This window comes from Leuresthes tenuis, unplaced genomic scaffold (assembly GCF_036924035.1).
Source record: "Leuresthes tenuis unplaced genomic scaffold, fLeuTen1.0.hap1 SCAF_9, whole genome shotgun sequence".
Classification (NCBI taxonomy): domain Eukaryota; kingdom Metazoa; phylum Chordata; class Actinopteri; order Atheriniformes; family Atherinopsidae; genus Leuresthes; species Leuresthes tenuis.
Window position 1 is genome coordinate 19,740,027 of NW_027325363.1, and position 144,179 is coordinate 19,884,205.

The 144,179-nt window shown below is 38.0% G+C and overlaps 1 protein-coding gene across 1 annotated transcript; it reads left to right on the forward strand.

The window, feature by feature from the left end:
• Positions 1-10,134: 10,134 nt before the first annotated feature.
• Positions 10,135-75,634, forward strand: si (sucrase-isomaltase). The gene is made up of 47 exons (XM_072391757.1): positions 10,135-10,258; positions 11,861-11,946; positions 12,182-12,302; positions 13,906-14,015; positions 14,254-14,405; positions 17,279-17,450; positions 17,736-17,835; positions 18,301-18,413; positions 18,533-18,658; positions 21,264-21,395; positions 21,939-22,058; positions 25,159-25,272; positions 25,814-25,898; positions 26,500-26,617; positions 29,895-30,066; positions 31,295-31,411; positions 33,621-33,775; positions 35,945-36,029; positions 40,887-40,943; positions 44,496-44,620; positions 44,781-44,869; positions 45,025-45,074; positions 45,594-45,785; positions 47,705-47,854; positions 47,944-48,150; positions 48,331-48,485; positions 49,258-49,426; positions 51,294-51,390; positions 51,836-51,948; positions 52,203-52,328; positions 54,435-54,563; positions 55,041-55,157; positions 55,263-55,325; positions 55,476-55,592; positions 55,709-55,799; positions 55,919-56,057; positions 56,805-56,938; positions 57,068-57,102; positions 57,662-57,778; positions 65,256-65,404; positions 65,946-66,030; positions 66,168-66,224; positions 67,408-67,532; positions 68,436-68,524; positions 69,826-69,875; positions 72,411-72,581; positions 75,491-75,634. Exons 1-47 carry the CDS (start codon positions 10,135-10,137, stop codon positions 75,566-75,568), a joined length of 5,478 nt encoding a protein of 1,825 aa, XP_072247858.1. The 3' UTR covers positions 75,569-75,634.
• The last annotated feature ends 68,545 nt before the right edge of the window (positions 75,635-144,179 follow it).

A 144,179-nucleotide genomic window follows, 5' to 3' on the forward strand; every position in this document is an offset into this window, starting at 1 on the left:
GTGTTTCTAATCTTGTCCAAAGCATTTCACCAATATTGTTTTTTTACTGGCTTTTGAGACTAATAGTAGTTTAGAGATGCTGCTGCTATCTGAGTGCTGTCAAAACAACATACTGCTACAAGTCACAGTCCATATGAAAACTTTTTGTTTAATATCTGAACTGTTCACAACTACATCACTCTCATTGCTTGCTTTGTACTGAATTACAAAACACCAAACAGCAACTATTAACATGCACAGAAAATTCTGCAAGAACATCCAATTAAAATGGATGAATAAGAGAGTGCACAGGGGAGTAGGAAAAATTAATAGATTGAAATAAATTGAAACTATTAGTTTTGGGAACGGAAATTACAATTTGGAGTGGACCTTCTTATAAAACCCGCCAAAACGGATTAACAATGAGTGGAAGAAATTAATTAAGTGAATTTGTGGACAGTTAATTACATGTTTGTGCTAAAAAGTAACAACAAAGAAGATGGAGTTTTTAATTCGAGCATGATGATAATTTTTTCACGAGACGTGGATAAGTTTGTTTGGAAAAATGCATCGGTGAAAACCTTGAAAAAATACGGAAAAATTAAAACTGGGATGGGACTTATGGCAGGGGTGAAGAAAGAAAGAGCCTATGTTTTACAGCACTACTCTGAGAAACTACATAGTAAACCTAACATGATACATAATTAATAAAACTGGTGTATAATCTACAAAATTATATCTTACATATAATCAGGTAATAATCACTTTATATTAACTTCAATTAGACTTCATATTAGCCTCATTATAGTGATCTATTGTGTGAAATGTCCACATAGATACATATACAGCCACATGTTTAGAGATATGCTCACAAACTGAACCACATGAGCAAGAACATATCATTTATATAAACTTGGTGGGTTGGCAGCTTTCAATGTTGAGTGCCTACTTTTGAAGTGACTGGATCGATACAGCGGAGTGAATTGCCAATTTTAGTTTGCTCTATTGAAATTGGCCGGTGCTACATTGTAGAGGGAGAGTATCTGAAATTGGCAGTGGCAGAGTGGAATTGGATTTGTACAGAGAGAGAGAGATTGAAGAGTGAGCAGGATGACCACAGAAGAACTTCAACGCCTACGTCTCTACTCACAAAAACACAACTCTTTAAGGTGTTTTTATTTTACTGTTGCACATATTGTTTTCTATCCAAATTACACATATGCTGATGCAAGCCCTTGTACCCTGGCCTGACTGTCTCACTTTAATGAGCACACACAAACGCTCAGATCTCATCTTATCTTCTTTGATTGTTCAGTTCATGGCAATCAAGCTCTCTGTTGGAAGGGAAGATTACTGTCTGTGGATTGTGAATAGTTCATTCAGTTGATTCAGTTGCTCATTCATTATAGGGTAACGCAGACTGAAGCCTCCACCAGTCTCTACACAGATTATTAACACTTTGTTGGACCTAGATAAGGTTAAAATGTGTAATATTCAATTTAAATTCAATTCAGTTCATGTATATAGTGCCAAATCACAACATAATTCAATCAAATTCAATTAATTAAATTCAAAATGAGTCTACTTCATACATACAGAACCAATTTAAAATCAATTTCCTAGCTAAGGAAACCAACAGATAGCACCGAAACTTCTCTTCGGTCCAATCTCCTGTCCTGAGCATGCATGAGGTGACTGTGGAGAGAAACGACTCCCTTTTAACAGGAATAAACCTCTGGCAGAACCAGACTTAGGAAAGGGCGGCCATCCGCTTCGACCAGCTGGGGTTTGAGAGGACAGAAAAAAAAGGACAACAAACACCATAACACCATCCATAGGATACCTGTTGAGAAAGAGAAACACAAGTTGATGACAACAATAATGCCAAATGCACATAATGTCATATGAGGAAATAAAAGGGGGAAAAAAGAGAGCAAAGTGAGGAAAGGTGTGACATAGAAGGCCTCCCAACAGTCTAGGCCCATAGTAGCTTAACTATGGGATATTTCACAGTCACCTGAGCCATCCCTAACTATAAGCTTTATCAAAAGTTTTAATCCTAATTTTAAAGTTAGAGAGGGTGTCTGCTTCCCGGACATATACTGGCAGCTGGTTCCACAGGAGCCTGATAATTGAAAGCTCTGCCTTCCATTCTACTTTTAGAAACTCTGGGAACCACAAGTAAACATGCAGTTTGAGAAGTGCTCTGTTGGTAAAATATCTAACAATGAGATCTTTAGAATATGATAGAGTTTGGTCATTCAGAGCTGAATTTAACAAGGGAACCAACGATGATAAGCTAAAACTGGATAAATATGATTTCTCTTGTTGGGCAAGGCAAGGCAATTTTATTTGTATAGCGCATTTCATACACAAGTGCAACTCAATGTGCTTTACATAGCAGGAAAATAAATAACAGAATAAAAGGATGAAAAGATAGAAAGTTAAAAATGTGCAAAGACATGTAAAATAAAGCAAGACAATAAAACCTTCTGTAACAGCCGGAACCAGAAGTAGTGTAAGATAGAATTAATAAAATGCTTTGGTAAGAAAAAAAGGATAAAACTAGTAAAAAGGAGAATAGACACTCAAGAGTATCTGTAACTCTAACCATTGGCACCCATCATCACATTTCAAAGGCATGACAAAACAAGAAAGTTTTGAGCCTTGATTTAAAAGTAGCAACATTTGGGGCACATCTAAATGTTTCAGGGAGTTTGTTCCAGAAATAAGCAGCACAATGTCTGAATGATGCTTTACCATTTTTTGTTTTTGGATTATAAACCGTTAGCAGTCCCTTTCCATATGACCTAAGGGTTCTTGATGGTTAATAGGGAATAAGAAGATTTATCAGGTATTTTGGGCCCAAACCATTTAGGGATTTGTAGACCAGCAAATTAATTTTAAATTTAATTCACTCACACAGAGGGTGCAGCTGCATTTTGAACAATTTTGCAATTTTTGGATAGTTTTCTTTGGATGGATGGATAAAGCCCATTGCAGTAGTCTAGTCTACTCGAGATAAAAGCATGGACAAGTTTTTCCAGGTCTGGTTTAGATAGAAGGCCTCTAATCCTTGCTATATTTTTTAGGTGGTAAAATGCCGACTTGGTGAGTGAATTAATCTGGTTTTCAAAGTGTAAGTCAGCATCTAATATAACACCCAAGTTTCTGGCATGGCTTGTAGTCTGTGGTGATGTTTTCAGAAAAACACTGACCTCAATTCTCTCATTTTTGTTAGGATCAAAAACAATAACTTCTGTTTTGTTCTTGTTTAGCTGCAGGAAATTATGGGACATCCAGTCATTTATCAGTGAGATACAATGATAAAGGGAATCAATCAGGCTGTAGTCATCAGGAGAGAGGGCAATGTAAATTTGAGTATCATCTGCATAGGTATGGTAGTTGATATTGTTGTCTCGCAAAAGTTTTCCTAAGGGAAGCATGTAAAGGTTAAATAAGAGAGGACCAATGACGGAAGCTTGAGGAACTCCACATCTCATGTCAACCTTCTGGGTGACAAAGTTGCTAATGGAAACAAAATAGTCTCTGTCTTGTAGGTGTGATCTAAACCAGCAAAGGACTGTATCAGACTTTTTAATAGTATAGAATGGTTGATGGTATCAAATGCAGCACTTTGATCCAGTAAAACCAAAACTGAGATATCACCAGTGTCAGAGTTTAGGCGAATGGCACCTTAATCAGCACCATCTCAGTACTGTGGTTTGGGCGAAATCCAGATTGAAAGATATCAAACAGATCATTACTATTCAGGAAGCTACAAAGTTGCTGATAGACAACCTTCTCAATGACCTTACGTATAAATGGTAGGTTTGATATTGGTCTGTAATTATTTAGTACAGACGGGTCTAAAGTGCTCTTTTTTAGTAGGGATTCAACAACAGCAGTTTTTAGGCCCTGTGGGAAAATACCAAATGAGATTGAGCAGCTGACAATCTGTAGCAAGTATTTAGACGGATGATAAAAGCGCTGTTTTAGAAACTTTGTAGGCAAAGGATCTAAACAGCAGGTGGATATGTTTAATTGTGAGATAATCTTTTTAAGGGTAACTAGGTCAATGGTCTTAAATTCAGACATTTTTACTGTGGTAACTTCAGTGGGATAGGAAGGTAATATGTTTTGTGCTGGCTGATTTATAGAACTTCTGATAGTTTCGAATTTGTCTCTGAAAAACTCAGCAAACTCATTGCATTTACTGGCCGATAAATGTTATGGGGGAGTTGACACTGGAAGACAAATCATCCTATCTACAACTGTAAATAAAAGACGGGCATTGTTAGAAATATTTTTTATCATATCAGAGAAGTAAGATTGTCTTGCGTTTTTTTTAATACTAGGTTGTAAATGCGCAAGGATTCTTTATAGATGTCATGGTGGATGTGGAGGCCTGATTTTTGCCATTTGCGTTCTGCTTTCATACTTTCACTTTTTGGGCTCTTACAGGAGCTGCATTTCTCCATGGCTCTGCCGGCTTGGGGGACATCAGCTTTTCCTTGACTGGAGCAATTTTATTGATGATATCCATGATGTTTGAGTTAAAGTAATTTAAAAGTTGGTCCACACAGGTTGACATAGAGGGAGGGCTCAGCGAGATAGCCTTAATAAACATTTCAGTAGCGCATATTGACACTTTGTGTCAATATGTAAACTATATATGTATACATATGTACTCAGCACATACTGAGATAGCCCAAAAGTTTCCAGTACAACAGTGAGTTATTTTGCATATTAGTCCAGTGTGTTATCAATGTGGACATTAAAGTCCAGTGATAACTAAACAGTCATATTCAGTCGAAGTGAGAGACAGTAGATCAGTGAAGTCATCTATGAAACTGCTGCAGTATTTTGGTGGCCTGTAAATTGTTATAAATAAAATTTGTTGATAATGCTTTAAGAGGAATGAAAGGTATTCAAAGGAGGCAAACCCTCCAAAGTTAGTTCTGATCAGAACTCTGGCTGCAGCATTTTGGATCCACTGGAGGCTTTTCAGGGAATTTGTGGGACAGCCCAATGATAAAGAATTACATTAGTCCAATCTTGAAGTAACAAATGCATGGAGCAGTTTTTCTGCACCACTCTGAGACAGGATGTTCCTAAATTTGGTTATATTGTTAAGGTGAAAGGCAGTCATTGAAACCTATTCTATATGTAAGTCAAAGGATATATTCTGGTCAAAACTAACTCCAATGTTCCTCACTGTAGGACTAAAAGCCAAGGAAATGCCATCAAGAGTAACTCTTTAGCTATATAGCTATATAGTTATATAGCACTCGGTACAAAGGCAACAACTTCAGCTTTGTCTGAATTTAGAGACAGAAAGTTATTTCTTTATGTGTTTAAGACATGCTGGTAGTTTAACTAACCTATTGGTTTCAACTGGTTTAATAGACAAGTACAGCTGAGTATTATCAGCAGGGCAATAGAAATTTATGTCATGTTGACTAATAAGATTACCAAATGAAAGCATATATAGAGTCAAAAGATTTGGGCCAAACACAGAACCCTGTGGAACTCCATAACTTACTCTGGTGCGCGAGGAATATTCTTCGTTTACATGAACAAACTGGACCATATGAGATAAATATGACTTAAACCAACCTAATGCAGTTTATTTAATCCCAATAATAAGTTTCTGTAATAGAATTCTGTGATCAATTGTATCAAATGCAACACTGAGGTCCAACAGGACAAGCACAGACACAAGTCTGCTATCAAAGACTAAGTGGAGATCATTGGTAACTTTCATCAGTGCTGTTTCTGTGCTATGGCACACTCTGAATCCTGACTGAAACTCTTCAAACAGATTATTTCTGTGTAAATGATCATGAAGTTGAGCTGCAACAATTTTTTCAAGAACTTCGTAAAATATAAGTGTGGATCATTTGCCATAAGATATATTTTACCAAGCACTTGACTAGTTTGGCTTTTACAACATGAAATCTAAATAAAATTGATACAATTTGAGTTCTCATTCCACTAAACATTTTTTTTTATTCTTTGTAGTAGGAGTGAGACATCAGGAGTAAATTAGATTCTTGATCTCAGTTATAGCCGTATGCTAATTTGTTGCTAGAATTTTTGAAGTTTCTGTTCCTATTTTATGACAAAGGTGGCTTTTTGACCTTTGTCTTGTGTGTAACTATGAATCTTATCTATATGATGCCTTCCAGCTCCATTCACTTGTTTAGCCCTCTCATTGGTTTGTTGCACTCTTCCTCTCATCTGCTCATCCTGTTATCTTCATATCTCTCCAGCCCTGCTTATAAAAAAGTTGTTATCATTACCAAAGTCTAATAAAACTGATCACATTTTTGTTATGATGACAAAGCAAGAACACAAGAACATGTTATTTATTGCTCCATTATATACATGTTCAGACAAACAGACATTTGAACAAGAAAACTACTCAATATAAATAATTCTGAGCTATATTATTAAGCAATATCAAAATTTTCAAAAGAGCTTGCAGTAATTTTATTTCTCTTTTCATTTGTCTGTTGCCATGTGAACCTGACAGTTTGTCAATCGATCTTGCATAGCAATATTCATCTGCATTGACATGGCTTAGAAATACTTGTTTTCATAAATGGTGTGTCGTTACAAATATTTCAGAGCCAGTGAGCCTGACAAGCTGCATAAAAATCCCTCCTGTTAACTAATCCAAGCTATTGTAGATCAAATGGCCCGACTCTGCCTCAACAACAGAAGACAACTTCATCTCTAACTCATATAGCCTCACCTGCAACTCATTAGCTTAGAAAAGATTTCTAAAATCTGCAACACGACCGAGCTTCAACTTGGTGTCAACATTACCAGCCTGCTTTTGTTGTATTATCATATTATGATCACTAATGGAATATTTATTTTGAATTCCCTTAACATGTGGCTAAGGAAGATTTACACTCATAATAAGTATTCAGCATCAAAGACCGGTCAGATCAAGTGAGACTCTATACACACACTGTAAGTTTCAGTTTGAGAAGGGGAAAAGTCAAACTGTTCACCTCATTGCAGAAACCTACCTGCTTTCTTTATTTTGTTCAACGATCAATGATCAACGCAGAGCAAGTTTTGCCCTCGTCACTGATGCATAGCATCTGTTCAGTTGTGCCAAGGCAGCACTTCAATCTAAAAAAAAAAAAAAAAAAAAAAAACAGTTTAAACATTGCTCAAAAGATACAGTTCTAACAGTACTTTGGTAATTATTGCTCCTCCATGATGCTTATTCACTTGAGGATATTCTGAAACATTTTGAGAGGTACATCTATTTGCTTTCTGCATGCCAAAATTGTCAATGAGTATGTGACCTCAGAGCAACTGCATTTGTCATGTCAAAATTGGAATCTGTGAAAGTAATGTTAGTATCGTACAAAGAATGCAACTTAGGACGAATATGATCAGTTTCCTACTCTAAAGAATCAATTTTAATTTCCAACTCTAGCCAAGTTATGTTATTGGCTAAACCAACAGAAAAGTGATAACATTTTGTCAAACCATTATCCAATGTAACCAAGGTAACCAGCAAAATGACATGGTTTTTTGTAAAGAGTTTTCATAACATGAACCTAACTCAGACGTGAAAGAAACAGTTTCCATATGTTGGTAAACCATACATATTGGACATGTAAATGATTGAAAACGCCTTACAACCTTTTGTTAACATCTTATCTTTTCTTGTGTCCTAGTTTCAGTGAGTTTCACAGTTAAGCTAAATAAAGAGTGTCTTATCTTTGTAACACACTGTTTTCACTGACAGACTTATACAAGCTATACAATTTTGGAGGAAGTATTTTACATAAATAAATAAAAAATGTGATCCAAATGTGTAAAATAAAGAAAAATAGACATGGAAAACCATGGCTTTGCTTCTTCCAGTTCAACATTAGACTTTCTTTTACTCAACTGATTAAGGGCTTCTGTCTCTGTGTTGAACTAGTGGCCCTTTCATGGTCTAACTAGCCCCTTGCTGGATGTCAGCTCACAAATGTCTTCTGACCTTTTATGAGGCTAAGCAGGTATGGTCAAGTAATGAATGGAAAGCATTTCTAACCATTTCCTCTGGAACAAGGTTACCCAGATAAGTTGCAAAATGATGATGGGAAAGGGTAATTAGCAATTCCATTAAATCACTAAGTTGCATTTGCCAAGGAAAGCCTTTTTAAATAATTTTGCTTCTCTCCTACTGTTCACTTAAGCTGTCAATTGATACAGGTGAATTTATGAAAACCATCATTTTGACTTTTGTAAGTGTGTGTGATGTTACATTTGACCCTGTCTGGAAAGCTAAGCTAGCAGTTTCTTGCTTTGTCAACATATTTGCTAAACAAAAGGGAGTTAATACCTTCAAACAGTGCAAGAAAGCAAATAAATAGATCTTTCAGAAAGCCACAATATCCCTTCGACAGTATAGTTTGTATTCTTTGCGTCCTAAAAGACAATCTGCCTATGACAAAACACTTAAAATAGACATGCCCACCTACTTACAGCTGTCACATTACTGTGTATATACTGTTCTGACTGTGGTTTTATTATACTGTTTAATAAAAACATTTAAAAACAGAGAGAAACTTCTAGTCCTGTGGAGAGCGTTTGTCCAAGAGTGTTCATTACCAAGAGGTAGTGCTGTGGTCACAGTGGGTTAAAGATTACCCACGGAGAAACACAGCTCACATAAAACAACCAAACGACACAGTCATCATGAGGGAAATTATAGGCTAATCATACCTCCGTGTCAATGTACACATGCACACACACTTAATCATACACGCTCATACAAGCATATAACAAGCTGATATAGGATTTTAGGCTGCAGTTGTTTCCTTACCCTGCAGATGGCTATCTGACTTTCTGTGGCTTTGGGGTCATGTTGAGGTTACCAAACACACACCCACACATGCGGTACGTAGTAAATGAGTCGCGATACTCTCTGACCACATAACCTCCTATGCTTTATAAGGCGCTATCTCACTTGTACCAAGAATCATTTTGTCACCATAAAGAAAGCCAAGGTAAGACTGCAGCTGCAAGCTGTCGAGCTGTTAATACAAATAATCTTCATCTTATACTACAATTGCTATATTTTACAGGAAGCAAACATTCGCTACAGTGTGACTTGCAGCACTTGTTGGTGATGCAGCTATTTACATCATGATGTATAATTGAGTAAATACTGCATTGAATAAAAGGTTATTGTTATAGATAGAAATTTCATAATTAATTATGTTATCTTAAATAACACAGTTGTATCCACATGATTGCGGGCAAATAAGTCAATGATAGAGGTGATTGTGTGGAAGTATTTGCTCTTAGGGAACCTCTTTTTTTTGTTGTTGTTCAAGGTACACACTTTATGTCAGTTCCTCTTAACTTTTTAGAATACATCTCCAAGTAACCTTGAATATCAAGTATTCACTCCATTCACTCAGACCACCAACAGCAGAGCAAAGTTTGTTGTTGAGTGTGTAAGTGTTTGTATCAGAATGTGTCTGAGTTGGGAGAAGTAAAGCGATATGCTGTGTGGGAGCTATTTTTAGGCTCGCAGTGAAAACTAAAGGAAGAGTAGTGAGCCTGCATGGGTTTGAACTGTAATGTTGCTTGTGTGTCTGTTTCTGTGTGTTATAGCGCATGTTGGCAGGCGCTTTCCAGTGTTTCTCCATAATGCACAATTGATTACAAACATAGAGGCACGCACATGCTTGGCTCTCTGTTGCTCTCTATGCCCTCGCCTGCTCTTCACAGCACATTAAACAAGATGGCTTTAAGGCTCACAAACATCCAAACAGACACCCACACACACATATAGGAATTCACCTTGTTTTTTGCCTGCAAGAGCACACTGAGTGAGGCTTAATTGTTTGAGTGATATGATGGGTGTCTCTGCAAAGACCAGACTTTAAAATTTTCCTCTCTATTCTTTTGATTTTGAAGCTTGTACTTATATAAGTGTTAGTCAGATATATGTTTTCAATTCCATTTGACACGTGTGTGTATGTTAGCCTTGCCAATAACTCTCATTAAACAAGGAAGCTGCTAGACCTTAGAGACCTTGCCTTTAGTAAACTCAATGCCATCAATGAATGTTGATAATGTTGGAATTACCATTGATGCATATATGTGTCTGTTTTTGGATGTTAGATGGGGAAAAGACAGTTCTCCAGTTTGGAGCTGATCCTCCTAGTTCTGTTTTTATTGATGACTGCGACGGCCCTCACCATGGTAATTCTGTTTGTCACGGGAGAACCTGGTATCCTCAAAGATGGTAGGTGAAAAATCACACTAACACATAAGTAAATATGTAAACGTAAAACAATGCAAAGGCACAAAAAAAGGGTAATTAATTAATGAAAGTCTAGCTTTACTCTCAGACTAAAACACAAAAAAAATTATCAATACATCAGCACCATATTGTCAGCATCTGCATACTGTCGCTTCACTTTATCTTATTTTCACTGTAGGCAGTGTAATGATATTTAGTCCAACAAGTACCCATAACAAGATATAATCTGGAACATGTCTGCTGTCATTTTCTTTTAGAACAAAACAGACAATGCCTTGCAAAACTGTTCAACACCTGCCATAATTTTCCTGTATTTTTTGCATCATATGTCAGTGAAATGCATACATAATACAGAGGTATAGGAGGTAGCAGAAACACCAAATTATGATCTGGTGTGTCCAGTTAACTTCAGACATCATATAATTTGTTAAATTAGGTCCACCTGCAATCTAAGTGTCAAATGAGCTCAGTAAGCACAACTGCTCTCAAAGGCTCCAGAATCCGCAACAAAATCAAGCCAAAGCAAAACAGTGCTTGAAGAACAAACCAAAAAAAGATCACATTTGAAATTAACTAGGCATGTGAAAGAAGACACTTCATTGAGACTTAAATTGAAGTGAAAACTGGGAAAACTGGAAGCTGAATTACCATGACGGAAAATGCCATAAGTAGCACAAGATCAGCCATCTCATCTCCTTAAGAAAGGCATGTAGCATGGAAGTAGCAGCATAATGCTGTCTGGGTGTCAGTCATTGTAAGGGCAAATATTCATGGTGCTTCATACAGGCAAATCGTTGTGGTCGTCCATAGAACTTAGACTGGGATGGAGGTCCATAATTCAAAATGACAACAACCCCAAGAATACTACTAAAACACCAGTAGAGTGGTTTAAGAAATTTAAAGGCCTATGCAGCTTGAAGGAGCCAAAGCAGTATTGGTTTGAAGAATGGCAAAAATCCTGGTGTGTAGCTGTGCCAAACTTATTGATATACCATATGACTCTTGTTGCAGTAAATGCTGCCGAAAGGGTATCTACAAAAGCAATGGCTTTGGAGAGGGAAACAAATATGTACACTATACCATCACAATTCTATTACTTTTAGATAACAGAAAAAGAAAAATAACAAAGCAGGTGAATACTTTTGCACGGTACTGTAAAGGTACTTTATGACACCCCTTTTGGCAAGAGGAAAGTCACTGTCATTGCCTACAAAAACAAACAAATCACTGCCAAATCATAAACCTGTGTTATGACTGAAGACAGTATACGACTAGTGTTTTCTGCGGTTAAATAGCTTATGTTCTATTAAGTGACCTTGGGTATCATGGTCATATAACCACATGGTTATGTGGTGCCAGCAAGTGTTGTTTGGTAAAGTAAAAGTCAGTCATCTTCATTTTACCCGATCACCTGCCATGATTCTATGATCACTTTGTTCTTTATGGCTTGGTGCATGTGCACATGAACCTTAAACTACTGAACAGACAGCAAACTAGTTTATAATCAGAAAATTGTTGCATTTTCATTTTGAAATTTTGATTTAGACATTTTTTCTTCAAGCTAACCTCTCTTCTCTTTGACAGAAACTACTGACAGTTTTGTTCCTGAGTGCCCCAACATTCCTCTTGCTGAGAGAGTAGACTGTTTCCCAGATGCTGGAGCCTCAAAGGTACAGTCACTGTCACTTGCTTGAATGCAAAGTCATGTTTGTGTTAAAGCTCCATAACGGATGCTTCTTCCGGTACTGCTTCTGGAAAAGAATGATTTATGATTATGTTGCTTGTGGTTACAGTAATTATAATGATTATTAGAACGATGGTGGTGGTAAAGATGGCATTATTTATCATAACAATAACGACAATATGAATAACAACATTGATGCTAACATCAACCTCTCTGAACAGTTGAAGTGTGAGCAGCGTGGTTGTTGCTGGAGCCCCCTGGATGAGAGAAATGTACCCTGGTGTTTCTTCCCAAACAACCACGGATACACAGTTGAATCAATGAAGGAACTGAACTCTTTTGGTAAATCCATATTTCTCCTTTTTTCCACCTTGTTTTTATGGTCATGTGTTCAGATAATGATGGAAATAGTTTGCTTTCAATTTAGCTTATCTTCTGACTTGAACCGCTCCGCATTCCATCAGTCTGTCTCATCTTTTTTCCTTTTGGTTTACTTTGCCTAAGGCTGGGTTTTCTGTGAAATAAGACATGGATGGCATATCAGACAACATGATTGACTTTGCAGCATGCAGGTTTTCCCATTTTCTGCTTGATCTTGCCACCTAATGTGAACTCAGTTACTGAGTAAAAGCAAGAAGAAATGTTGGAACTTTTTTTAAATATTAAGTCTGTAATACAACATTTTCTTGGATCGTTTACAATATGAAACAACATATATTGAAAAAGAAATGTTGAAAATACAACACTGTTCTTGTATCCAAAACAGGTAAAATGAAAAAAAAAATAATGGTTCTGTTCAGACTAAACGGAATGCTGTCAAAAACAATATGTTGTCTTAGCCACCTGAGAAGTGCAGAAGAACTGGAACAGATGTATGAATACAAAAAAGCCCTCCACATATAAGTTAAATATCTAACTTATATTTCTTTAAATTTCCATGCCTGTGTTCTGCAATTCTATGGCTAAGGGCTATGATGCAAAGTGCCTATATATATATATATATATATATATATATATATATATATATCTCAGAGGCAACAGTGAACTGAAGTTTATTGCATTCTTTGATCATACTGGTAAATGAATAACTTGGGACTTGAGTCTCATCTTAGGTCACCTGATGAATTTAATGAGAAGCTCAAGCTAAGGACAGTCGAATGTGATATATAACCAATCCAGTCCAACCGTACATAGAATAATAGAGAATAGAAGAGAAAAGTACTTTATTTATCAAATTCAAATTAGTCAAGTAAGTAAAAAATATATAAATATTTTCAGTGATTGTATATCACAACAAGAACAACAATAAATAAATAGGTAAGTAACAAATTTGAAACTTTTAAGTTTACTCTTGACCCCACGACCCTGCCGCTATCACAACTAATGCAAACGAAAGGACAAAATCAGGGGTACTGGTAACAAAGGCAGGAAACACAACTAAGTTAAGTTTCTTGGCAAGGGCTGGGAACATGTCAAAATCAGATCATCAGAGGTGATTAAAGGAAGCTGTAGAGGTCTCTTTGCTCGAAGTAAATATATTAATATATGAACAAAAAAAGGCTTATTAATTGCAATTATTATGCTTAGTCTAAATCAGTGATAAGATGAATTCTGGGATATTTCCCCATCATTGAAATATTAAAGAAAGAATAGTTTTTAGATAAATGTATACAAAATATGGCATGCATCTTTGTTGTTTTTATAAGCATAGTTGTTGGTAGAAATGATATGTACAAAGTTCATGACAAAGGCACATACAAGACAGTTCCAATCATTCACAACAGAATGATCAAACAGCACCAGTGCTATTCAGTAATAGTAATTCTTTGTTTACTTCTTTTATAGTTGAGTAGTTTTATAGTTGATTTATTTCTTTCAACTCAACATAGTCACTGTTCTGCATCATAATTTTTAACAATGTGCTTTCATGTATTTTACTTTGCAGAAATGACAGCTCATCTGAGAAGAATGGCCTCTCCTTCTTTATATGGTGGAGACATACAAGAGCTGTTGTTTCACGCAGAAATGCAGACGAACAATCGACTGCGATTTAAGGTGAACAATGACAGGCATCGGCTGTCTCTTTCTCTCCATCAAACACGATGCTTTCGTGCGCACAAATTCATGCATTGTAAATTTAGCTGAGCCAAATTCATTTAAAAGGCAGTATTTAATCTATAGATCTTTACAAAGAAAGGCTGTAAATGGAAAAAAAAGAGGACTATACACAAGGTGATCATGAGCGAAGAGGTGACAGACATACTGTCTGAATGGTTGTTTGCTTTTCCCTCAGATCACTGATGCCCACAAGCAGAGGTATGAGGTGCCTCATGAGCACATCCCTAAAGTCAGCAAAAACCCATCTAGCCCGATCAGCAACACACTGGTGATCACAGAGAAACCCTTTGGCCTCACTGTGCGCAGGAAGGAAAACAACAAAATCCTGTGAGTGTTTAGTATGTGTGTGCATTTGTGTTGATTGAAAACATGGCTGCTTTAAGATCTATAATGTCATCAACAGTAGAGACAATATGAAAGACAACTAAATATTCATTTTTCAGATAATGTTTCAAATAAGAGTGGGTGCATCCATACACTTTTATGCATGGTATATATGCCATAGCAGCACCCATGGAGAAGGATAGAGGCATTCCACTGATAAACCAGCGGACTGCTATGGGGAATATTATTTAAGATGGCACCACAGTCAATGTGCATAATAGACTGTACTGACTTGATTCTTAAAGCAAGTTAAGTGTATGACAAGCTGGTCCACATCACAGTGATGCACTCACTCTTAGAATAGTCTGCCCACACACAGTCCTATATAGCTCTAAACCATTATTATCATTAATGCTCCATTGATTAGGGCTTTTTTTGGACAAAAAATAACCATGTTGCTGCTGGAATAAACAGAAGCAAATAGCATGAGCATGACTCAAGGCAAATCATCATGTTCTGTTGCTGTGAATCACATCTGATTGCCATTTACTGTGCAACTTTTTCTTCCCAGGAGAAAATGTATGTTTAAGGTAGATGACTTGTGTGTTTTTCATTTTTCTTTCTCACTGGGAAGGTGAAAACCTAGATCTGACTTCTAAAAAATGTTGTTACTGATGTTCACTGTTAGTCAATAGTTGTTAATCCGTTACCCTTTAATGTCCGCAGTGAGACAAAAGCAGAGGAAAGATCTTTCTTTGCATTTATCAAATTTAGACATTAAAGGCTTAACGCAAATCTGCAGTTAAGTCCACAGGCCATGAATACCCCACCCTGTTTATGTGTTCAATGCACCCTCTGCTTTGCATTTAAGTATTGACATTGAGAGGGAGACAGCAATTAAGCCAATAAGGTTATTGCTGATTTATTTTGTATAAGAGTAATGGGTGACTGCCTGTCTATCTCACACGTGATAGGTACAGGAAAAATAATGTGCAGAGAGAGGCTGTCAAAAGCATTTACTCACTCTGTGCCCACAAGTATTACATACTTCAAAAATAGCTACACAACAGATGTTAGATAGTGGCTTTCCTAAACCCCTCCAAAGAGAATTAAGTTTCACATCTTGTCAGCATAACAATGAGGTGTTTTTTTTTTCTTTTATTTCTTTTTCTTAACTGAAATGCTACAATCAGTCATCTCTATGGCTGAGTATTCCCATATACCAACAACTCCAAAACAAATACAAAACATGGGGTTTATTGTCCCAAAAATTAGTAACACATATTATCGAGCATTAGAGCAGCGGAAATTCTATCTATCACAGTTTTGCTTCAAACACTGTATTAAGCCATAATCAAAGCACAATTCTGGTAGATCAGAGATCTTTGGCTGAATTCCTCCATTATTTCAACTGACTTTTGAATACAATACAATTGGGTTTACCTGCAGCACCAGCCTGCTGCACCGGGAGCCAGAAGACATTTTTCATTGGAAGCAGCTGGTTAATGTAGATGTGACAAATCACATCAATTAGGTCTTAATTAATGTTATCAACAGAATCTTTGTCTTTTCACGAACAGTTCCTCGTACCCCTTGTTGGGCTTTCAATGTTTTCTGGTCAAACATTCATGAAGAGCAGTCGTTTTCTCCTTTTCAGTGTAACCTAATTGAATTATTTCAGAGTTTTGTCTTTAATGGGCTTTAATGTCATTAATTTGGTGCAGAGCTGAATATTGCCACTATTCTAAAATAATTATTTTCCATTATGAAAAATGTTCCACTCAAAGCTTTTCACTCTCCACACTTACAGCCAAGAAATGTAGTTAAACATTAAACACCACATGACAACTTTTGATTTATCTTACCATAATACTGAGAAGCATTCATGACTCTCTCAACGACTCACATGGCCTTGAACCAGAGGCAGTGCTATTGTTGTTAAGAGTAGCTGGTGACAACCTCCAACTATTTCTTTTTTTTTACAACTGTCATAGTCCTTTGTTCATATCTCTGTTCTGTGGTGTATCCAAGTGAAGGGTTAGAATTAGGCTTTTCAACAAACTTCCTAAAACCATCAAACTAAATATACATAATCTCTTCATATTTCAAACTACAAATACTCTTTGGCAGCTATAATGAGTCTCCATATCAGTACTGTATTTACTGTGTAATGTTTTTACAACCGACTGATGACAGTGTTAATTACATGAGCTGCACGCTACAAGTGAAAAGTCCATGATACTGGGTGATGATAAGGATTGACTGTTTGCTCTTAACATCATTGAGAATCACCCCATGCAGTCCAGAATATTTTTTTCCAGGAATTGCACTAGTATAAAGTGTTAGTAATAGATACTGATTGTGCAAATGGAGTGATGTGATTCTGTTCTTTGACCTGTGTTGTTAAAGGATGAACGTTCTCCTCCCATTAAAAGCAACATGTTAATAGACATATCAGCTTATCATCATACTTGAACTTTTATTGTGTTGTATGATGAAATGTACTGCTTTATGATATTGTTATCATGATTATTCATCAGCAATTTGTTTTTACTCCACGTACAACTTTAACTTATAAGTTTCAACAGCTGTTTGCAGCTTCACTATTTCAACTGCCAGTGCATGTCTTGTTTTGAAGACAAGAGAAATGTTACCCAGAGGGCTTATTAGACCCTGATGGGATGGTCTGTCTTCTCCCAGGTTTTTCTATCTGTGATAACTCCTCCACACGTCCTTGTCTTGTTGCTGCTCTCTTCTCTCACTCCATCGAACTCTCAGTTTCTTTTACCTTTCTCTCCCTTTTCCCACATCCCAATGCACTCACTCACACCTGTTTGTTTTCTGCTTTTTTTTTTCTTCCTTCAAAACACATTCAGGTTTGACACTAGAATGGCTCCACTGGTGTTTGCAGACCAGTACATACAGCTGTCTGCTAAGCTCCCGTCCCATAATATCTATGGCCTGGGAGAGCATGTGCATACGAAATATCGCCACGACACAAACTGGAGAACATGGCCGATTTTCACAAGAGATGCTTTCCCTAATGGGGTAAGGAGGACACGCACACACACACACACACAAACTAATTGTATCATATACTCCAAATCAAGTCAGCTTGACAAGTCTGAGAAGTGTGTACATGAGCCTCAGTGGCATGTTTACTTGTGATCCCTACACGTCCGTATACTCCTTCTCTAAGATCTCAGAACTGAATGTTATATAAGCTGATTAGGCAGTGTAGTCAGTCCCTCAGTTTGGGTGAGTCTCTCACATCCCTCCTGCTACTAACACCTCTTCCCTAAATCCTTTCATTCCTCTCTGCCATCCCTACAGGGAACACATAACCTCTATGGACAACATCCCTTCTTCCTCTGTATGGAAGATGAGAGTGGAAAGTCATTTGGGGTCTTTCTCTTGAACAGCAACGCTATGGGTAAAGACGAACACTCACTCACACGCAATACACACAGTTCCAACCACACTTGGATACCTTCCTCTGAGATCTTTACGGTTACAAAAACCCACAACTTTTAAAGGAAAGAGTGAATTGAAAACATAATCTTTCTATACTGTTTTTGCTCAAACTTACAAAGACATGCTACATAATCATATAGGCATGAAAGGCACATGAAAATTAAGGTTGGCACATCTACTCGATGTAAACGAATTTAACAAACCCCTATGGATATTTTGTTGCCTCAATTAAAGAACTGGGCAGATAAATCAAAGAAAATATTGCATGGCCAAAGAAGATGGCAGAAAGAAATAGAAATGGTTATTGATGTGTCTCTCTCACTTATATCTGCTTTCTATAAAGGCTTTATTTTTTTTCTCCAATATTCTTAGGATTCAGTTACCATTTTCTCCATCTTTATTTTATTCTTGTATTTTTCTTCAGAGGTGACCCTGCAGCCTGCCCCAGCTGTGACCTACAGGACTATTGGAGGAATCCTTGACTTCTACATTGTCTTTGGAGACACACCAGAACAAGTGGTGCAAGAGTTTGTCGAGGTGATTTTATGAAACTAAAAGGAAACTTAAAGCAAGTTATCTGGCTTGCTCCATGTGAGTTATCCAAGTTACTTTGGCACAGAAACAGCATTAACATTATGCCCAATTATGCTGTCCAGCTCATTGGCAAGCCTGTCATTCCTCCCTACTGGTCGCTGGGTTTCCAGCTTTCTCGGTGGGACTACGGGAGCCTAAGTGAGATCAAGAAAACAGTGGAAAGGAACCGTGCCATCGGCCTCCCATATGTAAGTGTCTGCTTGCTTTTTTGAATGCTAATTTTTGTTTTAGGTTGGGTAAACCCATCGTATTTTACTATGTTTTTTTTCAGGTCTATATAAGACTGAAAGAAGCTTCTTTGATTTTGCTGTCATATTCTTATAAAAGACTATGTGGAAAAAATCTCACCAACAGAGCACATTATTTTGTTGCGTACGCTGGCACCCTGAATATCAACATATTTTTATGATGGAATTCATATGAGTTCTTGAGTTACTTTTTTTTCCTTTTACTTTAAGGTCCCAAATAAAAGTGAATAATAAACTCTCATCGGGATAAATAGCATGGTGCATGAAATCACGATCAAACAACCAATTTCTAGAAAGAGAAAAAAGATATGACTGTGTTTTGTTATTCTAATATTTTTTTCATTTGAAACTCAAAAAGTGAACACAACAAATATGACAAAAAGAAAAAAAAAAGAAAGGAAGAGTGAGGGGGCTTTAACACATTTTAAATGCCAGCTGTCTGAAGTAAGTTGATGACACTGCATGGCTACCCAACTGTGTAGCTTTTAGGGGGGGGTTAGTGAAGGCAATCATATGTCACTTTGTGGATTTCTTTTTGAATGTGAACTATTCATGCACCACTAGGTGATTCCAGAGGCAACCACTACTCTATCTGTAGAGATGTGGAATGGAGGTTGAAGAACGACTTTGACACACAGTCAGAGTGATAGGGATGGCCTTTAGCTTAGACGGGGTAATTCAGCTTTCTGTCAAATAATGAAGAGTCTGCTGGGCTGTATAGGTTCAGTCCCGGAACCACTATTTTTCAAGCACCACTGAATGTTGGGAACTTATCAAAGATCAATCGAGTAAGTTCCATTCATTATCTCATTCATCCCGATCTGAATGTTAAAACTACTCCAACACCTTGTCCCTGCTGAGACATTTGACAAATACTAGTTTTGGTTGACATTTTCTTGAAAATGAACCTCACTGCTTATCTTTGCTGGGGCTGTAAAGGTGAATGACAGTAAGAAGTCATGTACAGAGAACTAATGTAAGATTTTTCTGCTCCCCTAATCGAAAAAGTAAACTAAGCCTAATCTTCACATGTCCCTATAAACATTCAACTGTTTCACAACTCAGCACTGAATGCACCAATCAAGGTTGCAGACTGAACTTAGTCTTATCTAAAGATCAAATACAAATAAATTTCCAACCCATCTCAATATTTCACTCTGATAATCTGCAATCACTCTTTCATATCCAAAGACATTATGCTGCAGCTGCTTCTTGTCTTGTTGTACTCAGGGAGATGTTTGATAACCATTAGTTAGACCACAGAGGGCATTATCACATTCTCCCTAATATGTCTGGAGCTGATTACCATTAGAGGATAGATCTGGCAGAGCCTTCCAAACCATCTGCTCTGTTGATACAAAGTAGATTTTGGCAGGCATCAGAAAGACAGCGAGCAAGCATAAAGTCACACCCTGACAAATAAAAGAAGAAGAATCTGTTAACTTTCCCATTGTCCTTCCAAGATTTGGCAGCACATTTACAAAGGTTTTTTTGCGCTTCCACCAAACCCAGTAGTGTTTGATCTACATATATGTATGTATATATATATATATATATGGTAGGAGGAGGAATTTGAGACATGTTAAGATGCTCAATCTTTCAATCTTTAATGACTCTGCCTGAGTTATACACAAAAGTAGAAACATAATTGGATGCATTTAAAAGGTATTAAGATTGATTTTGAACTCAATGCACGACAAGATGCAAATGTAGATTTTAATTGATAGAATAGAATAGTTAGTCTGTTCTATCCAACTGCACCAGTTTGTCTAGGTGCCTCCCCCAGCAGACAACAGCATAGAACAGTGCACTCTCAATGACATTGTGATAAAACATGCGCAGCATATCACTGCAGACATTGAAGGACCTGAGCCATCTCGGGAAGAAGAGACAGCTCTGTCCCTTCCTGTACACCAAATCTATGTTGGCAGACCACTCCAGTTTATTGTCCAATACAACCCCCAGGTATTTGTAGGACTGCTCAGTCTCTATCTCCTCTTCCTCAATGCAGACTGATTGGTGTTTTAGCTCTCCTGAAATCCACCAGGATTTGGTCTTGGTGGTGTTCAGGAGAAGACAGTTATTTTTGGTCCAGTCAGTAAAGGCCTCCACAAGGTTCCTGTACTCCCCCTCCTGTCCACCACGCACACATGCCACAACAGCTGTATCATTAGAATACTTTTGTATGTGGCAGGACTCTGAGTTGTATCTAAGTCCGATGTGTAGATGGTGAAAAGAAAAGTAACTAAAACAGTACCCTGCGGAGCCCCTGCACTGCATTCCAACGTTGGTGGAAGCCATGTCAGCAGTTCAGCATTTCTAATTAAACTTTGAATATTTCATGACAGCTAATTTGTATAAGGAAAATGTGTTCATCCAATTTAGTTATTCATCCAATGAACATTCTGTCAAAGAAGACTTGGAATCTGACTTTTTCCTAGGAGAGTTTTTTAGATTCTTGGATTCTTTTTTTTCCCCGATGTTGTGAATAGCTGCTTTGATTGGCGCTGTTTATACAGAAAGCATCTTTCTTCTCCCCAAACAGGACATTCAGTACACTGACATTGACTACATGGAGGAGAAGAAAGATTTCACCTACGACAAAGTAAAGTTCCAGGAGCTGCCTCAGTTTCATGATTACCTCCATGAGAAGGGACAGAGATACATCCCCATCCTGGTAAGAAGTACTTCCTTCCTGAACATTAGATAATAACTAACAATGTTTACACCACCATGCAACTACAAATAAATGCTTTAGACAACTTGTCTTGAATTTAGCGTTTGAAAAAAAAAAAGAAAAAAAATTATTGCAGGCCTAACGTCAGGTTGATGTATATTAGCTATAATGATGCAAGACAAAAAATTTCAATTGCACAAGCTTGACAGCGTACATCAGTATAAAGCTGGTCAAATGATGGATTCCAACAATGACCTGCTTTCTCAGACTTAACATAAACTGCTCCCTGAAGAACAGCATAAAGTATTACTTTGAGGTTATTCTCAGAATACTGAATCACTTTAAGATAAACCTAAATCATGTGTTTTTCTTTTTCAAATCAGCTACACCATAAAACCAAGAGGGGTTTCTCTCTGAATCCTGATTATGGTGGCAGCAATGTTCTGTAGCTTGCAGTCAACGCAAAAAAGAAAAATGCTTCTTCTTCATTAATTATAGACTAAGGTCTTTTGTATTCTAATGAACTTCTCCCTGTGTCCTCAGGATCCTGCAATAGCCACCAGTAAGAGGCTGGGAAATGCTCCGTATGAGTCCTTCGACCAAGGGACTGCGAGGAACGCTTGGGTCACAGAAGCAGATGGGAAAACTCCTCTTTTAGGAGAGGTGAGTTGTGTTTGTTTGAACAAATGAAGGCTGTAAGTGAAGTTGAATTCACTTAAACTCTGTGTCGTCACGGCACAGGTCAAGCGGTGTCGTGGGTTGGTGGTCATGATGTCATATTAGTCCTGTTTGCTCTCAGGGAAAATTCAGAAGTAGACATGGAATACCTGTGTTGTTAGCAGAGGGAAAACAAATAAGAGTTTAAAAGAAATAAACGTCTTAAAGGGCAAAAAACATTTAATCAAGTCAAAATTCATCAATATATTTTTTCCTCGTTTAATCTTAATACTTTCAAACCTTTTAGTTTTATTCTATTTATTGTTACTTTTCAATTTTTAGTGCAATTAAAATTCCAATCTTATAAGATCCTGTATCTTTACAGTCTAAACCTTGATATTTTGCCTGTTGAGACTTCTATCTATCTTCTATCTCTTCTATCTGCGATAGATTTGCCGAATTACAACAAAAAAAGTCTACTCTGAGTTTCTTACAGATGTCGATTTTACCACAAAAACAAAAAAAACCCAATCATGACACATTACTGTAATATCATCAAATAAAAGTGAAATTTGTATAAAGTATAAAGCCTAAACAGATTATTTAGTTTTACACCAATATTCCACACATGCATACTAATAAACATTAAAGTCCCACTCCAGCAGTTATTAATCCCCTAAAACCTTATCAGTGCTCCTCAAAATTTTTCACTTTTAAGTTTTATCCACAAAAAAGTCTCTGATGTCATTAAAATAGCTTCAGTTGACCCTACACCTTAATTCTCATTCAGTGAGAGGGGATTTATGCTACTGTGGCTCTCCCGACATCTCTGGCTGTCATAAAATGAGAAGCTACCACAAACTACGAGTAGAAGTTGGCTGGTGTCTAGTGCAGGGTGCTAGCAGCTGCTTGCTGAGTCTGGGGAGCGATTATTAGGCCCTACTACCTCCCAGCTAATTGCTCCATCAGCTGTGGTAGCTTCTTCCGTCATTAGCCGTTCACAACACGTGCAAAGTCGCTGTGCAGCCCCAACCTGCAAGTAGTCAGTATTAGTTCTTTCACCACTCTATATGGAACACACAGGTTAACTAAACTCGCCTTTCTCAGACTGTAGGTGGTTTTATTTAACATTTGAATTTGTTAAACCTGATTTTCTATTTTTAGTGGTAAAAGGAACTTTAATATGGATGTTAAAATAAGACAAATCTAAATTCATGGAAGGTGCCTTTACATGTTTTGGTAAATGTTTGAATTTTTACATTTTGTAAAGATCACATAGTGGAACAACGAATCTGTTCATTTTCTGTGTATCCATGTGTATTCGTAATTGGTTCAGATTCTCCATCAAACCAGGTGAAACTCTCTAATGGAAGTTCAAGCCCCCAGAATGTTATTTTTGATCCTACTCCCCATTGAGCACAAGTTTAAAAAGCTTTTCCCCGCAGAGTGTCGAAGTAGGGGGTGAAAGTATGTTGCTCCTGTGCGTTTATAGTGTTGCCTTTGATTACGCACACGATTAGTCCCTCCACTTATCGCCTTTTCATGCTGTTTATGAAGTGGTCAAACATATGGATTGATTTTGCGTTTGTGTTTAATCTTAAAATGTTCTGAGTCCCTGCATGGCAGATTAGGTGGTATTTATTCTGCTTTTAGAAAAAGATAATTGCTTGCAAGGATAAGCATAAAAGCTTATGCTGGTGGCCCAAATGTTTCGTTGTGTAAGGAAAACAATGGAAAGACTTCACCTGTACATATGAAGATTTTTTTTCAGACCAATTGATGGGAGTAAACAAACCAGCAGGGAGAGAAAAGAGAGTCTATCTAAGTTTAAAGGTGAGGGTGACAGACTGAAACATGGACTGACAGACAAGCACAGAAAATAGATTAGAGGGGAATGCACAGGGAGACAGACTGGCTGTCTTACAGAGTATCTGACACAGACATACACATGAAGCCAGCCATAGTGAGATGCAGGAGACAAAAGACAGATAATCAGGCACAGAGAACAAAGGGACAGAGAAGATGGAAGGCAGGAAGACATTTTGGAGGAAGGATAAGCATAGGGATAGATAGAAATCGGCAGAAAAGAAGAAAGACAGATAGCTAGGCAGCACAAAGGAGGAAAGATCATAAAAACAGAAAAAGTCACATTAAAGTAAGCAGCTATGAATAGCAGAGGAAGTGTTTGCCCTGTTGTTAGAGTTAGAAATCTGAAGTTGATCAAATCTGGAGATGACACGAGAAAATGGAAGGAATGACACGAGAAAAGAAGATGGCTTCTGCAACAGTCTATCAATAAGCTCTGACCTTGAAATTCTGACCAACTGCCAAAAACCTCTGCCTATAAATCTGTGTGTATGCACGTGAGCGCACATAAGCATGATTCATGCCTTGCTACAAACCGGGTTGTAAAGTTATTGCCGGTGGAAATAAAGTTAAAATATGGCCAGGATGGTGAAACCTTGAGATTTAATATATCTGTGTTCTACAGAAGGGTTTCTGCAGAGACAAATGCACACACAGTTACAGAAAAACAGGAAATCTCTGCCGCTGTGTGGATTAATCATTTTTCTCAATACATGTCATTAAGGACAACTTCTAACACACAGTCACGTCTAGATATTTCTATTGCATTATCGATTTCTCCTCTTCTCTGTCCTCTTCCTCAACTCGTCTGTCTCTTTATCCCCTTTCTCCTTTGCCATCTCCCTCTCATCAATCCCACCCCTTACTTCATCTATTCTCTGCTCTCTTTTCTTCATCATTCTCACATCTCTAAGCTGTTTTTCAGACACCCCCACAGTTACAGTTTCTTTCGTTTTCTTTTCCCCCCATGGAGTTCACTCCTACACATTTCAGCTGATCATGCTTCGTCATTTTGCAGTTAGACATGTTGCTGATGATCTCAACATTTGAATAGGAGGATGAGAAGACTATGGCGTTTTACTACAAGAAATTTCTGCCAAAAACCTGAAGAAAACTTGAAATTCTTACTATTGGCAGGGAACCTCAAAAAGTGATGGCAAACTATGCTTTATGGAAGATGCTTGAAAAAGTCTTTGTGAGGCTTGTAAACAAACAGTATCTCACATTTTCTCCCTCACAGGTGTGGCCGGGAGAAACAGTATTTCCAGATTACACCAGCCAAAACTGCATCGACTGGTGGGCTGATGAGTATGAGCGATTCTACAGGGAGATCAAACATGATGCCCTCTGGATTGTGAGTCAGTTTCCAAAACATAAAGTGCACTCAGTAATTAGCTGTTCAATAGCTGGATATTCTGAACCTGGCATTATTCTGCAGCCAATTACACACAAACAAGGGCAGTGAGCTTAGATTTTTTGCAATTTTCAGTGGCAATTACTTCTCTGTGGGTTGAAGACTGAGGCCAATAAAGAGCACCAAGCAAAAGCTGACTCAAAAACAGACTGAAATTTGTATGGTTAATGACTTCTCAGCTAAAAGTCAGGCTTAGACTCATTCAGGCCGTTCAGTGCTACACACACAATGTCCAGCCTAAACCTCCTCATGAGGCATCTGCTTAGTTCAGGCCACTTAACTTATGACTGTCTTGAAAGAGAGAAAAAAAAACAAGTGCTGTTCCTACTCAGCATGTTATCACTTTTGTAAAGGGATACTGAATTCATTAACACTGATGTAAGAAGTTATAGATGGTTAAACTCAATAAAATGGTCAGACCGAGCTTGAAAATGTGTTTTATCAAATGTGTGTCCTCACACTAAAACATATGCACTTTCAGGACATGAATGAAGTGGCTAGTTTCGTAAAAGGATCAACAAAGGGCTGTGCTGATAACAACCTCAACTACCCCCCTTTCACTCCAAGTGAGACTCATTATTTTCTTTGCTCTGACCCATAATCATAACACATATATGGTGTTCTTATGCAATTTTGGTATTCATAACTTGTCTTGGGTTTTTGGGATGCAATAGATAAATAAAGCCTCTGCACTGTTAATTTGTATAAGCTTACAAAATGACAGTGGGTACATGGCGCTTTAATAGTATCCTAATGTGAAGAAACAGTGGATATCATTGGTGTGCACTGCAGCTTAAGCCCAAATGTTGTTAAATTAGCACTGCAGCTCATAAAGTAAGTCAAAATCAAAGGGAAGCTAATCAAAAGTATTGGCTCCCTAGTGATGAATTGTGAAAAGGACTCTTCTGCCATGTAATTTATTCCCACAGTGCACCAGACAGCATGACTATAACAGGAGAAGGCATGCTTGCTACCTTGATGATTCCTTTTTATTGCAATCCACGTTAGCCATTCCCTTGCTCTACTGCTCTTCCTTCTCACATTTCCTCTCTGTTCCCCTTTTCTGCTGCACTATTTATTGTCATTCTATATGTTCCTTTCCTCACTCTATATTTTGTATTGACCCCATACTTCTCCTTCATCTTTTTACTTCTTTTCCTCCCGCAGGGATCATTGATGAGGTGATGTACAGTAAGACACTGTGTATGGATGCCATGCAGGCCTGGGGGAGCCACTATGATGTCCACAGTCTATATGGCTACTCTATGGTGCTGGCTACTGAAGTGTGAGTGCGTTTGTAATCACTGACACGAGCAGTTTACTGTTTGACTGACTTGTGAAGTGGAAGCCAACTTTCTGCACCCCCCTCAGAGCACTGATGCAATGGTGAACTTAAAATGTACTGAAATGCTGTATGTGAAAACAGTGTAACATTCGCAAAATTCCAAATCAAGTATTGTAGAATTAGAGCTTATTAAACAGTGACCCCGAAACAAAATTATTGAGCTGGCACGCAAAAGCTCTGTCAGTTCATTGCAGTGCACTGGCTTATGCCCTGCTCTAAATCATAGGCTATAACTCTTGCAGACAATTGTAAGTTGGATCCCATGTGCAGAAGTATGCTTTAATGAGACCCAGCTCCCAGGGTGCTGTTGAATGAATTTCTGATCTGGGTCTGGCACTGAAACTGTTTAATGGCCCATTATGTTCACAAACCTACAATGGAGCATCACTTTGAGTACAGGGTATAATCACTGAGGCATGGAAACTTATATGGATCATGGATATCTGCCAAATGATGACACAAATGCAAGCTTGATGACAAATAATTGGCATTTTATACCTACAAATCTTCTAGGTTTATAGATAATTATGTATACATCATGCAGGATGTTGACAAAATAGTTTTTGTACAGTACATTAAGACTTATAAGATTTATATAGCGTTTTACACAAGCCTAAAGATGTACAGTATGATACAAGTATTGGAATATACACTACCTCACTAATATGTTTAACATTGGTGAAAAATTATCCCAAAACTAAACTCATGCTCTTTTCTACTCTTTAAGAAGAGATTCTGTTAAGGTTCTGTTGAGATGTAAAAACAATCTACCCTAAAGCAGTTTGTGTTAGTGCACACTCTAGTAAGTGCTTTAAAAGGACCATTTTCAAAATAACTTTATTAGAAAATACCCAATTCACATTCTGTATTAAGAAAATAGAGATACAATGATGTTATAGCTAACAAATTATCAAGTTTAGCCAAGCACTCTTAGCCAGAATTTGAACTGAATCATTCTGATATTTTGCTCAAGCTATGCTCGCTTGTACTGTACTTAGGCTGCAAGCTAGCTTAAAGAACACATTTGAGGTGAACAACCCAAGTAACTTAAAATATGGGATCATGTATTAAGAACTGGGCTTTTGAATACATCTGCACACAAAACACCACAATCATATTTAGGAAAGTAGCAGAGTGCATAAAATAGAGTTAAGTGTATGAAAAACAAATTACTCACGGATGACATAGCATAAGGGAGAGCAGCCAAGTTTGGACATGTTTACTAATCAGAATTCCTTATCCACACAGAAGCTTTTGATGCTGAACAGATGGAAAATGTAAACGCATGCACACATACATGACAGAGAATAGCCTTATGATATTGAACTTTAGAGGCAGGAAAACAAGAAAAAATGAGTATTTGGATAAATAATGGCTATCAGACAGAAATCAGTTTGTGGTTGACCTAGTTATGGACCCACCTTCCAAATCTCTCAAATCTCAGTTTGAATGATCATTCATGAGATGCACCACCTCCATATCCATGGGATACTATAGAAAGTCTAGGTCCAGATACCACACATACTATACTACACACTTCCAGAGACTCCCACAGATAATGCTTCAATCGGTCAAAGCTGTTTTTTGAAGGAATTCAACCAATCGTGGTTAACTCAGTGTAGTGGCTGCTTCTATGTCTTTCTTCTCTATCTATTAAACAGTACATGCTACATTTACTACAAGAGAGCATGAGTACCCCGAAGAGATACTGGTCAATACTCTTTGCCACAGCCCTGTATGTTCAAAAGAGTGTGTGGGAGTTCTTCAAATCTACAAAATGTACAAAAAAGTGCACACAATGAAAAAAATAATATTTAAGCTACATGTGGTCAGTCACACAAATGCAAATCTGGTTTCAACAAATGATTTTAACTGTACCAGAGGATTTGCTGACTCACTACTTCAGTATTGAAGCTTGTTCATCTTTCATCTGTCTCCTTTTTTTCACTCCCTTCCTCTTTTTCCTCCTTCCATCATCTAATTTACATGTATTATTGGCAGGAGACACATTTTTAAACATCAGCAGGGCACAGTACTGTCACGAAGATCAATGCTGCTGCAAATTCCCTCTAGCTAAAATATAATATAAAACACAGAAAGAAAAGTACAAGAAGTTTGACTCTGTCCTCATGAAAAAAATATTTTCTTTCCTTTATCTTTGAGCATGTGTATATGTGTGCTTCATATCTTTTTCTTCTTTGTGGTTTTTCTGTCCCTATGTCCTTATTGTGTTAATGACCTCCACTTCTCTATCTTAGCTATCATGGGATCAGTGTGCTGATGCTGTTTTTAAAAAGGGCCAACAGCGCTTGTATTTTCTTAGAAAACTGAATTATTTTAATGTTGATAACAAAATTCTGACCATGTTTTACAAGTCCTTTATTGATAGTATTCTATCCTACTGTATTGTATGATGGTATGGGCATTCCAAAATCACCCATAGGAACGAATTGGGGAAGATTGTTAAAACCTGTGGAAAAATCATTGGTAAGCAACAGGTAGACATGTACCAACTATATCTGACCAGATTACAACAGAAGGCAGGCAGGGTTTGCATGGACACAACCACTTTCAGTGGAATTCATGCCACTCCCTTCTGGTCGTAGATACAGATACCCTAACGTCAGGACCATCCGAGTAAAAAACACTTTCATTCCAATGGCAATAACCCAATTAAATAAAATGCGGGGGGAAGTACGACTAAAACAATATTAGTAGCACTGCATAGAAGTTTAATTAATTTATGACACATAGGCTTCTAGGGAAGTGCAATATAGTTCTTACTGTATTTGATTGCTGATGTGTGTATGTTACGTATTACATAAATAGTGCTGTTGATTTAGACAAATATTTGCAGCACTGTGCAGTAGTTCTTACCTATTTATGTTTTATAGGCCTTCTAGGGAAGTGCAATTTCCTTCTTACTGTACTTGACATACATGTTATTAGATAAATAGTGCTGTAGATTTATTTATGACATTAGGCTTGGTAGGGAAGGGCAATATGCTCTATTTTAGTGTACTATATTTAACTGATGTGTGTATGTTATGTGTATGTTTATGTGTTAGACATATAGTGCTGTAAATGTCTGGTTCAATGTCTGTTTATAGATTATATGTCAATGATTGTACTGTAAAACAAATTGCCTCTCGGGGACATTAAAGTTTTCTAATCTAAGTCTAAGTCTTCTCTTGGTTCTCTTCTTACTGCCTCACAGAGCCCTGCAGCGTGTGTTTGGGGGAAACCGTAGCATGATACTGACCCGCTCTTCCTTTCCTGGCGTGGGAAAATATGCAGGTCACTGGCTGGGGGACAATGCCGCCAACTGGAATGACATAAAATGGGCCATACCTGGCATGCTGGAGTTTGGACTTTTTGGAATTCCCTATGTGAGTACCAATCCTTCAGTTCATATTATACTTACAGTAATAATATCACAACAGAAAAATATATTCACATTGCCCTGAAAAGACTTTGTAGAACCATAGGGAACTATATTTTAAGGTTTTCGATTGCTGGTTTTTAATTTGGGCAAAATGTCGCAAAAATATTTTAACCAAAATCTGGGAGTGTTTGGAAAGTATGGAAAAAATTTGAAGCAAGACATAGCTTTCGATGCGTTTTTTTTTCTTTTAGCATGCGGTTCTGGCATTTAAATAGTTCTCTGTTGTCTTTTTAAAAAAAGGATTTAGTTGCTAATTGAAAACACTGCTCTATCGTGAGCTTTCAGACAAAGGGATTGGCAAGAGAAGTATGCCTGGGAAAATGTCCATTAAACTGTCTGGAAGTGCACCACGTCATAGGAACACCGTCACATTCAGAAACATACTAAATAAAATACACTGACAATGACTACCCAAGTGCATGTGTGCTTCTCCTATGCACTGTGCAAATAACAGTAAGAAAACAACAGGAAGTCAATTACACACACAAATCACACATACATTCCTCCAACTGTGCACATCAGGTGGCCTTACAGATGCCAACTACTCCTGGTAGGACTCCGTCAAGCAGATTTTAGGTTTCTTTGAACACACACACACACACACACACACACACACATGCTTAGACAAAGGAAGAAAGAAGGAGAAATGGGATTTAGATCGATTTTCTCCCACTGAGTATGGTGTAAAATGTGGCCAGTTGTACACAACAGAAAACAAGCAAGCAGTGTCTGTAGACTGGCCATTAACAGAAGTCTCTTTCTTAGACTCCATTGTATGATTAATGTGAATAAGGATTACTGCCCACAGCTACTGTCTGTCAGTTCATCTCGAGTGATTTTAACAAACGTCAAGAAAGACATTCAAAAGCCAAATATGTAACCATTTATCAAATCAGTGCCACTTTTCACTGTAGATTTGTTCACTTGACATTCAAGACTTTTTTATTTTCATTTTTCCCCAAAGGTGCTTGGATTGGTATTTATAACCTTGAGAAATATTGTTTTCAATATCTCCAATTGGAATCCACAGCTTGCTTTTCAATTTATTACTTTCAACTTGTCGAATTGCATTCAAACTTTATGCTTTAAATATAATAATATCAAAGAGATTGGTAGAAATATGCTGAAGCTTCTGGTAAAATGTCAACCTGTTGTTCCTTTATGTGTTTCAGATCGGAGCTGACATCTGTGGATTCTTTGATGACTCAAGTGAAGAGTTATGCCGTCGCTGGATGCAAGTGGGGGCTTTCTATCCCTTCAGCAGAAATCACAATGCTCAGGGCTACAGGGTACTGTAAAGGCATTTTATTTTTATTTTATTTTCACCTTCAGTTCTTGTGTTAGACTGTCAGTATAAGATTTATGTATCACACAGCCACTGTTTGGACTAAAGTGCTGCAGGGTATACCCCTCATTTCATCACACTGTGTGGGTGGCGTAAACTCCAGCTGGTTAAAAATATAAACTTCATTTTACCAAAGAAGTAGTCATCATACCAACGCTAGCACAATTGCTTTATGAAATGGGAGCAGTGGGACCTCTGATTTTGAGTTTAACACTATGAATGTGAGTTGTGTAAAATCATAGCTGCTGTGATGACTTGAGAGTCTAAAGCGGAGGCAAAATGTAGTGTAAGAACTCAAAGCCACAGTTTTTTCTTTATTATAGTGAAGTAAAATATAAAAGTAATGCTAAATTATATCGTATTAACATCATTTAATGTGCCACTTACATGACCAACATGTTTGTAAAAAGGAGTTTAGCTTAGATGCCCCCCACCACAGGCAACAGTTGGCTATGTCCATACCTTACACCTCCTCAACTGCAGCTGTAAGCCAGCTGGATATGTTGGCCACAATCGGGCTGTGTCTTAAGCATGAATCATGGGAGCTGGCTTACAAGCTGACAGCTATTTTTGTTTAAATGTAATTGTTGATTAATACAATACAAAATTAGGAGGATCTCGTCATCACATTACTTAACCTTAGGCAACCTTACACTGAATAAATACAGTGTTCTTTATAGTGTTCAGTCTACTATGACAAAAGACTGGGATTGTACCGTCAATTCTAAACGGGGAGTGCAGCCTGGTGGTTCTACACAGCACAGAGACAAGTGGAGCCCCATGTGTGTTTGGATAGGCTGTTTTTTCAACTTTTGACAGTTAACAAGACAAAATAAACAGTCTAGATCTTGTTTAGTCTTGCAGGGGTTTTGCATATATATACTCATTGTTGAGTTCATATTTCATCCTTAGCCTACAATATCCAACCAAGTTAGAAATAAAGGATCGTTCTCTGTTTTATGAGGATAATTCTTCATACAAGACTAAAATATAGAAAACAGTGCTGCTCTGTGCCTGTGGCTTTGTATTGCACAGCAGACCAAGCAGCCTCGCCCTGCCCAGTTACAGTTTCTATGTTTGCAGATTAGATAATGGGGTTACCGAACCACCCAACAGGTTGGCTGTTTTAAAACCTTGTCCAGGCCAAAGTAGATTGGATTCGCAATAATAACATTTCTAGTCAGTTTATATTGTAATAATATTGTTTATATTGAAGGCAGAATAACGCTCATGTTTATCATTAGCACGTTCACTTTAAATTTAACATGTCTGACATGTGGGTTTTGTGTCACTGAGAGACAGGAAAAGGCACCTGCTGAGCCTAAAACCTTGTTTATGTTGAGGCTGAGCTATTCTTGTAGATGACACTAATAGGTGAAGAAAAGTCAGTCTCGAGCACTGAGCAGCGTGAAAACGAAAGCTCTAAGTGCCATTTCCATGCTCATCACTGCTGCAAAAAATAGCAGTGTGGAGGTAGAGGGATGGGGAGGGAAAATGTGTGTCTGGGAGAGCAGAGAGTGTTAATACTTGCTGGACGATGGGGACAAGATGATGATGAATATGATGTACGATTTCCGCTTATTCAAGACAGCTAACGTGTGACCTTTGCCTTGCCCTAATCATGGTACTCATCAAATGCCCACGCGGCCCAGGCCAAACACACACTGACACACTCACACAAGTTCTCATCAGACTCTCAAAGGTGCCGAGGGCATAAATGATTAGCTAGACGAGAGAAGCAAGGCGCGTTAGCAGCTAATCACCCTCTCACTCACCACTATCGTGGAAATGAAATCACACTGCTGTTTCATTTCTTTTTGCTAAGTCTACTTTTAGATTAGCCTTATGTTCATTTAATTTATATCTCATTCACTATGAATGGACTTAACAACCACATTTTCATTGAAAATAAATTATCTTTGAAAAATAGTTCCTTGGTCGTGTTCCTCCCTTTTCGTAGCTTTCATGTCACTCAGTTTCACTCATTTTCCCATCAATTGTCTTCTGTAGTTCATCCAAACAAGTTGTTTCTCTTGTGCTTCATTTCTATTTCACATTTGTACCCAGTGGACAAAAGACAAATCTCTATTTTCTTGTTGCTATCTTCTCTCATTCATCAACCTCATCACTTTAATCTGTTTTTCTGTCTCCAGCCTCAGGATCCAGCTTGGTATGGTGCTGGCTCAACACTCGTGGAGAGCTCCAAACACTACCTGAATATACGCTACACCCTCCTGCCTTACCTCTACACACTCTTCTACAAAGCCCACACCACAGGGGACACTGTTGTACGTCCCGTCTTGCATGAGTAAGTCGTTCATCATATTTTGCTGAATCCGCACAGTAACAATCTACACACACGTGTGACATTTGCATCATTCTTTGTTCTATATAACAAGAAAATGTAAAGCAGGCTCGAAGAATTAATTATCTTACTTTTTCTTTCATTTTTCTTCAACATGTATATCTTATGCTAATGGAAACTGAAAACCAGATGATTTTAAGCACAAAAAAGAACTTTGTGCAGAAGCACATATACTTAAGTCACTGAATTTTTTTTCCCCACTTCCACTCACCAAGTCTCATTATCAAAGTCATTTTTGAGAAATTTCAAATGGAATCTCTGCCATGCAAAAACTCCCACAATATGAGCTTAATTATATTCTGCAGCAGTAGTATCTCACTCGTGGAATTACTTTTCTGTTCAATTGTGGCATTATTGCTCCAACCACCTATACAACAAACAAACAAAAAAAACTGTTTAGGGTTTCCTTTTAGTTGTCTGGACATTCATTTTGGGACATTGTTAGCATCTATGCCGAAAACCCCAGAAAAATCATGACATTTCCCCACGTAAGTGAAAGGAGAAAATGTTATGCTGGTGATCAAAAGAGAACATTTCCTTAAGGTTTGATTTACATCTCATTCACAGCATTTTGCCAAGACGTTGTTGTCAACGTCAACGTAAGAAGTGTCCAATGAGGGGGCATCCCTGGGGCTTCCCTGAGTAGGGCTTCAAGTAAATCTACTTTAGTATTCACCCTACTGGTATTCCTTACAGGCTGCCAAAACCATAAATCCTACAATATGAACTGTAAGTTTTGTTAAAACATGATGACGGGCTACATGACAAACTTTTAAGAAGCAATCTTCTCCAAGCCTTGATTATCTTAAAACTGATAGATACAATTTGTTGGTTAGAAGTTAGGATTGTTGAATAAAGCTTTTAGTCATTGATTATTTTTTTATTTTTTCAACTGTTTGATTCAGGTAGCCTTGGCTTTAAATATGTTCTTTACACATTAAAATATGCAGGGGAATGATTTGCCGTTAGCAACCAGATCCTGCTGATAGTGCTAACTGTTGATTAATAAGCAAGAGTTAGTCCTACTTGGGGTGGTGCAGAGAACTATGGCAGCTTGTGTCACTGGCCAGGGAGCAACACTGGTAACATTAAACCTGTACAAAGCCTTCACTGATCCCTGTACCTTTATGAATATGATTGAGTGTTATTGAATACACCCGTCTGAATGAGCTAATCGTTGTGAAGGATAAATGAACTTTTATTAAGCTTTTCTTGTCCAGCTGAACACTAAAAGCACTTCCACGTTCACTCACACAGTGCTTTCTTTCACGCATTAACAGATATTCTGACACAGACAAACACAATGATAGGCAATGTGGGACTCAAAGGACACTTTGACATGTGGCCCAGAGAAGAGCCAGGAGTTGAACCACTGACCTTCTGTTTGGGAGACAAATGCTTTTCCTCCCGAGTTACATCTACTAATGAGTACAACACCATCTCTCCGAGGATCTTAGGGAACATTCATAGAATCCAAGCAGCAATGAAGATTCTGCTGAGTTACTGAATCCCCCAAATCAAAATGATTTCTCTTTGCTAAGGAGGCATTACCAAGGAGTGTTTGGACCAGTAAAAGTCACTGTGTGCCACCATTCTCATTGTGTCCAACAAGCTTCTTGGAATCTCACCTGAATGCCACCAAATCTATGTCTGAATGGACTCAGACAATGAGGCTAGCAACAGATAAACATATTCCTGTCAGGAATGTAACTAAGCTTTGTAAAGAAATTGCTGTGAAACCTGCTGGAATGCTTGCAAAACCCACTTTTAAGAAATACACCTCGTGGACATTTTTTTGGGATACCAATAATATACTTTTTTACAAGGAAAACAGTCTAAAAGCTCAAATGTGCCCATGATGTTTAAAGCAGTGGATGTCATAAGCAAAGCAAATTATCAAGCGTTTTGCTCAGATTTCTATTGTACAAGGAGCATTTTTTAATGACTCCAAATAGAATATTCTTTTTATCTAAATGCCGTGCATATAGTATATACATAAACATATGCTTGAGGATTCTTGTTGAATGTTATACAATGACTGATATCAAAATTAAATGTTTTTTCTATGATGACAATGTAAATAATTTTTCACTGTGTTATGTTACTCTCAAGGTTCTATTCTGATTCTGCCACCTGGGACGTGGACCGCCAGTTCCTCTGGGGAAAACACCTGCTCATCACTCCTGTACTGGACCCGGTCAGTTAACACACAAGCCCATAAAATGATAATAGGAAGAATGATGAAAAAAAAAAAGAGAAATCTCAGAATACACACATGTGCGTTCACTCAGAGTATGCTTACACGCCTCGGATTGAATCTAGAAACAGAATTTATCCCACACAGCACATGTACAAATGTGGTTGTAGCACTGGAGAAAATGTGTCTTACAGATGAGATGATCAGCTACTTATACACAAACTCCCTGACCTCCACTGGGAAAACATGACATGAGATTTTTTTTTTGTTGCCCTCCCCTGCTCTCATCCCTCTTTCTTCTCTCTTTCAAATCCTCCCTCTTTTCTCTCAGCTCTAATGAGAGCACTGACCTCATTACTAGCAGATTAGAAGTGAAGATAGAAGTGTGAATGCCTATGTTTGTCCATGCTTATTTCAGTGTGCGCATGTGCTTGTACGTGCCGCATGCAACCATGTGTAAATGTGCGTACCTGCACACGTATGTAATGTATGTAAGTATGTGTGTTTTATATATACATGTATATATGCGTATGCAGTCATTGCGGTCATGTCTAAGTAGCTTGAATAATAAGCTATTTAGTATTGCCTCTTGTGAATTACAAAATAGTGAAAAGCAAATTATATTCATTGCAGGGCCATGGAAAAAATAACTTTAATCAGTGTGACTCTGGGGAAGGTTTTAGCACAAAAAAGGATAGTTTTAGCTTGCAGTTCTTTAGAATTTAAGCCACACTGACTATGAGGAAAAGGAAGAACCACAAGGTGACTGGGTAGGATGTTGTTTTTGTGAATGAAGACAAATGCACCTACTTGAGATCCTTTCACAGACAGAGACATAACTCAGCTGTGGTTATCTGGCTGGAAACAGGATTGGATAAAAAAGAAATCCGCCATCAGTGGCGTGTGTGGGTCTTGAATCTGTTATGACTAACTACTGATTTTCCTTCTCTTTGAAAGTAATCTGCTTGCCATCAATGTAGCCTTTTGGAAACAGAGAAACATAGTGTAGCAGTTCATCTCTAAGGAGAAAGCTTATGACCTTGTCTGTGATGGAGAGAACATGAGGTGAATGAATTTCTAGTAAATTACATAAAGTTGTACAGAAAATGGATTAAACGTTTGCTTACTAAGTTGCCCTTGTCTGAGGTGACACTGTCGTGGGGACAGTTTATATATAGTACATGCCTTGACCAATTGCTTCACGGCACATTGCGGAGCATGATGTGCCAAGTTACTGGCAATGTTTGCCAAGATATTTACACCACAATCACCTATTTATAACAATATCTACTTCAAGAATCTCAAATCAACTCAATCAACATATCACACAGAAAGATTGTGTTGGCTTAGATTATTTTTCTTTGACAAAATCCAAGCAAAATACTTGGCAGTTTTAAAACGTGCCCCATTTTTATTATGTTTTTGCACCATAAGATGTCTGGCTTTGACTGTAAAATCGTCATATTTGTTTACTGAAAAAAAGAAGATGCTTGCGCATTGCCAAAATTCAGAAGAACCTGTGGCAAGATAAAATGGCTATGCTACAAATTCGAAAGCCTAACCTCTTCCTAAGGTGCAAAGTGGACACATCAGAATCAATCAAGCAATGATGTGAAAGCAAACCACTTACGCTATGTGATCTACTTTCAGTTACAAGCTAGCGAGATCACAAATAAGATAAACAAAAGATGCTGTCTACCATGTTGATAATGGGTTCCCTCCTGTAACATTAAAGGACTTTGTCTGTATCTAAAATTCCATCAGCTGCTGTTGGAGGTTACAAATGTCAAATGAAAATCATTCCCAGGCACCAAAGGCATATGCTGTCCTGAGAATGAAAGAGGTGAAGGTTTCATAGTGTAAAAACTGGCATGGTTACCTACTAACAAAGGTAATGTTGTTTGAGCAATTGAAGTTATTTACATCTTCTAGTTTAGTTTTCCTAGTTTATTCAATTTAATTCATTGTTTAAGAATTCTCATGTATAGTAAAAGAGCTTTTACTTACTAAATGACAGCAAGTTGCTCAACAGTGACACTTGTATTCTTCTTTTAATTACCGTACCGGTCAAAAGTTTGGACACACCAATATAAGGAGGGTAACATATGAGCAGAGATAGAAAGTTGTTGTGCTGTGCCCATTTAAAAGCAGTTGAGATCAACTTGAAAATGATTGGGTGACTATTTCAGTGGTCTCAAAAAATAATGCCAGTTCAAAAGTATGTTAAACCTTAATTTACAGTGGCTAATTTTGTTGTTAAAAGATGAACGTCTGTTATTATGGAATTTTATGAGAAATTAATCCTACTTTTCATCTGATTTTCAATCCCAGTAAACATTTCCCTTATGGTTTTATAGTCTCCAATGCAGCAAGATGTTTATTTAGTAAATTATGGTTCCATTTAGAGTAATGAGGTGATAAACCCGGGTATGCTTATGGTAGGGCTACCTTGTGATTTACATGTTGCTACTGTTTAAGTGTGCCTATCTTCCACAGTTCTCAATGAGATTCACCACTCACTTGCAACATCTGATTTTAAATGGGCAACAAGGCAGAGTGCCCAGCTCAAAACTTCAAAATGGGAGTCCATAAAAATAGCGGTCGCAGTGGTTTTGTCAATATTGTATGCAGGAGAGCTACTGAACTGTGGTGTTGTGATTTAATTCAGGATGATAACCCTCTGTATGTAACAGATGTTTCAGGCTTTTTTGTTATTACCATCTCTGTCTGTCTCTATTTATCCATCTGTCTGACTGCTTCACCATTTCTCTAATGATGCTCTTTCTTTATCATTCAGATCGGTTGATGCTTTAACCTTGATCTTTGTGATAAACTAAGAGGATATCCTGCACTCCCTCTTTCTGCCATCCCCTCTGGCTCTCAAATTTACTTTCACTCTGTCCTCATGTTGATCACTCCCTTTTCTTTTTGGCTCATCCTTTCATCAAACGTTGGCTCCCATCTGAATTCTCTTAATCAGCTGCTCTCAACTCAAGCTTGTGATCGCATTCCATTCCATCAAATCACCCTTTAACTCTCCCTAACACTTTCTATCTGGGCCTTCCTGTGCCTCTGTCATCTACCCCAACTACCATCTGATCATTCTGCCAGATAGAATCTTTGCCCCACCTGATCAAATCTTACCTTTTGGCTAACGAAGCTTCAGAGCTCTAAATGAGGATACAGGGCTTATGCCTTGTCCCTCTCAATTACAGTTAGCAGCCATACTACATCCTGTAGTCCTTTTCCATTAGTCATTGGGGTGAATGATAGGTGTGGTTAGCAAATCAGACACCTGAAAACGAGGCATAGATGGAGCGTTCATTTCCCTGGGCTAACATCCCACGGGCTGTGCGGGGATGGTGACAGGTGAGCTGCATCAAACTGCTAATGTGGCCCCAAAGGGCTCCTCAGGCCATTTAATTTAGTTGGTAGGTCATTATGACAGTTTGTCTTCATCATATTTTAAACATCTAAGTTTTCAACACATCCTTCTTTAGGGGTACTTTTAACTTTGCACTTATGCTTTCTATGTTTGTTCGTGGCAATATACAGTAACCTCCTGGATATGGTCTTTGAAGGCAGCAAGTCTGTCACCGAAAACTAGACCGACTAAATGGAGTTAGATGAACTTTCTCCTGAACTTCACAAAAGGCCTCATTTGTAGTTTTTCTTCCCTTATCTGTCAATATCACCATATATAACATTTGGATATTGCTTGCCTAGGGGCAAGTTTAGCACCCTTTAAAGCAAGCAATTAGCAGCCATCTTTGCCTCTCTCAATTTTCTGAGATTTTTTGAGCCACTTAAAGAGACAGGAGCTAAAACAGAGTGCTTAAGACAATAGATGACAACAAATGCTACAACAGTGTAACATATGAGTAAAACAATTATTCATTTATATATTTATTTTTATATGAAAGCATGTGTGTATGTGCTAATATGCCCCCAAATGAAATAAATCTGTTCATGACCGTTAGACAGTTAGTATGGGCTCTTTGATGAGAAGCTCAATCCGTACGCTGTATTTCTTTATTTAGTGCACTTGTCCCCTTCAGAGGTCTAACAACATGCCTTGAAGGGCAACAAAGTAGGCCATGCAACTTGACAGTTTGAAAGACATAAGAACGATGCTAGTGCTCGTGCCTTTGATAGGCGGCCTTGGCCAACACAGTTGACATAGAATATTTCACAATTTGGTGTTTTTTTGAGAAGGAAATGTAGTTTGCTCTTTCTTTGCTGTGCCCTCTGTGTTTATATCTCCCCTCTCCCTCAGTTCTGCACTGTCAGGGAGCACAGGGAAGTGACAATGCTATCAAAGGCTTGGTGCACGTCTATTGATTGCCCCTGTCTGTTCACCACCTTAAGCCATCAAAGGCTGTCACCTATCAGTCGTCTCTTGGTGCTGTCTTTTCCATCATCCAGTGCATCATAGTACTGTAGATGAAATGTCACAAGGGCTTTGTAGAAAACTTTATATTAGATGATAGGCAGTTTTAAAATAGCTTTCCCGGATGGGAACATTTTATCTTCTTCTTTACCATGAGGTTGTACTGATTTATAGCAGCAGAAACTATCTACACTCCCTTTGTTGTGTACTATAGCATCTCTCCCCATGTTTAGCCTTGTAAGATTAAAGTGTCAGGATTGGTACAATGAGCCACAGCACGCATTGCCGACCACCAACACAAATCAAACGCAGGCGTACTCTGACGCTTTTTCATGTCTACCCTACAAGTCAGCGGTATATACTGTATTGTTAGATTTAATGGTAAACACAAATATATAGACATATATGTATATATATATATATGTGTGTGTATATATATATAAGTCTTTTGTCCTTGTTTTCTGCAGGGTGTGGACAGAGTGCGGGCCTATATACCAAATGCAGTGTGGTATGACTACGAAACGGTAAGAATATTCTTCACTGTGCTCTATTTTTTGTTTTGTTGTTGTATAGTTCACCAGGGAAGTTTTTTTCTGACATAACTTTTATAGCCACATGTTTTGGTTCCTTTAATATTCTCCTGGATTTATAAAGTGTGAGCCTCCGTTCAACCTTGACTGAACAAAACTGTTTTTTTTTTTTGTATTGACCTTCCTTGCTTTATATTGTAATACATGTTAGGAAAACCAGCAATAATGTTAAGTTCACCAAGCATTAGGATTTTTCTTTGACATATTTATTCAAACATGAATATGTGCAAGAAAAATAATATACTTCATTACATCAGATAACAAATTCACTCAAGTATCCAGTGATATGGATTTAATGTCAAACCAGAAAACAAGAATAAGATAAATTATACTTAGTTGTCTGCTCTGTGTCTTTTTTTAAACACAAAAGACAGAGCAGACAGCTACACACTATGGAGGTGAGAATGTGAAAGCAAAGAGAGTAGGTGCTTTCTCTCAACTTTATTTTTTTAGAGAATATCAGAAGGAAGTCCTGAAATATCTGTTGCTTCCTTAAGAAGAGGAAGAACGTGGATATCACTTTCTAACAGTGTTCTTGGCAGCAATCAGAAAGCCTTATTTATAGATATACAGGAGTGCACACAAAAGGCCTGTCGATAGCTCCATACTTAGGTTTTATCGTTTTATGATGAAATGTTCATGGAGATAAAGATATGTTATCATTCAAGTGCACTGGTGATAACCATTAACATTTCAGCACCAAAGGATCTGTGTGCTTAAATGTGACTGGGGAACCTGTGTTTTATATAGATTTTCTGGAAATTTTGGAAAACATTTGCCACTTCTGACTGAATGTATCTCCAAACATACATATTTAGTCCTGAATGATGACACTGTCTAACGCATTCTAACACATAGACCTGCTACACACTGAGCAACAACATCTTATCGTTGTAGTGAGAAATACCAAAGTATAACTAATTAAGAATGCTATAAAAAACTTTAAGAGAAAGTTTAAGGACATGTTTATGGAATATTATGCCATGGTATAACCTTGTATAAATGTTCTCTAAATGTTAGAGGTTAAGGTTCTTGTCCGTTTAACTTTAGGAGAACCACAGGGTCACGCTAGTTGAACACTATGCATGCTGTCTCAAAAAGTAAAATCTCTAAATAGTCTTGTAAATACTGCAGACAAGAACACAATGGATAACAAATAGACTAAACACAATTCATAGCAAATTGTTTTATTATAAGTCCTTAGATCATACAGGTGTATCTAATTGATTAAATGCTGACAATTGCAAAGGGGCCTAGTCCTGATACCACGTACTCTAAGAGCATGTTTCACATGAAAGTCTTTGCCTTAGGTTCTTTGTTTGAGGCTGAGAGACCAAAGTGATAAGACAGAGTGAGACTAAGGACAAAGACAAAGTGAGAGAAGAGACCAGGAAGAGAGGAGAGAGACTATCTCCCTGACAGAGAGATAAAAGAGGTGCTGAGCTCCATTGGGACCTTATTTGGGCGTTACACTGGCAATGTAAAGCGCCCACTGATCAGATGAACGATTAGATTGGCTGTCTTGCTGCCGGCCCCTTGTCCTGCTTGGTCCCCTGTGATTATCTGAGTAGGAGGATGGAAGGGTGGAGGAGTATTGATAGAAGTGAAAATGACCATGAAAAACAAGTTACAAAGAGAGAAAACACTCCAAAAACCAGGGAGAGGAAAACCATGGACAAAAGAGAAGATGAGAAAAAAGGGTGTAAAAATTGCAGTTTTTTGAGAGGTGGGACAATGACAGGATTGGACGGTGACACTAAGGAGAGGAAGAGAAGACAAGCCTAGAGAAGTCCTCCTTAAAACAGACAATGAGGGGAAGATAGGATCTGAAATTGCTTATAGACGCTCCACTAACTCCAGCCCACACACACGCCGAATTGCACAGCTTAAGATGATACACATACACACATACACCCACAGTGGGAATGGATGAAAATGGGATTTAAAAAAGAAAAAAAAAAAGAATTAGAGCGCGACAACAGAGAATAACAAGATGTGGAGAAGAAACTAGGTAAAAGGAAAATGAGAGGAGATGGGGAGAGGAGAGTTTTAAACGCTGTCAGACTGATCTGAGGATTCAGTCCTCAGGGGATCAGAAATTAACTGTGTGCTGTCGGGATTCTCTGAGAAATGGATGGTGGGGCACCAAGAAGGAGAGGGAAATATATGGAGGGATGTTTGTATTCTTCTTAATGAACACAGAATGGCACAGTCATCGCTCATATCTTTACAATGAAAAGATAACACATTAGATATTGTCTACAAGTGACTCTGTGTCTTCAGTTTGCTCTCTAAACAGTTTTTTTAATGCCTTTAGAAATTTCTCACTGTCTTATGGGAGATGTGAGGAATCCCGTTGACAAAAATGAGCCCACGTTTCAATGGACAGCTAGCATAGCAGGATATAAAGTAACAGTTTTATGGAGTGCAAACATCAGATCCCTCAAAAAAAAAAAAGCAAAAGCATAGTTTTATTGCATCACTTGCATATCATATATATTTCAAAGTTGGACAAGCTGAGCTCACAAACTAGTCTGACTCATGTTTGCACGGCTCTCAAACACGACTGATGCAAATACAGCTTTGGCTGCTGAGTAGCTTTGCTCTATTATCAGTTTGAGAGCGACAGCAGGTTTGAAGAGGGTGTTTAGTTTTAGTACAGGGCTGCCTTTTGTGCTCACATTTGGGTTGTGCCTTTATTTTTTCATAATATTAATTCTCTATAAAAACAAACTGGACTAAGTCTAATTAAAAAGTAATTGAACTTAATTCTGCAGATAAAATGCAGTTTAATTAAAGTCCTCTTTGTTTAATCCAGTTTCTCAGTGTGGGGGCAAAAGTAAGATTATTAATTGTTATTGCCGGTGAATAAAGCTTTACTTAGATTTGTACATGCAATGGATGCATCAAGAGACAGACTGATATTTAAAGAATAGGGATATGTTAATTAGAACAAAAAATTGAATTATACTCTTATACTATTAAAAACACACACGGAGCATATTTCAAAGGTTGTGGTTTCTGTTGAACGTCATCAAATATCTACAGTGAGGTCTGGAAAGAAAAGAAGAGAAAAAGGTGGGAAAATAACTCAAAGCTTGGTTACATAAAGGCACAGGCTTAAAGCCATCATTAATACCTGATGGTACAGAGCCTCGTGTTTACCGTATTGCATTGCAAAGCAGTTTGGGAAACACACCAGCAGCTTTGCAGAACCACACAGATCTAGATTTATTCATGCCAATGGCAAACACTGGTATACCCCGCGTTTTTGCGGGTGTTAAAGGCGCCTCGGGAGAAGTGAAACTATGATGAAGAGAGAGCAATTTCACACAAGCCTAAAGCCTGCATTTTCCAGCTCCATCTCGCACACAGTTATGACCACCCTTCTCGTCTTGAGGAGCACCACAGTGATTGTCTTTCCTATAGTAAAAGGCAGGGTTCTTTGGTGACTATATGTATGTTTTCTGTTGTCTAACCAATTAGATGCAACGGCTGGGAGATCGTGGAAAGCATGTTGATATGCATTTACCAGGTGACAAGCTTGGCTTACACATCAGAGGTGGTGCGGTCCTTCCCACACAGAGACCTAACGTCACCACCACATACAGGTACTAACATGGATGTTCATGAACAAGCATGCAACCATAAATGTACCACGCTTCATTTCTTGGCAGAGATGTGTTTGGTGGTCTTTTGATTCACTGAATTGTGCTTACATGTGCCTATGGATTTTGGACGATTTCTTTATGTTTATCTATACTTTTCTAGTCGGCTTAACCCCATGGGTTTAATTGTTGCACTTGATGACAACAACCAGGCAGCTGGAGAGCTCTTCTGGGATGATGGAGATTCCCGAGGTGATGCAGGATTTTGACCACAGAGAATTGAATGAGTCAATATAAAAGTTCAAACCCTGTCAGTCAGATGACACAGATCAACAAGCAAAGCTCAGTCACTCTGCGGCACATTGCACATGACAAATATTAATGTGTGACTCTCTTCCTTTTTACAGAGACGTTTGAGAATGGCAACTATGTCCACTACAAGTTCTCTGTTAACAATGTGAGTTTCCTTGACAGGTATCTACGCCATTGCTTCAGATCAAGCACACATATATTCCCTCTGATCTGAGCTCAAGTTCAAAGTTGAAAATCACTTGGGGCTTTTGACTTTCCCAGTCCAGATCCCCAAGCTTGATTGATCCATATTGTGCTGCTAAAGCTTGTCGGATCAAGTATTCTGTGCTCCCACTTCACATTGAAGTGAGGATTGCCTAGCATGTTTAATGTATGTGGGAGGTGTTCTCTGTGTAGTATTAGTCTGTTGCGGGGAGTTTACAGATAGGAAATCTATTCTAACAATTGTTTGATGGTTGAGTGTGTAGAATTTAGAAGCCGGCAGCTTAACCAGTAGACTAGATTTGTCTGTTGTTTTCTGGGATTGATTCAATGAATGTTATTGCTTCAAAATAGCAAATAAGAAAAAACAAGCAGAATTATATGCTGCTTAATATATATTTATTATCTTTAATCTTTAATGCCATTAAATTGGGACTGTGTTTTTGTGTCTGCTGTGTTGTAGGATGCACTGACAATGCAAGTGACCCATGCTGGCTACAAGGACCCAAACAATCTTAAATTTGAGAATATTATGATCCTTGGGGTGCCTAGTTCTCCGTTATCGGTCTCTGTGACTCATGTTGGCAATGGCGGTAATCCCAACTCAACCACTGCTTTGCCCAACATCAACATAAATCATGATACGGCCAAGCAGGTAAAAACACACACGTTCAAATGCAAAACAAAACAGCCATAATTGATTTCTTTCTATCCTATTTTCAACCATTTGCATTCTTCATTTCTGATACAAACGATCATAATGTGGATAAAGTTTTTGCTCGTCATGAAAACACACATTTATCTCTTGATTGTGCTGTTCCCATCTTGTGACGTTCAAGCTTTTTGTTTCTCTCATTTCTCCTGTAACTTTTTTTTTATTGTTATTGTTTTACATTTTACATGCAATTTTATGTTTCACCTGCTTAACAACTACAGGTGAAAACAGTCCAGTACCTAAATCTGGTACGGTGCGTCTCTTCTCTCATGCGATTAATCACCTTGTGCATGGTCCCTGACAAAAAAAAACAAACAAACAAAAAAAAAACCAGAGCATACGTGTCTTAGAGTAGCACTTTCAGCAAAAGGTCAGCTACTTTTATTCTTTGGAAAAGGTTCGACCAACATACCGCACACTCACCAGCACCACACAGCATACAAAGTTAACAACAATCTAGCAAACCTGACAAAACACAACACAACTTGCCAACACAATGTTATTATGGTATTACTACCATCCATCACATTTTAAAACATCCACTTGTTTAATCTAAAGTAACACATCAGAGATGGTGCAGTCCTCAAATAGCCCCCACCTCTGATATGTTACTTTTTTTTACTCAACCTATTATCTTCAAAAAATTGAAAAAAAAAAAAGAAAATGAGCACAGCATAGTCAAAGTACATATTTGCGAGAATTTTGCCATGAAAACCCTGCTGTACTCCTGCAGGTGAGATGCATGCCAAACAAGTTCTGCAGCAGCCACGCGTCTGCCATTTGTTTCAATAAGACTTGGAATTAAACCGTAGCTGTATATTTCAAGGTTAGCTTCAAAGTATAAGAAATGATAAGATTTGCATTAGGTGAGAATCATAAAAGTTTAGTATGAGTGCGTGTGTGTCTGTGGGAAGGCAAAAAAAGTGAAACCATATGAGTAAGAATGAGTAAGAGCAACTTTCATACAGTAAGCACTCATGGTTACATGAAAAAGCCAAGAGTCTGTAAAGTGTCAAGAGGCCCGGTGAAGTACTGCTCTAGAGATTTGCTTTGTGCGCTAGTGTATTCATGCGTGCACACACATGCTCGTGTGAATGTGGCTACAGATGCTTTTGTATGGATCCTCAAGGTCTCTCTGGTCACTCACACAAACACGCCTTTGTCAAATGACTCTCTGCAGTAATCATTTCCCGTGGGTGAAGGGTAAATGCGCTGTTAAATTTAAAGTCTGCTTTGTCGTGATCATCAGTCTTTGTATCGCCAGTCTGGGCCTTGAAAATAGCTCACAAATGGACACAAATAGAAGAGTACTTTACAGTACATGAGTCACATTTTCACATATTTAATTTTTTGCCCAGATTGCCTTCTAAGCGTTGCTTGCTGCCAGTCCTTTGCTCACAGTTTGTCCCCCTCTTACTTCGTTCCTTTCCTTGTCTATTTCTTTTGTTTACCCCTCTGCTCATGCTTGCCTCTGCTGGCTCTTTACCCCTCTTTCCAAATTTAACATCTGCGTTTATGTGTCCTGCATGATGCATTTAATACGACAGAATCAGTGAAGCATAACTTAAAAATGAAAGGATCCACTGAAAACTGACTGCAGATCTCAGAAGTCAACACACAAGGACAGGATGCATCAGATGGTGGTTATAGGGACTAGAGCGAAGGGTGCTCAGAATGGCTCAGGAAGACTTTGGAGTGTAAGAGCTGCCTCTTTATGACAGAACATGCAATATCAAGCCCAAATCCAGTCTTGAGCAAGCATGGCTGAGCTTCTTTTGGTGTGGAGATACTTCTTAGGAGAAAACTTTATACATTGGCTTCCTTGTAATTTCCTTTTTCACACTTCATCCTTTACAAAGGTGCTGTCCCTGCAAGGCCTCTCCTTGGACCTGGGGGAGACCTATGTGCTGCATTGGGAGGTAACGCCTGAAGAATACCAACGATTTGACTGCCATCCAGAAGAGAACGCAGATGAAGCCAAATGCAAGGCCAGGGGCTGCCTCTGGGAGGTGAGGAGTCATTCACTCTGATCATGTTTGCCAATGTAGACCCATTTCTTTTTTCTGAAAATGCTTCATCCCTTTCTTTTCCCATTCAGCCAAGTAACATTGAAGGCACTCCTTTCTGCTTCTATCCAAACGACTATGGATACACAGTTACAACAAGCAGTGAAACAGATGTAGGCATGACACTTGATATCACTCGAAACCGTAGATACAGGATCAGCGGTCGTCCACAGTCGAGGGACATTGACAACCTCCGTGTCGAAATTCGCTATCATACAAGTGACATGCTCCAATTCAAGGTGTGTGGTCATTTGTTATTTTGTGCATTCATTCATGTTCATCCTGCCTCACTGTTAGTCTTTATGAGTCTTCTCTGCTTTTCTTTGTTCCAAAGCAACTGACTGGCATGCCTGCCCTACATAAGATAGACCCAAACAAATACACACATGCCATTACACTAACAATCCCTTCGTGTCCAGATCTGGGACCCGACGACAGATCGCTATGAGGTACCAGTGCCACTGTCAGTTCCTGCCGTTCCAGATCCTGATGAGAACAAGAGGCTTTACAGGGTCTCTGTTAGTCAGAACCCATTCGGCATCCAGGTCTACAGAAAGAGCACCGGAACCAAGATGTGAGTATTTCTACAATACAAATGGTTCAAGAAGGCTGACGTTTGTGTTCTTTCCTCAAGATGCACGTTCATTAATTGCTTTTTGAGTGTAACGGTGTATGTGATAATTATACTATACTTTTTACTACACTCATTTTTATGAGTCTATTGGAATATCTGCCTGCCCTGAAAAAAAAAAGTTATTTTTTCATCTGCTTATGTGAAGCTTTAATCAATCAATAATACTATTTTACAGTCACTAAGATCAAAGTATTTATATTTTTGCTCACATTTTGTTTCCTCCATAAAATTGGACCCCTCTTGGTAATAACTCATTTGGCAATTCTGGGTAATAGTAATGCTACTATGAACAAGCCATAAGTAGAGCCATTCAGATATTTTAAAGCAGGAAACTCTTTACAATGCCGATTCAACCTCTATGGTGTTGTTACCCAATCTGATATGCTCAAGAGAGTTTGTGTATCCGTGCCTTTAGTAGTTTCCTCTTGTTCAGCAATCATAATGACGTCATATGAAGGTGCAGAGCACTGGAGTCTATTCAAGTAATATCTCAAAGTGAGGGTGTAATTATTTTGTATTTAGGCCTTTAATATATATAGTGTCAGCAGAAGTTTTACCAATTAAAATTTATGAAGTACGGTATAAGGATGCCTTCAGTTCCTGTGGGCCATAATGCTCATTTTGTATGAGGTGTACTTTGATTAAGCGTCTTTGACAATAATTCCCTCCACCAGCCTTCCTCACTGATTTAATCTCCTGTCACTTTTCTCAGCTGGGACTCCTCCGTGCCAGGCTTTACCTTCTCAGACATGTTCATCCAGGTGTCGACCCGACTGTCATCTCAGTTTGTCTACGGCTTTGGAGAAACGGAGCATCCCACCTATAAACATGATCTCAACTATCACACCTGGGGTATGTTTGCCAAGGACCAGCCTCCCGGAGTAAGTATCACACTGAACCTCAGCACTGCTGCTGCATGTGCATATGCAAAAAACAAATACAACGCACTGCACAAAAATAAGAATTTGGGCAGTGCGTTGTATAAAAATAAGAATAAGAGTTCGGTGCAAAGATTACAAGCATGATATCCATCTTAAGCAATGTTTGAAAGAACTATGAAACAAAACACTATCACCTAAACACTCCTTGTTATGGCATATGTACAAATACATCCTCTGCTGAATATCTTTAACATCACACCCTCTCGAAACTGCAACGGGGACTTGTTAACAACCTTCCTGCACAGAATGTGGACTTGTCTTTCTCTTACTTGTGTCACTTTGATGTGGTTCTGTTGATAGGAGCCACAGTTATAGAGCGTCATCATGTTTCCTCTAACAGTGTCAAGGCCAAACAGGATGAGCTTTCTATATGCATCAGCATTATCAAGCATAATTGCTGCGCTGTCAAGACAGCTCCACAGGGTTCATACAAATGTTGCAGGGTCCCTTGGAGAGCAACAGAATTAAAGTCATGGGCAAAAGGCAAAGAAGAAAGAGCAGATGAAATTCATTGAAAAAATAAAGAGGCATGAAGGCACAAGCCCAGTATTTACACAGTGTTTGACACATTATAACATGCTATATAATCTTAAACCATATGATGACTCTTGAAATGAGAGGAACAGTAATTAGTACCTAATGAGAAATCAGACTCTTCCATTTGGTGTGGAGAGTGCTACCTCAGTTAATACTATGTTAAGCAGAAAATTAAGGCGATAACACAGACACTTCCTGCCACCTGTTGTTAGTGGATAAGCTAACGACCTTTCTTCTTCATATGCCAAGGCAGAAACAAAACTGACATAAAGACAAAAGCACATCTCAAAGCCACTGAATTGCAGTTAAAAAGGTTTCACAGAAGTGCAAGTGGCTGATGGAGTGTGACATCCCAATAAGTTATTGTCTCAGGATGGTGGCATCAAACAATGGCAAATTTGTTCTCCCCTATTTCCTTTCTATCTGATTTCTTCCACCAACTGTTTGTACCATCTTCTACAAGACGAGCATATTATCAGTTTTTGCAGGATGATAAAAAACTCAACATCATTATTCATTCAAGTTAGAGCAACTTTTTTTTCTGTATGTATAATTACTGAAGTGTGCCTCTGCATGTGCACCAATATGAGATAATATGGCCGCCAGTCTGATATTGAGTAGGTCCTCCTCATGCTGCTAAAAGAGCTTTGACATGTCAGGGTGTGGACAAGGAACATCTGAGTTTGTCCTGAAGTGTCTGTTACCAAGATATTAGAAATAGGTCCATTAAACCCTGCTGGATGAGGGGTGAGGTCTGCTTTGCCTCCAACAGATGCCATCATATGATATCTGGGCAGTCAGATATCACTCTCTATGCAGCCCACTGCTGTCATAGAACATTGAATTGTAACCAGATGAGCAGTATTATTCACTGTGCTTCAGTTCAGTGCTTTTTTAATGCTGTGACTGACCAGTGCATTACAATCTCAGCACTAACCAGGAAGAAATTTGAAGCATAACTGAGTCAAAAAACACAGAGTGAATCTTTAAAACATTATTTTTCATATGAATTTACACTGAATACAGCTAAAGGACAATGTTCCTTATAATGGGGATCTGTGGCTGAGGGCAAACCCACTGTAACAGATTTGTTGTCATGCTCATAAATACAATGAAACATGCATTATCAGGTTCAACAAAGAGTGCTCATGGGGAAAGAAAGTTATGTAAACGTCAGCCTTAGTACAGATCATGTAGGCAATTGTTTTAACCAGTATTAAACAATTAAGCACACTTTTTGAGGCTCTCTTTCTTTTTCTTTTTGCTACAGTACAAGATGAATTGCTATGGTGTTCATCCTTTCTATATGGGCCTTGAGACCACCACTGATGCTCATGGAGTGCTGTTGCTGAACAGCAATGCCATGGGTGAGAGAAACACACACAAGTGCAAAGAAACACTGATTTTTATACATGCACACGTGCCCATGAATGCACTTACCCAGAATGTAAATGCAATGAACCTTCATCATATGTACATATAATCACACTCAATTGCTTATTCAGTTAGCATTTATGATTTAAGTGAAGTATCATCTGTGTTTTTATCAGGTTCTTTGATGCTTATATAACACTTTGCAATGAGTGTTCACCTCTTTTGTATGTGTGCAGAAGGAACAGTGATACTTGCTCCTGAACACATACAGCGAGCAGCTTCTAAACAAACAGACTCGAGTTACACATTATGGCCTGTGTCCATGTAACCAATTTCATAACCAGATTAATCAGGATTGTTGTCCTCACAAACAGAAGAAACAAGGACACTTCATATTCATTCTAAGGAGCACGGACGTCTTATTTGCTTTGTGTCTAGATGTGACTTTCCAGCCTACTCCAGCTTTAACCTACAGAACTCTTGGTGGCATCCTGGATTTCTACATCGTCATGGGGCCTACGCCTGAGATGGTTGTACAGGAGTACACTGCGGTAAGACTTCCAGGACTTCTGCTTTGTTTAGTTTGTGTGTGTGTGTTTTGTGCCTGGCCCTGGGCTGGTGTTGATGGACTGCAGCAGCTGGGAGTTCCTCGCTTCATTGCGCTCTCTCATTTAGCCAATCTAAACACACATGCACACACAAACAATCAAACAAACACTTTATGGACACTGTCCCATTTTCGCTTCAAAACAACTTTTTCCTCACTGAACTGTTTTGACTTCCTTGTTTGTTTTCTTCTTAACAGCTTATTGGACGACCTGTTCTACCTGCCTATTGGTCCCTTGGGTTCCAACTCTGTCGCTATGGTTACGCCAATGATTCAGAAATAGCAAACCTATACAAAGACATGAGGGCAGCTGGTATACCCTATGTAAGTTCGAAAGACGTTTTTTGAGACATTTGAATTCAACACTGGATGAATGATTACATTTCCAATTATGTGTAAAACTGTAATAAACCCAAGCATTAATAGCACTTACAAAATATTTTTAACGGCGTTAAGGTCATGTGACTGTAGAGGAATTTCTCTGACAGTCAGTACTCATTTGGTTTCTTTTGGTCTTCCAGTAGTTCTTTCAAACCTTTGAGGTGTATTTGGGCTCATGATCCTACAGTATAAATCTTTGTATATGATTATGCAAACCAGAGGGTTTTGCATGTTTTTCAGGACTGGAGTGCTACTTCCCCTTGTTAAGGGTGGAGCTGATTTCAGTGCCAGCTCCATATTAGGCAAAACACCCCACGGCCTGAATATCCTCACCAGTCTATTTCAGTCTGGGTCTGCAGAATCATTCATTCCCCGGTTAATGTCCCCTTGGTTAGATCCATCTGCACTTCTGTTCATATCTCAAGTGTGGATTTATCACTATTTAGACTTTTTCCTGTCAGCCACTGTGAAATGGTTGTATGTCTTAGCCCACCTCAAGAGTTTGGCCTTGTTTCCCCATTTAAGAAGTAGTTTACACATGCAGTGTGTCCTCTGAGACGGCATCTAGACAGCCCTCTTTTGACAGAACTTTTGCCAGTTGCACTCATGTGTTTTTTATTTAGCAAATGCTGCATCTGTCAAGAAGTTGCTGTTCTATCTTTTAGAGAACTAAGCTTGATGCATTGATCTTTGCGTTGAATAACAATCTTTAGACTTTTGACATTTTTACCTCTACAGTCATGGTTTCCACAATTAGAATGCAATTTAGAGACTTAATGTGGAATATTCCAATGGGAATGTTTGGCCATTTTTATTTTGAAAGACTTCCTCAGGTTTGTTAGAAAAACCCTATTTGAATGTTTAATTAATTGATGAATGAAATAGTCTTTTCCTAATTATTTCTAGATTTCTATAAAAATGTGAATGAATGTGACCTGAGACTTGTTATTTTGACAACCACACACACTATCGGCATAACAAAATTGTACAGGATACAACACCGATTGTTCCCACAAACAATTCCATCCTAGTATTTGACAAGACACAGATTTCATTCAGATAGTGCCCCTGTACAAGGAATAATTTCATTGCCCCTGTCTGAACAAATTCAATCTGAGTGCTTCTTCTTATCCATTGTAGGTTGTAATGTACAGACATGCACTCAGTGGAATAGACTGAGCTAAGTCCAACACCCTCTTTATTTGGATTTTACAATATAATCATTCAGTGTGCACTAAAAATAAACTAAATGTGATGATCCGACCCTGTCAATAGTCACTGGTATAAAGCAAAATTGACTTGGTGGATTACCTTGGGTACATCCAATTATCCTAATCGAGTGTGACCTATAATTCCTTTAGAAATCTGATCCACTGTAGGCTCTATATTCTCTGAAGATGGCCAGTTTGTACTAGGTACTTATCACTGTAAATAAATGAATTGTGGAAAGCACAAAAAAGCAAGTGTGAAACAAAAAAGTTAAATAATATTCACACGAGAGAACAGTCAAGTCATTCTATGGCATTAAATCAACTGAAAAACAAGCCAAAGTCATGTTGTCTTCATCATGCAGAGCAGAACACAAGAAACTCCTCTTATATTTAAGTGATACTCTTTCAAGCTTTCAACAAAAACCTAACCTACAAGTATTTATACCTTGTACCATCAACTAAAATCAAGGATAGGTAATTCCAGCTACTTAACATGGCTTCACACAACAGTTTGTAGACAAGCTGACCTTCAGCCTCCTCAAAAACAATCCAACTCTAACCCACAAAGCAGGTTAAGTCTTGCTCCTGCTCTAAAAAATAGTTTAACAAATTAAACTTTAACCTCTCCCTGTTTGTTTCATAAATACCATGTCGTATGTCATGCTAACGTATGAAATTTCAATACAAATTGCAGTTTCTGAGACTCGGTACATGAAACCACTTCATATACTGACCAACTGATATTTATTATTTAATTTCCACATGCATACAGTATGCAGCAACATGTTCAGTCAGGTTTTCGTCCATTAACTTGAGCTTTAACTGGCATTTGCTGCAGGATGTGCAGTATGCTGACATTGACTACATGGAACGTCAGCTGGACTTCGTCCTGAACCCTGAGTTTAAAAATCTGCCTGCCCTTGTTGACTCCATGAGAGGAGAAGGCATGAGGTTCATCTTCATTCTGGTAATATCTTTATATTGTAAACCAGTGATAGCAGTCACATTACTGTACTGCACACGTTTATGCATGTGCTACTGCTGTCTGGCTAAAACCTTGTATCTCCATATTTTGCCTTTTGCTTCATAATTATATGCTTCTGGACACCATTTACATGTGTTTGTGGAATTCCTTTAGATATCTTACCAATGAAAATGATTAAATAAGCTTACAATATGACATTAATCCATCCTATCTTCACATTTTATGAAATAACTTTCAGAGCTGAGCTTATAGAGCAACGATATTGTTTGACTCACAGTAATAAACTTTGACACTGCAGTGATCAATGACTGTAACAATGTAACATTGGCTCAAGAATAACAGTTTTTGACCTGCTAGGTTTGCATCTAACTATAATAATACATCTAGAGTGCAAATGTTAGATAATGAAAAAGTGTGAATACAGTATATTTATGTATGTGTCTGTGCATTTAATTCCAGGATCCTGCCATTTCAGGCAATGAGACAGACTATTATCCTGCTTTTGAGAGGGGAATAGCAGAAAATGTCTTCATCAAATGGCCTGAAAGTCTCAGTGATGGAATTGTCTGGGGAAAGGTAAGAAAACAATGGATGGTCAAACAAAGTCAAACAATACCAACCACAGATCTATAACACAACTTTTGCAGTGTGGCAATCTGATTTGTAACCTTTCTTATGTAGGTCTGGCCTGATTTCCCTAATGTCACAGTGGACGAATCTCTTGACTGGGAGACCCAAGTAGAGGTACTTTATTTTCCATGTTCACCTCATCACGACACTTGATAGCAAAACATTAGAAATGTTGCTTCATAGTTACAACTACCAGTAGTCATATATCAGTACATGAGATCTTTGACTTTTCACTTAATTTCCTGTTGATTGTTCCGTTTTCAGCTCTACAGGGCGTATGCTGCATTCCCAGACTTCTTCCGCACTCAAACAGCAGCGTGGTGGCGTAAAGAAATTGAGGATTTCTATGTGAATACAACAAAGTTTGATGGAATTTGGATTGTGAGTGTGCTGGAGGCGAACATTCTCATAACAGGACCATTTACAGTAATGTATTATCCACTTACTGCCCGAGTTTCCTTGTACTCTCATAACCCGCACTCTGTCTTCATCTGAAGGACATGAACGAACCTGCCAGTTTTGTCCACGGCACGGTTGGAGGGAATTGTCTTGGTGATCCCAATCTGGAGAACCCTCCATACATGCCACGTAGGAAGCTTACAAACTATTTGTTTTCCTTGTCCTCTTAAGTTTAAATCGCAAGACCAGTAGTATAACCTTAAATGATTCTATGTGCTTCTTTTGGTATGTGTGTGTTCACCCTGCAGCCCTTGAGTCCAAAGAGCGTGGCTTAAACCATAAGACTCTCTGCATGAACAGTGAGCAGATACTCAGCAGTGGAAAGAGAGTAAGGCACTATGATGTCCACAACCTCTATGGATGGTCCCACACCAAACCCACCTATGAGTGAGTAGATATGCCTTTAAAATATCTGTGTGACTTTTGTGAGGATATTTGCATTTGCAGTCGTATTTCATTGCATTAGTTGGATTTTTCTTTTTAGTTTTTCTTACCAAATAGTACTATGCTGTATTATACATAACTGTAACAGGGTACTGTAGATGTTGTGTTTTTAAGCATAAAATTGCACAAAATTGTAGAACAGATGCACAGAATACTTTTTTAAGACGAATTAAACAAAATAAACAGACTGTGTCATCTGAGGAATGTGACTCGCCTGAATGAAACAGACTGTTCGTGAAAGTATAGACAAAGTAGCATAATAATGTAAAGTCCACTAAATCTGAAAAGAGAAGAGGAAACTCTAATTACAGAAGAATTTAAAGGAAAAAATCCAGCCCCAGGAGATAGACAACTGGTATCCTTCTGCCAGAAATCTGGTCTCATCAAATCTTTATGATAATAATTGCCAATGTAAAAATGCATTGGTCCCTGTAGCAAAATCCTAAACTCACTAAAGTAAGGCCAAACTGCAGAGCTAGCAGCAGAAAATCCTGCTCAGGTCTTGAGCTCATTTAAAATAACTTAGCATTTGTTTACTTTTATCATTGTGGTTTTAAGTAATTCTCACTGGGATTGTAACAGTTCACTTAAATAAGAAATTTGTAGTTTAAGAGGAGGAAGATGCTATATTATTTACGAATATTTCAGCGAACAGTATGACCAGTTCCTGAGTCTCTTTTCTCTGTGCAGTGCCCTGCTGAGCGTAACAGGTAAAAGAGGCATAGTGGTGACCAGGTCCACTTACCCCTCCAGTGGAAAATGGGCCGGACATTGGCTGGGCGACAACGATGCCAAATGGGACCAGCTGTACAAATCCATTATAGGTATATGAAGATATATACTGTATCTGTTTTCCAGAAATGCTGATTACAGATCTGTAGACTGTATTCTGACAATATTTCAGTCTTGCAGATAAACAGAACCAAAACTTCTCCTTTCTCTTTATTCTTTAGGTATGATGGAGTTCAGCCTGTTTGGTATTCCTTACGTAAGTATGAACATCAGATCTCGGTTTTGATAAGAAATGATCTTATTGATCTGATCTTGTCCTCTCTAAATGAATTACAAAAGCTCAATGGTTATATTTTGTTTGCTTGACCAAGTGATCAAAGGAAATGTTGAAATACGACATGAAGTATGTCACTACAAGCCCCATTCCAAATGAGATGCCTCGAAATAATCTGTCATGACCCTTACAATTTTGTTATTATTTCAGTAGTCATAGATCAAAATTACTTTTTTAGATTCTTGTTGAGGCATTACCCTGTACTTGTTTGTCCTTTTGTCTTTGTATTTATTTCTATCTTCCCCTCCCTCATGTAATGTCCTTCTCATCTTCTCAATGTGTCCAGCAGTACTTATAATCTGACACTTTATTGATTCTTATATGGAGAATCATTTGCATGCCCCCATCTTAGCTGCGGGGTCAGATACAGAACATACAAGGACACTTGAAAAACTGAGCTTGCAGCAAAAGTGGCATGACCCCAGTCCCTTTGGCTGGAAGGGGCACACACTCATTCTCACTCTTTGTCAATCTCTTTCAGACTGGGGCAGACATTTGTGGGTTCTTTAACAAAGCTGACTATGAGATGTGTCTTCGCTGGATGCAGCTGGGTGCATTCTATCCATATTCACGCAACCACAATGGCAAGGGAAACCCGGTGAGTGACATTAGAAACACCCATTTACAGGAGTTTTGGGGAGATGCAGGTGGAGATTTGTTTCCTTAATGTACCTACTTTCAGTCTTTGAGACTGAGCCTTCCTTAAGCTTTTAACACATTCCGATGTGTATCTACATGTTATAATGTTTTGCTGCCACTTGGGGCATTCTCAGAAATATATGGGACAATCTGAGTTGTAGGTTGCTCTTGGTTGTGTTGGTGCTGTTGTTGGCTCCTTAGCTTTGCCTGCTGTGTAAAAAAACAGTCAAATTGGACCAAGATCTGCTTTGTGGTGGAGTCAAACTAAGTGTTTGAATGCTAAACATTGTCTGTTGCATATGCCACAGTGCATTTTACCTGTGGATTTTTTGGAGATGTGTCCTTTTGTTACAAAATTAATTGTTGATAATCCCTCCTAGCGTGAGACAGCTTTGAGCATTCAGCTTTTTGGACGACCGCACCTTTGTCCACCTGCATAGAAAAAAATACCTACCTGCTGAGATAAACAAAGACAGACACAGCAATGAAATTATAAATAGGCCTTTAGCTGTATTTTTTTTCCAATTTTTACACAAAAGGTTCAACCTACATTCCAGCTACGTTCAGCCATTCAGTAAATGCTCAACTTTTCAATAATTTTCAACCACAAGTACTCCAGATTTATTGCAACATAAAGAAAAAGCACATCAAATACTACATCCAATTACGTATGGTGGTAAAGATGTTCTCTTCTATAAATGACTTCAGAAATAGGTATTGGTTGCACTTTTAAGACAAAAAACATCCACATCCAGCATAAGGGGCTACAGAGACAAAACGGTTGTTATCAGTCTCAATGTGTCTGAAAATATTATGGCAAACTCAATGAAAATAGGAATACAATACAGTGTATTCCCAAGAAGTAGTCACTTTAGAATCCGGGTGCATCCTTTCACCCGAGCATACTGTTGACATGCTCTGTTTTTCATCTATAGCTCTTGAATGGAGCCTCGTGCTGTCAGACAGACTAAGAGCTGATTTTCCTGTCTTTAAGCAACACTAAGATCTGGTGCCCACAGTATGTCAAAACATATTTTAGCCCGTGGGGTCAAATTGTACAAACACGGCTCAATTACAACAACTGCCAAATACTCCCATTTACAAAAATGCAAACCCCTCTGCTGTCCATTTTCTTTACCATCTGTTCTTTAACTCATGTCGTAGGTACACACCAAAGCGAACACACAAAAAGATAGACCTGTTTGTTGGTGTGGTGTCGGTGGCATTCATTCTAGTGGTGACCTTTAAGAGCGTTGGAACACATCCGAGAAATCCAATAACGCCCGTCCGGAGATCGATCCCACAAGGCGAAATTTCTCTGCACCAGAGTCTGCAATACTAGACAGGGCACTGTTATGTGTCAGTGTGTGTGTGTGTGTGTGTGTGTGTGTGTGTGGGTGGGTGGTTAGGTGCCTGTGCCTGTGCTTTTTAACGACATGGCGTGGGGATCTAATTGAATTCTCAAGGTTATCCCAGCAGCACTATAGCATACCACCTAACCTCTGCTTCAAACACAGATACACACACGTGCATGCACACGTACACACACCCTTTGATTCTGAATATTTCATAATGACTTGCAAATAAGTCTGTAAAGATGGTTAAATATCGAATTAATCAGTGAAAAAAGAAAGAAAGAAAATGATATAGATACAGTAGGAAAGGCTAACACATAATGATAGTTTGCAAAGTTGATAAAAGTCAGGTAGACAAAAAGTAAACTGAGGAGAGAGAACTGATGTTAATGAAAGTGCAGAGTATATATTTATGCTAATAAAGTAGGAGTACAAAAGCACTGAGGAATATTGACAAGTGCATACTGCGAGTGTTAGAAAATGTAGATAAGTGGTTGTAGGCTATGAGCAAGTAAAACAGTTACAAAACAGTTAACCCCCTACAACCTTGCCTCTACAAAGTTGGACATCAAAGTTTTGGTTATCAGACCCATAAGTATCCCCATATGTATCTGTATCTGGTAATCATATTTGTTGGTTACTCCTAACCCCAAATATCAAGGCGAAATCTATAATACAAGTGAAACCAAAGCTCAGGTCTGGGCAAAATTCAAAAACCAAGATGGTGATGTGACCAGACTGATGTCTTCACAAGGTCAGCAGTTATGAAAAGAGAAGGAAAGATGAGAGTGCCTGCAGTCATTCACAGAGCTCCATCTTGCCTAGAGTCTTTTTGCCATCAGACAACCATCACTGTTGACCTCCAGGTGATTTCAGTGCACTAACAATATACTGCAGGATCCACCGTCATAACAGAGCAAAATGAATTAAACAATATGTGTTTTCAACCAAGCTTTGTTTCAGCAGCGCAGTCATATTAGAGACATGTGCATAGTTATTCATCCAAAGGGAGATATTATTGCTCATCTCAATATATTTTCCTTTGCTGATGTGTGCTCTGCAAAGCAAAAATAAATAAAATTTGAAAAAAAACAAACTGAAAGGTTTATTAGATGGGGTGAGGGAGTAGATTCCAGACAGACAGATTAAAAGAAAAAAAAAAAGAGAAAAAAATGAAGGTCTTCCATAACCTCATTTTACCTTGAAGCGTGTAAGTATGTGCGTACACAAATGTGTGTCTGTCTACAACCAGTGTGTCACAAGGCTCCTTCCTGCTATAAATGAGGCCATAAATTAGGTGAGCTCAAAAGATGGATTCTCTGTCTTGTTCTCATTCTTCGCGCATCTCTTCATCAGTCGCTCCTCCAGTTTTCTGCAGATGAAAAAAGTCTACCTTGAGGGTCTGACAGACAGTGGCATAACTGTCATGTCATGCAAGATTTGTTTGACCAAAAGTTTGAAAATAGAAACCAGTTTGTGGTGATTACCCATTAATGATCCCGCTCCTTACAGAACACCTAAATAATTTATGTTTTTATGCTTGAGCGGCATTAATACATATTCAGTCCAACCTGCAGGGAATAATGATGCCATTTTATGCTTCTGAAAATCACAATTTCGGAGCATACTTTGTCCTCACTCAAAGCCACAACACGTCTCTTTACTTACTTTGAAGGGACATTAAGATATTATATGTCAGAACACATTTTTTACCCATAACCCTTAACCAAGTATTTTATTTCCTAATCTTAAGAAGGTATTTGATTTTCTAAACCTAATCAGATGGTTTGGGTGCCAATATATACATATATATATGTAAAGAAATATTAGCACTCCACGACTTTGATGGCAGCAATACATCTCTAAAAAGTTTGGACCGGCCAATGTTTACCGTTTTGTAGTCTCTTGTCGTCTTTTAACAGCAGTCCATAAACATCCGTGAGCTGAAGAGACTGGCTGCTGGAGAATTTGGAGAAGAAGGTTATCCATTCTTGTCTGATCCAGGATTCTAGCTGTTCAACAGTCCTGGGCCTTCTTTGTCTTATTTTACATGTCATTATGAATTAGAGAAATACCTGCAGTGCAGTCCAGCATCCAGGCTCTTCTATTACAAAGCTATGCTTTTGTAATAGATACTGTAAGTAGTGTTGGCTTATGAATCATACAAAGATCCATCCATCCATCCATTTTCTATACCGACAGTCCGTTAATCGGGTAGCGGGTGGGCTGGAGCCTATCCCAGCAGTCATCGGGCGAAAGGCGGGGTACACCCTGGACAGGTCTCATACAAAGATCACCCTGAAAAAAAGACACGCTGCTCTGAAACCTGTATATACCTTCAAGTATTAACGGTGAGACCATAGGTCTCCCCATACCAACAGAGATACAGGCTTTTGAACTGCGTGCTGATAAGTTATAAGGGCACTATGATGAAAATATCAGTTTGCCCAAAGAGCAGTTTTCTAGTTTTGGCTTGGTTGATTTTATATCAATTTTGGTCCAGAGAAGATGGCAACATAACATTTATGGAGCATGTTCATGTGTAGCTTCTTTTTTGCATGATGGAACTTTAACCTGCATCTGTGGATGTCACGGTGGTGCTCTGTGTTCATAGACAATGATGCAGTAATTTCCATGACAGAACCATACCCGTCTTTAATGAAGTGCTGCCTGAAAGCCCAAAGATAACAGGCATCTAATATTGATTTGCGCAGAGATGTCTCCTGATTCTCTGAATCATTTGATGATATTTTGTACAGTAGATGATGGGATATCCAATGTCACTGTATCTGATGAATACTATTCTGAAACTGCTCCACAATTTGTAGAGATGCGTTGCTGCCATCACATTCAATTCAGCTAATATTTTTTTATCAAATAGAAACATGTCTCACTTTCAACATTTTATTGAATTGGGACTGAAAATAAAAGAGAACTAAAAGAGAAATACTTTCCTGCAGAACTCTGATCTAATAAGTGAAGATGCTTGTTTTAGAGCTAACTGCTAGTCCAGTTGCCCACCGAGAAAAAATGGTAAATTGTCAATGTAAGGCATGTGAAAAAAAAACAAAAAATGTCATGTAAAATTTTGAACTTTTATGTGATTTTGGTTTAAAAAAAATATAGACAATATTCATGGCATCTGTATTGTAGCATCAAAGTACATTGTTCAACAAGTCTGCAAATTATGACTAAAATATATTTTTATTCCAATGCAAGAATCTGTCACGAGTAATATTATTAATTTTCATCCATCCTCGAATTATTTTATGTTTCTTGAATTCATCACTCTGCTTGAAGAGCAGCAGAAAGTAGCTTTAGTAGCTATCTAAGATCTAAAGACAGTTTTCTGTAAATTACATAAGGAGGGGAAAAAAAGGCTTTCCAAATCATCTTGTTGAAGCTGAAACCAGAAATTGTTACCTTACTTTTGAAGAGAAAGCATACTAAAAGTGCACAAAATAAACACATTTGAGCTGAAAGCAGATATAACAAGAGACCTCTGAGCTGTGCGCCATGTCAGTGAACAAAAGAAAATCTATGAATCCATTACTTACTTTGTTGTCAGTTCTCAAACTGGTTATGTGAGCTGCAAACTAAAGCCCTTTATGCACTGGTCAGAAATCTGACAAACATCCGATAATATCTGTCCCTTAATCAGCATTCAGTCCCATGTCAAATACAACATCTACAGACCAATCAAAATCGATAAACTAACCTTAAACTTTCAGAAATTTTTTTTTTCCAAAAATTGTTGTTCAACAGAGCCTGTGCATTACGGTGTAATGACATCTTGCTGTTGCTAGTTGTAGTTCAGAATACACTGCCGGCTTTAGATATGTACCGAGGGTTAATATGCTATGACTGGAAATGGTAAAGAGACTTGGTCTGGTGGGTAAGCATGAATAATTTTTTCTTTTTTTTTTCGTTTTATAATTATTTTTGGACATAGGTTTTCTTGCTTGAACTCTGGATAAACATCTCACAGCTGAACTGAAAACAGGAAGACCTGTGGGTGGGGTTTGGTGGTGCAAAATCTGTCAAACCAGATAAGAAAAACTGACACATTTGTTTGATACTAAGATACCACTGTAGCCATTGACAAGTGGGATGTCATGATGCTTGATATGGGTTTTGTTTGGACACCAATAACCAGCAAAATACCGCAATTTTTGCATCTTTTGTCTCTGGGACACCTATTTATCAGATTTATTTACACCTCCTTTCTCCATCTCTTTCTAACACGCACTCAGAACTTTGTATGATAATTAGTTCCCAGTGATCCCATTTGATTATGCAGCATGAGGAGGGCGCAATAGAGTGTTACTGAAAATTGAGGCAGGTGGAACTCCTTGGTCTCAAGATAATTCCAAGCATGTAAATTTCCATTTGAAAAATTAAATGATAATCCAGTAAACTCCTTGGGTCATAAAATAATGGAATTTTTTAGTATTCTATCAGAATCTGAGAGGCTTGTACTCAGTAAGCCTGTGTGCTACAGTTAATAATCATGATCAAATATGATCCAGCTGAGCTGCAGCTGCCTGTCATGTTATTGCTCCCTTTGACAATTTCTCTGAATGCACCAAATGAGAGAAAAAGATAGGCACCATATAAATAATGTTTCCCACAGAACGCACAGGCATTTGCATATGCATTAGACACCATGTCATGAAAACATACACACGAAGAGGATCACATGCTGTTGAAACACTTCAGTTGAAAATCTTCATGATCCTGTGCATCTGTGTACTTGACCAGATTGATTATTGTCCTCCCTGCAGTCTCTGAAAATGAGCTAACGCTATTAGATTGGCCAATATCTGCAGAAATTGCAGTACACCTTGTCCTCCTTTTTTTGCCCTTGTCTCTTATAAAGATGTTAGGCTTGTTGCCAATTAAAATGAGGTAAATGTCATTAACAGCATGTGGCTGAATAGTTTGGGTATCATTTATCAGCATAAATCAGTGCAGACTGCATACGTCTGGTTACAGACTAGCTGTAGCTGCATTCTTTATTTGTGTCTGATGACATTTCTTATTATACTATTTGTGTTCTGCATGTTATAAAGTCCAGACATAGATGAGAATACAGCTGTAACTAAAAGCAGGATTATCAGGATTGCTGCATCACCCTGCCTGTTTTTGCATATCTGCTCCTGTAACTCAGGAAATAACCAGAGCTGTTGAAATGTCTATTGAAAGAGTGAATCTATAGCATTTTTCTCTAACTATACCTAAGCTGATATTGTTAGCATTTGTGGCACTTTTGCTTTAACTAACTAACTACATCAGTTTATGGGCTCACTGTTCATATTCAATTAATAAGAAATAAATAAATGCACTGTGTGAAAGCTGTCCCTGGAGAGTATGTAATGTATGATTTAGGATTTTGAGAAGCTTGCACACTTGCAACTCCAGCTTGTTATTGGGGATGTTTTTCTAGAACACATCAGCTGTCCCTTGAGGAGTCTTTTTCTTTTGTGACTTTGATGTAAAACATTGTGTTTAAAAATATCACCAAGAAAGCACCCAAAAAGGGTAATTAATTTGATCTTGCATTTTATATTATCACATCATAAGGAAAGTGCTTTTTCTTTTGTTCTGTGTTCTACATGCCATGGCAGATTAAAGTGTTGCATTTGCCATGACATGCAGCTTTATTTTCCAACTTTTAGCCTAACATAATGCACTTTATACAGTATAGTCCTCAGGTGCATGATAATCAGTGGAAGTGGCTGCTGATGACGATGATGGATGAAAATACTTAAATCAGACCATGAACCTGTAGAGAAAATTCATATAGTGTACTTTCAAAGATGTACCACTGTTGGCATATGTCCATTTTTCAGTCCCATGCATAGTTAGAACTTACGAGTTACCTGAGCTGTATATCAGTCAATTTATATTAAGAAATACTAATGAATTAATTAGAGTAAGGATAAAATGCTAAAGATGCTCTTTTAACATACATTTGAAATAACAAACAATTAGTTTTTACTTTCCATTCCTAATCATTTGCACGATTTTAACTGTACTTAACTGTAATTCCTGTTTTTTTAATATTTTCTTTCCTTACAGAGACAAGATCCTGTCGCTTGGGATGCTCACTTCGCCGCTGTGTCCCGGGATGTCCTAAACATCCGCTACACTCTCCTGCCCTACCTGTACACACTGATGTTTGAGGCACATACTAAAGGAGGCACAGTCGTCAGACCACTGTTGCACGAGTAAGCACAGGCGGTTCTTATCTTCTCTTCTGATTTCATTGCTTGCAGCTTTGGGTGCAATAACTTAATGAAATGGTTGTTTCTTATTACTGGCATGGATCTTCTATTCTGAACCTTGGCAAGATAGCCTGGTTTTATACTGCAGTGCTTCTTTTTAGTGTGCAGAATAACACAAGTGGTAGTTTTACAGAGAGAAGTTTTTTGTACCAATTAGTTTTAATGCCAGACTAGTTTTCAATCTGTTGAATTAGGTTCTCGTCAAAACATTCCCTATTACCTAAAGATGTTAAGCTAAAAATAATACACACCCTTGCAAGCTTACAAAAATACAAGCCTTTGAGCAAGTGAGTCTGAGCAGAGGCCTACTGCACAGAGGTCAGTGGCTGCACTGACTGCTTCTAGATGAGAATGTGAGAGTTTGTGTGGGAAAAAAGGTGTATTTTTAGATGGTATTTAAGGGGCTGCCAGGAGGAGTCTGGCAGGGTTATTTGGCTTGCTTCTTCAAGCCAGGCCTAATGAATCCTATGCTTGTGTGTCACAGGTTTGTGAATGACAGAACTACATGGGACATCCACAAACAGTTCCTCTGGGGACCCGCCCTACTAATCAGCCCTGCACTGGATGAGGTATGATGAAATATGGATACTTATTTTTTTTGTATATTTTTATTATTATTTAAACATTTGTCATTTTTCAGTTGTCTTACTCGTAGTTTTTGCCCAACTCTCTGTCTGTTCTTCTTTGTCTTTTGGGGAACTGACAGGGAGTCAGACAGGTGGCTGCCTATGTGCCTAATGCACGCTGGTATGACTACCACACGGTAAGTAACTGCTATAAATAACTTTAAAAACAAAAGTTTTGTCTTGTGTTTTTTTATTGTATTTTCAGTTAGCATGCTGCCTCACATTCTTCTCCGCTAAACTCAATTCAACTTTATTTTCATTCTTCCACATACAGAGGAACAAATGTCATGTTACAACACATGTGTTATGGGTAAAGGGAGTGACTAGTTATGTTGGGTAACACCAAGGCCATTAAGGCTCTGAAGGCTTGGGGAAAGAAGCTGTTGTTGAACCTTGCATTGTGGGTTCCGATGGTACTGAACCTCTTCGCTAATGGCAGATGTTCAAACATTCTACGCTAGAGTTAAAAAGTGTCCTTGAAAATGGAACAGGCTCTGTGTATGCAGCATTTCTCGAAGATTGGAATAGAGGGAAGAGATGATCCTCTGCTTGCTATCCTAACTATGCACTCAGAGACTTGTACAGGTCCTGTTAAGTTACGTCATGGTGTCAGTGCTACTGGATGGCAATTCTTCCGGGACCACAGCCTGGCTCAGGATTATGTTAAAGATGTCTGTAAGGATGCCCGTGAGCTGGTCGATAAAGTCCCTTAGTACTGTCCCTAGGATGTTGTCTGAGCAGGTAGCTTTCTGTGGGTTAACTCTAGATAGTGTTCCCTGCCCATGCATACGCATAATGTAACAATACTGCTGAAACCGAAGACATATGATTAGGGTTAGCCACATCTGAGTGGCTGATTATTTCATGTGTGTTGTAGATCTTTATCGCTTCACTGGTGAATGAATTATTGTGTTGAAGATGCAGAGCAATGCACCTAACAATGCTGACAAATTAGATTTTGCCAACATCATGCTGCTTAACAACGATGTAACTTAGTGTAAATAAAAGTGTAACTGTCTAGCTGGGGGATTTCACATGTGACAGACAGCATCATGAAATGAAAAGAAAACATAACAAAAAGAAATGGGAGCATAGCAGTGGTGTGCAATGTTCACCCCCTATTTAACTCATTCCAGCAGCATATTGTGGGGTTTAAGTTGTTTGAGCAAGTTGCCTCTTGTAACTTCGATCAAGGACAAAGTGGAAGTTTGCAGCATCATTATAATAAAATTAAAACTGAATTCATTAGAATAAGTCAAATGAATCACCTGTAGTGTTTCTAGTACTTGAGCAGTGGATAATTATTTCTGCTCTCATTAGGCCAAGGAAGTTGGAGTGCGTGGACAAATGGTTAACATGCCAACACCCCTGGAGCACATTAACCTTCATATCAGAGGGGGATACATCTTACCCTGGCAGAAACCAGAGAACAACACAGCTTACAGGTAAACACACACTGCTGACACATCCTGCACAGGAAACTATTGCAATTATATCAACTGCATTTATAAGATGAACAAATGGTATTTGAACTACAATATTGAGGTTTGTCATTTGGCTGTTGCCAATTTGCGTTTTTTTTTTATCACCAAGGAACCTATAAGGGATGCATTTTACAAGCCCAGGACACTTTGCATGTCCAATCGACAGTGGTTATTGCACTCACCCAAGGGTGGACACACTCTTAATTATGCAAAAGTTGAACCTCTTGAGCTGCAAGCTATTTTTTTTATATATATTATACTGTGTTGCAGACAACTGGTAGAGTCCTGATATACAGTAAGTCTCCATATCTTGTGTTTACCTATCTAGCAAGAGTGAGATCAAAAAATATATTTTTCACTTTTGCACTTCTTGCAAAAAAGATAGTAGATATTACAGCCTCACAAAAAAAATTCTCAAGTGCAACCCCATCCAAATGTGTTCTAACAGAGATTAAGCACAGCAAAGGCTGCATCTAATTTAATTGTAGTAAAATTACTAATATGACTAAAGAGCAACTTCTTCAGTTCAAACCTCCCATGACCAAAATTGTTCCCTGTTGAGGTTTTCTTATCATTGCTGTATTTGAATCTCTTAAAAAGTCTTTGTATTTGGCAGATGTAAAAAGGTATGACTGTTGTTATACATAGTATGTAGGTAGCTGTTTTTTGCCCTCATCAAAAAGAAGGTGGTGTGTGAAAAGTAGCAGTTAGAATGACAGGAGGAGACAGTGACTGCTCCAGCAGTGGTATGATCAGGTGTATCCTCCAAGCAGGAATGTTAATCTGTTTGTTTTCAGCAGCAGGTATAAATAGACATGGTACTTTAGCAGTCTGCTATAACCCTCTCTGTCCCTTCTGTTTCAGTCGAAAGAATCCTTTGGGACTGATCGTGGCCCTGAGTGATGACGGAACTGCTGAAGGATCATTCTTCTGGGACGATGGAGAAGGAATTGGTGAGTGAAAGCTTCCACTTTACCACTTGTATCCATTCCCCCGCCGAAAGAAGAGCATGTCACTTTATGTTTATGTCTGTATTTCTGGAGTGGTTAACATTATGAGATATTTTTCCATTGTTCATGGATCATTTGTAGCATTGGCATGAAAGAATGGTCTCATTGACATTTATTGATGAGTTGAAAATGAATCAAAATGAGTGAGTGATTTGTACGTGGTATTAGTGTGCAAAGGGAAACTATAAAAGCTGTTTGGGATTTACCTGGTGAAAATAACATGTTTGATGATAGAACTAGAAGGATGTTGAAAAGGAGGAAATAAGATCTCCGCCATCTCTTTAGACAGCGTAAAGAAGACAATGTATTTATTTTCAGAGAGCATGATTTTTCGTGTATTTCATCCGACAGACACTGTCATCTCCAACATAGTCTTCCTCTACTTAGTCACTCATTCTTAGACACAAAGACATGAGCACGCACACACACACGCATGCAAGTGTGGACACACACACTCACTCAGTCTCTGAAGAGCTCCCGTAAGAAGATGCACTCCTCTGTAAAAGACATGTTTCTGTTGGGACAAAGCACAGAGAGGGAGACTGAGAGCGAATGAGGAACGCAGAGAGGGGGGTGACAGAAACTATTACAGTAATTCCCTGTGTCGCTGCCTGGAGATATGCTCTCCATCACTCCTCTTTTATCTGGTCCCTCGTTATTCTCTCCTGTGTCTTCCTGTCTCTCTGCCAGGTAGCCTGCCCACATTTCTTTTGTTTGCTTTCCTCTCGGTTTAGCACCTGCTTACCTGTGTTATCTGCTTTTCTTGAATTCTCCATGTTTTAGTTTCAGTTCAGGGACTTAGCTGTTCACTCTGCTGTCCGTCAGGCTGTCTGATCAGACTGTTACTCAATCATCAGTTATTCTCTCCCTCATTCAGTCAGTTGTATGTTCAGTCATTCAGGCAGCCAGCAAAATATTTCATGCGGTTAGGCACCATCACCAGTTGTTTGCCATGTTTTATTGCTCTAATTCTGCCATTTGCTCACTTAAATAATCGACGAGTCAACTTACGGATGGGTCTATTACTGAGTCCATACCGTGTTACATTACTGATATACCTAATCAGGTTATCATTTATTTGTCCATTCAGTCAAATAAATACTGCATTAGCTCAGACCTTGTCTCTGAATCTGTGTCCTTGTGTCATTCAACAAAGAGGTCACACACCTATTTTCTCTCCCAGTATATCTCTTCTCTGTATGTAATTTATTTATTTTTTGTTTTTCTCCTTTTTTTCCCATCAGACACGGTGGACAGAAACCAATATCTCCTGACCAACTATTCTGCTGCAACGGTGAGTTTAGAGGCAACAACATACGATATCTTTCTTTTACTTATTATTATTTTTGTTATCAAAGCAGCAGAGACTGACAAAGCACCAGGTTTCTGTCAGTATATGTCAAATTATTGTTGCTGGAAAGACTAACTATTTCTGGGACAGTGATTTGAATTCAGCTTCTGTGGCATACTTAATGCTCTCTACTTGAGAAAAAATTAGATAAATTAATTTATTGAAGTAATATAACACACTTACAGAATTTTTCATTCAACTTTCACCACAGAATCAATCACATTTCATAGTAACCGTTTTGTTCTTCAGTGCAATGGTCAAAATGTAGCAGAGTATGCACACACATGCAGAAACTTCTTATGAATGTGCTGACACACTTTTGGTGGAGAGTTTAGCAGCCAAATAGCAAAGTTACAATCACACACAATTATTTTCAAGTTTTGGGAAGTGAAGACAACACAAAATTATGAAATGGTTTAGCAGAGTCACTTTGTATGTTTGAAATATGCTTCATATACAGTATCTTAGTTAAAAGACTTTTCTTTTACCAAGCCAGGAGCTCTGATAAAGCCAAAATGTAATGTGGCGTAAAGGCATGGAAGGCTTTTATTGGGCTCACAGCTGTTTAGTACTTATGTGGCACAAAACTAAATGTAGCAGTTACTGAAGTAGAGCAGCTGGGGTTGTGTTAATGTAGAGAACACTGTGTTTCCGCCAATTATTTTAGGCCAAAATTGCAATAACATTCTCGCCTGCTCAAACAATCTCTGTCACAAATGCATAGAACGCAGAATTTGAGCGTTGGCTGATAAAGCCATTAACACCAACTTTAAAATGAAAAAAGAATAGCAAAAAAACAAGAAATTAGCAGTACAATAAATGTAGACATTTTTTTAAGACATTTACAATTCCTACAAAGTTATAGTTCTAAAGTTCTTCCAAAATGATAATCAATTTGTGAATATCTACAACTCAATCACATTGACTCTGAGCATTCTTGAGTTGCTTAAATCTGAACCAGTTGGTGAAAAGTACCTATAATAATCTGATTATTAATTCCTCTACACACTGATACACATTACAAATTAGTTACTGTTCTATGTAGTCCCTCATTATTTTCTCATTATCTTACAGCTATTTACACTCTTTTTATTATTTCAAGTGGAAAATCATTCTTAGTACAAACATGAAAATTAACAAGACTTAGAAAAGTTAACGTGACTCAAAAGACAAAACTTAAGACATTCTGTTCTGAAATAATGAGGCATAATGAGCTGTAGTAAGAGACATGGGCAAATAAAAAAAAACACTTGTTTTTTATGTTTACAGGGTAGCTTATATCAGTTTATAACATAACATTGATGCCAAGTAGATTGTAACAATAGTATGTCTTTGTCACACTACAACAAGATATACCAATGACTACAAAGGTAGATTTAAGTTCAGGAAAATAATGAAATGCCACTTCTGCCACAGGGTTAATTCTTACCACAAAAGCTTAACGTTAAGCCACCATTATCAGATTTAAGTAGCCTTTTTCAGAAAGCTCATGTGTCAGCTACAGCCTGGACAGAGTCAAAACATTTAATCTGAAATGGATGTGATTTTTGTACTTGTAAAGAAGGTACACCAAAGTGATAAACCAGCAACAAACAAAACATTTCAAGCCACATACCCTATGTTCTTGCTCTGAGATTTTCTGGGCAGTAGAGATTATGGTGGCGGACTAAAACCAAAATGGGAACCAAACTGCACCATGCAAACAGATAAATACAGCATCAACTGTTCCCCCTCCAAACATGGATCCCCCTGCATTTTTATGCAGAGCCATGAAAACACCAAAAAAGATTTTAGAAAATAGATAGAGCAACCAAACTGAACCTGCGTTCAAGCCCAAGTTAAGTAAGAAGAAAGTGTAACCAGGCAACAGTTTGAATCAGACATGTAAGAAACTCCCTAATCAGTGGGACTAATAGGACTAACCTCGCTCCATTCCCTGGCTTAGCTAAACAAAGAACATCGCACACACAAACATTTAATCACTAACTTACATTTATGTCCATACACACATGCTCAGGTCTACAGTTTACACATAACAGTTCCTATGGCCAAACATCTGTGGCTGTCCTCTGCCTACCATCAGGCACAATCCAAAGCAATTTCACACAGTGATAAAGCAGATGCAGAATCTGACAGCCAAAGGAAGAGGGAGCGAGAGAAGAGGAGAGCTAGAGTGTGTCTGCATTTGTGTGCGTGCGTTGGTGGGTATATGTGTGAATGTGCATATGTGAGAAGATGAGGATAGGTTCGGCAATGAGGCCAGTGCTGCGTGGCGGATCAGCAGATTGTATGCACATTTTGGATGAGCTACATGAACATAGATGTGTGTGTGTGTGTGTTCCTATTATTCCACGGCAACATCTGAAGTGACTGCCAGTGGCTTCCATTTATTAGTTGATTGATTCATTCATTCATTCATCAATTGATCTGTTTCTGATAACCTTATAATTTATCTGTTTCCACCCATGCCTCTTCTAGAACACGTTATCCAGTCAGGTTGTCCACAACGGTTTGTCCCCTGCAGATCGGCTCATTCTGGGCGTGGTTAAGGTTTGGGGTGCAGGCACCACCAATATCACAGAGGCGACCATAACAATCTCAGATGGAACAACGCATCCGCTGACTCCACAGCACAACGTCGAGACACAGGTTAGAAGAGTTTTGGATGCTCATCATTTCATTTACCCTCAAAATGACGCACCTCAGCTTCAACTCTTGCTTTGGGGTAGACATCTGATCTTTGTCTTTTTATGTCTAGGGACAATAATTATATTTTGGTGTTGGCAAAGGGTGGACTCCTTGATGCCTCTCGAGCTTTGTAACAGTTTAATGAAAGAATGGTACAATGCAAGTCTTGAGCTTAAACCACAACTAATTTTTTTATATGTTGTTTCAAGGAGCCATACTCTTATTTAATCTTTTGAATTAGTCTTTGACAATAGTTTTCTAAACTTACTTAATCTGTATTCACTTTTTGTTTGGATATTTACTGCTTTTTCACGTATCAGTCTGCTTCAAATGTTTAGGCACTTTGTAACTAGCAGTCTATGGCAAATACACATAATATGTCATCTTTGTTTATTAGATATAAATCTCTTTGGTTATATCAAATAGATATCCAAAGATAGTACATTTTGACAGGCAATATATTGTATTTTTGCATTAACAAGGTGACTCCAAAATATCTTTTAGACAAAAATCTTACTTATCTTGGCATGGTGTGCTGTGGGTATGAGGAAATAGAAGAAATTGAGGACAAAAGAAGAGGTGTGTTGTCTAAAAGCCCATCCAGGTTAAATCTGAAATTGATATCCTTATGAAATAGGAAAGAAAAAAAAAACTTCAAAGACCTGACATAGGACCTGAGAGATGCAAGTATCTGCCAAATGCATAAACATCTACTGTTCGTTAAAGCCTCATCAGGGGGGTGGATTCCAAGAGGCCATCCTTAAGAAGGGGAATAGGGGTTCAAATCCTGAAGTATGCCAAATGACAAAAGATACAGTCATAGAACATAACAACAGGCAGCCAAAATCCATGGAAGAGCTTTGGAATGCCCCTCAAGAAGCCTGGAGAACCAGTTCTCAGGACTACTGAAAGAAATTACAAGAAAATTGGTTTAAGAGGATTTTATCATTTCAGTATTGGATTAATTTAACAAACTCATTGCACTTTTTTTTCAAGGCAATCTATAAAGAAATTAAGGGGGGAATGAATACTTTTGCCTTGTACTGTAGTTAGTCTAATAATTGTATGCGTCTGTATTGAATTACAGCTATAACAAATTTTAGTAAAATGTAATAATAGTGCAATCCTCATGCATTCTTTTTTTTTTCTTTTGCTGTTGTGAGCTCCATAACCACCATCTTTGTGCATAGACTTAATATAATAAGCACATCTTACAGTGCTACTGTAAACACATATTTAACTTTTTTTCTTTTTGTTTTTCTTTTGCAAAGTTGTATCCCCATTAATTTTGGGCCACTTGTAACCGACTGACTGTCTGCAGGAGAAAAATCTGAAACGTTGAGGGCTATAAGCACATATGTTTCTGTCCATCCTACATGTGAACTCAGCAAAATGTCTGCTCTGATACCCTCAGCATAAACTTAATAACCATCTGTCTAGCATGCAGTCTTTTTGTGCATCACTGTTGTAGCTCGGTGAGCTTCTTTGCCAGTACTCTCACAAATTTTATAAACACAATCCAGCCTTTGAGTTGACTGAGCCTTTTCCTGCCTGGTTAAAAATTGTCACTGAAACAAAATAGATAAATGAATAGATAGAATGATTAAAAAACATGTCAGGTTCACAGTTTACACTGTTGGGCTTCACTCTGTCATCTAATAGCTGTAATCAACTCTGTCTTCCCCATGACACTGTTGTTTCGTCGTCATCTTGTAATGAACTCAGAAAAGACGACTTGACTCATGATTTTAAATCCACTCGTGTAAAATTACTTTTCTTATTGCTCAGCGTGATGCGCTTTGATGGTCTGGCACAAAAAAAGGATAAAAAAAAAAGAGCAACATTGTCAGTTGTGAATGCAAAATCAAGTCCTATGCTTATGTCCAATGTGCCTTGCAGTAAGTTGCTTTGATTTTTAGAAGCCACTGAGAAACTTCAACACTGGCTAGCTCAATTCTTTACATCAAAGGAACAGTTTCCCCACAGTGTTTGTGTATGCACCTAGTTTATTGAGCAAAACACTGCTTTGGCTGAGGGACAGTCTCTTAGAGATTGAAGATACAGCAGTATTAAAATTACCAAAATGCAAATATACCATCAGCAGTGTGAAAGAGGAGATCAGGACATTCAAATTTGTGTAGATGTACTTTTCAATTAAAGCCAGTAAGATTTGACTTGGAAACATGTAAAGAAAAGGGAATGACAGTGGAGGATAGCCTGGGTTATTTTTCCTCATTTGGCACCTGATAAAATATTCATGTCAAGGTCTTGCACTATACTCAGTGTACTTGTCAGGAGCATCAAAATGATACCTGCAACAACTCCATAAATAGTAACAGGTGAAAAAGCCCAGAAGCTTTAGATTTACACTGACGTTTGAGAAGATGGGCAGAGAGAAGTAAGACGAGAGGACAAGAATTATGAATGTTTGTATGTGCATGTAGGGGGCACAAGGGGGAGTTGAGAATAACAAGAAGACAGAAAAATGTTCCATTTTCAGGGTTAGGAGGGATTGAGGCAGGGAGGATGCATCACTTACAGGAGATGTAGAGAGGAAAATATAGATGAAATAGGCAAACACGTGGAATGAAAAATGTTTTGATGGAAAAAGGGCAGAGAAGAACAAGAGAAGAGGAATGAAGCTGACACAGTTTGCATATGGTAACAAGTGGCTTTTCAGTGCGAGACAGTTCATTTTACTCTCTTAAGTATTGTCTGATAGGGTGACAAACTGGAAGAATCAGTTTGTAACTGCTGCTCTGTCATTTGAATACAGTGAGGTAGGCGAGTTATATCTGCCTGGTGAAGAACAACATATTTTATCCAGAAAACAACATCATCTCTTTTTTCCTCTTTCTTTCTTTCCATAGGAGCTGATTGTAGATGTCACATCCATGTCCGTCCATGTAGATGCTACTTTTTCCATCCAGTGGAGGACTGGCATCTAAATCCAGTGTTTTTGTGTTGCTGCTAAATAATTAATATGTTTTTACATACCGGTCTATTAAGCTGAATTATTATTTTTTTAAATGAAACTAAATGTAACATTACATGTCAAACTTTAATCTTTACCATCTTTAAAATCATACTCACTTTTTTTTGTCTCAGAGTGTGCTCAATACAGTGCCAATGATTAAAACGTGTGATACGGTACAAACAGTGACAGCTGCCTTAAATTATTACAAAAGATTAATCAAGGCATGGAAGGCATGGAAATTAAAAATGCTTTGAGGTGAATACAATGAAAATAGTAACAAAACGGGATGTAAGCTGTTCCTTGGACTATGCGCACATACTGAAGTAAGTAAAATGAATAAAAAATAAGAAGAAATTATTAAAAAAAGATGCAATTAATTTACTGTATTCTCCTCCAGCTATATGTTTATCCACATGTTGTTTCCAGCTTGAATTCTTGTCACATGAGTCATTTAATAGTGCAGGACAGAAATGGTAGCATAATTTGTGTCCTTAGGCAGAGTGAGTAATTTGATTATTTATTTATTCATTTATTTTCCCCAGGCCCCAATTTAAAAAAAAAATTATGTCCGAAGGAAACAAACAGATGTGCCAAAAAATGAACAGGTGTTTATAATGAAATAATCAACAATCAGATTTAATGACCATTGGAAGGAAAAGATTTTATTAAGTCCAATTTTATTAACTAAAAATGCTTTGAATTGTGACATATTTCTTTTTTGATCAACATGAGTGGAATATTCAATGTCTATATATCTATTCACTGTAAATAAAATAACAGTAATATAATGGTAACAGAGATATCAGCATTGTATTATTTTAGAATGAGGTCTTCAGGGGCCTCTTAACCACTTAATGTGGAATTATTCTTTTTATACATCAGTTGTAATTTTATCTTCCACACTCCTAATCCTGTCTGTGTTGCGGAAGAAATAAATGCTTTATATTTGTCCGTTCAGTTGGTTCTGAAATGTAAAGCTTTAGCTTAAATAACTTAGTTTATCATACTATCACCAATTTTACAACTTTGTATTACATTGAAGACAAATGTATGCTTTTAGCTCTGTGATGGGCGGTCCTATTGTAGAATTATAGAGGGCAGCACAGCACTAATTCAAGGAGGGATCTATATGATATGGCAATGAAACTGAGCAATCATATCTTTCCCTAAAAGTGTGGTTTACCAAATCCATGAAAGGTTCTGCCCGCTGTGCGACCACAAATCCCAAACCGGAATGCTTGTCATTATGAGTTTTAACTTAAGAATTACTCTGAAGACCTTAAAAGTCAAGCTAACTTGATGGTTGGTCATGAGGGCAGCCATCAGTAATACAGAGAAGGACACAATTGCCAAACTGTTTGCTATATAGAAATAATCACCAATTAAGATCCATATTGAAGCTGAATTTGGAGTCATAAATCAACATTTATGAGAGGCATTTCAGCTTAACTCATTACACACAGTACCCCCAGATGAAAGTGTGAAAGCTTTACAGCTTCATTGTTAGTGCTATTTGGCCAGGAGACATTGGGGGAAATAGATGACTTGAGTCAGCTCAACCAAAAACAATTACAGTAAATAAAAACTAGCTGTGGGTTCCTCTGGTTGCTGCAATTGCTGTCTTGTAGGTTATATCAAGTTTTATTTATGAAAATTCTCATTATACCTTATCAGCAGTTTTTAAATTTACCATAAATCTACATGCTGACCAGTTTTTCAAACAAAGCATTTGCCCCATTTCTTTGGTTATTTGGCTTAATTGTCCCAGTCTTGGTGCTGTGTTGGATGCACTGCTTTATTGCACTGCTAGACAATGCAGACGTTGTTTTGTACATTTTATTTTCTACACACACACACACACACACACACACACACACACACACACATACACATATATGAATATATATAGGCTTGCAGCTACCTTAGGATACACATTAGCAATATATAATATACATGAGACATAACTGAAGATCACCTCATCTAGATTACATTATATCAAATTATACAATATTAGTGTTTTTAATCATTGCAAAAATCTACTTTGAAATGTATATGGAATTCCTCATAAAATGCATATAAAGAATACCAAAACAAACAACAAATGCAGCAGCAAATCACATAATGTTTAGCAGCATAAAATAGTAATATCTGCTGTCATGTCACATCAGAGTTTAGTTCTTCTATTGCACATGGGTATGAGCTTTTTAAGAATTTGTTGTTAATGGACCTACAGCTTCCCCCTGTTGGAAGAAGTGGGGAACAGGTGTCAGGGTGAAAGGAGTCTTTGATTACTTATGTGGCTCTTTGGAGACTCTGTATATGTCTGTGAGAGAGGAAAGCAGAGTCCCGATGGTGTCCTCAGCTCTTAACAGAACATTTGTAAAAAGGCAGCAACAGTTTCTGAGAAAGGTTAACTCTCCTCAGTGGTCTTGAAATCTATAGCCACTGCTGCCCTTTATTTTGATTGTCCATATGAGGTTCTGAGAGATATGTGTCCCCAGAAATTAAAGTCTGGGACATTCTCCACCAAGTGTCTTTTTTATGTAAAGAGGAGAAGGTCCCTCCCTTTTCCTTCTAATGTCAGTAACCGGTTCTTTGGTTTTGGAGGGGTTTAGTACCAGGTTGTTTTTTAGACAATCAAATAATCAGTTTTTAGACTGATCATGTGAATATGGAAAATGAAAAGATGGGTTATCATTGTTCCGGATCAGGCCCACAATGCGTCATCCACAAAATAATGATTGTGTTTGTGTTTTGGATTGGTTTACTGTCATGGGTGTATGAAGTGTAAAGCACTTAGCATGTATACCTGTTGGGCTCTTGTGACGAGAGTCAGGACTGAAAAGTGATACCAGCCCTGCCTAATTTACTATGGATGATCTGTATAGAAAGTCCTTTATTCGTATGCATGTGAGCTGGTTGACAACTAGACAACTGTGTCTTTTGGACACCCTATGCTGGGGATGAAGGTATTAAAAACAGAACTAAAGTCCACAAACATCATCTCACTATGATCCAGGGTGCCCCAAGTGGGCCAGCATGGTATGGGTTAGGGCATAGCTCCATCAACAAATTGGTTTGGGTTTAGAGTTGAAGAGATATAAGATTTTATGTGCTTTAGAACTGGCCTCTTCAAGCACTTCATCGTGTCTACTTTTATTTGTGATCTCACTATTGTTTTATGTCTTTTGGAGGGACTAAATATAAGTGCAATCTGCAATTATCATGAAATGCACTATGGTATAATATACGTTTGTGACTTTTTTGCAATTCCCATTTACTAATGTGTTTCAGTACATAGGCATGCGTCTTTGGATAGTGCATTTTGTCATTCATTTACTTGCAGATGATGATGTGGTTATCTATTATGCCACCTTTAATAAATGTGACACAAATGTATTCATGGTCAATGCAAATCGATTTGTTGTTCAGAGTCAGATTTGTGGAGGTGCGTCTTTGGTTTTTCTTCTTTTTTTGTTTTTTTTTCTCATATCTCTTATCAGTTCAGTCCCTGTCTTTGGATTGTAAGGTATATGATTTTGAAGAGGAAAATTTAGGCTTTCATAACAAAGCCCAATCTAGGTTGTATCAGAGTGATCTGACAAAGCAATCTTCCTGGATTCATACTGATGTTACACTGCGTCCAGTGGGAGAAATTCATGAGAAGAGATGACTATGAAAAGAAATTATAATAACAATGTCCCGTGACTTTATCGTAATGAGAATCATAATGTGTTTAATATTTTTTATAGTATTCCAAATTATTACCATTAAAGGATTCATTTATTTGACATGAAATAAAAAAATAGAACAATTGAAGTTTGGATATGTATAATTGTTTGTTTATTTCATGACATTAGTGCATTATTTTAGCATTGTTATCTACCCCTTTATTAAAAATCAAAACAAGTGTTTTGTATTTGTAGTTTACAACAGTAAGACTTAAGCATCAAAATGAACTGCCGTAAAACTGAAAACATGTTTGTTCTCTCAGCTCAAAGGTTTGCAGTGCAGAACGGAAAGTATTGCCAAAGAAAATGCAATAACAATTTAGTTTTGCACGCATGATGGTCACTGGCAGCATTCTTCCATGCACAGTTCAATTGTCTTTGCACAGTGAAATGATGCAGTCCAGCTTTTTTCACAAAAAGTCTGACATATATCTTATCATTTGTATGTCAACGTCTTGTTTTCTGAATTTCTTAAAGAAACAATCTGAACAGACATTGTGCTGCTAAATGAGTTGTCGTAACTGTGTTTGTCAGAACTAGTTTAACATATGGTCACACTAGTTAGACATTTTGTCCAACTTGTTGAACAAAAGCTCATACTAGTGACTCATTTTCAGCAACTAGTGGCACATTTGTTGAATTAGTTCCAACACAAACCTTACTAGCAACACCAGGAGCTGCGCTAGTAGCCGCAAAATCCAAAATATTCAGCTTTTTGATAAACAAGTGGCACTTTGGATCAAACTAGTAACACTCAAACACTTTCTAGTTAACTGGAAGCTGCAAAATCTCTTAAATATTAATTAGTTTAGCATATTTTCACCTCACTAGTTTATCAGTGACATACATTTTTTTACACTAGTTAACCAGTGAGAGTCAAAATCCTCACTGGTGTGGCTAGTGTACCTTACCAGTTAACTAGTTAAAAGTACATTTTGACCTTACTAGCTGGCCTACTTGTTATACTAGTACGAGCCATTTTGACTTCACTAGTCAACTAGTGATGCCAAAAATGTTTACTGGTTGAACAAGTGAAAACGAAAATGCTCACTAGTCACACTAGTTGAAGTGTATTTTAACTTCACATCATCACAGGTGAACTAGTGAGGCAAAACATGCAACTAGTAAACTAGTGGTTGCTTACTGCAGCTTACTGCTAACTTGTCACAGCATAAATCTTTACTGAAAAGTTTACTTGACAGGGACTATTCAGACTCTACTAGTAAAATGGTCTGGCTTAGAATGCTGAGGGAAACTATTGCCTGATATCTGGGATACAGAATAAAATGCTCAAATGACTTTCCATAGAAGCATCTCAGAGATGATGAAGGAAACCCAAACATGAAACAACATGAAAGAGAGAGGAAGAACACTTTGACAACATCAAAGGTTGTAAGACATGACAGGTGTGTTCCCAAGCACATGTGTTGTTAATGTGTTGTTATGCTTTTGTACTACTGTGCATGCAAGTGTGAATACATTCTTTCATGTATTCATGTCTGTGCGTGTAATTAGAGGACCTTTGCAAAGCTAAAGTCATCTTCAAGTGGTTACAGACACAGAAAGATGATAAAAGTACAAATCTGCTATTGGCGCATAGGTCTATCAAACAGTGCTATGATAAACACATCTATGTGTGTACAATGCAACTTGTTGATAAAGATTTGATCATTTGTATGCTAATTATTCACTGACAAGTTGCATCTGCAAAATGACTGATTTGACAGAGAAAAATATTGAAATATGTATGGAAACATGTAAAATGTATCATTTAGGGACCAGCTTACCTGACCTGAGCTGGTCCTTACAGTCAGCTTCATTATTTTCCACACAGCTGCAGTCCAACCAACACATATACAATGATGCAAAATGGAAAAATCTCCCCAATTTGCCATTAGCCATTGTATATATTTGACACCGTGCTCCAGCTAAACAATTTGCTTTTTGCCTTCACTAATCTGACACCCAGTCCTACACACCAGCGAGTCCTGTCCCTAGTGCAACACACTCTCACACCAAACTGTGTAATTGCAGCCTTGATCCACAACACAAAGCATGCCCCTGAAATGTTCCACTCTTTGTTGTATAGCTTATACATTTTGTGCTGCAGACCACCGCAGCCATAATACAGTTGATGAAAGAGGAGTGGTATTTGCCGAGGCCTACTACTTTCAGGTTTGCACAGCATCAAAGGAACAGTAAAGGTGAACATAATATGCTTTTTAACTTTCCTGTTATAGATATTGACATATTGGAGTTTTATTTCATCTACTCTGGTTTCCTCCCACAGTCAAAGATCATACGTTTTATGTGAAATGGTAATTCGAAATCGACCATAGGGGTGAGCGTGCATGGTTGATTGTCTCTGTGTTGGCCCTGTGATGGACTGGCAACCTCTCCAAGCTGTATCCTGTCTCTCCCTCAATGGCAGCTGGGATAGGCTTACTCTCACAAAATCAAGCAACAGTTTTCTTGGTAACTCTCCATGGCTTGTGACTGAATGACTAAATCAACCATTGTGTCATACTACAAGCATGAAATCAGTGAAATGGAAGATGTGTTCCTGTAATAATGTAATTGTCTGCTAAAGTTCATTGTGTATACTCTGTGTCAGAATCAGACTCGGACTTCGAGATTGCATTCATACTCAACTATGAATGTGACTTGAAAATCTTGGAGCAACATTGGCTTATTTCAGACATTTGATAAACTCTGGGGTGGTATACAGGGCCAGTATAAGATTTGTGCGTATGAATAATGAAAATCATTAAAAGTGAAAGAATTCTGTTCCTCTGTTACCGAGAATAAAACATTTAATTTGTGCATTTCTTGGCTGATTCACATCAACCATTTTTTTGGGCATTACCATCCCATCAGTTTTTTTTGTATGATTATATATCAGTGTATCCTTTCCCCCGACATTTCCTCATGACAATACATTGCCTATAAGTCACTTTTCTGTTTGAGCACAACTGTCAACTCAGAATTCTGGCTCTTGTAAAGACAAGTTGATTGTAGGGGTCATCGCATTGGCATCGCTTATATTTCCACTTTGTCTCAATGACACCTGAGTGTCATTGAGACAAAATATATCTCACAGGGACAGTCAGCTTCTCTGTTTTGAAAATAATACATATAAATTTCCTTTTCATCAGCTCTCTAACGCAAGATCAAAACATAAACGTGTCCATGAAAAAATTTATTTCATTCACTTATTCTGATTGGTGTGTCTGTGTAAAATAAATCCTATCCTATGTTGTAAGGTGTTGTAAGAAAGGACAGACACCATAGAAATACGCCTCCTCTGTGAAAAAGATAAACACAAGTGACCCCATGGAGGGGGAAAATCTGATCATCCTAAGAAGACAAGGAGATAAAAACAGAGCAGTCTAGACAGCTTCTAATTATTTTAAAGAGATTATAATTAATAATTGCCATGAAAACACATCTGTCAATACTTGCTGTCGCTCTTCAGGTGTCATGGTAATCAAAATCATCATCTTCACACACACACACACACGCACATACACACACACACACACACACACACACACACACACACATAACATTACGGTTTGCTGCAAAATTTGACATTTTCATTCTGAAGCCATCTTAAAAGTGGAAGCACTTTGATAATTAAATTGTGCCTCTGAGCTTCTGAGGTTTTTCCATCAAATAGATTTGCTAACTGTCTCTATTTATTTTAAAATTAATCATTGTTATTATCTGACCCATAGTATGACCCATTCATTACAAAACCTACTCCTCTTTTTAAAGTAATCGTTATGCATCAGTGGTGATTCCAAAGCAAACAGAAACAGCTGGTCTCTTGTTCACCCACCAAACTGAACAGTATCAGTGTTAATGGGGAGTTAAAGTGGAGTGAAGCTGCAAGGTTACTTATGAGTCAGTGCAAATTGAGAAAGATTTATTTTCTGGATAGGGCACTGAGGGGCAAAATGCATTTCTTTTCGCAGATTGTGGATTAAGCACCAAAGGATGGCCGCACATGCATAAATTCACAAATCTCATCAAAAGGCAGTGCAGCACACACACACACTCACACACAAACATCCCTTGCACATTATATATAAAAAAATAATTAAAAAAGGCCATGCACAGAGCAAAGATTTGCCAATTGGCCAGAGCATTCATGCAGAAAAGGATTTAAATACCACTGAAAATGGGGCCACACTGATTGCATCACTTCCGGTTCAGCAGAGCTAGTCAAATGCCTCTGGTGGCTAAGTAATTCAATACTCTAGTATTCACAATGTCACAAATCACCCTGTATGCATTTATCATCGGCAAAGTTAAATCCAATTGACTATGTAGCGTTGTCAAGGATACATGTTGCTACACTGCATACATCTTGTCTTTGAGTGTTGGTTTTAAGAAAACATAAAACTCATCACAAATTATACATATATTAACTTGCTAACCATATTGACTTTAACTTCAGAAGAACAATTTTGTTTGGAAGCTGGCCTCATGTAAATATGAGTGACTGGATATGACAACTGCTCCCCGTTGCTATCAGCTGCTAAAACTGGGAGAAGTATAAAGATGATCAATACATTAATGAAGAATCTCTGCTCATGACATATACAGAGGGTGGTGAAATTTCTCTGTTTATTCTGTTCATGTTGGCTTTGCTGTGCCTCTTTTTCATCTTTAGTTGCAGCACCTCAACAGAAATAACAGAACTGAAGCATCCACCTCTTGCTTCACGGTAGATTACAATCAACCTTCTCCGACACACACACAAATGACACATACATGATTCATTGACACACTTCACACTCTTGCGTGGGCTCGGGCTAATGAATGTTTGTGGTAGAAACGTGTTACATTTTCAACTCAGTTAGAAAAATGAGCAAAAGCTGACAGTCATGATGCATGGTGGTAATTGCAAAGCTAAAATGGGAAGGTGCCTTATTTAGTTTGTGGGTAAATGTTGCCATGACAACACACATCATCTGACTGACATTTTTAAAGGACACATCACTCTCCTCATTTTTCAACCCACACTTATAGAGTAAATGCACACATACACAGGTAAGTGGTAATTACCATTCATATGTTTATAGTGAAATTATACTATAATGTTTCAACAACTTTAGCAACGCTGATATTTATGTTTTTATGCCTGTGTGTGTGTGTGTGTGTGTGTGTGTATCTGTGTGTGCATATGTTTTCATGTAAATGCCTGCGGAGAAAAAGAAAAGAAAACAAACAAAAAAAAATGCTTTTAAACAGTTTAAAGGTAATCAAGGACTTTTCTAAACCCGGGAGTTTCTCAGGACAGAATACTTAGAGTCATAACGGAAGGAAGATAGGGGATGAAGAGAAAGAAGAGTAGAACATGAAAGAGGAAAGATAAGAGATGGGGAGCACTGACATGGTGAAGGAGCGGGTCAGGGAGAATAAAGAATGGTGGATGAGAGTCAGACACTGTACTGAGTAGTGTGGATGGATAGAGGAACGAGGAGTGGAGGGGAATATCCTATTGCTGGAGTAGTTGCTCTGATTGAGGTCAGTTTTTCTACCAGATGAGACGCCACTTTAATCACCCTCTGCTAGTCTCATCACCATGGAGGGGCTGGCCTCATCAAGGAGGAAAGACACAGTGCTTGGAGACAGACATAGAAAGAGGGAAAAGGGAAAAATGTGACTCGAGAGACATAAAAATGTGAGCAGGCTATGCTGAATGAGAGAGTTGAGGAAGCAGAGCCCCTATGAGAGAAAAGAGATGGAAAAAAGCAGCAAAAAATACTGCATTACATTCAAAATTGGAAAATAAACAAAGTAATGAGCAAAATAAATTGGAGACAGTAAGTGAAAGTAAAAAATGCAACTGACTAACACATAATTATTAGGTATCATGAGAGATGCACAAGACTGATACAATCAACAATAGACAGGGCCATCACACACAATCATAACAAAACATAATTGTTTCTGCTCAGACTGTCGCCACCCTCAACCTGGTCCAGCTCCAAATGAGTAGCAGAAAATGGATGGAAGGAAGGGGAGAAAATCCAATAATTATCCTAGTTCAAAAAAATCTGACTTTTGAAATACACTTCTGCATGTGAATCTTATTGAAACTGTACTAAAAGGAATTGGACTAACACATCCAGATTTACATGGTCAGGAGCTGAATTTCTCTACTGCATGTAAACATTCAAATAGAATGTTTTGGGGGTTTTTGCTACTTGGTTTGTTTTTACACTTGTCCGGTGATGAAAAGCGTTAACAACAACATTCAAAATGTAGTCATACATCATCTTTGGTTTAACTAAGGTGTAATTAGTGTTTTAGTTTTAAGTAGTGGTGTGTTTTCTTAATCTAGATATCACCTTTTGTTCCTGCGCAGAGTCAAGTTGTAAGCTTCAGCAAGAAAATGAGAAGATCACAGTTCGGCAGAAAAAAAGGGTAGGCTTAGGGAAAGATTGCATGTGTTGTTTTTCTCAGGCATGATATGTGTAAGGGAAGGACATTGGCAGTAGAGAGTACATAAATCAAGATGTGAATTGGTCGCTAAAAGAAGATGATTCAATATGTATCTCGGTAAATGAGGTAAGATTTTTGTTTTTTTTTATAAAGTTTTTTCTGATTTGATTTGGTTCATTAGCGTAAATTTCAATTTCCCTTTGCAAATGAGAGTGTGTCTTTTTTATATACACAGGCAAATAAAATACCAAGAGATAATTTAGTTCAATTTGGATCGTTTTACTTTGTCATTCTTTTATTTGATATAAAAACCTGTCACACAGTTAATGAAACATTTTCTTTTCTTGTCACAAAAAACAGGCTCTCTCTATGACTAATTTAGTAAATCTTTAGTTACAGTCGCCTTTTAGCTCGCCGAATTGGGACTAAGATATGGTGGAAAAGGTCTTCAGTATCTAGCTTTCATCGTATGTTGTTACTGTTTTTGTTGTAAGATGTGTTGTGGTACTTCTGTACTTATTTAACGCTCAACGGACTTGTATGATGTTCCCTTTCCCCAATAAAATCAAATAATTTCCAGACAGTGGATTTCAAGCACTGGCCGTCAGACATGTTTAGCGTACCTGAGTTGCTTTCACAGCTAGATCTGAACGGGATAGTCGACGGGCAGGGCGGCTGACATACATGTTAACATAATATGCAAACAAGTTAAAGCAGCCGTTGTAATTCTGCACACCAACTCTTACATGTCACTTTGACATTGATTAAGGAGTCTTGCGTTAGCTTGCATTTCTGTTTAGTCAAACAATCCATGTAACAATGTAACTGCATATTTGATTTTAACCCACATTGTTGAGGCTTTATACCCTTGACATTTATGCATTTTTTAACAGTTTTTTTCATGTTTCACATTCTGTTTTATTTGACGATAAAATATGACATTTTCTTGGTTGATTCTTTGTTTTGATTTTTCCTCTAATTATTATAAAAGAGTAAATGTGTGGCCAGTCTAAACAGGCCATCAGACATTTAAGCTAATGCTGCTAATTTATCAGTGAATTTGCAACAATACTGGTATTGCAACCTGAAAGAGTCTCTTCTAGATAATATATAGTTTGCCTTGTGTTTTTCTATTTATTGCCTATTCACTATTTTAGTCCTGTCAACAGAGAAATGTGGCAAAAAAAAACTGGCTGTGTGACAAGTAAAAAAAATACATCAGTAAAATAATTAACATCTACATGTTGAAAGGTTCTGGGCAAGACACTGAACCATGTGTGGCCTCCAATGCATCAGCATGAGAATGTATGTGCTAGAGAAAAAGCACAGTGTAGCCTGTGACAACATATAGATTAGGAAGTGTTGTATGAGTGTGTGTGCTACTGGATGACTGGGTCCTGTAGTGTAAAAGCGCTAAGAGTGGTCAACTAGACGAGAAAAGTGCTTTTTATATACAGTCCATTTACTATTCACGCAGGTTCCATACAAAATGCTCTGTGTAAAAGCTCCCCTAGTGAAAAGCCAGCCTGTAGAGCAATCAGAAAAAAATAAATCTTTATATAGGGTGATGACAATTCATGTTCTCTATCTGCCTGCAGAGTATTACCTGCTTAGTTCTCATATAAAACTGCACACTGACCTTTGACAGATGGCACATATTGTGGCCTAAAGCAGCAGCAGTGTGCCAATGTATGCTAAATCTTACATACGGTGCCATAATCAAAGGTGGAACAGAAAAACAGGAGCACACCCTTGCACACACCATGATGGAAATGTGTCTATGCACAAATATAGACAAAAGAACCGAGCATTCAGCATTCATGATTTGTGGAGATACCGATTTCTGAGATCAAAGACGGTCAAAGAGGACGAGACGTTCTCGAAAGTTAAGGAACGTGTCCTCCTCCTTCAGGCTGCCAGAGCATTTCTATTCTCTTTTATTTGTTGCTCGATCCACATCCGAAACAATAACTGATATTGTATTAAAAGAACAAACGGTGATTTACATGTTATATTGAATTTGAAATATGTTTTGCCTTGAAAGCCTAAAATAATCTGACGAAGGCCAAATAAAGGCAATATTCAGTGTTCAAAAGCAGGGGACTGTCTACTGTGTGATCAGACTTAAAAGCAAAGGAACATTTTAAATATTTGTCCATATGGTCCAGAAAACATTTATCTACTAGAGTAGAGACTGGTATCAGAAGACATTATGAATCCTCATCAGTGCCACAATAAACATTTCCAGTCACCAATGCAGTGCATGCTAAAACACATGAAAAGAAACTGACCTGAATTTTCTATGCATCGTGCTCTTGTCGTGAAGCCCATCGCTGTCTGGATGCAGAGGTGTCTGTGTTAATCTTAACAGCAAAGTTTAAAGTGACTGGATGACTTATGCCACACTTGTCAGTACAGCTACCAAGCAGTTGCCCCTCTGTTTATTACCTGTGTGTGCACATGAAATAGGAAAGCATCACCTTTACTGCTGTTCCTGGAAGTGAACCCTGCAGGACCCATTGTCCTACTCCTTTCAAGACACAGTCAAGTAATGGCTCCATTACATAAACCACTGGTGAGTCTGATGTAAGTTACAGGCAGCTACACAATGACCAAATCCTCTAAAAGTGGACTGCAACATCACAGTACCATAAAGTGAAATGAGTTGTGGACTACATAGTCCACCAATAAATCCTATATATAGTTCTCCTATATAGCCTATATACAGTTAGAAGTTAATAATTTATTAATGAGCTAAAGCTTAGTTTACAATATGCTTTTACAGATTATGAGAAAGATATTTTTGTACATTAAGACTGTTATGTCTGCACATGCATGGTTTATCATGAAAGGGGCTTAATACCATGTTTCCTCTGTATACATGTGTTACATTTCTTATTGAGTAAACAGTTTAAAAAGCCAGAATCCAATAAACCAATCAGTTGTACAAGCTGAACAAACAGTGTTTGCTCTGTTTTATGTGAAACACAGATCTTTAACAGAGACTTGCCACTGGCAAATACAGTAACTGTGGAACAGTAACATTTGGAATTTTAGTTAGAGGGAGCACACTCTTTCACCCAGATGTACGTAGCTGTGTCTGCATCTGTGTATGACCCTGCTTTAACATTACAGGTTGCTATTATCCCATCACCACAGATATATATTGCTTTCGGAGGAATCTTACAAGCCAATGCATCAGGGAGGTGCAGCTTCACTGGAGGATTACTTAGCACAGCAGGAGCCTGCCTCCAAATGTGTTAGCATAATGCCAAAGACAGCTGGGGATAGAGAAATGAGCCAGAATAGGAAGACAAATAGAAAAAAGAGATGGTCTTTGTGAAAGGGAATTGGAAATTAGAAAGAAAGCGTGTTGATTATTATCAAAAATAAAGAATGTTAGATTGAAATAAAGCTCCTAATACTGTATGTATTGATCCTAATATTGTATGTGCATCATACAAAGCTAGAAAAACAAAGCTATGAAATAGAGCATGTCTTAGAGCTCATAGCTTAATATTACAAAAACAAAAACAGCTCTGGCACTTCTTTGGGGGGGTTCATTAAGTTGGAAAATATGCCATTCAGTGAGCTACTCAGATCTTAATTAAGACTCTCTTGTTCTTCCTTATACTAATTTTGCACTTATTAAGAACAGCTATTAACATTAGCTGATGAAACTTAAGCGAAACAGAAGAATAGAAACACAGTAAAGATTAGGGTTTATGGAGCAGATATGTGAGAGAGGAATAACTGTCCTGTTTCAACAACCTGGGTCTGTTCAAGACATGACTCACAACAACTAACCGAAGGAACAGTACCTTAACTAGTGTACTACTGTACAGTAACTGTCCATAGTTGAAATTCAGACAAGGGAAGTTTAAGTTATTGAGAATAAAACTGCAAGTCTAATATTTTTCTAGCATTTTGGTATGTTGAAGTATGCGCTCATCTTGGTATGTGACAATTTAAGAAAATAAATTCTGTCACAATAACTTCAGAATAAAATCACATGGAACATTTCACTTTTGCTCTTAAACATTAAACATTCACATAGTTTCTGTAGGCATCTGTCATAATGTGCCCGAGTCAAGAAATCTTAACAACTGAAGCATAAAACAGTCTTTTGAGTTATTGCTCCCTCAAATAGATGCATTCAGTCACCACTTTTAGCTCTAGCCTATGAGTGTGCATTAATTTTCTTGAACCTGAAAAACAAATTTGATTGGAAGAAATTGATTGGATGGGAGAAAACTATGTTAAACTAACATGTCAAGACAATGTGAATACCCCTCTCTATTTGTTCCTCACTGACTGCAGCTCTGCTAATAGTAGGCAGCTGCTAAGTGAACTCACAGCTAAAATGGCAAAAACGGAGTGAAAAAACATTGTATAGAAAATTGACTTTGGCTCCTTACATTCCTTTGACATTTTATGTAAATATGATGTGCATTTTGAGTCTCTGACTGTGTGGCTTACGTGTCTTACTCATCACATCAAAGCATATTTTCCTTGTTTCCATGCCTGATGTTAACACATTTCTCCATACCTTCACCATCTGCCAAACATTCTTGTTGTCTACCAATATAAAAGAAGCATGAAAATCCAATGAACACACATTTTCATACATTTCCGAGTGTGTTTGCTGTATTCAGCAATAATATGCAGTAAGAAAAATGGGGTTAATGGTTGTGCATAAACGTCGATGTGTCACAAATTGCGAGCATATGTTGTTGCACTGTGCTCTGAATGAAAGTGGCCTTTGGTTGAATCTGTATATTTGAAATGTACGTAACTAAATGGTGTATTGGTGTAAAGCATTATTCAGCAACATGGCGGTGAACTGCTCACACTGATTAAGCAAGAGGAATCACTTATTTCAAAGGTGTATGTGGAAATGGTGTTTCTTTATCACAGTCCAGGCTAACAAATCCCCATGGCGACTGAAGAATTCAGTCAAAGATCATCTGCAACCACCTGATTTCCCGCTATGCAAAGTGTAACAGTTACCACACAACAGCAGGGGAGACTAAATATGTTTTGGATGTGTTCAAGTCTTCTCTTGCTGCGTTTCAACAGCTTACTGTGAATCATACTGCTTCTTATTTGGTAACTACAAGGAAAACAAAAAACAAATAAATAAAAAGGGAAAATAAACCTTCTGACAAAAATACAGAAAATGGTCATTGTGGTCAGCTTTAACTGCTGTGACAAATGTTTTCCGAAGCTATTGACAGTAGTTTTTCTGCTTGAATCCTTTAAATACGAAACTGTGGAGGGTGTTTGAATTGAATTTGTGGTAACCTAATAAAGCTCTGCTGTGAATGCATATAGAAAATATTACGGTTGCAATTAGTGTGATTAAACTATGTTGGTGGGATATTTGAATGCATCATGAATGCAGTATATTAGTATAAAAGAAATTACAATGAAGTGTTGATGATTTTAACTTTAAACATGCTGAGGAAAGGCTTGGTTCTTTTACTTTTTACTTTTCTGATACACATGTTGTAGAACTATCGATTTAAACAGTAAGCTATTGTGTATTTGATCACATATTTACAGTCCTTTTTATTTTTTATTCTGCAGTTGCAGCAGCTTAGAAGAAAATGGTTTGGTCTTGCATAATTGTTCAGGCACGCCTACACACTTGCATTATAAGTGTTTGACTGTGCCCTGTCCAAGGTGCTGAGAGCTAAGCTCCCCTCTTGGTGTTGGCACTATTACTGAGGCTGTCACTGGCCATGGTGCTGAAGTGGCAATGTGTGCTTAAATGCTTGTGTGTGCAGAGTGTTTACATTGCAGCTTTAGTACCAGGTGCAACAGATGCCACTGAGGTGGTGATTTCACTTCTCAGCTGCTCCTAGATCCAACACTGGTAACTCCAAACAGTTTTTCCCTCAGAGAGGCTCCAACTTGAAAGAGAGTAATCTTGAACTTGAGTGTAAAGTTGAACTTTTGCAACCTTTTCACAAAAGTACAACGTGACAGTGATAGAATATACAGTTTGTGGCCATCCTAAAAGTCGTATTCCTTCGCTTTCTTGTGAATGCATGGCCACAAACACACACACACACTCGTTCAAGTGACCTGACTATTTTACCTGTTCAAAAACATGCAAGCCAAAGACAGGTATCTGGTGTAGAGCGATAAAGACCAGATGTTCTCTGACCTCATGACCCCACACATATCTTGCATTTCATGTGCCCTCTCCAATCCTGTCAACCACACTCCATCATCCTGCATATGCATCACTCGGATTCTTGACAGCAAACGGGGATAAATGGCAGACTTGGCCTGTCGACTCACTTTTCTATGGCATCCTATGGAAATTTCACGCAGGTGGAGGGAGGACAAGGCATAAAAAGATACACATCTGAATAATGCAACAGGCTAGTGGGAGTGGGCACAAACAGCATTGAGGAAAGTGATAGAGAAATACTGACAGAGAAGAAAGGTGAAAACTAAAAGTGGAGGTGCAGGCAGGCTAACTGAGTTTGAAAACAGGTTTAGAGAGTGGGAGATCAAATAAAAGAGAAACAAAAGAAAGATGGAAATAGACATAAGAGGGAATGTGAAAGAGGGTGGGTGAAACATGTAGGAGAGAAGAAAAGGTGGGAACACAAAGGTGAAAATGGCAAATAAAGTAATAGAAATGTAAAACTTAAAAGTAAGATGGAAAAAGACAGTGGTGAAGGGGTGTAAAGGGGAAACAGAAATAAGAGCAGGCAGGAAATCTGGAAAGTTTTAGTTTTAGCAACAAGAATGCAGAGAAGCGAAAGGATAGAGGACAACATTGCAATTCTCTTCTTCTGCTATGTTGTCTTCTTTCCTCATCATATCTTGTTGTCATTCTTGTTGTGTCTAGCTTTTTGTGTTCTTTCAACTGAGTGAGGCTTGTCATTTACGACTATTTAAATCCCCTGTTCTTCTCTATTTCTTATTTTGTGGGGTGTCTTTGGCCCTTGCTGACTCCATGTTTGTCCTCTGCATCAAAGTTCCTCTTCTCATCACACACAGCATTCTTGATCCTCACATCCACAGATTTCCTTGGCCACCACAGCGATGCCCGAAACAACAGATCCATTGATGATGTGTGTCTCCTGACCATTTAAGTACTGTTTTGATGAGCGCTGTGTCAAAAAGGGAAGGAAAATGAAACATGACTTTAAGTGACAATTTCTCCACATATCTGTGCATGTCTGTGTTTGTGATCCCACAACTTCATCATTTGTTTTGATAGATGTCATATTTCAAAAGCCAGTGCAATATAAGAAAGCAAACAGTGTCGGGCGGAGGGCATTTAGATGCACATGAAATAAAGAAAAAAAGGAAAATTCAAGTTAAACTGCAGATGCTTTGAAAATGCCATGGGTTGTTATCTTTAAATTTAATTCTGCTTGATGCCAAGTACATCAAACTAGATAACTAACTATGTAAAGTCAGGGCACCTGGCTGGAAAGTTGTTCTAATGATGCTGAAAAATTTTCTCATGTAGTATGTTGAATAATGCTCACCTCATGATTCTTACTTACTCCTGCTAGGTTTTGACGTTTCAGACCAGTCAGACATATTCCTAATTAAAAAAAGTTATTGCATATCAAAATGTCCCTATTTCTAGTGTGGGCATCATTTGGTTTTCTATCACTGTTTTTTTGCCAATAGAGCCCGGAGCTCTAAATTAATCATAAAAACTGGAGTATATAACTAGGCTATTCTACCCTTATGGCATTATAAGAAAATTCAGAGTATGGTGTGCATGTGATTGAATGCTAGATGATGGCCAGCAAGATTACTTGAAAGTTACAGAAATTTGTGTTATCTAAAAGGTGGCAATTAGCACTAGCATTTGCGTTGTGCGGGCAAATGGAACTGGGAGGATTTAACAATATTCATTAGAGGAAGCCACTGACAACAGAAGTTAACACTTGCGATCATCATTAAAGGCCATGGACTCAGTAAAGTCTGGTTACATTTTATTTAATGTAGAACTAAATGGTTCGTGTCTTTTTGTAGTTATTTACTCATAAGTTTTTCGTGCGTTTAAAGTGTGTAAAAGTCAAGAAAATTGCCAGAAAACTGCCAGCTGTTGTAGAATTATTCAAGTGGGCTCAGAAGTTTGTATAATGCATTATCCAGCCAGCGAAACTAAACAGGTACCAGCTGGCAGCTGGATTACGTGAATCGAGAAATCATTTATGAGGTTTGCAGTCTGTCAAAAAAAAAGTAAATGAGATGGAGAATTGTAAACATCCAGGTATGAACGCAAGTACAAACATAGGTTTTCATGCCGTTTGAAGAAAATGCACTTGATGTAAAGGTCATTATACATCTCTAGTCACAAAGTTGTGGACACTGAGTGAGTGTCAGATGGGGGGCATGGACAATGCTGTTGAATCCTGTGATAAATACATTTTCCACAGATGATCCCTATGATTAAATGTATTGCAAATGTCTGGAGGTTTTAACTCCACTGTCAGCCTTCTGTCCTGTGGATGATTTTATATTCACATCTGTTCTCTAGAGGAGCATTTCTTAAAGTCTGACAGTCTTCTTTTATCTTTCTGTCCTTAAATCAAGAGTTAAAAACTCTTTTGATGTGTCGCTTTTTATGCTAAAATATGAGAAAATGAAGATGGAAGAACCGTGGGGGTGAGGATTGAAGGGACATCTTGCTGAATAAAGCAACAACAGACACCATTGGCTTCATGTTTTTTTTTTTTTTTGTTTCTTTATGTTTATTTTCCTGGAAGAACAGTGCATCAGTTTCTCTTCTCAGGCAATTACTTTTAATTGGATAACCTTTTCGGTGGCTGAAAAGAACTGTTTTTAACTTTGAAAGCACAAGGTGTTGAAGCGCCATGCTTTCCCTCAGGAGTAGCTCACCACATAGAGAGCTAGACTGAAGGTGAGACTGTTAATTTGGAAAGGAGATGCAAGAAGTGGGAGGGAGACAGGGCGAAGCACACACTTCAAACAAATGGAAATTCCTTGTTTAGGGGAATTTCATATGGAAAAAAAAGACTATAAGTTTTGGAGGAAATACATAGCAAAAAACCTTAACCCTCAATACAAATAGAATAACTCCACTGGGATGAAAAAAATAAGAATTTCAGAACTTGACAAAATTGGGCATTTCATGATACGTATTAATAGTGTTTTATCAGTCAATGTTGTCCAAGGTTTTTATTCTTTCTGAATTTCTTTTCATGTCTCTCTTGAATGCTTTAGGATAAATTTGACCTCCTGCTCACAAAATTGGAAGCATAACAGACTTTGTAAACTCTTATATGATAGTTCTAGAATATCAGTAACTACACTGAAACATTATGAAACATCCTGGAGTGTGGCATGGTCTTAAATTACATACTACATTCCATCAGTGTGAGCATCTGTCCAAACAAACTAAGTTTTTTTTCCACAACAGGGGTACAGCTATTTATTTTTTTTACTGATGTTTCTCTTTCTTCAGTGAAATAGTTAAACTAATTTAGACTTAATATATATATTCAATAAATATTTTTAGAGAGGCACCGCTTAAATATGACAAGTTACTGAAAAAAGTGACAGCATTGTCATCATCAAATTAAAAATGTATCCGTCAGCCTCAGAGAAAAATTTAAATATAGAATCTTCTGAGAGGTTTAACCTTCAGATTTAATTGTAAATGACTGAATTTTGCCGAAAAGGATCGGTCTTGAAAGGTAAAAGCAAAACACAAATGATGCTCCAGGTCTAAAAGGGAGACATGTGCATATGTTGCATTTGGCCTGAATGGATCAAAGAAGCAGTGAGTAGCCACTGAAGCTGATAAACGCTGGCAGAAATCCCCAGCAGATAAACCTTTGACATTTGATGTAATGGATGAGTAAGTTTTGTATACATGTTCTGCACGTGTGTGTGTCTAAAAAAAAAACAACGGATAAAAGGAGCCCATGCCATTCACTTATCTGTAAAATAAATTAGTGAATTTCATAAACTATCCATCATGCATCATTTGAATTTGACGATTTAGTTGATTTCTATCCTCCATCTGTCAGTTCTCTTTGTTTGATGCAAACTGCGACTGTTACCGTAGGCTTTCAAATCGGTTGACAAAAGTAATCTCCGATAAGGCTTGTTCAGATTCATGTGCCAAAAACCATGATGCAGTGAAATGTTATAGTTTTTTATTTCTTTTTTTTCTTTTCTTTTTTTCAAATTTATGCTCCCAAACAATCTGTGTGCGTATGTCTAATTTGCTATACACAACTGCAGGCAAGGCGCATATCTTTTTCCTTTCAGTCTGCCTCCAGGTGTTTTATGCATAAGTTCTGTAGGGTTAGAAGAGAACAACAAACCAAAAATGAAGTTATTCTCTATCTAGCTCATACAAACTGGCAATGTTCCACAAGCTTGGAAGCATAAAGAGGTTGGTTATGTTTCTGGTAACCCCATGACAAGTCGATATTTGATATTGTTCTCCAACATGCCTCCATTGTTGTCAGCATAGTACCGCTGCAGTATTCTTCTTTTTTTTTCCCACAAAAAACAAAAATGCTGGGGTTTGTGTTGTATTGAATGTGCCTGGGGACTGGGTAGTGTAGTGGTATGATTGTCACCTTTCGTGTGGGAGACCTGGGTTCCCCTGTATGAAAGGTACAACCTCCAGTAGGGGTCCTTAGGGAAGACCGCCTTACCCTATCTGCCTACCTGTAAGTTGCTTTGGAGTAAAGTGTCTGACAAATGCAAAAACATTCTCTTTTGTTTACCTATAGTTTATTTGGGGGTTTATTGGGTTTTGATATGTCCTCTATCTTACCAGACTTCCCTGTTTTATTTTGATATTGTTTTTCCTTGTGTTGTGGTACGTGGATAGATTTGTATCAGCTTTGAATGTACTAGATTGCTATGATCTATTGCTATAACATCAATTTACATACTTGTAAAAAAAAATACTTGTTACATGACAAGGCGATTAAAGACGACAAAAAGAAAGAAAAAAGTCAAACTGAACAGCAACTTACATTTTCCCGAAATAATTTGATAAATGTTAATCATTTCCCATAACTCATAGGGGGTAAGGCAAGGCAGGTAAGTTTATTTGTAGAGCACAATTCGTACACAAGGCAATTCAAAGTGCTTTACAGCTACATAAAATCACAAGAAGGAAAATAAAATCATTCCATAAAACATAGACAATAATCATTAATTATTTAAATTAAAAGTGAAGAGTGCAGATAGAATACTTTCAGTTGTCATATGCACTGCTAAAATTAACTGTTTTCAGCGTGGACTTAAACATTGTCAGAGTTGAGGCCTGTCTCACATCTTGTGGAAAACTGTTCCAGATTTTAGGAGTATAAAACTGAAATGCAGCCTCAACTTGTTTAGTCCTGACTCTGGGCACCAGGAGGAGTCCCTTCCCTGAGGGTCTCAGAGTCTGAGTTGGTTCATATGGCTCTAACATGTCAGAGATGTACTTTGACGATAGACCACAAAGAGATTTGTACACGAGCAGAGCTGTTTTAAAGTCTATTCTCTGAGCAACAGGAAGCCAATGCAGAGACCTAAGCACTGGACTAATAGGGTCATATTTCCTGGTTCTAGTCACTACTCGAGCAGCAGCATTCTGGATGTACTGCAGCTGTCTTACAGCCTGTTTAGAGAGCCCAGTGAGCAGGCCGTTACAGTCTAACCTGCTGGAGACAAATGCATGGATTAGTCTTTCTAAGTCTGGTTTAGATATGTATTCCTTTGATTCTGGCAATGTTTTTTAGATGGTACAAAACTGCTGATGTGATTGATTTAATGTGGCTGTTGAAGTTCAGGTCTGAGTCCAATATTACCCCTAGATTTCTAACTTGATTATTAGGTTTAAGAGAGAGAGTCTCAAGGTGACTGATAACACATTTAACACATTTCAGTTTTGTCTGAGTTTAGCTGGAGAAAATTGTGTTCGATGCAGTGACACAATGTATCTACAAGCCTGTGTTCTCCTGCCGTCAATGACACGTAGATCTGTGTGTCATCTGCATAGATGTGGTAGAACATATTATAGCTGCGTATTAGCTGGCCTAATGGAAGCATGTACAGATTGAAAAATAGGGACATAGACACACATAGACACAAATTGAGACATAGTTACCAATTTCGGCAAAATATTTCCTGTCCTTGAGATAGGACTTGAACTAGTTTAAAGCTGCTACCAGAGTTTTCCACCCAGTCTTCTAACCTCTGTAATAAGATTGCTTGGTCAACTGTGTCAAAGGCAGCACTCAGGTAGTTAACAAGAAGATGAAGAATGCATTACATTCTTGTAAAGCAAGCTGGACAATTATTCAATCTCGACAAGGGGCGGCTGTAGCTAAGGAGGAAGAGCAGTCGCTTCCCCAGGCTACATGTCGAAGTGTCCTTGGGCAAGACACTGAACCCCACGTTGCCTCCCAGTGAATGTGAATGTGTGTGTGTATGTATGATTAGAAAAGCACGTAGTTAAGTATCTTAAGACGTGCTGTATGAATGTGTGTGAGTAGGGTGAATGTGGCATGTAGTGAAGCGCTTTGAGTGGTCAGTTAGACTAGAAAAGCGCTATACAAGTCCATTTACCATAATGTATAGTTTCTCAGATATTTTCATATGACACAAGCTGGGTTTAGAAATGGCTGCTAATCTCCCACCTCTCTGACTGAGTTCTCAAGTATATTTAGATTTTTTTTATCATATTTAAACATGTACGATATGAACACATGGATGAATCCGACTACCACACATTGATAAATCAGGAAAAACTTTGTTTGATTGCTGTTTGTTACTAAATATATCAACAACAGAAAAAAAAAGTAATTTTTGCTTCAGCGTCACTTAATAACCCTTTGAAATCATAAGTGGGAGTAGGACAGGAATGTTCCACTTACTCATTATTTGAATGAGTCTGTTGCACAGGAAATTTGACAGGCGGTATACTCATAAGTGAATAATCGCAAAGGTCACATCACTCAACTGGTTTGGCCATTTGAGGGCCTCTGGGTGGCATTACTCTTTTTTTTACATCGAGAATGTGTTCATTAAATTTTCAGCCTTAAACCGTCTTTTCTTGCCTTTCTTTTACTCTTCCCTGCAGGCTAGCTAATGGTAAGCTGACAGACCTGATCATATGGTCATATAAAATATCTTGAGTTGAAATAAAGCACATATAGTCTATTATACTATTTTAGGAGATATTTGATATGTCTATGTAGGAATGTATTGTATGTGTGATAGGGAGCAGGCTTTTGTTTGTGATTGGACCGCATTCAGTGGACCGCATTAATATAAATGGAGACGCTTACTGTGCATGGCATCCAATTTCTCTATACATCTCTTAAGATTTTTTTTACGTCTTTAGGCATATTATCAATGCTGCTATCATGATAATGCCAGGTGGCTGGGACTAATGATTGATGATGGAGTGGGTTGTGCAAGGTTTACAGTTCAAGCTCTTATTTGCTGAAGTGTTGTGGGGCAAGACATAAACGCCAATGTTCTCCTTATGGAAGGCATGCACCATGCGTAACAGCTCTGCAGCAACTGATGCATGTGAATTGGTTAATGACAGCAAAAAAAAATCATACAGCACTCTGTAAGGGAAGCCTCCAAGTTTGTGTTGACAATGACAATAAAGTTGGGATGCTGTATATGTAAATTTAGAACAGAATGCAATTATTTGCAAATGTCAAGATCCAGTATCATTTTCACAATAGACCACAGACAATATATCAAATGTTGAAAGCGAGACATCTTACCATTTCATCCAAACATTAGCTTATTTTCCATTTAATGGCAGTGACACTTGTTGAAAATGTTGGAACACGGTTAGTGCAACAAAAGACTGGACAAGATAGTGGTACTTAAAATAAATATCCAGTGGAACATGTTGTTTATGTTATTGACATAAGCAGGTCAGTAGAATTACTGGGAATAAAAGAGAGCCCATTAGAGAGGCAGAGTCTCTCAGAAGTAAAAATGAGCAGAGGTTTGGAAATCTGCCAAAAAAGAAAATACATCTGCAACTTTAGAATAAGACTTTAGATATTCCATCATCTACAGTAAATAATATCATAAAAATAACCTGAAGATATCTATTTGTAGAGTAGAGTAGTTAAAAGAAAAAAGACTGCAGAGTCCCATATTTTTTGAGACATGTTGCTGCCATCAAATTCAAGATAACTGATATTGTTCAGGAAATAGTAAAATATTTCACCTTCAACGTTTGAAATATTCTAATGTGAATCTTTTAAAAAAATGGAGATTTGCAAGTAATTCATTCTGCTTTTTATTTACATTGAACACAATCACCCAGCTTTTATTAGGGTTGTAATAGTGTGTACTGCTGATGTCACCCTGGATCTATATTGTTCAATTATCGCTGTAAAAGTATGTTAACTTTAGTAACACTAGATGTCAGTCTCCAGATCAACAAAACTTTGTCACTGTGTTCCCAGATTCATAAGGGTCATGATCATTTTAAAAAGTTCCTAAAAGTCTATGTTGCAATTATTGTACAACGTAAAGAATATGATAAACTTAGACAAAAAAAGATCAAAAGCTTTCTATAAAATAAAAAAATATAAAGTTTTTCATTTTTTTTGCATGTTCACTTTGAGCATGCGTGGGTTCTCTCCGGTACTCCAGTGTTCTTGCATTGAGAACCTAACATGCAAACACTTGCATGTTAATTGGTTGTTCTTAATTGACTCTAAGAGTGAGTGATAGACTTACAGCTGGGATCAGGTCCAATCCCCCTGTGATCCTGTATGGGATGAAGCAGGTAAGTAAAAGAGTAATTTACAGTGAGTTTACAGGTCATACAGTGAAGTAAATACAACCTCAAATGGAAAGACAGACGACATATTATGCTGTCACTACATATTTAACAAAAAGAAAGCCCAAATTCTGCTATTTAAATTTATTTAAATAACTAGTTACTTTGCCAAAAAATATTTGGATTGCACTGGATAGCCTGAAACACTATATCGCAGGCAGCTTCGGCTCGCCTTCGTCCCCCACTAAGTGCAGACCGGAAACTTCATCTGTGCATGCTCAGCAGGATTTGTGGGTCTGTTTAGGCTGTTGAAGTGTGGCTTGGAGCAGGTTTTTGTTTCTTTTTTCTTTTTGTTTCCCGGAATCCTCTCTCCGGGTCAGGAATGAGATCCTTCTCTAAGTGGGGGAGTTCAAGTATCTCGGGGTCTTGTTCATGAGTGAAGGACGAATGGAGCGTGAGATTGACGGGCGGATCGGTGTAGCGTCTGCAGTGTTGCGGGCTCTGCACCGAGCCATCGTTGTGAAGAAGGAGCTGAGCCAGAAGGCGAAGCTCTCTATTTACTGGTCAATCTAAGTTCCCATCCTCACCTATGGTCACGAGTTGTGGGTAGTGACCGAAAGAACCAGATCGCGAATACAAGCAGCCAAAATGGATTTCCTCCGCAGGGTGTCTGGGCTCTCCCTTAGAGATAGGGTGAGAAGGGGCTCGGAGTAGAACCGCTGCTCCTCCGCATTGAGAGGTTCTGGTTAGGATGCCCCCTGGACGCCTCCCTGGTGAGGTGTTCCGGGCACGTCCCACTGGGAGGAGACCCCGGGGAAGAGCCAGGACACGTTGGAGAGACCATGTCTGTCGGCTGGCCTGTGAACGCCTCGGAGTACCCCCGGAAGAGTTGGAGTAAGTGGCCGGGGACAAGGACGTCTGGGTTTCTCTGTTACACCTGCTGCCCCCGTGACCCGACCCCCGGATAAGCGGTAGATGATGGATGGATCGATGGATGAACTATATAGACTAAGAAGTGCTGTATGTGTATGTGTGTATGTGCATAAATGGATGAATGTGGCTCGTAGCCTAAAAGCACTTTAAGTGGTCAACTAGACTCGAAAGATGTTATGTGAAATACAATCAATTCACCGTGTAATTCTTGTTTGTGTGATATAGTAACAACCTTCGGGGTGTCCAACTCCTGGAATGTGCACTGTTTACAACACTACAGAGGGTCTTCCACATATAAATAATCAGTATCACTTTAGAATGATGACCTCTAAATTGTTTGGAAATGACCTAATAACTCTTCCCAGATGAGCAGCAACAAAGGCTTCACTACGATTATTGTTGATGCTGAGTTTAGAATTGGAGTTCTTAAGAATTCAAAAACAAAATTATACACCTATTTTGTTGTTTTATAGCAGCTCTCAGTCTAATAAAAGTCAATAGGAGCTGAATTTCTTTTAAGCCAAGAGGCATTATAAATAAACTAAGGTTTTGCTTTATGTAATCCATTACTTGTTAAATGCTTGCTCAATGAGTTTCACCGGGTTTCTCATTATAAAGTGACCTGAGCCAGTAATATCCATGTTGATCCACTTTTGTTTCATACCCTGAAGTGTAAATATATATATTTTATGCAGTAAATGGCTCAAAAGTGGGTTAGCACAACATGTGTTTGAAGGGTCCATGTATTAAAAGAACTAGGAGTATAACAATTTGTGAGAAACTCATGGAACCCTCTAAAGACTGAATAAATAAAATATAAAAAAATATAAAAACATAGTATAAATATAAAAACGTAGCCTTTGAACGCTGTTTAAAAAACATTCAGAACTACGTGACGAATGACCTGATGGTGGATTGAATTAATTCGAGAACATGTTCAGAACTGATCAACACATACATAACAGAGTATGAAAACAAGCCAAGGGTGTCCATTAACATGTGCCTGAGGCAGAGTGTACACACATTACATAAATACTCATGGTGGTTTTAACACAGACACAATTTATGAATACATTTCATAAAACAACATTTTAAGGGGCAGTTTGGCATTTCTGATCCAAATTGATTGATTGGTATGACTGTAAGCATGTCTTGTATGTCTCTTGAATTGGCATCCTGTCTAGGATGTACTCTGCCTCTCACATTATGACAGCTGCAATAGGCTCCAGCTCCAACATGCCCCCAATGATAAGGAGATTACTATGCATAAAGTTACAACTCCAAATATTGGATGGAAAATTGGTTCATTGATTAGTACAGCACTGATATACACAGTCAATAAAATCACTCTGAAAAAAACTATTAGCATGTTGAGCAATGCTGAAGGATATTATATAATCATACTAGTATCGTTAGCTTGGTGGCAGGCATGATTCTCTGGTTTTACTTCACAATATGTTAGAAAACTAAAATGATAGTTCCAATCATACAGAGGTCTTAACTATTTCCACATGTCTTTGAGATCAAGTTGAATTCTTTTTTTTTAAGAATAAAAAAACAAGATTTAAGATATATCGGCTCTCTTAATATCAAGTTGAGACTGAGATTATGTCTGTATGTGTCGCAGAAAATCTTTCTTTTTTATCTGCTCTATATGATGAACTCATAATGACTTAATCATGCACGGACAAGATGACATACTTTTTACAATTGTAGAGATGTGTTTAAGGTCCAACCCAAATTTCACCCCTTGACCCTACCACTGGTCATTAACCCTTCATTTTGCTGGGACAAGGTACACCCAGAATGAGCATGTTTTTAGTTAGAACATTTATTAGACATATAAGTTGTACAAAGGCATCTAGACTAACTTTGGGTTAAATTCTGTAAAGAAGTTAAAGTTTTTTAACAACCTAATCTGTGTCAAACCCATGGAAACTTTCACATAGCAATATAAACACATTCCGCAAAATCAGAATCTCCAGTTCATTAGAGTTTCTCACAACCCATTTAGCTATATAGCTATGAAGGTAAATGGGGTACTGGGGGTATGTAAAACCTTTTTCCCTAAAGCTTATTCCTAAATCACACCAAAACACTGCAATGTTTCACATTTACTGTTTATTTAACTGCCATCTTTCTGTGGTCATAAGGCATCTTGTTGGCATAACATCTGTCCAGTCGAATTGATATATTTAAAAGGACAAATTTGGATGCATTGAAAAAATGTCTTTCTGTTGAAGACGATAAATATGCAACTAAAATATGAGTTTAGAAACAATCCATTATTGTTTTTCTCAAATCAACATAGTCAGTGGGTTTACATGATGAAATTAGCTCGATTATAGCTATAGTTGGGTTATGCTCCTTAGCTGAGCAAGGGTAATTATCCTTTGTTATATGGCGGTGAATGAATTGAATCACTGGCACAAAGCATCCAATACCGCAGTAGCGCTGTACCCATTTCAACTATTGCTAATATAGCCACTTCCGGTTGACGTCTTTACCACCAACAACAACAAAACTAAGGCATTCGAGAAAGATGGCGAACAAAGAGCAAGATGAAGCTACATCCCTCTACATTTGTGATGAGCATGGTTATGGCACAAACGCGATGCACAACGGCACATTCTCCATCATGTTGTTTGTTTCTTTCTGATGGCGCCGACAACAACAGTAATATTGTCTCCTTCGACTTCTGGTTAACGAGCACAGGAAAAAATCTCGAGCATGCGCAGAACGCTCGATCCGATCCATTATCGTCTTCATGCACGTTCAGTGGGAAATCTCCCGTCGCCAGATCACTGGTTATCCATACGTGGTACAACTCCGGCCCAACTTAAGCCTCTGCCACTGCAGCAACACGATTCCCTGGAATTTCCTATGTGTCCTCCCACATATCCTGAGTTCACCTCACGGTTCACATCTTGGACTTTTTGTACCTCCTTTAATAAATCTAATAAATACTGTTTCTGTTCATCACTGGGTCCGACCTGTAAAAACGCTACAAATTGTAACACAGTATCGTTAATTGATTCTGCCAAAAAGTTGTAGAAATCATTACATTTTCGTATTCAGTTGACCAGACAGATATTGTTGCCAGCATACAGGACTAAATTTAGTCCTCGAAGGCTAAATAGCTTGGGCTAAAAGGGGTCAAAGTTTAGCTAGGGACCCAGGACTAAATGAGAGCTGCACAACAGTGAGAACTAGTCACAATACTGGAATCACAATACAAAATGCCCCACCTATACAGTTGAAGGCCTACACCTTGATCCCTTGAAGAAAAAGGGCACCTTATCCTAGCTAAACAGATGGTATGGACAGGCATGGAAATTTGGATTGGGCCTAAATCTAATCTACTGTTCCTGGATATGTGAGGAAAATATGCTAATTATAAGAGCTCGAAATTGCTTCTGAATGCTCTAAGAATGCATTATGTTCTGCTGAGCCTGTGAAACAGGTGAAGGTGAAATACCTCATAGTTTTGTTTTCTTGTTTTTTTGTGCATAACATTAATTTTCTCTTTGAAAGGTCAGGACAAACACTTATACAAAGCATTACTAATTGATGTGGACTGAAAAGGTAATGCATTAGAGACACCAAACTAAATGGAGCTTAGCTGTAAGTAAAACAGTCTGTGTGGGAGCGTACGTGTGTTGGTGTGGGTATATGTTTACATATATGCAATTACATATATATACAGTTTTGTGTATATTTGTGGAACAGGTGACTGCTCAAGTGTACAACTTTGTATGCCTCGCTATGAGAATCCATTTGTGTATCCATGCTGGTGTGTTTGCAAGTGATTGTATGTAATAGGCCTGATGTGTTTGTGATTCTCAACCCAGGGGAGGTATGTTATTGGACTGACCTCTGTAGTGTGACAACAGTAGAGACTGAGGTAATCCAATGGCTCAACGTCAGCCGCCACCAGCAACCAAAACGCATTAAAGATTAAAGCAGTCACTCAGAACAAAGCAGACTTTGTTGGTATCGTCTCTTCCACTGGGACTAGTGGGGCCACTGTCCTTGTTTGTGTATGTGCATGGTTTTGTGTGTGTATTTAGGAATGTTGTGTGGTTTGTTACTGTGGACGGATATGTGTGAGTGTTGCCTAATCCATTGTGGCCACTCTGAAAGCCACTAATGAAAACAACGGCGTGTGTGTTTGTGTTGGTGTATTTATTGTATTAAATTTACATAGGGACATTTAGTGATCTGGCCAGCATAACAAGCTTTCATAATTAACCCTTTCCATCATGACTTGGTGTAAGCATTTATTCTGTTCTTCGTGGTTGAAAGTGTTTTTTGAAGATGAAAGGATGCATGTTAAAGCAGCAGACATGCTTCTCTGCTTCAGTTGGACCTTTTGATTGCCACAGTGACTGACGAGCGCTCTGTGTGTGAGTGTGGATCATAGAAGAGATGATTTGGCAGGGCTAAAGGTAAATAAATCCTCCTTGTTAACTTAGAATATGTCCCCTTGTTAACAGGATCTCCAAGAGGAAAGGTGACTGAAAGCAATCCTGTTGGCTGCCTTGTTAAAAAGTGAATCCAAAAAAGCTTATTTTTGTGTGTAAGATGATTGTGTATTTTGTTAGTCATTAAGTGTCAGAGCATGTGTAAGGTTGTTGTACTGCAGACTCATTTTTCAGGTAAGAAAGGACACGAGTCAAACTGAAAGGAGTAGTAAGACCGTAATTATAAGTTGTGTGTGTGGAAAGATGGAGAAAAGATATCCAAAAAAAAAAAACTATTTTGAAAATCAACATTATATCAAAGACTAGGAGATCAGTTTTTGTTTTGAATTTTGGCTCCTGGTGAACAAGATAACAAGGTAATCGATTATGAACAGTTGTTGTACCTCATTTTATTTTTCTTATTTTTTTTTTAACAATGGTGTACTTTCACCCACTACTGAAAGCCCTAAGTCACTGTTTTACTCTGCTTGGTCAAAAAGATATATTTAAAGAAAGTAAATTCCCAAGAAACGTTTCACAATTGTTATAATCATAATAATGTAATAATAATTATGTTGATCAAAAATGTTCACATATCTTTTTTATATATATATTCTTTCACTGAATCACCAATGAAGGCACTGATTAATGGATCTGAGATGAACCATACAGATGAGGCAGACTGTACGTGGTCAACCAGACAGAATTACGCTGCACACGTTAAATATTTCATTCACCGTCCAGCTGTGGACTAAATTGTTAAAGTGTCTAACATACAGTCTCATGGCCAATACGTCAGCTGAAATATCAGCAAGCATGAGTGCACCAAGAGAGGGAAAGAGTCAATCTGGCAGTCCCCTGTGGTGTATCTGTTGATTCCAGCTGTCTCTGGGAAGTTTCTAATGCTTGAATTAAAAATGAAGTGAATGTTGGCAGTGATCCTTCTCTCTCTATCAATATGTATCTGCACACAAGCATCCACTGGGTAGTGACTCCTGAAATGCCACCTGTGCAACAAGTCCAGTCATGAAATTTCCTCGCTACTAAATATTCCACAGTCAACTGTCAGTGGTATTAAAACAAAGTGGAAGTGATTGGGAACAACAGCAACTCAGCCACAAGGTGGTAGACCACATAAAATGACAGAGTGGGGTCAGCGAATCCTGTCGTGCATAGCATGCTTTCTGCAGAGTCAATCGCTACAGACCTCTAAACTTCATGTGGCCTTCAGATTAGCTCAAGAAGAGTGCCCAGAGATTTCCATGGAAGGTTTCTATGGCCGAGCAGCTGCATTCAAGCCATACATCTGATGGACAAGTCTTGGTTTGGCAGCTGCCAGGAGAACAGTACTTGTCTGACTGCATTGTGCAGTGGTGTAGAAGAACTTGACTGGCCTGCACAGAGTCCTGACCTCAACCCAATAGAACACCTTTGGGATGAATTAGAGTGGAGACTGCGAGCCAGGCCTTCTGTCCAACATCAGTGTCTGACCTCACAACTGTGCTTCTCGAAGATCAAAAATGTCTGGTCAAAACTTCCCATAAAAACACTCCTAAACCTTGTGGAAAGCTTACTCATAAGAGCTGAAGCTGATATAGCTGCAAAGGTTTGGCCGACATCATATTAAACCCTATGGATTAAGAACGGGATGCCACTGAAGTTCATATGCATGTAAAGGCGGATGAGCGAATACTTTTGGCAATACAATGTATTTTCATTGTAAGGTTAGGGGTGGGGTCAAGCTTTTGCTGATGTTAACCCACTTCACTGTGTAATGGAACTCTGATTTTCTAGAATAGCAAGGCGCTAGTTTCAACCTCCTACAATAGCGCTGGACATATTTTGTCTTTCTTGGAATCTTCTTGAGATTTTCTTTTGAGCCTTTTTTTTGTGAATATGCTGATTTCTTTAAACACAGAAGTGTTTAAATGTGTTTAATGTGTTTAATGTGTCTCCTGTGTTGTGACAGTTGGAGCAGGGAAGTTGTTTGTATGTGGGAGCAGCTGATTGAGCTTACCAAAGCCAAAAAAGGAGAGGGAAGTTTAAACCATTTCTTCTCCTGATTGGAATGGCAAATGTGAGATCATTGGTGGATAAAATGGATGAGCTTTGGGTCCGATGAGGATGCAGCAAGAGCATCAGGAATGATTTTTTTTTTCACTAGAACATGTTAGTAATGACTAACATCTCTCTACTTGACTATAGGACCATATGGGCCGAAAAATGGGGTGCAGCAAACTCAAGTGTGGATTACTGTGGAGCTTAATCTTTAGGAGCCCCCATTTACATTCTTGTGTTAGGATTGTTGTTGAACTCCACAGTTCAAAAAGATGTTGGGACCTCATCAGCTTTGAAGGAGATAAACACCACATCCCTTTAAACTGACATTTCCTTTTCTTGGAGACGATTTGACTGCTCCTACATGCATCAGACCTTTTCCCCCTTCTGCCCACCTGTTCTTGAAGACATTAACACCCTTGTGCTAAACAAATTAACATACTTTTTATCAGATACAATATACAAAAAGACCATTGAAATGTAGGAGAGGACATTGGATCGACAGACTGAACAGATGCTCTCCCATCTAAAAGCTTTGCAAATCACCAATCCTCTTACAGGATGTCTACCCCCTTGCAGAAAAGTTCAGTGAGATTTCCCAGAATCCTTGGCTGTGAGATTCTGTCCATGTTGTCTACTGGATGAGTTCACCTGTGTTACCTGCTGGCACTGTGTGTGTAGTCATCAGCTAAGATGTTGCTTAGCTACAAAAACAACACTCAAACCCAATCATGATGACATCTAAATATTTTTAATAACACCTCTCTGTGCTACACTTAAACTGTTTAAATGTTTGTCAGATGATTTTTATTCAATTTATTTTGTCATCTACCCACTGAAATAGCATGTCTCTTATCATCTGTACTGTAGAAACATTATTTCCATTCAGGGAATAATTAAGTACTGACAAATTGAACTGAATTTATTTTAATTGAATTTTGGACTAGCACTCAGACTTTTTTTAACAACAGTCAAAATCTACAACTCAGTTTTAAAAAAAGTCCTGTGTTTTTATGTGTCAAGCATGTATTTCCTTCCATATATGTGAAATAAGACAATATCCTAACAAAGCATATTTATTCAAGTATATTTTGATGCAAAATGTACTTTTTTACTTGAATGTTCCCATTTCCTGATATTTCTTTGTTCAGAACTACTGTCAGAGCATTTTTCCATCCAAAAAAAAAAAAAAAATGTCAGGTTGTCAGATTTTTTACTTGAAATAAGCTAACAACCCTTTTACTCCTTCTGCAGTAACAAATTGAACAGAAACACATACACACAAACCCCCACAAAGGGAGAGAAGCATACACAGGAATACACACTGTACACAAATATTGATCCTGCAGTTTTGTCAGAGTTGTTATGGGTTATGAAGGATGTGGCAGCTGTGGTGACCTGTGAACCAAATGCCTATTTATCACCTAACGTTCCCCTGTCTCAAACAAGCATGTACCCACACCTCATATCCAATTAGACAGTGTGGAACACACATGTAGTAGTGATGTGTGATATCATTAATTTAATTCTGAGCCAACACCAAGTAAAACCAAAGGTGATTTTGTCGATACTGATACTTTTTACGAAGGGAATTTTAAAAATTGAGTGTTTCAAATTCTAGCCACCCAATAACATCAAAACTCGGATTATCTTTCATATAATTGTCAGTTGTACAAAAGATAAGAAACGATATGCTGAGAACCTACATATTGAACTGCAACTGACCTGTTGAACGAGCCAGTCAAGATGTGCCCTGCGTCTCATGTAGCGTTGTTTTTATTTTCGCTCCACACATGACTACGCTTACGCTCAGTCATTCTCATCTCATTAAACTAGCCGCCGTAGCTCCCCTCACAGGCAGAAGGTATTGTAAGTTGGTCTATGCCAGCCGGCGGGGAATAGCTCCTGTACATGGTGAAATAACTATGCGCTGCATTGAAAACCTATCTGTTAACACAAAAGTATTGATACTTTTAATAAAGTATCGATGTTAAAATGGACACGTTTGGGAAAGCAAATATCGACACTTAAGTATTGATCCGCACAACACTAACATGTAGTAAGTCACACACATTAAAATACTATCACAATCACAATCTTTTTTTTTTTTTTTAAATTTACCAGTCAGTAAGAACACCCTCGCACACAGTTGTCCTGTTTTACTTTGAATAAGGGGGAGATTGGTTCAGCCAACCGCTGGACAAATCTGTAGTAACTTTAGTACACAAAAATCTCCTTTGCCAGCACCTCTCACTCTTTCCCTTTCTCCCTTTAAATTCCCACCTTCCACCTCAACGATATTTATGTTTAACCTATGCCAGCATTGATTGGAGAAATGGGAGAGCGATGGGTTGCAGATGAATATCAGGTTAGGTTGGAGGCAATGGAGGGCATATAAGAATAAATGGAGAGAAATGACAAGATACAAGGGGGATGAAGGCGGGACTGTGCTGGAATGAAAAAGAGCTTTATTGCTTTGAGCGACCTGAGGAACACTGACCGACAGTTGGAATATTTCTGCAAGTCTAGTGATTTATCTTCTATATTTATCTTGATTTGTTTTTATCACCTCTACCTCAGTCTCTCTTCATCGGAGTGTTTTTTTTTAATCTAATGAGTACTGTTTCTTTTGCTGACTCTCTGTGTGTGAAGAATGTGTGCTTCATTTTATACAGGTTTGAGAAATCTGATAAAAAACAATTTTTTTTAAAAATCTATCAAAATTTTACTCGTTACTGGTAAAGGTCAACTGGCATCAGAATTTAAGAGATGAGACTGATATTTAATTTCAGCCAGAGGGAAATTTAATGGAAGATTGTAGCCCATTCATCATTAAATTTGCTTCCCCCTCATCTGATCTGTGGCTCTCACCTTCGATAAGCCACAGTTTAATTAAACCCCTCACATCAGTGACATATCTTAGAAAATGTATAAAAATAAAACTAATCTATATGACAGTCAATACGTGCACTCAAGTTTTGTTTGGGAAACCTTCCACCATATTGACTGTTTATGCTTGGCTGCAGTTCAGCTTCATGGTTTCCTGTACAATCTCTATTGGGACTTCAAACAGGTGTGCATGCTCATGTGTTTATCAGCCCTTGTGAGTGTGAGAGAGCTGTACAGACAGAGTGGAACAAAGGGTGAGAAAACTAACTTGGAGAATTGATTTCTGTATGAATGCAGAGGATTGATTTGTGTGTCTCTGTTTAAAATGCTTCTGCAAGAAGAGTGCCTGCAAATCCATATCCAAGACCCAGATATTTCAAACGTAACAGTGCCGAATGTGTGGTCAGGTATGTTAGGTCACTCTGTGTGTGTCTGTGAGCTTTAGCCTCCAGTCATGAGGGGGCTCATTCTAATCTATGGTTCTTCCTTCACTCCCTGCTGTCCGTCCTTTGTGCTACATGGCATGAGGAGACAAAACAGAGAACAAGAGCTGTATACCAACACACCTGTAACCGTCTGAATGAATAAGATAGATAAGACGTTGCTCAGCTTGCCTAAATAGTTCCCCAAATGCCCAAACAGGTGTGGTGTATATGTGTGTTCCAGCAATGTGACCAAATGTGTGTGTGTGTTTGTGTTGAGAGTGGATGGTTGTAGAGTGTGTGATTGCACTTATTTTTTTGTAGCTCTAGTGGCAGGTGGCATTATTTTGATTGGTTATTTTTGCTCACATCCCTCTTGACGTCCCTCTGTCCTTGCTCGTGCTCATTTTCTCCCCTCATCCCCTTTTTCTCTTCTCCTTCCCTCTCTACCTTCCTTTGTCTTTTCTTTACACTGTAGAAGTGATTCTTGAGAACAAAACCGAGTAATGTCAAATGTGGCCTTTTTTAGAAGCATTCGTGTTCTCCCGTGGCAGGATGTGTAACATTGACTCTAACTGAAAATGTGAAGCTGTATGGCCGCAGTCCAGACAATTTAATTGCACCTAACTATTTAAAAATGTAAAAATGCTGATATGACGACAATGCTACTTTTCATCTGCAGTCTGGTGGGTAAAGAAGAACATGAAGTTATTTCCTCAAGTATATTAAATATTAACTAAGGAGGGAGGCAGTTGTGGAGAAAAACCTTTCCTGTAACTGCAAGGGATGTGATTTGGAAATAGAGTTAAAGAAAATTACAGAACAAAAAATGAGTGGAGGAAGTGGAAAAAAATATGGCAAGACATGAAGTGAAGGAGAAAGCTGCATTTAACAGCAGAGCGATGTGGTTGACTCTGAAAGACCACTGGAGACTAAACCCAACTGAAAGCAAAAGTTAAACAATCATTTTCTGGATCACTGCTAATAGATCAGCAAGTGCTTTTTTCTCCTGTGTTTGTATAAGTCAAGGTCTAGCTCAGAGTGGATGAAAAAAGGCAAAGAAATAAAACTCGACATGCTCTTCTCTTAACTTATAATATGTACTATACATCAAGTCGAGTGGAAAGCCTTAGAACTTACTTCAGAGAATCCTCAAGAATCCTTCGGAATTCTCAAGTGTTTCTGTCATTTACAAAACGAACCAAACGGGTCAAGAAATAAACTGCTTCCTCGATGTATTGGATTTGATAAAACTATAATGAAATGAAATATAGATTTTATAACCGCATCTGACAAAAGATTTTTCCAGTGATTTTGGCTATACTTACATATCAGATGATCTCATCTGAAACGGTTAGTCCACCTCATCCCAGTGTTATATATACTCGGGTGTGTACATATACACTGGGACAAGGTGATGTGGGCCAAATAACTGGACCTATAACAGTAGTTCGACTTAACTATTTAACCATACTGATAGTTGTGTTCACCCTGTTCTCTTATTATTGTCCTGGGTTTGTCCAGTCAGGCACCAGCCTTTTTTGTGTGGAAAGATGATCAGTGACTGTAAATTGGCTCTTTGGGTGTGAGTGTGAATGCTTTTCTGTCTGTTCCCTTTACCCTACAATGGATTGGCAGTCTGTCCAGGATCCAAGCAGCCTTTTGCTCAATGGCAGCTGACTTTCAATTTGAAACAGAAAATCAACACCAGTCTCCTGCATTAAAGGCCAATGTTTTGACTATTCAATTTATCCACTTCCCTTAGCAGACTAAATGGCTAAATAAGTAGGCCACTTCACTGACTCATTTATTTTTGTCATAATTGCTACGACAAGGTTTCCAAAAAAAATACGGTAGCGCTACTTTTCGGCAGCTATGTTTCCCACTTGAAAAAAAGCACTGGAAAACCTTGATGAGCCAACAAAATACAAAAATATTTACTCATAAAAAAAACATGATTCTGTTTGATATGTTGAATTAACTTAAAAGATCTGTTCTCTAGAAACATGATCAAAAAACAATTTACATTTAGTTATTTATATTTGAATTCTTTGATCAGACGTACGTAGATGAACGTACTGATTTTTTTTACTTGATTGTTGAAATGTGAATTTAATCATATATTTAAATCTTTATCTAAGAAACCATCATAATAGTAGCAGCAGCATTGTGCTACATGACAGAACTATTGTAACATCATACTTCCATAAGAAACGGCACTTTGTGGACTCTATTTAGAGCACATCCTTGGAGGAAATGGATTTCTGCACATTCTTATATGCAAGTGTAGTTCAACGAGAATGTCACTGCGTGACACTTAACAAATCAGTAGCAATTGTGTGTAGCTCTGGAAGGAGCAAAAAGCTGGTTGTGTTTCTGGCTGTCACTCCCTGTTTCTGGGAAGAAAATTTCTACCCATGAAATATTTACACCAATTACAATGAGACTTCATCAACTATTCACAGCAAACCTGCACTCACCTCTGAATTAGTGACTGAAAATGCTAACTGAATAGGTATAATAATATTTTTTTTTCCATTTTGAATCACAGTGCTTGAATTATGTGAGCTAATGTACAAATGTACGGACTTGCATTTTGAGTGGGAATTGATAAGACTCCATTGATATCAATGCTATTTTCAATGCTTGTTTTAGAATTGATTCTTTGTCAGTTTGAGATCCAATTTCCTTTTAAGGAAACATGCGCACTCCACAGGTTTTCAACATTAACACAACTGCTTACTATCTAAAATCTCTAACAGATGAAACTTTTGTGACTTTATACAGATAATATGGATACAATACTAAATTTAATAGAAAACAACATCAACTTAAAATAAGATCAATAAATCATTTCAGCCTCCCATCTCAAAAAACTACTTCTTTAAGTATTTTATCATTATGACAGACGGTACAAGACCACGTAACCAACCTACATGAAATGTGGTTCTTCTACTTCGGAGACAGTGTTTTGACAGAGCTATTCAGTTCTGATACAATACATATAGTATAATTGCTGCATCAGCTGAAAAATACAATGGACAAATAATTTAAACAGCAGTCTGTACAGTGATTTCTGCTACATTTACATGTACTATGATGTCCCAGAAAGAAAGTTAGGAGCGAGAATGTCTTTAACATGTTCTCACGTACTTAACAGCCTCTCTATAATGCACTACAAGACAAGCACAACACTGCTGGAGGAGCTCACAGGAACAGCTACCTTTCATGGAGCAGAGGGCAGAAGCAGAAGGAGACATTTCTGCTGCAGGACAGAGATCTAACTTTGGTGTGTGTATAAATCAATGAGTTGGCAAGACTGGCGATGTCTGTCTCTTTTTATGCCATTTGGTTTTAAATCGTTTTTTTCTCAGTGTGAGGAAAAAGGAATTTGTGGAATGACAATGTGTGAATTGTGAGTGACGCATTCAGTGCAGACCTGAGAGGCCTGCACAGTGCGCATTTGCGCCTGCTGTCATCAACAGAGGAACTGGTGAGCTGAGAGCGGTACACTTCTGCTGCTTTGGAAAATACAGTACTGTGTAACATAGTGCTAAAAATGATTTTACAATTACAGCAGTCCTGTGTAAAAAGTGGAAACTATGCTGTGGGGAAAAGTCAAGAAGATAAAGACTGAAAATTTTTTGAGGGGATTTAGGAGATCAAATGATAGAACAAGAGTTAGAAGTGACAATATTCAAAGGAAAAGGAAGTGACGAAGAAGATAGTGACAGAGATTACAGATAGTACAGCAAGAACAAGATTGATCATCTTTTTCTTATTCTAAAAATCCTTGCAAGTTAAGTATAAAAGACTTTCATCTAGCAGTGCCTACACCACGCCTAAGACAATCCAAACTCTTTTCATGTGTCGTCCCATGATGGTGGAATGACCTACCGAGCGCTACCAGAACAGGGGCGTTCCTGTCTATCTTCAAGAAACTCCTGAAAACCCAGCTCTTCAGAGAGCATCTCCTATCCTAGCACTTACCTTGTACTTACCTACCCCCTATATCTCTGAACTTTATCTTTCTGCACTTCCTTCTATGCCTGCACCCTATCTCTACTCTGTCACCTCTGAAAGAGTCGGACTAGTGGGTTCCTTCTATGTAGTTTATTGTTAGCTTTTTATATAGCTTCATTTGTAAGTCGCTTTGGATAAAAGTGTCTGCTAAATACATAAATATAACATAACAAACATAACTTTGTGCTTTGTATTTTGGTAAGAGAAGAGATTTTTCTGCAACCCTTAGAAAGTGCGTGCTTTAATGATTTCTCCTTTTTAGCATCTGTTACAATGTGTTGCCATGTCAATCAGTGTTGTTTACACATAGGAGCAGCTGAATGAGCTTTCCAAATGCCATCTAATCACCTAAAAAGGTCCCAAATTCCAAATGAGGTAACATTGTGGATCGGAAGGAAGTTGAGGCCAGATCTTCCCTCATATCGGTTACAATGACTCAAACTACTTACAGTGAGTTAGCGACACACATTATTTTAATGACTTCTGAATGGTCTTTTAACAAAGGTGAAAGCTGTAATTCCCCAACCACTTGTTAGAACTGAAGGAAACATCTTCAAGAATCAAGAAAATTAAGTCCAGTTGCACTTTGTTAATAAAGCTCTTAGGATCACATTCTTTGATTTATCTTGTGATTGGGATTAGTGTTGATGTTGAACCAATATAGATTGAAGCCTCTACAATTGTCTAGATTTTTCATTACCTGACAAACAGACCACAGTTTGTGAGGCTTTGGAGTCTGGGAAGGTATTCAGCAGCAGAGGTACACCACAGGGGACCAAACCCTAACAGACTTACAATATGACTCAGAGTACATGCCTAATTGTGAATGAATGTCAGATATAACCTTGCAGCTTCAGTAGGATTACCTATAATTCTACACATTGTAACTTTTCAAGTACAGCTGCCTGTTGCATACGCATGTGTGCACACAGCAGCAGACAAACAGCCTTTCTCAGAGGATGACAAGATGCCTTGATCTTTGACACACAGCGACTTGCGAGCCAGCCAACAAGTTGCTGTATGTGTCCATCTACAGTGAACATTTATGACAGATGGGGGACTCTTTAAAGAGCCATCGGCCTTTACACTTCCCAAAGGAGCAACTACCTGAAATGACAAATCACTCATCTGTTAATTTCTTCTCCTCGTTCCCTTTTCCTTCCATCTCCACAGGACCCTGCCACAGCAGGGGAGAGATTTAACATGAGACACCGCTGTAAGTGACAAAAACATCAGGCGCATGAGTGGAACAAAGTGGTAGAAGGGCAGATGGGGAGAGGGAACTGAAAAGAGGATTTGGATTTTTTTGTAGATTAGAGATAGGCATTACCCATAATGCAAGACTGGGTGAAGCTTGGCACAGAAAAAAATAGAGGAACCAGTCAATAAAAACAAAGAAAAAAGAACTTAGGCAGGGAAATTGGAGAAAAGGAGGGATCAGGAAAACAAAAAATTCTGTAGCCAGGCTTGAGTAGTCATTATAATATACACATGATTACATACTGCACACTTGAGGTTTGTAACATCCAAAGTGTGTTAGTTCTACAGGGACTTTCTTCAGAAGAAGTCTTAGAGAAGCATCCCTTCTTTTTAAGTGGATGTTAGAAATATAAAAAAAGGAACATTTTCATATGCATTCACTGCCATCACATGGAACACCAGAGGCAATCAAATTCAAACAACCATTCAAAACATAGAGTTCTGCTTGATTAATGAAATAGCATGTGCTTGGGATATGAACGGTTGTGCATCATCTTCAGTGAGCATTTTTTATTCAGCCCCATCACTGAAAAAACAGGCAAATTTCAGATAGAAGATTGGATTAGTGGTTGGAATTAGAGTTAGGTTGTGCATGGGTTAACAATAAGCAAATCAATGCAAAGCTTTCTCAAGTCAAGTAATTCTTAAGGAGTTTGTCTATTTGTGAGTCTAATGATGTGAAAGAATGTGACACAAAGAAAAAGCAATGGTTGAGAGCTGAAGATGGCAAAAGTGACAGAGACAGATAGAGATTTCAAAAGGCTACCATTTCTTATCAGCAAAGGTCGCTCAAGCAATTACGTGACACATTGATTTATATTCCCTGGGGCTAACACTTCGAGCACAACAAAAGCAAGTAAAACACTCATGCACACATACTCACATACAGATAGTATCAAGCTGTTGCCGAACGCTAATTGTTGTTGTTTTCCGTGGAAGTCTTGAGGTAGGTTGAGGTCTTGGCCACAGGGATGCAAATGTTGTTTTAGGCTCCCCACTAGTGTCTTGCCACATCCTTGGAAGCCAGTTCAAATTTTTATATAAAACATCCATCATTCAGTCCTCGTGTACAGCAGTTCTTTTGTGGTCCTTTGATTACTCAGTATGCATCTTTTGCATGAACGGAAAGCGAAATTATGTTTTCCATGGCTTTTCCATACCGTTTTATGGCACAACATTTGTAACTTTACTAATTATTCACAGTCATGTTTTGAAGGAAAGTACACCTTTATTTAGTTCTAAGGCTTTATTTATCCAGATGCGATAAATCAACAACACATGACTTTGTGATTATTTATTTTACAGAAACTAAGACAAAATGCAGAGGTATTGTGTGAAAAGGGTTGGGCTGAACCAAAGGACATTATTCCAGAAGTCATGCGAACATTTAGAGATAACTTTGCCAACCTAAACTGTGCTGCCACGTTCTTTTTAGAGAGGAAAAGCTTTCTACTAGCAGTCCCTTCAAACAAGCCATTCTTGTTCTAATTGTGTACTCTCGCCCAATGACAGCTGGGACAGGCTCCAGCCCCCCCACGACCCTGAGTTGAATTAAGCTGGTAGACAAAATGAAAGGATGGATGGATGCTAACTGAGGCCCGCAGAGTCTGAGGTGTAGGTCTTGAGCGTGTCAAATGTCTCTGAGTATTACACAGTTTGACCTAATAAATATAAAAATGGGGGAAATACAGACATGTATAGACTGCTGAAGCAGAAGTAATACCCCTCTCCATAAAACTGTAGAGTGATCACCAACTGTGAAGTCGCTGAATGAGCACAGCTGAAGTAGGATCAACTATAAATGGTCGGTCAAATCATAAACTGTGTGCCGGTCAAATCTATAATATAAATCTTTAAGTGTATCCAGTAGGTTGTCCCTGTCAGAGAACACTCTTCTCTGGATGAGTTAATTACCCTCATTCATCACCATAAACTCTGCCATGCTACACTTAAGCTACAGTTAGAGGTATCTTATGTTTTTCCTTTTTTTCCATTTAACTTGGTTTTTAAGATCTTTTGTCTAACAGTTTAACACTTTTGAAGCAAGGCCTTAAATATAAGCTCATAGTACGGAGAACACTTTAGGGGCTTTGTGCAAATCTTCCCTCTCACTAAATACCTCTGTCTCTGTCTTTCTTTCCGTATGTTCAGACTAGTGCACCGAGTGGTGCCGCACTCCTGCTCATTTTGATGCATACAATTACTGCAACAGTGTGGTTGCCAAAACAAACCCATATTTCTCTCTCATCTTTTAATATTGTCTGACGAAAAGTGAAGCTTAAACGATAGCCTTTCAAAGTTAAATTCAATATTTTTTAATCAGTTGGGAAGTCTTTGAGAAGTTTGACAGAAGCTTGCAGGTTGTCGCTCCAAAAGTCCACATTTTCTCATCTGTACCATTTGCTCCACAGCACAAAACTCCAGACATATTCTTCAATTTCAATCAAGCTATTTTCAGCCACATGTCTGCCACCCTGCCAAAAAGCAAAATGTGGGCACTCACCAGGAGGCAAAGTAATTCGACTCTGACATGCAGCCAAAGCTAGCCTCCAAGATAAAATTAAACATACTCACTCCAAAACAATTGTGGAAAACACGCATCACCACCATAAATATTTATATAAGAACAGAAGCACCTTGCATCTTGCTAATCTCACACCCTGCTCCACCTGCAGAGGAGATAAAAATGCATGTGAGAATGACTGCACGCATACACATACCAACCAAATGGTTTATTAAACATCACCATCTCCAGTGGGCTTTGGTTTTCCAAGGCATCTGTTCCTCTTGGCACTCAATGAACAACTAGCAGAGTTACCTCACACTGATTACCATCAAGCACATTCTAGATGAATAATAAATAAACATACACATTTTCATTGGCTCTCAAATGCTCCCTCACACAGGTTTCTGACCACACTCACTCACATATTCTCTCACTTCAGGTGACGGTCACTGTATTTTTTACGCAACAATTACCCGAGGCAGTGTTAAATAATCACTGTGCTTTTGAATGGATTTAATTGACTTGTGGAGGGACCACTTCACTTTCAACTGATTCACTGGTCAAAAACAATGAACAACTAATTAAATTTAAGCTCCAAATGCAAATAGGTGGAAAGGCAATAAGTGTCCTTGCAGAGATTGTTTCTGCCTGCACTTACTCAGGAAGCAGACACTTAGTCTGTAATATAGAAGGTAGCTGCATTCACAGTAAAAATGCATTTGTCATGTTTGCCACTTCTGCAAATTAGAATAGCAAAAGAAGTTCAACAAGGCTGCAAACTGAGCATCAAACATTTTTAACAGGTATCATATTGAAGTCGGACTGGATTGATGTGCAGAATATGCAGGGGGACAGGTTACATCTAGCTAGATAGGTAGGTTATCAGTCCATCACAAGGCCAACACAAACGACACAATCAGGGATGTTCACACTAACGGTCAATTTAGATTCACCGATTGATCTAGCGTATGTTTTTGGCAGATCACAGCAGTTTAACTTTTTCCCATAAAAGAAGTCTGGTGAAGAAATGATGGCGGGTCACTAGCTGTAAAGAAGAAGAAGAACAACGCCGCTATGTGGAAAGGCAGGGAGATAAAACAGAGTCGGAGGTAGAAGCAGAATGGTAGTGGTTGAGGGTTATGTTTTTTTTCAAAAGTATATTCATAGTTTCTTTATTCTATTTTTATTGATTTATGTTTGCAAACACTTGCCTCTTGCTCTTGCTCTAGAACATTTGAAGGAATTCATAAATCAGGTATGCAACGTGATGAAAATTCACAATTAACCCATTCTGGGAGAAAATACGTCCATCATTTGGACTTTAAATTCCCCTTAAAGGTGTTTTTTTGTTTTTGACAGAAGTAGTGAGTTGTAATATGTGGGTTTTTTGCATTTCACAACACAAGCAACTGTTTGTAGCTTTGCTGGTAGGAAAGGAAAACACAAGTAGGTGAGGACTGTGAGATTATTAGTGTATGGCATAGTTTCCTTGCGATGTGCCTATGATATTTTTGTTGACCGTTTCATAACATGAATAACTTTTCAGTTGCAACACCTTATGTACTCAATCCCACTGGTAGTGCATAATATTTTGAGCAAGTTTCAAGTCTATGAGTTGCTTTTGAGAGCAAAAAAAATGAAAAAAATAGAAAATAAAACCAAGGCTACATAGAAGGCAGAGGAAGAAAAATGATTTATAGATCACAAAAATATTGGGCTGACCTATTAACTTGCTTGGATTTGGAGATGTGCTGCACTGGGAGTGTCCTTGAAAAGCTACTGGTGTGGAAACTTTGAAGTCAAAACTGGCCATCTCTTCAGACCAGGTCAGCAGAGCACAACACATGGTAATTCCGTTTCCCCTTAGCCTTGATTAAGCTCTTTAAAGTGTCAGACAATTTATTTGTCGCCATCCATCAACCAAAAAGCACATGTAGGCGCATAGCAAGTTTGATTCTTAGTATGGCAAAACTTCCAGAGGCAAACTTCAAAAGCAGCATTCGTGTACATAGTGATATAAATTATATGCACATACACATGCAATCTGTCTTTGTAAGAATAGATTTTCAAGAAATATTCTATAGAATATACTGTGTACCCTCATTTGCTATTATTCTCTCTATAAGTTTGTTTCTCCAACGGGTCGGAGGAAAACGTCTTTCCGTGGTATTGGATTCTTATTTCAATTTGCTCTGTAGAATTACTGTTTGCCATCTCAGCTTGGTGGGATTCCTATAATTCCCTTATCACCCCATGATTGTGATGTAATTGAGTTGTCCTAGGGGACAGTGGGTGACAACTTGCCAGCGAATTAGGACTGCAGTGTCAATATGATAACATTTGTAAAGAAAATGATCTGTTTTTGTAAGTAGTTTCATTGTCTAGAGTGACAAGTTTGAATATGTGTTTACAGGTGGCAGCATTTTGACCACCAGCACCCCACTCCAACTAAAAAATGCAAGTGTTTCTGATTACTGGCTGTATAGAGAGATGCATGAGACCTTTAAAAGTATTTTGCCCTGGTAGCAGAGGGCGATTAATTGTCAGCCTGGCCTATTGCATGTCCTGGTAATCTGTAAAAGACGCTAATGTTGCTAATGTTATGTTAACTGCATTGCTATAAAAATTAAAGAAATGTGCTAGCAAAGCAACTTTTAGAAGAAATTCACGACATCAAAAAGGCAGTTTGATAGTATTTTGGATTATATGCTGTATATAATGAAGTTGTAAGGAACAATGGTCATTTGTTGGCTTTGTGCAACAACAATATAACTGCAGACTCCTGCTAGCTTTCCACCCACGTGAAGCACAGGAGGCACCTTAGACAAGTGAGTTAACGTCATGTGTTCAACATCTGATCACCTGCTATTCAACACAATCATCCACAGAGGGGGTAGGAGTAGTGGCGATGGTGGGGAGGGCATACATTTAGAGACAAAAAATAGTATCTGTTCCTTTTTCAAAGAAATTCAAACTAAACAATATGTGCATCCACACATAGTGTTACTTAATGAAATACCATGGTTAATGAACCTATCAAGTCTGCCTGTCCTTGTTGATGGCCACCATAATAAATTTAAGTTTAATTCCCTTCCCAGTACAAGAATTATCCTTTAGACATGTGTATTTGTAAACTATAACCACTCACGCCACTTTGCTGTAATATATATTCAGATGTAATGTGAAATACGAGGGGGGAATAAATCGTATTTGATATATCCATCAGCAGAAACTGACTAAATAAAGGAGGAGGAAGGCAATGTGATGGATGCATGGATGAGAGGGGGATTTAAAAAATATATATTTTCACTTTATTTCCCCTGCTGTAATTCTCATTGCTCTACTACTTCATGGGCATTTCAGTGGCAGCTCAAGCGTTCACGAAGCCATACATCAAGTAAGGGAACCACTTTTCAATAAAGCCAAATCAGTGTTCACTTGGGTATAAATTTCAAAAGGTATGAGCTTATGGGAAAGTACTGATGCATAAACCAAGCATCTTATGCATATTGCAAAATCAAACTGGCCAATAAAAAATGATTTGAAGATCTTCGAAGGAGTACACTGAAGATCTTAGTGCTAAAGACGTTTTCAGTTTAACCCATAATAACTTGCAGCAACATTTGTGTGCTGAAACTGCTTTTTTAAATCATTGGCAAACATAGGGTGAAAGTCTGAAAGTTATAATAAAAGCAGGTTTAGCCTCTCTGTTTTTTTATTTATTGTTTCTATTTTCTTTAGAAGCTGAGAAATTAAAGGTTTCTTTTTTAAAACCAAGTCTTTGGTCATAATGGGTTAATTAGCAAGTGAATCTCATCAGAAAACCGTGTAAATCAGCAATATTCTGAAATAAATGAAGGAATAAACAGCTGTCCAAAACAGATAACGAAAAAAGAAAAAAAAAAGAAAATCCTTGTTTTTCATTCGTAGCAAAATGCAGAAACTCCAAGAGCAAAGCTTTTGTTCGTTCGTTTGTTTGCTGATGTTTTTTTGTCAGTAAACTAATTTACTGAATTAAGCCTCATTGGAACCAATTATGTTTAGGAGAACCGCTTTCAGAAATCACTGTTCCAGCAACATTTTCCATTTGCTGTGTTATTGATCCTCTCTTTCCTGTTATAAAAAGTACTGAATACCTTTCTTTAAAATGTTAGGCAGGATTTCTGTAAGATAATGTCCCAAAATATACAGCCAATGAAAAATGGTTTAAAAAAGATATGTATTTTTTTTTTTTTGCATGCTTGATCACAGATTGCTTTTTTGAAAAGTATGCCTGTTTTGCTTTAATCACCACAAATAAATCCGAACCTAATACACAAATACATATGGCAAAACAATATTCTGTGACTACAAATATGACTTCACATTCTGTATATGCCACATAGCGGGGCACTGCTTGCATTATGCAGTAAGTATGAGGCCACTGCAAGGAACTGCAAACCTTTTTTATAAACAGAGCAACGGGAGGGAAATAACTTTAATAAAAGGTAATATAGACCACATATAACATTTCACACCATCATGCCACAGTTATTGTGTTGTTTTTTTTGTTTTTTTCATTTAAATAACAAAATCTAGTTTGATAAAGTCATATATAGATATCATGACACTGACTCGACTATTTTCTGCTGCTTTTTCTTCTTTTTTTGTCTTGATTTCTGGCAGCCTAGGGCAACAGAATCTGGTAGGTGTCTGTTTATTACAGCTGTCACTCATCACTGTAATTATTAGCAGCCATAGGGAACTGCCTGACACACACAAACACTGTGACATACATGCACATAATCAGTCACATGTAATTATAGTGCATGGAGGGAAATATCTTGCAGTCACAAACGTTTCTGCACAGTGAGAGTCACAGTATGACAGAATAATAACTGTCATTAAGGTATAAAGACATAGACTCATAGTTCTAACAAATTTCGCTTCCTCTACCCATCATTAACTCAGCTGTGTAGGTGCGTATGCAAATGTGAATGTGTATTAGCTTTAACATTAGTTTCTGCAGGTAACAAGTGACATTACTCTAGGCGTTATGCTCAATACATTTCACAAGCATAAGAATTTCACTTTTCTTCAGATGTTTCTTGTCTTTACATGAATCATTTTATTTTGGGACTACGCAGAAGCATGCTGCAGTTGATTTCCACTGCATCTGTGTGTCGTGTGTCGGTTTGTCACCAACTGCAAATGTGCTTTGTAAAATTATTGTAATTGTAATAAGAGGTTATGTGCAATTACCATTACAATTCAACCATTGTCAACTTCCTCTGATGAACTCATTATGTGGCAGTTGTGGTGGCGTGTGTGTGGAGGAGGGGGGTGTTGAGGACATAAAAAGATAAGGACTTCAGATACATTTTTTATGCAAACAGACTGATCTGACAAGAAGGGATAATAACTGATTTTTAAAAAGTGTGTGTGTAATAAGGGTGTCTAATTATCATTCATATGTACATGGTTACACATTTTATTTATAGTTGTGGGTCCCTTATTTAGAAATCTTCTAAAGCGTTTGTGTGTGCCTGTGTATGTGGGTGCCTTGCATATTTGTCAGTGAGAGTTTCCCTTTGTTGGACACGGAGGATAATTGTGGCTTTTGTTGACTATTGGAGGCAGGTGGTGAGCCATCTGGTGACAGCAGGTAAGAGAGAAGGATGGAAGGGCTTTGGGGAAAGAGGAGTACTGGGTGGCGGCGGGAGGGATGGATGTATCCCTCCATCAATCACACTTGGGTGAACAGCAGGCACAAGGGGTGAGAGGGAGGGAGGTAGTGGAAAATGAGGTGAAAGCAGAGGAGAGAATGAGTGACAAATAAAAGAAGTATGTAGTTACTTTGAGAGTTGTCTGATCAATTTGTGTGGATATGTTTGTGTGAAGGCTTAGGGAAAATGACAATAGAAACAAGGGGAGGGACAAAAGCAAAAGAGGAACTGAAAAGGATCTTCACAGATATTAGTAAAATAGAAAATTACCAATCAGAAACCCAAAAGCTTTCATTTGTGGCAAACAGGGTACTTATGTGGTTGATTGAACATGTCATTAAGGCTACACTGTTGTTTTGTGTTCAATAAGCTGACAGAGTTTAACCCTTTGCTGGGACACCTACACAACATCTGTCATCTGTAAAATTAATAAATAATTAATAAATTGCATTTATTTTTTCTTTAAAGTTTATATCAACAGCATATGTGTAAATGTACTGTAACCTTAGAAATAACTGTGGAGGAGTAGCCTAGGGTAATGTACATATAATGATTCATTTGCAGTGGGCTCTATTATTGAATGTTCTATGTTAATTAGCTATTTGAAGCCAATTTCTAAAAGGATATAATACCAAATTGGAAATTAAGAAGGTCTTTGATAGCCATAATGTTCATGGTACGTCATGTTTTATGCCTGTTACTTTTACATGTAAAGATAATCAACATACTGTATTGCTGAATACATTCTTAATAAAATCTTTTGTGTCCTTCTACATCTGTAAAGAAGTCATTCTGAAGGAGAGAACTTTAAGTTAACATAATGGATTTACATGTTTTTAAGTTCAGCATATATTCACATAGAGTACACATTGTATATGTGTGTGTATGTGCTGTAAAGTCATGTTACTTTTAAAGACCCTCACGAATAAGGATAATGTTATAAGCTTAATTAAAAAAAAATAATCTAGTTGCAGTATGGAATCATGCAGAAATGCCACCTAAATTTGTAAATGCATGCACCTATGAGATAAAATCATGATATAATTTAAATAAACAAACTTGTGTTCTCTGCTGAGCACAGCAGAGCAGAATTGCTATAATGATTTGGATAATTAGATGTGCTTTGCCATAGACATTGTGTCACACACATACAAAAAAACGAGCAGAATTACAACTAGTCGCTGATTTCTATGTATGCACCTAGACACTGAACACATGAAAGTGTATAAAATATAACTGAGTCTAATCTTAGACAGGAATTTTCCCTTTTTCCCTGCACTTATCGTAAGTCCAATTCTTATCTGACTTTCGTCATGCTTGAAGTGTCTCTGCATGTTTAGATTAAATGAACTGCCAATGGATAGGAGGACAAATAGAAAGTAGTGGAAGAAATTTAGAAAAAAAATAGAAGAATGTTGGGAAGGTTAATTAATATGACTTGTCATATCAAAATTAAAAACTGTCAAAATAAAATCTGGAATGGCGCATGTAGTTGAGCTCTTGAACATAGCCCTGGCCTGACCCTGGCCAACTAGAATAAAGCCCTGCTTGGCTTACCCTCTTCTTTCTACCTCACGTCCTGTTCTGTCCTTGCTGTGGCTCCCTGATTGTGGCCTCCTGGTAGGTAGCTGCTTGATCTTGCATTTTCCTGTCTTCCTTGTCTTTTCCTTTGAATTAGTTGTTTGCTGAGCATCCCCCTTTGCCTTTTTAAAGCTTTGACATTGGAAGTTCCTGGAACTTGAGCTTAGGCTTCCTAGGTGGTGGTGAGGGATTGCAAGCTCTTATTAATTTATCCAGTACTGGTGTTTCCTGCTTGGTCAGGCCAGCTACTGTTTCGTCCAGCTGCTGTTCTGATTGTTTCTTTGCTCCGCTCTGCTTTGCCTTTTGTTCATGTAAATTTTGTTTGCCAACTTTAGTGTTGGTTTAGTTTTGTTTCAGTCCTTTTGATTTGTCATTGTTTCAGTGTCATTTTTTACTTTAGTAATTCTAATCTTTGGTTCATCCAATTGGTTTAATTATATCTTGGGTCATTGGTCAGGTTATCCCTTGTGTTGCCTTATTTTGGTTGACTATTTATTCTATGGGTTAGCTTTTCTTTTTCAGGAGCAGAATGTTGGATTGTGGGGAGGTTAAGCACTTGTGGCGAGGTTCCTTCACGTTGTTGCATGAGTGGAATCACTAGGGCTATGGTATTGATTGCACCATCTTATGTGAGTATTGTTGTGTAGCACCAGTGGTGATTATTGTAGTCTATCTCTCCACAGGCAGCCTTTGCTTCCACTTTTTCTAAAAGTTTGAGGGCTATTTTAATACATTCAAAACATTTTCTAAGACATTTTAAGCTTATGAAGGCCTTATTTTAATTCTAGTAATAAAGAGAATCCTGACCGTAATTTCTTTTATGGTGTCTTTTCGTGTTTTTTTTCCCTTCGCAACTCCCGTCCAGGTTGATCTAGTTTGTTGGGAAGAAAAATCTTAATTTCATTGTGAAAATACTTATCTGCCTCTGAAGTACAAGCCTGTGTCCGTTTTATTTATATTAAACCAAAATTTAAGAGTGTTTCCTGGGATTTGATTCCCCAGGTGACACTGTCAACCCTGGTAACTCTCCTTACAGTCCCTCACCACACACCTAAATGCTTGCACCTTGTTTCCACTGTGTGTGTTAGTCAATCAAAAATTCAATGTTTAGCTCCGTGATCAGGACAAGTGGGCAAAATAGTTTTTTTCTTTACCTTCCAAAAGTTCCACCATAGACTTTGAAAAAGTTTAACTTTTGCTGTGGATTTAGGGGGAGACCCCAGTGTGTACTAAAAAGTTGAATAAACAGGTGAACGGGCTGATGAACTATTGCCTTAACAAGCTGTCACTACACAAGTAACACTTCCTGCACCCTGTCAACCCTGTCATTACAACCCCCTTCTAAAACCCTGTGAGCTTTTCATACAATGTCATACCAGACTGATACAGAGTGGATTGAAATTGATGAATTAAACTATATAGGCTCCTAGCAATGTATCCCCATCTTCTATACAGCTGTCCCATGGTAGAGGTGAAAGAGACAAGTCATAAAGGAAAAGTTTTGACACAAGTCATTTACAAACTGTCTGTGTGAAAGCCTTCCATTTATTCTGTCTGTCAGTCTTCCTCCCTGTTGTGTTCCCTTACTTTGCCTGTTTGTTGTTAGTTTGTTCACAATATCTAACTACTGTAGCAGAGATTGCACAACGCTTACTCAAACCAAGAATTCCAGGCACACCTAGTTTAAGATAAGATGCCAAAGATGTTTTTTCCCTCGACTGGTTCGTGATTTTAGTTAAGCAGTCAAGGTGATAGCAGCAGCATCCTGTGGGATGTTTTTCTGTGACAGGGACTGTCAGAACAGAGAGAAATAAAGTGTCAGAAAAAACAGAGGAACCCTGAGTAAAAAAATATTTTCCCAAGTGGTCAGAATCTCTCCATTTAGTTGACCTAAATTCAAATCAATGAAACAAAATACATTCTTTGTAGTAATGGTAGTGGTTACAATTGTAGTAACAGTGAATGTACTGTGTGAATTCCATATATCCTAAAAAAGCTCTGTAAAAGTAAAATACAGTAAAATCAGAATCAGTTTTAATCAGTTTTTAATTTGATTATTTATCTTTTTGTCATTTCTGGACTCCTGGCAAGCCTGTTTAGGCCAGTCACCTCAATGTATTGCATGCAACACTTCATTTGGCACGGTCTTGCTGAAATTAGCATGGTCTTCCCTTCAGCAGATGTCATGTGAATGACAACATATGTTGCTCCAAAACCTGTCAACTCACATGAAAAATTATTTAACCCGCATTGCGCAATGCAATGGGGCTTAAATGATTTTGCTGGCAGCTGTATATATTGTTCAGAATTGATGGGGTGCACATATGTGCAAGACACCATTGAGAAGAGCACTAATGCACCCAAATATCGTCATGGAGGCTGGCTTTGGAACTGTATACTGATAAATATGGAATGGTTGCCTTCATCCTTTGCCTGGAAGACATATATTTCATAAATTCCACAAATAATCTTAAAGCTTGATGCATTAGAGGACAGGACAGTTTTCAAATTGACCTCGCCTCATCCTAGTCAAGAGAATGTATCAGTCTTCTTTTTGCCCCTTTTTGTCTCTCTTGTACTGCATTTTTTAAAGTATTGCAATTTAAAATAAGCATTTTTTTTTTACGACAGCAATAGCATTTATTTTTTTAAATATTTAAAATATTAGGTAAATGTATTTACCTAAACTCGTCGCCTTGAATTTAACTTGATTGTACCCGAACTTGATGATACAATGGTGGTACCAATTCTTGCAGGAACAACATCCCTGCCATCCTGGTGAACATTATGACCGACAACTATCATTTCAACAGTTTCAGAAAGATGTGGGTTCATCTCACTTTAAAGCTTTTAGAAGTTCATAGTGATTAATTATATAGAACAGTTGGGAGATGTTTCCAATATTTTGTCTATCATTGTTTTAGCATGGCAGACAAACTACAATTTTATGATTCCTTAATGCAGTTGTCTTCAACAGTTTTTGAATGGAGTGGGCTTCTTCTTCTGTTTGACCCACTCATTCAAAGGCAGTTTCATGAAAACACAGTGGAATGGTTGGTTGCCGCTTGCCCCATCTGGCCTTGCTGACGGTCGTCTAAAAGTTCTCAGAACCCATGGTAAGATTGAATAAAATGTCTCTGTAGTGAGCAGGGGAGACCTGTTTGGTCTTATCTTTTAATGTATTAGCAATTAATATGGTGAAATATGATTGTAAAATTAGGGCCTATAGTGCTAGATTACAGAAATGACAACTACTGGCATCTAGCTGTGTGCCTGTGCTCTTTATCTTCATGTGTCATCACTGAACTGTTCATAGATGGCCTCTAAAAGATGAACAGTGTGTCTCTGATGTCTACACATGTTTGTTTTCAAAATGTTCCAAATGACTTTTTTTGAGTCCCTTTTTACTTAATAGAATGAAAACTTCAGGGCACTTAATAACATGTTTTCCAACATGCATACACACAAAAATCCATACCCACACTCCAAAATAGTTAATGAATAGAACCGGGGTTGATGGTGGCAGTTGGTGTATATGTAGCTGTCACATAGAGTTACTGTTAGCACTGAGGTCAAGCATAGCCAGAATGAGCTCTGACTTCCTCTGAGTTAACACCAGCTCATTAGTCAAGTAGAGCAGGGCAGTCACACCTCAACACACACACTAATTCTTTCTGTGTCTCTTTCTGAACCTCCACTTTCGTCTGCCTGCCAGTGTCTCCTTGTTGGTCCATCTCAGTCTCTCTTACACCTCCTTCACAGACATATTGCCAGAAACCCTTGAAGGCTCTCACACTTTCTACAGAAATAAAGTTTGTTTACCAAGCATAAGCAACACACCAAGCATTTAGTATCAGCTAAATGAGATGGAAAAAGAAAGAACAGTAATTATAGGACTATTCATACAATACTTTACTAATCTAAAGGCTTTAAGCAATGCAGTGGGTCAAATGTTTATTGTTCATTTGTAGACCTTGATAAGCAGTTTAATGTGCAGATGGTTATTATTTTCTCAACAGAATGCATTCATCCTAGGTTCATTTGGTTATTTTATAAACAAAATTCTGTCGTGACAAGTTCACAAATTTCACATTTTTCATTTGTTTCTCAAAACCAGCCATAACCTTGTTATGAACTTTATACACACGCACCAATTATAATCATTGTAATGCTTTCTATCACAATGCTCAATTGTTCCTGATGCCACCATGAGCCAATATCAGCATAAAGCAGGTTTACAAGCATATCATCAAGTCCACTGCCACACCTTGATGAACTTGCTAATTAAATGCTTGGGTCACTTGACTTGAAATATTTGAGCGAGAGCTAAATTCTTTGGTTAGTTAATATTTAATTCCTGCACCCAGCCTTCATTGTCTCACTTTCACTTCAAATCTGATTTCTTCAGCTCTCCTGCCTTCTATCTCTTCTTGTTTTCTAGTGCTGCTCTTTCTCCCTCCCACTTTGTTTTCTTTTTCTCTGCCATCTCTCTCCCAGTGACTTTGTTCATGCTAATCCCAATAGGTAGTTAATTATAGACTGCAGGTCCAATGGCATGAAGTAATTATAGAACTCCGATGAGAATTCACCGGTCACCCTTACCTCCTCTCTCTAGCCCAATCCAATACATCTACTCTTGTTTTCTCCTAACGTACCTCTCTCTGCCCTCATGCCTATCCATCTCCTCCAAGGCCACTTTTCTATTTCAAAAGTGTTAGAAGACACAAGAAATGTCAATGACTTTGGATTTCTCACACTCCATACTGCTTTGGAATATGGCAATATGCCTTTTTACTATTTATTCAGTTCAAAGTAATGCAATATGATTTACTGACATTCAGTTCATACGTGGTAATGTCATTAAACGGAAATGGATGGGGTAATTCCTTTAGGATGTACTGATGTGTTCAATGAGAATACAATTTAGAATAAGATGTGTTTATTTAGAACATCAACATTAATGTATAACTTTAAAAATCTGGAAAGTTAAAATTATACCTTTTTCTACTTTCCATATACACTGTGGCTATTTTAGACTTCATGTACAATAGATACACAATGTTTAGATGTATTTTTTTGTGAAACAAGCTTGAAAAACAAACTTTTTAGCAGGTTGGCTTTTTCTGCTTTGATGGTGCATGGGTCTATAACACATGCTTTTAGCTGACAGACCTGAGGCTGACTGCAGCATAAACTGTTATCCTGCACTTGACTTACCACAGATTGAAACAGCAATTTTCTGTCAGTTCTGTTGCTGGAGGTTTTTTTTTTTTTTAGAATATCTTGTTGACACTACACAATGTGACACTGCACAATTTGTTCATGTCTTTAAAACAACCTAAAATACCTACCGATATAACAGACTCACATACTTCTTGCCTAGAGAAACTGTAAAAATTGCACTAAATTTGTAAAAGGAAAATTGCTTCAGGATTTGCTTAATATTGATTAAAAATAATTTCATCTTATTATTACAATTTCTAATAGAAAATGTACTAAATAAAAGTGTTTGCTTTAGCCTCCGACTCATATAGTGCTTTTTTTCTCAAATACCCAGTTTGAAGTTTGTTTCTGTCAAAATTTGCCTGAAATTATTTGTTCATTGTTTGTCCACTCTTGAGGGTATTGCACATTTTTTAAATTAGACTCTCTGGATGTACATGTCAGCTGCATGAGGCTGGACGGTGCTGTGGTGGTTAACACTCTTGCATCACAGCAAGAGGGTTCCTGGTTCAAATCCCAACTGTGGCCTTTCTGCGTGGAGTTTGCATGTTCACTCTGTGAATGCAGTGACTCTCTCCAGGTACACTGGCTTCTTTCCACCATCCAAAAACATGCATATGAGGTCGTTTGGCAGAAGTGGCTCAGTGGTGAGAATGTGTTGTTCAACAACCCGAAGGTTGGTGGTTTGATTCCCACTCTCACGGCTGAAAGATTGGTGAACTGAGAACTGGAGGGGTGGCAGTCCACCTTGAGATACCTCTTGAGCAAGGCACCGCACCCCCATGCTCCCCGGGTGCTGTGAATGGCTGCCCACCGCTCCAGTGTATATGGCATCTGTCTCCATGAGTGTGCGTGTGTATGTTCAACAGGTGCCAGTCTGGGATGGGTTAAATGCAGAAGACTAATTCTGTGTATTTCGTGTATCTACGTTAGTATAAAGTCCAAATCTGTATTGACCCTGGGAATGAGTGTTAGCATTTATGTTTGTTTGTCTCTGTGTGGCCCTGTGATGGTCTGGCGACCTGCACAGGGTGTACCCCTCCTCTCACCCAGTGATATAGGCTCCAGCCCCTCCACGACTGGATTAAGTGGGTATAGAAAATGGATGGAGGCTATGAAGCTTTTAAATCTGGTGAATATGTATCTGCTTATTGTGAATTTGAAATACTTCATTAGTGGTTTGAGACCAACCTTGGGTTGAGTAGGATGTCTTATTTTCCCTTCTCTGTGTGTTGATGATCATTAAAATCTTTTTTTTTTTTTTTGAGATACGGTTTTGTGGCTTCCAACGCTGGTTGTTAGCAATGAGAAATACATCTGAAAAATAAATCAATGCATGTAAACAGCAGAGGCTTGTGTTAAAGCCTCTTTGGAGTGCAACGTGACTGTAGTTAAAGTGTACCTTTGCGGTTTTAAAAGGAAAAAAAGAAAATCTTGAAATTCACCTCATAAAAGAGTTGCAAACAAGTTAAGACGAGTAAATTTGTCACGGTTAGGACCAATTAAAATGATTAAGGTATGATGAATTTGGCTTAATATTTTTAATACTTGAACTGCATACTAAGCATCACGACTGACAGAGATACTGCATTTATCTGTGAACCACTGACATCCAGCAACACTTTTTTTCACATCTCGTCTCTTCCCATCAAAACACTCACCAAGCTTGCCATGGTACTTAATAGGCTTGTTAGAAGAAAACCAATTTAGAGTTTGATTATTTGTACATAATTTCATCATTTATCATCCATAACTTAAAACAGAACAGTAGAAACGATCTTAAATTTATTATTATGAGACTGTAATATTGCTCTACTGGTCCTCACTGTTTCAGGACATAACCTTACCCAAGTCATGCTAATTCTAAGAGCTGAAAAAAGAACAACTGGATTTATTTTTCTTGGATCTTGAAGATGTTTAACATCTCATCCAAAAAGCTTCCACAGTTGTTACAAGTTTGGGAGTTGTTTAGATTAGAAGTGTGTTACTGATTTACCTGACCATTGTGTGGGTTGATTTAGTCATTCTCACAGTTATTACATATAGGAAATAGAAAGCAAAGCACTGAGCTCCAACAAAATAACTCCATGCCACTGGTTCAAACTTATGGTCAACACCTGGGTCAAAATCAAAACATTGATTTACGGTTTATAGAAAACACTTTCACTCGGTGAAAAGCTCCGAACTTTTCCACTGCTTGAAGGTAGCACTTCAAACCTGTGGGCATCCAAATCGATCCCTGTTTGTTCATCTTAGTAAAGAGATCTGAACAAAACAAAACAAAACAAATAGAGCAGATGAAAATGTTGTTTTTCAATATGCAGCAGGAACGTCTGAGATGATCTTATCCTTCATGAACGAGAAACTAAGCAGCCACTTCACAAGCACATCACATGAGACAGCTCTTAAGGTTCAGGTCAAGACCCAGTAGCTCTTTGGAGAAGACCAACATATGCATGTTTGATAGAAAAGACATATGGTTTGAGAGAGGAGTCAAGGAAGCCCTCTATATCCTCTTCCATAACTGCACAATCTAGCCCCGCCTCATGTGTACTACTCTGACCAACAGTGCTGTCATCACTCAGCTTATTTTGCAACGTCAGCTATCACTGAACAGAGGGGATGGTCTAAGGTATCACAATCCCAGCACCTACAACCAAAATATGTTTGGTCTGGCAAGTAAAAAGCTTAAAAATCTTTTAGATCATGTGCAACCAGCGTGTCAGATTTACATGCAAACCAAGTATAATGAGGTTCTACTGCTTTCCACAAGTCTAGTTTCATACAAAAAGTTCTATTGACTCTACAACACTCGCACATATACATGCTAATTTACAGTACATCCATAATGAATGTTAAAATGAAAGACTACAAGCCTGTCTTAAAGACATAAAGACCTGGATGACTCAGAACTGTCTGCTTTTAAATTCAGACAAAACTGAAGTTGTTCTCTTTGGACCTGAGCGCTTCAGGGAGAAATTGTCTAGTTATATAGTTACTCTAGATGGTATTTCCTTGGCTTCTAGTTCTACAGTGAGGAACCTTGGAGATATTTTTGACCAGAATTTATCATTTGACGCACATATAAAACTGGTTTCTACGACTGCCTTCTTTCACCTTTGTAATATTGCTAAAATCAGGGACATCCTGTCTCAGGGTGATGCAGAGAAACTAGTTCATGCATTTGTTACTTCAACATTGGACTACTGTAATTCCTTATTATTGGGCTGTCCCACATATTCTCTGAAAAGCCTCCAGCTGATCCAAAATGCTGCAGCCAGAGTTCTGATGAGAACTAACAGGAGAGATCATGTTTCTTCAGTTTTAGCTTCTCTTCATTGGCTTCCTGTTACATTCAGAATAGAATTTAAGATTCTTCTCCTCACATATAAAGCTCTTAATGACCGAGCTCCATCATATCTTAAGGTAAGGTATTTTCCTAACAGAGCACTTCGCTCCCAAACTGCAGGTTTACTTGTTGTTCCCAGAGTTTCTAAAAGTAGAATGGGAAGTAGAGCCTTCAGTTATCAGGCCCCTCTCTTGTGGAATAAGCTGCCAGTAAATGTCCAGGAAGCAGACACCCTTTCCACTTTTAAGATTAGGCTTAAAACTTTCCTTTTTGATAAAGCTTATAGTTAGGGATGGCTCAGGTAATCCTGAAACATCTCATAGTTAAGCTGCTATAGGCTTAGACTGCTGCTGGACCTCATCTGTCACACCTTTCCTCACTTTGCTCTCTTTTTCCCCCTGTTTAATTTCACAATTGATTTTATGTACATGTGACATTACTGTGGTTATTAACTTGTGTTTCCCTGTTCCAACAGGTATCCTTTGAATGGTGTTATGGTGTTTTTCCCCCCTCTTTTCCCTCTTTTCTGTCTTCTCAAACCCCAGCTGGTCGAGGTGGATGGCCACCCTTCCTGAGTCTGGTTCTGCCAGAGGTTTCTTCCTGTTAAAAGGGAGTCGTTCCTTTCCACAGTCGCCACAGGCACGCTCAGGACGGGAGATTGGACTGAAGACAAGTTTCGGTGCAATCTGTTGGTTTCCTTAGCTAGGATATTAATTTTTGAATTGGCTCTATATGAATTAATTGGATTATGATTACAATGAATTGAATTCCAATTGGCTTGAATTGGACTATATTACTTAAGTGCCTTAGGATGACAATTGTTGTAATCTGGCGCTATATAAATAAATTGAATTGAATTGAATTGAATTGAAAATGCAACGCACCACAAATGGTTTTGGCATTTGTACATCCAACAGATGTCCTCAAGCACATAAGAGTTCAGTTGAAAAAATAAAGGAACGGTGTTCATAACTTAAGGTGGAGATGACTGAGAGCATTGATAAAATATCATTTCTATTGCTGTACAGTTTGTTTTTCGTAAACACCAACATTGTGTCTACTTCCCATACAAATACACACGTATAAGAAACACATTCCACCCTTACTTAGCTCTCAACCCCCCTTGTTTTCACCCGAGTGTCCAGATTGTGTGGTATCCTTCAATGATTCCCATTGTGGAGGAATCAGGTTTGGTAGAAAACATCTGAGGGGCTTAGCTGTCTTAGTGGCAGCACTCCAAACCAGCTTTACTGTTCCTCTCTTGGGACAGTCTTGTTCCAAATGGTGAGATGCTTGTAACGCCACCCTGAGTCTAACAACAACCTGTAGACTAATTACTGAAGAAGTTTGCTTTGGGAAGACACTGTCATGTGATCACTTCACATGGCACTTACATGATGTCATCAGATGCCAACAAAGTGTTTTTGTTTTAACTTTGCAGGATTTAACAGCTATTTTTTTTATGTTGCTTTTTTGCTGAGGCAACATTAATGGAGTAAAGTGCACATATTGTGCAGTTCACACAAGTTTCAGCCTAAACAGTGGCAGCCACAGTGAAGAGAGAAGAGGCAAGGTTGCTGTCAGTTATTCCAACCCTTTGGCCTTACTCACTGAAGAGACTGGTACAGATTGTGCACCACAGACAAGATATGTTCCTGTCCACAGAATTACTACCTGGAAGTGTTTCGTGACAGATCAGCAAATGACTCTTTTCAAAGGACAAGTGTCTAATACACCGGACCAGATGTGTTAATCAACAAAAGCAGTACCCTGTTTGAATTCATCTTGTGTATCAGTAATGCTGCCATTTAAACAGATTGGGTTTTTGCTGTGCTGCCAGTGATCAAATGTGCGTGTTGTAGGATGAAAAAGAACAATAAACACGATGCCACTGTACTTTGGTGTGATTTTGAAACGCATAAACTGTGGGAAACAAGATCACACAGCCACGGTCATCCTTTTAAAAAGGATTTCACATTCTCTAGAATAAATGTGTTTTCAGTTTTGAAGTTGGGAGCAACTCGAAGCTGTAATTCTACAGCAAGGGAATAGAGGTAAGGATGTGGCCATTCGGTTTGCTGACATCAAGAATAATACATTGCTGTGTTATTTGTAGGGATTAAAAAGACAATATACAAAGACTTCTTTTAGTGTATGTGGTATTTGTGAGTGCGTACCCTCGTTTGTGTGTGAATATCTGTGGATTTGTGTGTGTATGTGTGCGTGTGAGCTGTGTGTTTCTATGTGACAGAGATGGATGAAGTTTCTGGTATAAAAACTTAAGTTAAATGTCACACCTGTCTGTCACAACACACCTGCTCTCACTGACGTGTCTGCTCTGACAGGCTGACATTTACACACCTCAACACTCCATCACACACATGTATTAGCACAGATGCATGCACATACACAAATGCACACATGCACAAATACGCATGCACATTTGCAGACAACAGTGCCACATCCTTGAAGGTGGTACCTAAACGCCTACATATAAGTGTTCATTATTTGTTACAGTAGAACTGGAGCTAAATGTCATGCAGTTGATCTGGTAGCTCGAGCTAATATCCACTTTAAATGTGCTCTACTCTTTGATATTTCATGAATTCATTTAGTTTCAGAGGCATTGACTGTCCTGTGTATGAGTAACATCACATGCAAAGTCATTACAGTATGTTTTTTCATTGATTTAATCTACTTAATATCATATTAGCACAGCTGAATCTTCTTTTTCTCAGCAAGTAGGGTACTTCTTCAGATCTATTGGCATCCCCCTTAATTAGATTAGGCGATCACAAAACAGTGTACGTGCCACGAAGACTTAGAACACATCCTATAATATTATCTTTTTGTTATGAAGATCATACCATCATTCAAATTTTTGTCCAGTTTTTCGACCAGATTGTATAGAATCACTTAACTGATTTGACCAAATCCTGCCTTTTACACAACCGGTGATAAGAGTGTAGCATGACTTAATTCAATCATTCAGTCATTGAAATTCAATCATTATCATCAAATTAGGTTTTTAAGACTGGACAAAGACACCTAGCACTGGTCTCTGAGAGGACTATGAGCAACATTATCTTATGTCTCTTATCTGTTGTCTGATATTCTCTCACTGTAAGCATGACTGGTGGATAAATTGTTGATGGGCAATCTCACGATAGCTTAGCTACTGGAAAAAAATAAATGGTGAGTTCACTGACCTTTCAGTGGACAACATGCTGGTTTAAGCTTTCTATCATGGGAAGTTTGAACTTTAATATCCCATTACAGAAATCATGCACTACAAGTTCTGCCATTACCAGCCTGCATTGCTGCTCCTGTGCTCCCTGCACTGTCTCCCTAAATATGGAAGTTCTAGTACCTTCGAGCAATGGTGCTGTAATTCCAAATCGCTGCTTGCATTTTCCATTAAAATCTTCTTTTTGCTTAATTATACATTTCTAATTAAGAAGTAACATCAGCATTGCTGTATCCACGGAAAAAAAATGCAACTTAACCTCTCTAAAACAAACACGCCTTGAGTCATATTCACATTTATATGCATCATATGTGCTGGGTGAAGTTAGTATGAGAAAAAGCTGCCTCATCCCGACAATATAACAACTGCCACAGTGTTTTCGTCAAATTTTCTTTTTTTTAAGTATATTTTCCTTTCTGTGTAAACTGTGTAATCTTTTTTTATTATTTGAAGCTGTATTAATATTAGAAGTCCTTGAACCAAAAGATAAATAAAAACCTGCAATGGCTGAGGTCTTTACACAGCTCTTTCCAGTTTTCTTATTGTCAGTAATTGTCATTTAAACTTCCATAATTTACACTATATATATATATATATATATAGTATACAAGTATGACTTTTTTTTTTAAAGGTGTGCAGTTAGAAGCATTCATTCTCTCCTAACATAATGTGGGTAGCCTCACTTCTCTAACAAAAAGATTGATTTCCTACTGATATGCAAAATAGACAGAGATGAGACCAACAATAAAACAATTTACTTGATGTACAGTTGGCTGTACATTTTCAGCTATTGAACAGAACATATTCAAGCTGAGGGCTAAAAGAACAGATTTGCAGCTTTAATTTGAGGGTACTTACATCCAAATTAAGTTTTTAGGAAATACAGCCCTTTAATATGTAAAAGAACACTTTTCAGAAGCCCATTTGCAATTGAACAACTGACTCAAAAGCTGTTTCATGGAGAAGTGTTGGCTATTACTTTGTTATTTCTTCATAAATGAACTAGTCTGAAGGTCTACAGTTGATTCCAAATGTTGCATTAGCATTTGGGAATAACTGATTTAACCACAAATTAGGGAGTCAAAAAAGCTTGCGATGGAAGGAAATAGGCCATAACTCAGCAGGAAAATAAATAAGTAAATAAAAAAAAACAAATTCATCTAACAGATAGTGTGAACATAAAACGTAAGGGGTAGTTAACAGTATGATAGATTCTGAGAAACAAACAATGAACTGGTGTGCAGTGGGCTCTGGAAAACAAAAAAATGTTTGATATCCACAGATGACATCAGTAGCATTATTGCAGAATCCTTTTGTTGGAAGAGAACAGGTTACTAAATAAAAAACTATATGGTTCACTAGCAGGAAGGATGGATAGATGGTGCCAGCAGTCCTATTCATTAAGGGATTACGGCAGGGCAGATGCTGCAGCCTGTTGGCAGCTTCCCAGAGCTCTCAGGTGTCTGTCTGGCTGAAACAGCTGGGTCACTGGCAGCAGGGTGAAGTTGACAGTGGCCAGTGGCTGGAACTGACTTCAGAGATCTCAGCCGTCATGAAGCTGCAGAACCAATGTTCAGGGAGGTTCCCTTTTGGGACTGAAATTGGGTTTTATGGTACAATTACTTTCCTGAAACCTTCATCGTTTCAATGTTCAGTGAAGACTATAAAATTACAGAAAGCCCTTCAAATTCCTTAATTTTTTACTTTCCAAATTAAACTGTTATCATTATTGGAACCTTATTGGGTCAATCATGAAACATGTTCATTCGTAAAATGATATTCATATTCTTGAATTCATACATTATTTTTAACAGATGGATAATGAGCTATTAGTATTATTGATTAATAACAATCATTATTAGACTGCAAATCCATCACATTTTTTGAATAAGGGGGAAAAAAAGGCTGGACCACCTAGAGATGTTATACTTGAAGAGCAATAGTGAACATTTGATTAATCTTAGAAGGCCACTTCAGTCATCTTATTTTGGACTTGATCTACTAGAATGTAAACACATTTTTAGAAATACAGAGCTGAGGCACTACGATTTATACAGATTTCTAAACTTCGTCCTTATTTTATTCAGTAGACTGATTGTCTAGCTTTTGAATTTAGGCTGGAAATGTATTATTGCTCAAACGGATGTGTTTGCTGCCAAAGAACAAATGTACGGCAACTGATTTGGCTTAGAAATTAATCTTGGTTACAGCACAGTCATATTTTGGTTATTGGGTCAATACCAGTCAGTGGAGTCTGATATGACACAAGTCCATGTCTGATGTCCCTGTAAGTGAGCCATCCCACAGTTGCAGCAGTCATGGGTAAAAGCTATCCTTATGTTGTTTCTGGTTTGTCCGCTTTAACTTGACCACAGTCCAGCCTCACAACGAAGTAGAAAGGTAACTTATTTCTATGTTACAACTGGATCACCAATAACTGGCTCCACATCTCGTGCAATGTATTCTTCCAAAATGTATGCAATGATATGGAAGGTCTTTGATTGAGAAAAAAGTGAGAAAGTAAATAACTGTCTGATGCAAAAATTATGCAGTGTACACAACATGGCATTTGCTTTAAGCATTACTAAATTTTGCAGGTTTTAGTGAAAATGTGCTCTTCTCTGCCCAAATTGTGAGTAGATGGCTCATCTCCTATTCAGCAAAGTGGGTGTGCTGGCCTCGTTCTACCACAGGTAAGTGACAGAGTATACAGGAATACTTCAACAACTCTTTTATTGTCCGAAATTTAGACTAACATTAATAGATGTAGAATGTAATCTTGTATGTTTTCACATTCACTCTATGTGCAAGTAAACTGCATGGCATGACCGTATAAATTGTAGACTCTAATAGACGCTCTATGAAACACATTGATTATAATAGAGCTTTATTGTTTTGCTATCATGATTAATAATATGGTAATTTCACAGTTCTGCTATTACCAAATCAGATAATTGGAAATTAGACTCAAGCTTCGCTTTGTAAGCACTGTGTGTGTTTATCTCCCGCTGTTCATTTATTATCTCTTTAAAAACTTAAAATGTGATATTTTACAATGTGTTTTATGTAGATGCTGTATTTGCCCTTTGTCGTGTTTTCCCATATTAAGAAAGTCCAACTAAAAGAAGAAAAACGTTTTTTTTCTTGATCTGCTTATCCCAAATGTCACAGCAAAGGGCAGAGGTAAATTATTTTGGCCTTGAAGCCATCTCCTAAACACTACATCTTCTTTCCAGTCATGGAACTGTTATTCATTTTCGGTAAACAGCTTATAGAGCACCCCAGTATCTTGGAAGAAATCCACAAGTTGTTTTTCTCTTTCTATATTCCATTTTAGTTTTCTCAAATGTGCTATGGATTGCAACCCCCCCAACAAAAAATAATAATAATTGAAAGGAATTTATTATGCAAGAAGGGTGATGCAATTTCAGTGGCATATTTTTTTTTCTAATGACTGCTAGCCTTTCACTGTCTAACCTTTCACTGTGAAGACAACGTGCTCTTCTTACCACCACTATGCACCAAGTGAAAGAGAACAGAAAAGGAAAGCAGCTACCTCACAGGCATATGGATACATAAGAGACATATATAGCAAATCTCTCTATTTTGACGTGTGCACAGCTGGCTGCCACAGTAGTCTTTTCTCTTTTTGAAACTTCAGTTTGGGGGCATCATAGCTGGACCCCACATTTAATGTCTTTAAGCCTAAAATGCTTGTCTTTTGTTTGATTTACCTCTTCTTCCTCATTTTCTTCTTCAAGTTATTATTATCAATAGTATTATTATGATTATTACAAAACCTTCCATCTGATGGCATTTATCAAAGTTGTTTTAGTATAAACTTTTTTCTTTTCTATTTTTCTTTTTCATATCATCAATATTGTAATTTCCCATTTGACAATTGTATGACTTTGTTACCTCACAAACGCAATGCCTTGACTCAGACAGAGCAAAAAAAGTGTGTCCATAGATATACAAACCTACACAATGAGCACAATTCCTAAATTGAATAACGAGTCTAGTTGTAGCCCTCATTTAGTCCTGAATTTCTGACTAAATTTAAACCACTTTTAGCCCAAGCAATTTAGTCCTAATTGCTGCCTATTATTCATACTTACTATATATAGCATACAACATCTGTAAATATTTAAGATGCACTCCTAAAATCTGTAAGTCAGGACAAAAATCACAGTGAACACTAACCTGGATTTCATTGCTAAGTTTACGTTGAAAAAGTTTAATTCACAGTTTGAACGTCAAACAACTTCTTTCACTAACTTTCCAGTCACTAAAAGTTGTGTTTAGCTGTGAAATGATAGCAAGACAACTGTGGTTAATGTGAAGATTTTTTTCTGAAGTAATTTCAATGGCAGGCGACATGCGGTATATGCGAAAGCTTTTTTTTCAGCACATTTAATGAATTCTGAATATGGAACTTTATAGGCTGACATCAAGATGTATCTGGGACATCTCAAATGGGGCAGAAGAAAGTAGAAATGTAAATAAATGCTAATCATTTTACACTTTCAACTATTCAATGGCTGTGTTCTCTACTGGAATCAATTATGTTATATAGTTGTCATAAAGTGCCATAAATTGATATGTATTTGTATATTATTAGGAATTATGAGCAGCCCTCGTAAAGTGAATTCAAATTTATTTTGTACTGTTCATATTTATATTGGCAAGTTAAATATTAATGTTGAATCAATGTCCGTGTCCAAAACTTTCTCTTTTAGACTAAATTTAATAAAATTTTAGCCAAGATATGAATGGACCACCATTTCAACATAAAAAGTGTAGTGTTTGCATTTCTACCATAATAGGAGGTCAAGATCTGCTCGTAAAATAATTTAATTCATTACAGTTACCAACAAAATTAACTTAACTTGCCTAATTTGAAACAAGTAAAGTTTGTCTTGCTAATATCTATGATGGATCATGACCATAAAGCTCTCTTCACCGTTGGAGACTACTCATTGGTGAAACTAAAATGCCGTGGGCCACTTGATCCTAAACCTCCTGTGTTTTACTCACAGGAGAGAGGATCAGGACTCATGATGTGCCAAGGTGCAAGAGCTGCATTGTGTTGAAGTTGAGGTTCCAAAGGGCAGGCTGCTGGGAGTGTGGTTGTGTCAGGCTTGGGAGGTTGGTGTGACCTAACGGAGCCTGTCTTGCAACATCAGCTGTTATAAACCACCCAATCACAGGCCAAGGCCTGCTTTTAAGGACAGAGAAGTGTCAAGAGGCAAAGCCTGCAGGAGACATACATGCACCTTGAGAGATCACACACTTGCCCAAGTGAGAATTATGCAGGGTGGGCAGCTAGAGCCAACAGACGAATGACCATACACCTCACACCACTGATGACGAATCAAGATCTTTTCCATGATATATCTGGGGTATAGCAAGTCATCTTTGCTGCTTGAGGTCTGATATCAAGTCTTAATACTTCTGTTTTTACTAAGCACATTTTTAACTTTCAGTAGCCTATATGCACACTGAATAGCAAAAAATGAAGAAATTGAACATATAGATTGTACTGTAGCATAAGATCCCTTTTAGTTGGCCTATCAATGTCATATTGTTACAAGTTTACAGTTATGGAAGTCCTGTCACAACACCTGTACAGCTTTGGGACACAGGCGTGGGTCTTTTGTTACAGCTGCTTGCTTTCCTCTTCTCCCAGCTGTATATTTCTTACCATATTTGCTTGCATTCCTGTCAGTTATTTGGATGACACAGTGGTGTATGACTCAACTACAACCTTAGAGTGCTTGGTGCAAGAATCTATGCTTCCTAACTCTACCCCACTATGTGACCTCCTGATATGAGATGTGCCCTGGACTTGGACTCTGACCTTCACAGCGGCTGTTTGCCCACTTAAGGAGCAGCATATCTCCTCACCCGTGCTGGCACATTTTTACTTGGAAAGACCCCAAATCTTGACCTGT

What these genes read in the sequence shown, in the direction of transcription:
- si (XM_072391757.1), top strand. Translation starts at nt 10,135, where the DNA reads ATGGGGAAAAGACAGTTCTCCAGTTTGGAGCTGATCCTCCTAGTTCTG. An exon ending in ACAATGCTCAGGGCTACAGG is followed by an intron (nt 31,412 to 33,620) that starts GTACTGTAAAGG and finishes TTCTGTCTCCAG; the next exon opens with CCTCAGGATCCAGCTTGGTA. An exon ending in ACTGGGAGACCCAAGTAGAG is followed by an intron (nt 55,326 to 55,475) that starts GTACTTTATTTT and finishes TTCCGTTTTCAG; the next exon opens with CTCTACAGGGCGTATGCTGC.